Genomic DNA, 144,179 nt, shown 5'->3' on the forward strand with positions numbered 1-144,179 from the left:
AAGATTGAGAGGGGACCTGTTAGAGGTGTATAAGATTATGAAGGGCATAGAAAGGGTGGACAGGAAACCACTTTTTCTATTAGTAGAGCAGTCAATAACGATGGATGTCCAGATTTAAGACGTAACAGGCTAAGAGGAGAGGCAAGGATTTTTTGTTCACTCAGAGGGCGGATGGAAGTCTGGAAATCATTACAGCACTTCAGAGAGTGGTTGAGTCAGAAACTCTCAAAAGATGTAAGCAGTATTTAGATAGTTACTTGCCTTGTCGTACCCTCCAGCACTCCCTGCCTGGAGTTCGTATTCTTGCATTAAAAGTTACTGGTATCCATCCAGACTAGAATGAAATTTCCTCTGAACTTTTGTGCTCCCTGATTTCTGTTGCAGCACCATTGTCAGCCTACGAGATTCTCTGCCCTAAACCGCTGCAACTCTTGACTGTCCTTGAAGATGCTCCTTGAAACTTATCCCTTGACTGTCCTTGAAGATGCTCCTTGAAACTTATCCCTCGCCTGTCTTAGCATCTCCTTCCATGGTTTGGTATCACTTTTTTTTGTTTCATTATCATTCCTTTGAAGCATCTGAGAGCAGGTCACTATATAAATTTAAGCTGTTTATCGAATGACTATATCACAGAAGGAGGTCATTTGGCTCAGTGAGACATTACTGAAAACTCTACAGTCAAAGATAACCCGAGGAAAACGCAGATGATAGTGGGAGTCTGGAACGCACCATTCCACACGGGGTATTGAGTCTGAAACTCCTATTACATTTAAGCAGTATTTCACTTGTGTTCCCATTGCCTCCAGGGTTCAACGCCAAGAGTTGGAAAATTAGATTAGTGTAGTCAGACTTTTATTGGACAACGTGGACAGAGGGCCAACTGGATCCTTCTGTGCTGTAAATGTCTGAGTCTAATAATGCTCTGGCTGAAAAGGTGGTGGAGACAGGTTCAATCCTGGCTTTTTAAGGCACATGGATAAGAATCGAAGGGAAATAAATTGCTGGTCTGTAGGGGAGGTGGGGAATTGGGACAACCGATTGCTCTAGCAGAGAGCTGACGTGGGCTTGATGGGTTATGTGTTACTGCAATAATACTATAATTTCTGTTAAATTGCCTTTGGGTATGATCTAAGTAACCAGTTGAATATGCAATCTTCAAGCTGTATTACTAAATAAAATAATTTAATTTGATTTTAAAAAAATTACTGGCAGCGGTGGGATTCGAACCCACGCCATCGAAATGACTGGAGCCTAAATCCAGCGCCTTAGACCACTCGGCCACGCTACCGCAGTGCAATAGGCGCTTCCCAGCCGGTATTTCCCAGTGTCCGCGTAGCCGCACTGTCTCGCGTGAGTGTTTGGCTCCGGTTCCGACAGGCGGGAGGAGCGGCAGTCGCCTGCGGCCCAAGCTCGGGAGCAGGACCTCACCGTCTCATCTCCCTCCGCTGACTGCCGGTTGGTTCGGGCTGCTGCCTCACTGTCGGGGTGTTTTCGGTCCCGGAAGCGGTTCCAGAACATTCCACCGGCGGTCCCCAGGTGAGAGGCTTGGGCCCCAAACTATGATTTGGGCGCTTCCCCTGCTACAGGAGGAGAAGGGAGAGGGAAAGGTAAAGGGACAACAGGCAATGGAGGAGTAAGAGCATATGGTGGAGGGGTAGGAGTAGTGGGGATAGACAGAGTTAGCAGTAGGGGCATGCTTGGGGAGGTGAGGAATGGTCTCAGGCCAATATTTTATCTGAATGAGGGTACCTGCACTCCATAAATAATACTTTGGGGTGTCAACTTGCATTTTGTTTGGTCTTAAGGCCTGAAGGGTTCTTGAATCCATAATTTTGTGTCTTGCGGGTAGGGGTGCCATCAGCAAAGCCACTTCATCATGGACTAAAATGCCCTTCCTTATCCAGGATTATTGTCATCATAACCTAGAACTGAGGATTAGGCATGCAAAGAAAAAGTACAATATGCCGGAAAGAAGGGTCAATACCCGAACACACTATGAAAGGAAAGTTCAAGGCAAATGTCAGGAAGAACTTCACTCAAAGGTGTGGAGGTGTCAGTGTTGGACTGGGGTGTCCAAGGTCAGAAGGCACACAATGCAAGGTTATAGTTCAACAGGTTTAATCAAAATCGCAAGCTTTTGGAGTGCTACACCTTTGTCACTCAAAGGTTGACAGCCTAAACTTTCATATAGTTTAGTAAAGATATAAACCTTAAGCTTATTCAAGCTTAATATAAGAGATAAAAATAAGAAATGAAACACTGAGAATTAAAGGAAAATTATTTTCTTTTCAAATTAGGCTTCCACATTGGATTCAGTCAAAGATGATCCTTGGAATAATCATAGAATTACAAAATGGTGATGCACAGAAGCAGTCAATTTGGTCCAATGTATCTGTATCACCTTTTAGAAAGAGCTGTATAAGTAATTGCACTCCCCTCTATTTTCCCATAGCTCAGCAAAGTCTTTTCCTTTAAGTATATGTGCAATTACCTTTGGAAAATTATTATTGTATTTATTTCTTCCAAACACCCTTTCAGGTGGCATATTCTACATAACTCGCTGTGTAAAAAAGTAGTTTCTCATGGTGAATCTGATTCATTTAAGGAAGCCATGATGTGGAGGTGCCAGTGTTGGACTGGGTGGAAAAAGTTAAAAATCACACCAGTTCATAGTCCAATAAGTTTATTTGGAAATACAAGCTTTTGGAGTGCTGCTTCTTCATCAGGTCCTTGGTTTTCAAGTGGAGTAGGATCAGAGGACACAATTTATAGCAAAAGATGATAGCGTTATTTAAGAAGGACTTTGCATGGTTGGATTCACCATTGTTGTTGCTGGCATTGAGTTCAATGCTTGGTAGTCTGCCAGTTTCATTCCTTTGTTTGGAACAACTGACTGGCTCATGGCAAGAAGAGCATTTAAGAATCAATCACATTGTTGTCAGTCATGTAGGCCAGGCCAGATAAGGCTGGCAGATTTTCTTTTCTGAAAGGAGGACATTCAAACCAGATTTTTTTTTTTACAATTGACAATGGTTTAATAGTTGTCATTAGGATAGCTTTTCATTCCAGATTTATTAACCAAGTTTAAATTTCACCATGGTTGGGTTCAAACTTGTGTCCTGAGGGCATTAGTCTGGATTTCTGCATAATCACATTACCACTAGGCCACTGACTTCCTTTAAAGAGCATTTTTAAGTAGGGAACTCTAGAACTTAAGCTGAGGCAGATGAAGGCACAACCATTAATGGAGTGATGAAAACCAAGGACATGTTAGGCCAGAACTGGAGGTGAACAAAGATCTTGAAAGTTGTCAGACTATAGGACAGTATGAAGATAGGAATCATCTCAGCAACCATTGTGCGAACCGGATTATGCTTATAGATCGTTAATTTGTGAAGGTGGTGGATCCAGAAGTACCTTGTAGCTCTTCACAATAGGAGATTGGTCCTTTAGTTGGATTAATTCTTGGAATTAAAATATGACTTTAGAATACAATAAGGAATAAAACTTAAGATGTAGCAGCAGAAGTAGGGTATTTGGCCTATCAAATCCAGTTCATCATTAATGAAATCATGGCTGAACTAGTCGTTCTCAACTTCACTTGCCTGCCTTTTACTATAATATTAGATTCCCTGACTGATTAAGAATGAGACCATCGCAGCCTTGAATATACTTAATGACCCAGCTTCTACAGCTATTTGTGGTAAAGAATTCCACATTTTCATTACTCTTTGAGGGGAGAAATGCCTTCTCATCTTTTGTCCGATCTGGGCGACCCCTTATTCTGAGATTAAGTCTCTGGTTCTAGGTTATCCCACAAAGGTAAACAACTTCTGTGTCTGGGTCATCAAGATTTATGTTCTCTCTAAACTGCCTGGCAACTCTGATCCAATTCCAGAAATTTCTGCCACACACACACACACAATTTGGTAGCTCATGCAGCTGTTTAAAAAAAAATTAGAGGGAACACTGATCGGGACCTCTATACCAATCTTAAATGAAATCAAAGTGCTGGAGAAATTCAGCAGGTCAGGCAGCATCTATAGCGAGAAAAACAGAGTTAATGTTTTGAGCCCAGTGACATTTTGTCAAAACTGGAAGGGTCACTGGGATTTAAATGTCAATTTTATAATTCTCTCTACAGACGCTACCAGACCTGCAGAGCTTTTCCAACACTTCTGTTTTTGTTTCAGGTTTCCAGCATCTGCAGTTCTTTATTTTTATAAGATTCATAAGGTAAAATAAAACAAAGAACAGTATAAGATAGAAACAGACCCACCAAGTCTGCCCCGACACATGATTCCTTTCTAAACTGAAACTTTTTGTCTCTGTGTGGTCTGTATTCCTTTACTCCCTAACTATTCATGTATTTGTCAAGATGCCTCTTAAAAGTTGCTATTGTATCTGCTCTGCCACCTCCTCTGGCAGCACATTCAAGGCACTTACCACCTTCTGTGTAAAACATCCGCCTCTCTCATCTCCTTTAAATTTGCCCCCTTTTACCTTAAACCTATGTCTCTTAGTAATTGACATTTCTACCCTGGAGAAAAGGAATTTGACTATCCATTCTATCCATGCCTGTCATAATTTTGTAAACTTCCATCAGATTATCCCTCAGCCTCTGATGTTCAAGTGAAAACAAACTGAGTTTGTCAGATCTCTCCTAATAGCTGATGCCCTCCAAACCAGACAACATCCTGGTAAACCTTTTCTGTACCCTTTCCTTCTGGTAGTGTGGTGAACAGAACTATGCCCTGAACAATGAAGGCAAGCATGCTATGTGCCTTCTTGACCACCTTATCCACTTGTGTTGCTACTATCAGAGAATTATGGACCTGTATTCCTTATGAGAAACATCCTTCATATCCAGGATCATCCTAGCGTACCTTTACTGAACAGCCTTTAACTCCAATATAATTTCCCTTAGTTAAGGGGACTAGAACTGTTCTCAGTCTTCTGGGTGTGGTGTTCACATTTTGAGTATTGAAGGTGTTTTCCAATCTGAGTTACTGACAACCAGGATAATTGAAGCAAACCTCCATGGAGAGAAATAAAAAAAAGCTGGAAATACCCACGATATCAGGCAACATCTGTGGAGAGAAACAGAGATGATATTTAAAGTAGGTGACATTTTAATTAGTGAATATTAGCTTCAGCACATAACTGGGTTATTGTACTTTTATCCTTCAGGAGCCTATTTGCGCAGATGGAACACAGAATGTGGATTTCTGGTTATGTTCTCAGAGTTGCTTCATCTTCCCAATTTCCTCATGTTAACTTCTGATCATTGTGAACTGCTTGTTGAAGACTTCCTGAGATCTGTGCAGCCACGGCACTTGTAAGTTGTACGACACTTCAGTTTGAGTAATTATGGAACTGACTTGTGTGGATAATAAAATGGGATAGACAAGTTTGACAAAATAGTCTGTTTCTGTGATGTAATTATGTGCATAATTTTCTTGACAAAAGTAAATTACTGCAGATGTTGGGAATCTGAAATAAAAACTGAAAATGCTGGACATACTCAGCAGGGGAGGCAGCATCTCTGGAGGGAAAAAAGGAGTTGATGTTTCAAATCTGATGAATGTACTGAACTGAAATATTAACTCTGTTTCTCCCTTATCACAGAATCACAGAATTCAGTTAGTATATCATATTTTCTGTTTTTAAATCAGTTTGTTGAATTTGGCTGTGTAGACAGAACTGGCACAATAGAAACGGGAAATCCTGCATATCAGTGTTACATATGCTGTTGCTCTTTTTATTGATGTTTCGAATTTCGTTCACAAAGCAAGTTAAGCTTAAAGCCTTTTTTTGTTTTTTTTGAGTGGTAGTTTAGCAACAATTATTGCAGTTTTAAAAACATTAATGTTTCATCTATACACTTCAAAAAGGCCCAGGTTCTGGCTTGTGTATTATCTGAGCATTATGTGCAGCTGTGACATTTGAACTGCTTGTCTCATCCTGTGGTTTTCTCCCTTATGCCTAGATCATTAAGAACAGTAAATGCAGCTAAATAAATAGACATTTCCAAACTTCAAATTTATTACTTGGATGAAAAGTTAAGTTATAGAAGTTGTCTAAAGCAGGGATGTTTGGCTTTGAATGTAGAGTGATTTATTCTCAAAGATTTTTCCCTATGTATAACGGATTTTTCTTAAGAGAAATGGTGATACTCACAAGTAACAACAATTTGCATTTATATAGTGGTTAAACATCCCACTGTACTTCATAGTTCTATATCAAATTTTAACAGCAAGCCACATGAACAGACATTAAGACAGATTTGTCAGAGATAGGCTTTCATGAGAGTGGCAAAGGTGGACAGATGTGGAGATGTTTAAGGAGAGAATGATTTAAGGAGGATAGGGTGCGCATCTGCCAATGGCAGGGCAATTAGGACAGTACAATTGGAACAATGCAGAGATTGCAAAGGTTGATGGAGCAAAGGAGGGATGCAATTGTGGAAGGTTTTGAGAAAGGGGATGAATAGATAAAGGCACATTCAGCAGTAATAGTGGATTCGATTGAAAAAGGAGTCAGTTTTTTCTGAGACTTAAGATTCAGAAATGTGGTTCTTCATAAAAGCCACGCTGCTTGTGTAATATAATACCACAGACTCCTCCCTCCCCTTCTTAGGCCTTTCCATTTCTATCTCGGGCGACCAAATCAACATGGACATTTACAATAAACCATAGCTACCTAGACTACACCTCCTCCCACCCTGCCCCCTGTAAAAACGCCATCCCATATTCCCAATTCCTTCGTCTCTGCCTCATCTGCTCCCAGGAGGACCAGTTCCAATACTGTACAACCCAGATGGCCTCCTTCTTCAAAGACCGCAATTTCCCCCCAGACGTGATCGACGATGCCCTCCACCGCATCTCCTCCACTTCCCGCTCCTCTGCCCTTGAGCCCCGCCCCTCCAATCACCACCAGGACAGAACCCTCACCTACCACCCTACCACCCTCCATAAACATCGTATCATCCGTCGTCATTTCCGCCACCTCCAAACAGACCCCACCACCAGGGATATATTTCCCTCCCCTCCCCTGTCAGCGTTCTGAAAAGACCACTCCCTCCGTGACCCCCTCGTCAGGTCCACACCCCCCACCAACCCAACCTCCACTCCCGGCATATTCCCCTACAACCGCAAGAAATGCAAAACTTGCGCCCACACCTCTCCCCTTAAGACAGGCCGCCTACTTGCGAAACGTTTCAGAGAACACCTTTGGGACACCTGGACCAACCAACCCAACCACCCCGTGGCTCAACACTTCAACTCCCCCTCCCACTCCACCAAGGACATGCAGGTCCTTGGACTCCTCCATCGCCAGACCATAGCAACACGAAGGCTGGAGGAAGAACGCCTCATCTTCTGCCTAGGAACCCTCCAACCACAAGGGATGAACTCAGATTTCTCCAGTTTCCTCATTTCCCCTCCCCCACCTTGTCTCAGTCCCAACCCTCAAACTCAGCACTGCCTTCCTAACCTGCAATCTTCTTCCTGACACCCCCACCCTCACCCTCACCCCCACCCTCACCCCCACCCCCACCCTCACCCTCACCCCCACCCCCACCCCCACCCCCACCCCCACCCCCACCCCCACCCTCACCCCCACCCTCACCCCCACCCTCACCCCCACCCTCACCCCCACCCTCACCCCCACCCTCACCCCCACCCTCACCCCCTTCCACCTATCGCATTTCCAACGCTCCTCCCTACCTTTTATCTTAGCCTGCTTAGCACACTTTCCTCATTCCTGAAGAGGGGCTCATGCCCAAAATGTCAATTCTCCTGCTCCTTGGATGCTGCCTGACCTGCTGCGCTTTTTCAGCAACACATTTTCAGCTCTGATCTCCAGCATCTGCAGTCCTCACTTTCTCCCCTAATATAATACCACAATCCTGTATGGGAAATTGGAGTGCACTGACAAGTAACAGTAAAGAGATACTTGTATTTATACAGTGGTTTTCAGCACCTCTGAATTCCTCAGAGCACTTTACAGCTAATTAAGCATTTTTGAATTGTAGTCACTGTATAGGAAAACAGCAAGATCCCCAAAAAGCTATATTTATTCAAATATTATCCGTTTCAGCGAAACTGAATGATTGATTGGGCAGGAATTTAAAGAGCGTTCCCAGCTCTGGGGTGCAATGGGACGGATTTGTGGCGGATACCTGAGAGGGCAGTCAGGATCGGAGTTAATTATTTTATAAGATACTGAGTTTAAATGTTTGTATTTCTTAAAAATAAAGCAAGTGCGTTAATTAACTTAAAATCGCAATTTGATGTGGGAAAGACTTGGTTTCATGGAAATGCTCAGGCCAGGTTTTTGTTGGGTTTCGTTTTAAATTTTGATGATTTGCAATCCTAGTGCATATAGAATTGTGTGAAAATGCGGAAAAGTGTGCGAAGTTTTAAGATAAATTTTAATTCCAGCAAGTTGCATTAATCTATTGCTGCTTGAAAGCGTTTGTCTCTTGGAGTAGTAAGCGTTCAGGACCTTCTCGCACAGGCTGTTGATTTAAATGCAGATCAACAACACTGCTGTTCTCGCTCGGTTCTGTCTGTCCCCTGTCAGGCACAAACTGGCTGTGGGAACGGTTTGTGCTATACTGAGCTGTGTACGTGCAGTGAAGCGAGCGCACATGTAAATAGCAAACACTGATACTGGGCGGGTCAGTAACCGACTGAGAGGGGAGGTGATATTTAGGGAAGTCTCTTCCACGCCTTTACCCTTCTCCGAGTCAGCCTGCATGTAGCCCCTCCTTAACTGTAGAGACAAAAAAGCCCGGAGATGCTGGAATCCAAAGAAGACGGGAAGGAGGCTGGAAGAACACAGCAAGCGTTGCCTGGCCTCATTAGCTATAAGAATTCAGCTGCGTGGGATCTATGAAACTGCTCAACCTCTTATTTTTGCTACCATATGTTGGGTCTCACACTAAGTCGTACAGTAAGTGGCTGTCACTGTTCAGCCTCTTGCCACGTTGTCGGTTGCTTTTGTATTAATTTGTAGCTTGCAAATGTTGCTCAATTGCCTCTGGGAGTTGCTTAGAGTATAACGCGTGAACAACTTCGGGTTTCATTTGTGTGCTATGCAGAAAAGGAATGGGTCGTGGAAATAAAATGACCATAGCTGTTTATTTGCGGAGGACAATCTATCATTGTAGCAAGGGACATTTAATGTAAAAATCGGAAGTAGTGAAATATTTGGCTTGGCGTTGAAGATTGCAATAGTGCGACTGCTTTAAAATCAAGAATAGCATTGCCACTTGTATTTTTAAGTTTAAAATTTTCTTCATTTTTTTTGCTGAAGTTACTTTTCATTAGTGCTTATGCAGAAGTATATTTTGTGGAGAAAAGACGTTGGCAGGAGACCCAAATTTATCAGGAGGGGTGGGGATTGGAGTCGATATAAACAGGTTATCTCATCGGTAGCATAAAACGAGAAGGTGTAAATATAAAACTGGCAAGCCTGGATGTGGGCGGTAACGAGATCTCGCACCAACCCACGGAGAAAGTCACGTGTCATGCACACCCCATGAGAACAGTGTGATTACTGGTTAATTTCACTGAGAAGGGGGCTGCTGAATATCTGGCTGAGAAACTTCCGAATGTATGAGAAGATTAAGTGGGGTGCTTGAATTTTAATAGTACAGTTGAAGTACAGGTTAACAGTATTGTATCGGCAGTTCTAAATGATTCCTGCAGGTGTTTCACTTTTCTTAGGTGCTACCTGAATTAGTTTATATAGTTTTGATGACTTGTTACTTTGGTTAAACACTCGTCATATGGCTCATACCTATCATGTTATTTCAGCCGTTTGGTTTGTCTACAGCACCACCTTATTTTAACTTTTTCTAGTTTTCTCTCTGCCTCATTTGAATGGATTAAGCTCATCCCCTTCAGCTGTTGACTCTTTACTCACACCATTTGGCACTTTTGATCACCTGCAGAGACTTATAGAGTCATAGAGATGAACAGCATTCGAAACTCCACTCACCATTTGTACGATCTCTCTGCACAATCACTTGATGAAAGGGCAACATTTTGAAAGCTTGTGATTTCAAATAAACCTGTTAGATTGTAATCTGTAATCTGTTGTATGACTTCTGACCTGCTTATTATTGAGTCTGTCCCGGTTGGTGAGTGATAGAGACAATGAATGAAATTATGTTTCAATGTGAAGATTTGAACATACTTCTGATAATAAGTGTCTTTTGCATAAATCTTGATGTTCTGAGAATTAGATTATACAGCAACAAATGCATTAATTACCACACTATAGGAAAATTGCAGAAAAATCTTGAATATTGCTTATTTGCAGCATTTGTGGGCAGCTGCCTTAAAGATAAGCATATTAATATGTGTACCCAGTCTCATATACACTGCTTGTTGGTGCTCAATTTAGTCTTAAGTGTGCTCGATAATGTTACTGTCTGATCATTCCCAGCCCTAGTAGAAATATTTTAGTATTGAGAAGGCGGCTTCAAATAACATCTTTAGTTGGTCTTATAGCAGCTGAGTGCTATAATCTGTAATGAGAAGCTTCAGAAGTTGCTGTATATTTAGGACATTTCATGTTTCTGCATCTGTAAAGTTCTCAATGTACTTTAACGATTTTTAGTTGTACATCTTTATGTTCTTGGTCACGTATTTGCTGCTTGTGTCAGCTGTCAGCTGACATCACTGGTTTCAGTCGACAATTTTCCCCTCTGTTTAACAATCTGAATTGCCCTGCCCTGCTGTCAGGAACTTGGGATATAGAACCGCATGAAAGGGGAGGTAAAGTAATGGAATAAACAGAAGAGGGGTTTGTTATATCAACAGATAGATCTGATATGAATTTAATATGCTTGTGTAGTTGGTAAAAGAGCAACTGTCCATATTTTGTGACTTCCTACAACAGAGCCAGAATTGAAAATTAACATTAACTGTCGGTAATGCAAACTAAATATAATATTGCTGTTGTTTTGTTTTTTTTTTAAATGAAAGCCCGGGAATTCAGCAAAACTAGTTCCAATGCAAACAGATAATGAGACAATCTGTTTACTGTTTACAGGTGAATCCTGTAAAATAAAACTCTGAAGGTGGAGACATCAACATTTCAGGCATGGCTGAGGATTTGATTTTTGCCATAGAAGGAGTTGGCAATGGAAATAGAGATTCAAGAGAGGATAGTGATGACGATGATGAACAGTACCTTATTTGCTCCATTACGGATTATGATGATGTTAATAAATCGAGTAAGATCTGCAATCATAATTTCATGAAGAATAAATTTTGTGAAACCTCCAGCTCCCCTGGAAAATCGACTTTCAATGTTAAGGTATGAGCTACTGATTCCTCACTTTTGCCTTTTTCCTTTTGTCCTTGACGAGTTCATGATATGCATGGTTATAACAAACATGTTTATGATATTAAACCGCATTTCTGCAATCATGAGAGTTTTGAATTAACATTTACAAATGCTTTTATATTAAAACACAGTTGCTACAATAAGTGCAAGTATAGCTATTTATAAACATGGATTTTATTCTATCTATCACTTAAGATGGTCACTGTTGTTTCTTGAAATTGCAAAGGTCAAAGAATATTTCTTTTAATGTACCTGATGCCCAGCAGTTTGGATAGGAGAAAGTGAGGATTGCAGATGCTGGAGAGTCAGTGTTGAAAAGTGTGGCACTGGAAAAGCACAGTAGGTCGAGCAGCATCTGAGGAGCAGGAGAGTTGACGTTTTGGGCATAAGCCCTTCATCAGGAATGTCATTCCTGAAGGACTTATGCCTGATATTTACAGGTTAGCCTGGTAGTAATGATTTTCTGTTCAAAGGATGGCATTCTTCTTAGAATTTAAGTCATACAGTACCCTCAGCAAGAAATTGCATGGAGGATATTAAGATACATCTGTATGCAATACCTTTGCTGCTTTTTTAAAGAATGGATCTTGATACATTTAAGGTGAATGAGTACCTTTTTTGTTACTAGCAAAGGAGTTTCATAAGCATGCTTTTGTTGCCTCTGTCACAGTGGAGTTTTAATCCACGTGTCTGCATCAATCTGTTAATGATTTAAGAATTTTGGGATGTTAAGGGCAAATCAATATGGGTTGTCTATAAACAAATGGTAAGTTTGCTGAAAGTTTACCTTTTTGCTTCAAGAAGTACAATATTGGAAAAAACCTACTGCTGCTATAAAATGCAAATATTGGTTTTGGATTGTTTTTCTCAAATTGCAAGCAAAATGAATAATCCATGTTGTCATACAGTTCTTGATCTCATTTTTAAGACTGAAATAAGTTATTTGTAAGGGGAAATTGCTTATTTGTTTTTCCTTCAAAACATTGTTTTATTATGACTGATTATTCTCATACACCTAAACTAATGCTGTCCTCTTGAAATAATCCTGTTCATTGGGCAGTCAATGCTATTTTGCTGTCTGCCAATACTGTGTGCTGTAGATTCGCAGCAAGAGGGCCAGGATTTGCATGTCCGTGGAGAAATGTGAAGGGGCGTTGAAGTGGTTGGCCACATGGTGGTGGGATTGTTTGGGGCGTGCAGACCAGAGGTGTTTCCTGAACTGCTCTGCGAGTTGGCGCTCGGTCTCCCTGATGTAGACGAGACCACAGTTCAGTCTCTGCAGCATAGGCTTCTGTTGTACGTTCTGTATGTTACTGTGTTAGGGAAGTTGTATTGATACACACACATCTGTTGTGTTTATTGTTCTCTGGGGGATTATGTAAAACTTATAGTTATCTGGTCTAGTGAAAGACTGAGGTATGTAAACATTCAAAGATGAGAACCAGCACAGAAGCCACCCAACTTAACGACAAACAGTTTTTATGGTTTTGTATCTTAAAAGGGAGATATAAAAGTTTCCCATCTTAATCCTAAATTATAATAATGTTTAAAAAATTACTAAACCTTCATCAGTTGTTTTTGCATTTGTGTTTGATTGCTTTTTTAATTTCTAATCAATGTGAACTCAAAGAATAACTCGTCCAAATCAATTAACGTTTGTTGTCCAGCTTCATTTGTAAACAAAAATGACATTTTAAGAATATTAGCTGGCTAAACAAAAAAAAAATCATAATCCAAATTAATATGAGAAATTGTAACTAAGCCAAATATTGCATTGACTAGCAGAGCTTTTGTTTCAAATAAGAATTGCCTGTAATTGTTATTTTTAAAAAGTTAAATTTTTACATTTCTAAATAATCTTTCATATATTCTTCAGAATCACCAGACCCCTCCTAAGTTTGGCTCATTAACTGACCGAGGTCGGGTAGGTCCAATATCTGCAATAATTTCACTGCATATTCTGCAGTTATGCTGTCCTGCCCCAAATCTATTTATGTTGTGCTGAATGTTTTCATGCATGCCTTCATAAAATTTTTGTTTTCAATGACTCATTTTATTTTTCTCTTTTTATTCTTGCTGTGATTGATCCAAGACTCATGCTTTTCCTGAAAATCTACACTGTAGAACTTTTTTTTCCCCTTTTCAAGTCTTTCCTCCCTTCGATAGACTTAAAATTCATTTTTTCTCTTTTTTTTTTCCTCAAGGTTGTCTTTTAAAGTCTTCCTGTCTGATTTAAGGTTTTGTTATCTCTTCTAACATCACCTTATGTTGCTTGGTGTAAGTTTTTTATTTAATGCTCTTTCAGAAGGTTTTACTGTCTTAAATGTTGCTGTATAAATAAAAGTTGTCGTCTTCAGGATTCAAAGTCCAATCTTGGGATCACCTGTTAATGGTTTCTGATTTCATGTAGTTCGTCAATTAAGTAATAATTTTCTTTTAGTTGTAACAACTGTTTGCAACAGTTAAATACTATCTGAAGTTACCACTTACTGTATGCATTCTGGGTGTTCTGGCAAACAGAAGCTTCAGTGGATTTGTGATTTCACTCACACAGTAAGATACGATCAAAAGTCATAGGAATGGGATTTTACAGTGAAGTAAATGATATGTTGGTGTGAAGGACAAGTTGTACTGCTTTATTTGAACTGATGTCAACTACGCCAGAATATGGTAGAAACCTGCTGTGTCTTTAATTTAATCTGCTCTTTAAAAACAAAGTAACTTGCCATACTACTGCTGGGAGTAGTATGTTATTAGCTGTCCTCAAATTGAAATTAGTATTTAAGGAACACTGCTCAGTGTTAAATTCAGTGTTCTTATCCTTGATCGTCATTCAATGATTCCATTTCTCTCCAGCTGGCTGTCCAGAAATAAATGGGCACCAAGTAAAGCACAAAATCAAGACTCAAAAATAGTCTTGCCTTTAGCTGTTACGTGCTGTATACTGAAGCCCAGGGATTTTACTGTAGTGAGAGTTAGGAAATGTTGGGTGTTCTGGATGTAGGTTTGCTTGCTGAGCTGGAAGATTTGTTTTCGGAAGGTTTGGCACCAGACTAGATAAAGTCTTCAGTGAGCCTCCAAATGAAGCACTGGTGGTGTAGCCTGCTTTCTATTTATAAGTTTGAGTTTCCAGGGTTGGTGATGTCATCATCACCAAATGATGTGGTGGCATCATTTCCTATGGTGATGTCATCTCCTGTTCTTTTTCTCGGGAGTGGTAAAATGGGATCCAAGTCAATGTGTTTGTTGGTAGAGTTCCAGTTGGAATGCCATGCTTCTAGGAATTCTCTGTTTGGCATGTCCAAAGATGGATGTGTTGTCCCAGTTGAAGTGGTGTCCTTCCTCATCCGTATGTAAAGATACTAGTGAGAGTGGGTCATGTATTTTTGTGGCTATTTGATGTTCATGTATCCTGGTGGCTGGTTTTCTGCCTGTTTGTCCAATGTTGTGTTTGTCACAGTTCTTGCACAGTATTTTGTAGGTGACATTAGTTTTGCTTGCCTGTATAGGGTCTTTCAAGTTCATTAGCTGCTATTTTAGTGTGTTGGTGGGTTTATGGGCTACCATGATGCCAAGGGATCTGAGTAATCTGGCAGTCATTTCTGAGATGCCTTTGATGTAGGGGAGAGTGGCTAGGGTTTCTGGACGTGTTTTGTCTGCTTGTTTGGGTTTGTCGCTCAGAAGTTGGCGGGCTGTGTTCATTGGGTACCCATTCTGTTTGAAGATACTGTATTGGTGATTTTCCTCTCCTCCTGTGTAGTTCCTCTGCTGCAGTGTGTGGTGGCTCATTGAAATAATGTTCTGATGCAGCTTTGTTTGTGGGTGTTGGGATGATTGCTTCAGTAGTTAAATATTTGGTCTGTATGTGTTGTTTTTCTGTGGACACTGGTTTGAAGTTTCCCATTGGCTGTTAGTTCTACTGCGACATCTAGGAATGGCAGTTTGGTGTTGTTTTTCTCCTCTTCAGTGAATTTTATGCCAATAAGGATATTATTGATGGTCTTGAAGGTTTCCTGTAATTTGTTTTGTTTAGTCATGACAAAGGTGTTATCCACAAAGCGGACCCAAAGTAGGGTTGGATGGTTGGCAGATCTATTTGTTAGTCTCTGCATTACTGCCTCTACTAAGGACCCTGATATCAGAGATCCCATGTGTGTTCCGTTGGTTTGTCTATAGGTTTTATTGTTGAAGGTGAAGTGGGTGGTAAGGCATAGGTCCACTAGCTTGACGATACTGTCCTTGCTGATGAAATTGGTGGTGTATGGTGTATGTGTCTTTGGTTCTTCTAATAATGTAGTCAGTGTTTCCTTGGCTAGGTGATGTTGATGGATGTGAACAGGGCTGTTACGTCAAAGGAGACCGTTATTTCATCCACTTCTATCTGTGTGTCTTTGGTTTTCAGGAATTCTTGGGTGGAGTGGATGAAGTAGTGTGAGTCTTTGACTAAGTTTTAGTCTTTAATGTAGCTCCTTGGCCAGTCTGTAAGTTGGTGTTCCAGGCAGTGAGACCATGGTCTGAGTGAGGCTTCTGGTTTGTGAATTTTGGGTAATCCATAGAAGCGAGGTGTGTTGGATCCGTCTGGTTTCATTTTTTGGAAGTCGGTCTTATTTATTTGTCCAGATTTCTGAAGTTTTTTGAGTAGGGCTGTGATTCGGTTCCTCAACCATCTGGTTGGATTTCACCACAGGAAATGACATCACCAACCCAACGAAACTCAAACATATAAATAGAAAGCGGGCTACACCACCAGTGCTTCATTTGGAGGCTCACTGAAGATGTTACTAGTATGTGACAAAACATCTGAAAGCAAACCTTCCAGCTCAGTGAGCAAACCTGCATCCAGAACCTCAACCTGAGCTACAAATCTTCTCAATACTCGTGAAATGTAGGGGGTGGGAGGGGAGAAGGGGAGCAAAAAGAAATCTGTTATTTCTGAATTGGTGTGCACAACAAAAACAGAATTGGTAGCACGAAATTGTTTTAAGTCATCTTTTATAAAACTCTGAAATAGCAGTAAAGGTGCAGCACTGTTAATGTACTTTTCTGATTGTTGAATCTAGTCCAATGGGTGTATATCAGTTGTATTTAATATTTGTAGTAACGTTGGAATGTTTTAGAGTGAATCAAAGGTGTTTATATGAAGTTCAGCTGTACCGTTTCATTTTATAGCTAGTAATTGGAGGATCCAATTTATAGTTGTAAGTAACAGTCCTATGTTGTTATCAAGTTCCTATGGTGCCACATTCATTCTGTTTATATTGTAATGTTCATCCTGTAAAATCTGGGCAACAGTGCATGCAGCAAAATCACATTTGTGACTTTAACATGTTAGATGCTGAGGTTCTCTATTGTAACAGTTAGGCCTGTAGAGACCAAATGTCTTGGTAGCATGTTGCTGAGCCATATGGGTGAGTGAATAACTTGGCCTTAAGTGTAAATTGATAATTGATAGAGCACCAACAGGTTATGAACCTTTCAGACCAATTCAGTCAGTTGAAATTAAAACTCTTATATAATCACAGCGGAGATATATCACTGTACCCCACACTTCAGTTTATTTTGCTATCACTTGTCATGGCACTACACTTCCTAATAGGCCTGTAGTGCTTTGAATTATAGGACAAAAACTTTAGCATCATCTTCCAAACTTTTGAACTCTACTACTTGGAGAATGACATAGGCATATTGGAGCATAACCTACCTCCAAGTTCCTCTCTAAGAGTCACACAATCCTAGCTCAGAACTATATTGCCATTTCTCTCTCATCACTGGATCAAAATCCTGGGATTTCCTTCTAACAGCAAGGTGGAAATGCCTACATCAGAGGGAATACATGAGTTCAAGGAAGTAGTTTCCCACCACACAATCCAAATAGTTGGGGATGAATAATAAATGCAGACTTTTGGAGTGATGTCAACATTCCATGAATGAGTTATTTAAAAATGCTTGGGAGTTGAAGTGGATTTGGTTTGATGTGTCAATTTGCTGATGTCAACATGATACAAGCTTGGAAGTGACCAAAAACACCTGCAAATTTAGAAGCTAAGAACATAAGTGAAAGCACAGTGTTAGTTTTCACATGTGCTCATACAACAACCAGCTACACAGCACCAGCAGTTTGCTTGATTCTTCCATTGTTGCTAAAGTATCAGATTTCTTATTTGACATCCATTTGTACAAGAGCAGAAAGGCTCTCTGTTTAAACATTGGGAAAACTGGAGCCATTATTTTTATTCCTTGCTCCATTCTCTAGCTATCACTCCATCTGTAAGTTTTTGATATATTTAAAAGTTGAACTTTGAGCGTTTACACTCAAATATTATTCTCCTTTCTTTTGGTGCTTTAACCAATATGGTGCCTTAACTTGGAGAAACATTTTATAAAGTAACAAAACATTTATAAAGTTTGGCAGCTTTACTAGCTCACTGTAGTTCTTGTATCCCAATTCAACTTTGGATGCAGTTGACTTGTGGGTTTGCAGCTCTGTCTTTGTTCTTCTGTTCTCGGCATCTCCTCAATGTCTTCAGTTCTTCACCTTTCTTAACTGTGTGCCTTGCTGTGGGAGTTAGTGCCAATTAATGAACACTTTTTTGAGACACTGCCCATCCTCTCTCTCCATGGCATGCCTGAACTCTAGTTGAGGCAGCCTGCGATCAGATCTCTGGTTTAGGTGGTGCGTAACCAGTCTCTGATTCGTTTCTTAAGGGTGATGGTTATGTATAGATGTCACTTCTATTATTTCATGATTGGCTTCATTAGGTGTCATTTATCTGTGGGATAGTCCCTCTCTTTTATATGGCTTTTTCTATTATTAAAGTTCATGGTTTCCTGCTGAGATACTGGGGCGTCTTTAGGTGTATCGACTTGTCTGAGAGAAGAATAGTGTGTAGGGTCAGCTTCTAACAATTTCTGTGTTCATCATCCCAAAGAGGTAATTGATGTACAGATATCAATATTGTATGAGCTGCAGAAATCTCAAGACATTTATAAGTGCGTTTTGGTTAAGAGAACTGCTTGTGTGGTTTTTAAATCTCTACATCTCTTGTATATCTGTGTAATTTTCCTGCTTTATAACCCTCCCAAAATAAGTGCATTCCGATAAATCTGGCTGCTTTTGCATTCTCAGTTAAAATTTATCACCCCAGGTGGCTGTGGCTTCAGTATTTGCATTTTCTCCTTACACTTCTTTGCTCCTGTATCTTGCTTTCCTTTAAGTCATTACCTAAACGTTCCTCTTTGTTTTAGTTTAAGTAGCTATTACACCAGATCACCAAAAGGTTGATCAAAGAACTGCAGATGCTGGAAATTTTAAACAAACACTTCTAAACAGAAATTGCTGGAGAAATTCAGTCATAAAGTTGTACAGCGTGGAAACACACCCTTCAGTCCAACTTATTCATGCCAACCAGATATTTTTGCCAGCATTTGGCCCATATCTCTCTCAACCATTCCTATTCATGTACCCATCCAGATGTCTTTTAAATGTTGTAATTATACTAGCCTCCATCACTTCCTTTGGCAGTTCATTCCATATGTGCACCAACCTTCGCATGAAAGCGTTGCCCCTCTGATCTCTTTTAAATTTTTCGGTACTACTTAAACCTGTGCCCTCTAGTTTTAGATTCCCCTAACCTGGGGAAAAGACTTTGGCTATTCACCTTATCTATGCTCCTTATGATTTTATATACTCATTCATAGGATGTGGTGTGGCTGGCTAGGCTGCATTTATTGTCCGTCCCTAACTTCTCCTTGAGAAGGTGGTGTGATACCTATTGAACAGCTGCTATCCTTGGGGTGTATGTAACCCACAGTCTATCTCCTGAGATAGTAGCCCTGATCTTCTAGTCTCTCAATGGTTGGAGACCAGGTGAGCCCTAGATAATGTGCTTCAAGACATTGTCTGAAATCCCAAAATGCAGACAGACTGGGAATTGCTTGGAACGATAAACCTCTGATGACAATTTCCCTGCTTCCAGGCACTCTCCCAAAAAAAAGTCCCAGTTCTGATTTAAAATCTCAAATGTTGGACTGTTCCAATGTACTTACCTGAATAATTACCCAGGAAATGTTAGACAGATTAAAACCTAGTCTAGCTCCTAGTTAACTACAGAACTGAATCCCTTCTCTTTCTCCGCCCCCCCCTCCCAAATAAATCACTTACATTTAATCCCCTCCCAACCTACCTCACTCACCAGCTAAGCTATTTCTTTGCCCACTTATCTGACTCGCTTGCTCATCTGACCCTCTTGCACACTTTCCTTCCTCTTTGGCTTTTCAAAGATGCTTTGGCACATTTAAACACTTCACTTAGTGGAATGCACCAACATGACAAAGAGTCACTGACCTGAAATGTTAACTCTACTTCTCTCAATAGATTCAGTGACACCTACTAAATATTTCCAGCTTTTCTTTTGTTTTATATGGTTGCAGTTGCTTTCCTTGAGGTATTAGTTGGAGCCCATTTCCTCACAGAATTCAGTATTTTACTTTCAAACAAAGATGTCTCATGGTAACCTTAGCTGTCCTAAATATGCATTCACACACAGTTTCCTGCTCAAGATCTTGAGGCTTAACTATATTCTATATATAGATTTCAAAAACAACAGAATCCCCATGTTCACTTTTTTTTTCTTTATATGGTCTCCTTGTAATGCTGGCAGAATTTAAATTATGCATTGAGGTATTGCATATACCAAGTTGGCTGACTCTTTCCCCTGAGGCTTGAGTTTAATCTGAGCAGAAAGTGTTCAAACAAAATTTGAATGAAATCACGTTGCTTTCTCTCCCAAAATATAGTTAAAATGACAATAAATGAAAAGCTGAGGCTGTTAGTTCCCAAGACAGGCTGGACAAAGCCTGCCGTTGGTTTGCAGCCCTGTGTCCAAAGTTTAAAAATAAAGATAAAACTGAAGACTTTTGTCTGCTCTCAACCCTCGCTCTCCATGCCACGTTTTGGTGCCTCATTCCCTATGCCAGCCTACCCATTTTCCACAGCCCTTCATACTCTCAATCATTCCAATGGCTTTTTGTCTTTTCAATTCCATTTCAGAAACCCCATCAAAACACTTACTATCTATTAATCAGGAGGCATCATGGCAGAAATAAAAGTTAGCAGTCTTTTGAGAATCACTCTTATTAAGTTAAAAAAAAATCCAAATAACTTGAAATTCTTTAGTTAATCCCTTGTATAAACCATCATTTCATCTGAGTGTTTAATGTATTTTGGAAAAAACAAGAAGTTGGAGCTGTCTGTCAATAGGTACCCAATTGTGAAAATGACATTTTGGCAAATCAGTTATGCGGAACAAATCCTATAAAGATTTTCTGTGAACAGCTATGCTGAAATAGTTAGCATTTAAAAAAAACTCTACTTTGGGTGTCTTCACCAAACGTGAAAAGGATGCCACTTTACATGTGCAATCTTCGCAGCGCACTATCCCAAAGAGCCTTTGAACCTACTCCAAGTATTCCGGGGGTACCTCCGCTCTCCAAAGGGGAATCCTGGCTATTGAAAAGAAATGCACTTAGAACAGACCTGCTCCTATCTGATCTACTGTCCACACTCCAGGAGTGCTAAAGTCCAAAAACAGAATATCTGTTCTCAAATGTTAAAATGGCTGTTGTGATCCACCTGTACAATTATGCCCATGACATTATACCAGCATAACATTAAATTTTAAACTAATTGTGAGATCTGGGAAAATACAGCTTGTAATCAGTTTGTAAATTCCTTTAGTAGGACATTCCCTGGTTTCAGTGAAAACAAAGCTGTTTAATTGTGAGACAATTTCAAAGTGCACTTGTATAGAAACCAGGCTATTTAATAGTCATCAGAAGCTCTGATGTGCAAAGAAATTTATAGACTGCTGTTTTCTCTTGGCTCTTGCAACTAAAATTTAATGGAAATAATTATTACTCTGATTACTGATATCCTACTTGGGGGAATGAACTTCAGCTCAATAAACATGGTTGTTTCTATCATGTTCAACTCTTTTACCATTGCACTTACAACTGTGACGCTCCACCTACTGTAGCCTCGCCTATAAATACAGCCAATCCTAGTGACCAGCTGCTGTTGGGAATTGCGCATGCATGATCCTATTCATCTCTAATCCTGCCAAAACAATGAGAAATATAGCTGTACTGGGTTCTGGAGTGAGATTTAGGATTCCTGTATTCGCCTGGCTTTTTCACTGCAATGGAGACACACATTGGGGCCAACCTTTTAAACTAACTGGACAATGCAATTTTTATAAGAAATATAAATCCACTCTGATTTCTGAGCAGTTATAAATTGTAACATAGATCCTTACAGCAGTTGTTTGAAAGCATGCCTAAAACACGACTGTTTGTTGTCACGTTGATCTGAAGTGTAACTTGCAGCAGCTCAGAAAATCAAGGCAAACATATATGAAACATATACTGTTGTGCCCCTCAGTTAAATGTATAATGTACCACAAAATGTTGTTTTTAAGATGTTGTATTCCCATGTGAAATTTGTTAAGCTAGCCTCTTTTGTTATTGGTGGTTATGATATTCAATGTTTATTGCAGTTTATATACTGTGACCAGAAAGAAAATGCTGGAAGAACTCCGGTCAGGCAGCAACTGTAGAAAGAGAAATGGTGTCAACAAAAGGTCACCTTTTAGAGTCATAGAGTCACAGAGATGTACAGCATGGAAACAGACCCTTCAGTCCAACCCGTCCATGCTGACCAGATATCCCAACCCAATCTAGTCCCACATGCCAGCACCTGGCCCATATCCCTCCAAATCCTTCCTATTCATATACCCATCCAAATGCCTCTTAAATGTTGCAATTGTACCAGCCTCCATCTCATCGTCTGGCAGATCATTCCATTCACGTACCACCCTCTGCGTGAAAACGTTGCCCCTTGCGTCTCTTATATATCTTTCCCCTCTCACCCTAAACCTATGCCCTCTAGTTCTGGACTCCCCGACCCAGGGGAAAAGACTTTGCCTATTTATCCTATCCATGCCCCTCATAATTTTATAAACTTCTAAAAGGTCACCCCCTCAGCCTCCAATGCTCCAGGGAAAACAGCCCCAGCCTGTTCAGCCTCTCCCTGTAGCTCAGATCCTCCAAACCTGGCAACACTCTTGTAAATCTTTTCTGAACCCTTTTCAAGTTTTGCAACATCTTTTCGATAGGAAGGAGACCAGAATTGCACGCAATATTCCAACAATGGCCTAACCAATATCCTGTAGAGCCGCAACATGACCTCCCAACTCCTGTACTCAATACTCTGACCAGTAAAGGAAAGCATACCAAACACCTTCTTCACTATCCTATCTACCTGCGACTCCACTTTCAAGGAGCTATGAACCTGCACTCCAAGATCTTATTTGTTCAGCAACACTCCCTAGGACCTTACCATTAAGTGTATAAGTCCTGCTAAGATTTGCTTTCCCAAAAAGCAGCACCTCGCATTTGTCTGAATTAAATTCCATCTGCCACTTCTCAGCCCGTTGGCCCATCTGGTCCAGATCCTGTTGTAATCTGAGGTAACCCTCTTCGCTGTCCACTACACCTCCAATTTTGGTGTCATCTGCAAACTTACTAACTGTACCTCTTATGCTCGCATCCAAATCATTTATGTAAATGACAAAAAGTAGAGGGCCCAGCACCGATCCTTGTGGCACTCCACTGGTCACAGGCCTCCAGTATGAAAAACAACCCTCCACCACCACCCTCTACCTTTGAGCCAGTTCTGTTGTGTAATCGGAATTCTATTCTTATCTAGCTGTCTCTTTTGATAAATCGTCCATGGGACAAACTATTGATAGAAAGCAAATATTGGACCTAAATAAGCATATACCTGAATGCTTGCTGCACGAAAGCACAGTGGCTCAGTGTTTAGCACTGTTGCCTCACAGCACCAGGGACCTGGGTTTGATTCCCATCTTGGGCCACTGTCTGTGTGGAGTTTGCACATTCTCCCCGTGTCTGTGTGGGTTTCCTCCGGGTACTCCAAATTACAGATTACATTACAGTGTAATGATTGCAGATTACATTCCAGTTTCCTCCCACAATTCAAAGATGTGCAGGTCAGGTGAATTGACCATGCTAAATTGCCCATAGTGTTAGGTGCATTAGTCAGTGGTAAATATAGGGTAGGGTGAGGGTCAGTATGGACTTGTTGGGCCAAAGGGCCTGTTTCCATACTGTGGCGAATCTAATCTAATAAAAAAAAGCACCAGAAGCTTCAACCTGTTGGGTTCAATGAACTGAGTTTGTAAAGGATAGTTTGTGGTTCTGTTGACACTTCTTAATTCTGCGTTTGGTAGGGTTTTTTTAACTAAAGTGTAAATGGGTTCTATTAGATTATTCACTTCTCAGTTGTACTTATTTTTATGACTGGGCATATGTTCCTTCTGCCCTGTCTATAAAAATGTGGCAACTGAATCCACAGCTGTTATACTATTCCTTTAATGGCATCGTTATCTAGATTCTTTTAACAAGCGTTTAGAGTTTCCGCCTTGCTCATGAAGCACAGCTGTGAAAATTGGTGGGTGAAACAGCTATCCAGATACATTACTATTTTAACTAATATTGTGCATTCTAATAGGAGTTCTGAATTTCAATTTGGAGGAAGCTGAAATAATATTTTCCTTGTAAATTTAAAATAGAAGTTGAGAAAATAGTTAAATTTCATGTTTCATTTCAATTTTGTGAGTAAATGGTGTGTGAGTTTACCAGAACATAAAAAGGAGCATGATTGGACAATTATAAATATATGGCTGTGAATGTTCACAAAAGTCCATTTGTTCTTTAAATCCATGTCTTCTTTTTAAAAGGGGTTCTTGTACCAAGAAATCGCATACCTTTTGAAACAAGAGGCTGGGTTGCTTAACCACACTTGGAAAAGCATAATATGATTAGAGCATGTCAGGATGCTTTTACTGAAAAGAAATCTTATTGAACATATTTATTAGAGTTCTTGAGGATGTAACTAGTTAGGTGGGAAATGGGGAGCTAGCAGATGTAGTATACATGATTTCCAAAAGGTTTTCAGTAAGGTACCACACAAAAGATTAAGAGACAAATAAGTGCATATGCAGTAGAAGGTAATATAGATGAAAGATTGGTCAGCAGACAGGAGACAAATAGTGGCATAAATGGGACATTTTCATGTTGGCAGAGTGAATAGTGGAGTGCCACAAGGACCAGACCTGGTAACCTCAGCTACTTACAATATGCATTAATGACGTGGATGAAGTATCTAAGTTTGCAGATAAGTAGTTTGATTTTATTTTATTTATTGTCATGTATCCCAGAGTGCAGTGAAAACCTTTGTTTATGAGTAGTACAGGCAGTTCATAGTAAGATAGGATGCACAGAACAAAAGATTTTAGACGGAGGTGTACAGTTAACATTGTACAGATCAATATTAGCAAGATCAGCATTATTTGAGGCTAGTCAGTCCATTCATTAGTGTAATAATGGCTGGGAAGAAGCTGTTCCTGAACCTACTGGTACATGTGTTCAGGCTTCAGTGTCTTCTGCCTGATGGAAGAAGTTGAGGGAGCTCGTTACTGGGGTGTGAAGGATCTTTGATGGGGAGCCTTTCTGCAGCAGCAGGCCATGTAAATGGAGTCCATGGATGGAAGGCTGGTTCCTGTGATGTCCTGGATTGTGCACACCACCCTCTGTGTAGTTTCCTACGATCCTGGGCAGAAAGTTGCTATACCAGGACATCATGCACCCAGACAGTATGCTTTCAGTTGTGATCTGTAGAAGTTGGTCAGTGTCCTTATGGACATGCCAACTTTCCTGAGCCCCCTGAGGAAAAAGAATCGTTGTTATGCCTTATTGACCATTGCAACTACACGAGAAGACGAGAACAGGTTGTCAGTTATCGTCACTTCTAGGAACTTGATACCCTCACTGTTTCAACCTCCATTATATTGATGTAGGTGAGGGGTGTGTTCTCCTCCTTTCTTTCTGAAGTCACTGATCAGTTCTTTTAGTTTTGCCAACATTGAGAGAGAGGTTGTCCTCATTGCATCACTTCAAGCCTTCTATCTCCCTTCTGTATTTTGACTCGTTGTTAGATATCTGTCCTACTACAGTGATGTTGTCAGCGAACTTACAGATGGTGTTTGTTTGGAATTTGACAAAAAGGTTGTGGGTGTACAGGTAGTATAGTAGGGGGCTGAGGACACATCCTTGGGGGGGGGGGGGGGGGGGGGGGGGGGGGAGAGAATGCAGTGTTCTGTTATTGTGGAGGGGGTGCAGTTACCTATCTTCACTGCGGTCTGTGGGTCAGAACGCTGAGGATCCATTTGAAGAGGATGGAGCTGAGAACAAGATCATGGAGTTTCAAGATCAGTCTGGAAGGGATAACTGTTGAAGGTGGAGTTGTGGTCAGTGATCAGGAGTGTGATGTAGGTGTCCTTGTTGTCCAGATGCTACAGGGATGAGTGCAGTTCTAAGGATATGGCATCTGCTGCGAGCCTGTTGCGCTGGTAGGCAATTTGTAGGGGGTTGTGGCAATCTGGGAGACTGGAGTTCATGTGGGCTGTGACCAGCATCTTGAAGTGCTTATTGAGGTCAGAGCCACTGGGTGGTAGTCGTTAAGAGACATTGTATGTTATTTGTCAGGTACTGGTATGACTGTGGTCTTCTTAAAGCAGGTGTGAACTATGGCTTGTAGCAGGGAGTGGTTGAAGATGTTGGTAAATACTTCTGCCAGTTGGTCCGGGCAGGATCTGACTGCTTGAGCGGGAGCACCACCTGGACCTGTTGCTTTCCTTCGGTTGACTGTCAGGAAGATCTGACATCTGCAGCGGTGACCGAGGGGACAGATGTATCCAGGGCTGTTGGGGGCAAGCGTCACTGTGCCACTGGTATGGCATTCTGCTTGAACCGAGTATAGAAAGCATTGAGTGTGTCATGGAGGGAATGTCCGCTATCTTGCCATGCTTCATTTTGTATGGTGTAATGTTTAGGCCTTGCCAAAGGCAGCCAGAGTTTGTTTGGTAGGTATGGGCCTCTAACCAGGTCCGGTACTGTCTTTTGGCATTCCTGATGGCTTTGCAGAGGTCATACTTGGATTTCTTGTATTCGTGTGTGATGTGCGACATGGATGCTGCACGTCTGGCCTTCAGTGGGGAGCGGATTTCCAGGTTCGTCCAAGGTTTACGGTTAGGGAACGCTCTGACTTGTTTGGCATGCAGTCCTCCCCACATTTGGTAATGAAGTCCGTGACAGTGGAGTACTCATGTAGGTTTTCCTCCGAGTACGTGTGTACAGTGCAATCCACCGATTCCAAGCAGTGCCAAAGATGGTCTTCTACAAGTTTGGACCAGCGTTGTACTTCCTTTTGAGAAGGATCCTCACATCCCAGCTGCTGCTTGTAAGTTGGGAGGAGGAACACAGCACTCTGATCTGATTTTCCCAAGTGTTAGCTGGCAAGGAGGACATAAAGAGATGTAAACAGTTTGGGGTAAGGGCAGCAGAGCAACAAATTGATTATAATGTCGGAAAGTATGAAGTTATTCACTTTGGTCATAAGAATGGAAAAGTGGAATCTAATTACAAGAAATGAGAAAATTATAAGTGATGTTTAAAAAGATTTGGGTGCAATTGTATAAGGAACTGAAAGGTCGCATGCAGGTACAGCAAGTAATTAGGGAGGCAAATTGCATGTTAATCTTCTTGCAAGGGATTGGAATACAGGAATAATGAAGTCCACCTACAGGTTTTTAATGAGAGCCTATCTGAAGTATTATTTGAAATGCACATTTAAGAAAGGGTATACTTGCGGACGAGGTAGTACAGTGAAGGTTCTTTAAATACATCCCTAACCTGAAGGAGTGCCCTACGATGAGAGGCTGAGGAGATTGGACCTATCTTCTCTAGAGTTTAGAAGGATTAGAAGCAATCTTGTTAGGGCATACGAGAATCTGAAGGTGCTTGATAGAAGCAGGTCATTTCAGACTGAGATGAGAAGAATGTGCTTCACAGGGTTATGAATCTTTTGGAATTCCCTACCCTAGACTCTTGTAGATATTCCACCATTTGCGTACGTTTAAGGCTGCGGTAAACAGATTTTTGGTCACTCGAAATCTGCCAATATCAGAATTTGAAGTCCAAAATTGATCATGATTGCATTGAATGCCAGAGCAGGCTAAATGGTCTATTCCTCCTATTTTTTGTGTTCGTATCTTTAGCTGTGGTATAAACCAACTTATACAAATATAAAAGTGGTCTAGTCAGAAAGCCTATGTACATTTTAAATGCTTAGTTGGTACTAGATCTGTTTCATCTGTTTTCCAGGCTGCCTGGAAGCATGCATTTGAAAAAGCCAAACACATACCTGATCCTTGGGCAGAATTCCATCTGGAAGAAATTGAGACTGAATCAGCAACTCGTTACAGGTCTATATTTCTTGATGCTTTAGTTCCACCTTTTTATTTTTGTGTCTGAAATACATGCCTAAATGTCAAGAAAACTATGCTGTATGAACCTATTGAACAGAATTTAATGCAAAGTACGTGGAATTGAGTATTGAGGCTGAGAATTTTGAGATTTGCTGGTGTTTTTGTTCATGAACTACCATTTAATGTGCCAGACCATAAATGCACTGTGCTGATACCTATGGCATATCTCAACTGCTAATTGAAATTCAGCAAAACAATGAAGAATTTTCTTGTTTAAAGGGCAATTTTATGTTCTTCCTTGAACCTGGTACTGTTTTAAATGGAGAGGGAATAATAATGTGATACTGTTTGAGATCATTAGCCTCCCTCCTGACATTACTTGAAGTCACCCCAACTTGGGAAGTGTTTTCCTTCAATTAGCTTTCTTCCAGAAACAAGCTTACATAGACCTAATGCACGACTTGTTTGAGGGCTGGAAAGAGTATCAATTCATGACTATACACAAATATTTTACAACCTACTCATGGCTGGATAAGGAAACTCACTTTATGTGGTGCAAATTCGTAGGGTTTGGGAAGATGTGTTTGTGTGCTGAGATAGTAATATCCTTTATTGGGTCAGCATTTGGGATACTACTGTTGTCCATAGTGTCATAGCTAGGGAGAGAAGACATCAGGCAGGATTTTCTTACACTATTGATGTGTTTGTTTCAAATTTAAGTTTTTTTTTGTAGAATAGAGTTTGAAGAATTTTGGAGATTTATGGATTATTTTGTTTTGAAGTGGCCAATGACAGGATAGTGGATTCTTTTTTAAAAAAGGAGTTTTTTTGGGAACTACAGGATTTCAGATAATTGCTGATCTTAGTTGCTTAATCTCACTTATGAGCAAACACTTGGCTGTTCTACCATGTGTTTTTAAGGCTGTTCTGTTTATACAGTGCTTTGAAATCTTGAAGATTGTTCTGGATTTTGAGTTGTGGGTAGGGAGCCTGCTAAAGAGGAAGTTGCTCAGCTCCTGTCTCCTATTGTAGAAGCACCTTCTGTGGTGAATTCATAGTGAAACTTGAATGTCCTCATGAAGAGTAACCAGGAGACGTTATGGTAGTGTTGACTGAGCAGGTTACAAGTGCCAGTATCCCACAGATAATTGCCAATGTTTGACACATGTCTGTATATACAGAACGTCAGACTAACAGCCGTCTGAACATCTCAAACCTTAGCCCTTTTGATTTCAAGGACTGAGACTTGTTAGGCATAAGTGTGTATTTTTCTTATAAAAGTTAATCTCTGAGGAGAGAAATAGTTTTTTCCCTTTTACTGTGCATGTATGTACACATTTTGAGTTTTTTAGCAATATAAACATTTGTCTTTTCATATTAAGTGTTAACCAGTTTTGTTTTATAATCAACCAAAAACATTGGGTTTGTAAAAGAAACTTTGGATCTGTTTACTTGAGACTAATATAGAGAAAGCATACGATTGGCCGTGTTTGGTGGTGGGGGGGGGGGGGGGGGGGGAAGGGAACACAATTCAATTTACGGTGAAGTGGGATGAGAGAAAGTAAGTACACTCCTCCCATTTTGGTCATAGTACTATCTCGTGACCTCTGCTGAAAAGTGAGATGGATAAGCCCAAAATTCAACTAAAATGTGATGTCCACTTTGTCAGTAGGCCAGCAGCTCACTGTCTAGGATATTGCATGAAAAGTGCACATTTGGGTTAAAGTGCCAGTGCCTGTGGAAACTGTACACTAAGATTGATCACAGACATCATAAAATCATAGTGTAAAAGGTATATGTTTAGCTCATCCTGCCAATACCAACTGTGCAAATAAACCCATTCACCCTATTCTTTCCCCTTAAACATGCAGTTTAATTTTTGCTTTTCCAGAAATAATCTGATTCTCTTTAGCCAGTAACTACTGGCTCTGGTTACATTGCCCTTTCAGACAGTGTACTCAAAACCAACTCATTGTACTAAAATATATTTAATTCAATCCGTTGTTTGTCTTTTATGCTCGCTGTCTCTCGCGCGAACTCTCTCTCTCTCTCTCTCTCTCTCTCTCTCTCTCTCTCTCTCTCTCTCTCTCTCTCTCTCTCTCTCTCTCTCTCTCTCTCTCTCCCCCTCCCTCTCTCTCCCCGCCCCTCCACTTGCCCCAGAAAAGTAAATTAGTTTAAATCTGTACCCTATGATTTACTGACTTCACATCTATGCTGTCAAAATCTACTCTGTCACCTCTCGCCATGCACTTATCTAGTAAATCTGCTCTGTCTCCTGTCCAGATATTTTAAGGAAACATCTAATCTTCCACTAGAAATTAACTACTTTTTATAGCATTATAAAAGAACCTCAGCCACATGATTTATTTCATTTTTAGTAATTTTAATTTAATTGATTTTCTTCTGTTTTAAAACTTACTTGGATATTTTTCATGTCTTAAAGCATTGCTGAAAGCTCCTGTATGTCAGAGGACACCCTTTAAATAGCAACACTGTAAGCAGAAACAGTAACACTAGCTGACTACAGCAAAGCTACAGCAATGCATTGTAACCTAGATTTATTATTATACTTGGCATTCAGCCATTTGGTCAAACTTGCAACTCTGCAGTTCATGGGAAATCCACTGGGAATGAACAATCATGTATGAATGTCAACATATAAAACACCTCCCCACCTATATAATTTAAAGCATCTACTAATTCCTTTATGTTCTTATCAGCACATTGTTGCTGCAGAGCATCACAGGAGAGGTAATGATATCTGTTGCAGACTAAAGTGTGCAGCTGCTATCCAGATTCATACATTTTTCGAACCATAGGCCAAAAATAGATGCATCGGTTCTTATTGGAAGTGTGAGTACAATACTACAACTTCGTGGGAAAATAATAATCTGGAGATCTGATTGTCAAAGAGGCAACCTCACTATTCTCACTTTTTGTTCATATGATGTTAAAAATTGCACAACACCAGGTTATCATCCAACAGGTTTATTTGGAAGTAGAAGCTTTCAGATCCTTGTTGCTTCGTCAAGTAGCTAGTTGGGTAAGGTCATAGGACACAGAATTTATAGTAAAAGATCAAAGTGTCATACAACTGATGTAGTGTATTGAACAAACCTAGATTACTGTTGACTGTTTAATGTCTTAGACTGGGGATACAGGTTTCAATTGATTAATATGTAAATCCCAGAACTACTTTCAAGTCACAGTCTCAATATAACTTAAGGTTTTATTAAAAAGAAGCATCTCAGTTCAGACAGTGAGGTTAGAGTCGGTCTGTATCCCAACCTTGAGTTAGACTAGTTCTATGTCCAAAGTAGGAATTTATAAAATGTCACATAGATTAACTACCTACAAGTTGTGCTTTTTGAACAAAATAAAATGTATCTACAAACTCAAATCTTCTATTGTACTTCCAAACAAACCTGTTGGACTATAAACTGGCATTGTGATTTTTAACTTTGTCCACCCCAGGCCAACACTGGCACCTCTACATCATGGCATTCATAGGATGTGTTACATAGCTGTTGAGCAGTGGTTAAAATTCGACACAGTATTTAACAACAAGCTGTTCTAGCAGAATATCATGCCATAGGGTATTGAACCTTCTTTTAGTAACTGCTTCTTCATGTTGCAGCTGTTACTTTTCAAGGCTAAAAATATAGTCTGTGTATAATGTGGGGGCCTTTTTTTTATCCCAGTGAAAGTGGGGAGTACCCTTTTTTTGGAAATGACAACCTCCCTGGTCTCTTCCTCACTTAAATTCTATAACATTATTTTCTCCACTATTATACCCAAGTGACCATATGTCTGCAGTTGGAGAATAAATGTCTAATGACTTAAGGTCATCACAACAAAGCCTTATCTTTCTTCCTGGACATCTGACCCACATGCCTTTTCCATCAAGGTCACTGAGTTACAATCAGTATGAGGAACCCTGGCTGGTCTGGTAAAGGTGTTTTCTGATCAGGTGTACCCTAAAATTCTGTGGGAAGATAGGGAAGTGATTGCTGGCCCCTTCCTGAGATATTTGTATCATCGATAGTCACAGGTGGGGTGCCAGAAGACTGGAAGTTGGCTAATGTGGTGCCATTATTTAAGAAAGGTGGTAAAGACAAGCCAGGGAACTATAGACCAGTGAGCCTGACGTCAGTGGTGGACAAGTTGTTGGAAGGAATCCTGAGGGACAGGATGTACATGTATTTGGAAAGGCAAGGACTGATTAGGGATAGTCAGCATGGCTTTGTGCGTGGGAAATCATGTCTCACAAACTTGATTGAGTTTTTTGAAGAAGTAACAAAGATGATTGATGAGGGCAGAGTGTTGGACGTTATCTTTCTAGACTTCAGTAAGGTGTACAACAAGGTTCCCCATGGGAGACTAATTAGCAAGGTTAGGTCTCATGGAATACAGGGAAAAGTGGCCATTTGGATACAAAACTGACTGCATGGTAGAAGACAGAGGGTGGTGGTGGAGGGTTGTTTTTCAGACTGGAGTCCTGTGACCAGTGGAGTGCCACAAGGATTGGTGCTAGGTCTACTACTTTTCATCATTTATATAAATGATTTGGATGTGAGCATAAGAGGTATATTTAGTAAGTTTGCAGATGACACCAATATGGGCAGTGTAGTAGACAGCGAAGAAGGTTACCTCCGAGTACAACGGTTTCTTGATCAGATGGGCCAATGGGCTGAGAAGTGGCAGATGGAATTTCGATAAACGCGAGGTGCTGCGTTTTGGGAAAGCAAATCTTAGCAGGACTTATACACTTAAGGGTAAGCCCTTAGGGAGTGTTGCTGAACAGAGAGACCTTGGAGTGCAGGTTCATAGCTCCTTGAAAGTGGAGTCGCAGGTAGATAGGATAGTGAAGAAGGTATTTGATATGCTTTCCTTTATTGGTCAGAGTACTGAGTACAGGAGTTGGGAGGTCATGTTGCTGTTGAACAGGACATTGGTTAGGCCACTGTTGGAATATTATGTGCAATTCTGGTCTCCTTCCTATTGGAAGGATATTATGAAACTTGAAAGGATTCAGGAAAGATTGACAAAATGTTGCCAGGGTTGGTGGATTTGAGCTATAGGGAGAGGCTAAACAGGCTTGGGCTGTTGTCCCTGGCGTGTTGAGGCTGAGGCTGTGGGGTGATTTTATAGAGGTTTATAAAATCATGAGGGGCATGGATAGAATAAACGGACAAGATCTTTTCCCTGAGATGGAGGAGTCTGGAACTGGAGAGCATAGATTTAGGGTGAGATGGGGAAGATTTAAAAAAAAGACCTATGGGGCAACATTTTCACACACAGGGTGCCACGTGTATGGAATGAGCTGCCAGAGGGAGTGGTGGAGGCTGGAACAATTGCAACATTTAAGAGGCATTTGGATAAGTATATGAATATGAAGGGTTTGGAGGGATATGGGCCGGGTGCTGGTAGTTGGGACTTGATTGGGTTGGGATATCTGGTCGGCATGGACGAGTTGGCCATCTCTCTGACTATAAATGCTCAGGCCAATTGTAGAATTCTGAATCGGGCTAAAACTTAGATCATTTAACTTAATACTGATAGTTACTGTTCATTACGGGGAGCCTCCGATCTGGATGGCTTATTGTCACATTGTTCGCGGCATTCTTTTATTTTCTCATGTCTTTTCTTGATCAGTGCTGGCATGCACCCTTGATGCCAGCTATCTGCCTATTACCGACATCTAACTGTGCCTCCAAGCAATGTTTGTTACCTTGTTTCAGACCATTCCTGTAGATATCTGTTGATATTATGGTGTGGGAAAGCACTTTGTACAACGTGGCTTGGCTGGTAGGAATCTAGTCTTCAGAGGTTGTTGACTGATTTTGGCATTCCACCACCTGGCCAGGAAACTCTTCAAGGGCCAGTTTACTGGGTTTCCCTTTCAGAAAAATTATACAAGAGTAACATTCCGTAAGTTGATGTCAATTGTTGGTTCTTCTGAGAAAGTCAGGTTGGGTAGAGCAGTCAGCTGAACAAGCAAGCTGATTATTCACAGAGCATTCATTATACTTTACAACTGACTAAAATTTGTTAGATTGTCATAGAAGGCGATATTAGATTGTGTGAGCAAATCATTAATGTAGGAAACATGGGATCCACGTACGGTAATATCTGAAACCTGAGTGCCAGAGAAAAGGTTTTGTAAAAAGCTGTAATGATCAGATTCTTTTTTTAGAGCCACTTTAGGTAATCCAGAAGTTCTAGTTGTTGGACTTTACAGATAACCAGATGGTCTGAATGTTTGACTTGGCTTTCCTACATTGCAGGGAGACTGAACTTCAAAAGACCCTAAAAGACGCTACATAAACATACATTTTATTTTTATGTTTGCTGATCCTGGTCGGATGAGCTTAATTCACTTGATGACTTGAAGAGGAAATAACCTTCAAAAAAGAGTTTCCAATCTCCCTGTTGCCCTTTCCTGGTCATTAATGGCCTGGTGATGTCCACCCCAGTGTGATGGGGTGTGTGGTTGTGTAGAAAGTGAGAGAACAAGTTGGTGTGGAGAAATTATTCAGAATTCATTAATTTATCTCTCTTGATTTTCTGTGTTAATAGATACAATGCTATTTCAGGAAAATGGGTCGAAGATAAAGTATTCGTGAAAATGGCAAAACAGGTAATACTACTATTGTTGTAAAAATTAACATTTTTATACTATTTCATATAGCAGCTGTTTTAGATCTTGCTGTTAAGTATTTTGTCTGTTTTATCTACATATGGTACTGTTAATCCAAACAAAGTAGCCAAGGAGCATGGTCCCAGGTCATTGCCAGTTCTCAGCTGGTTGTAGAAGGTTTACTCTGCAGGAGTTATTTTCCTATTCTTGAACCTAGTTAGCATTGAACAAGAAAGAGTGCCCTGAAAAGCAACCTGTCTAAATGGGACATGGACATGTGTTTCTTTGATCAATCTTTACCCAGTGGTAGTATTCTCATGTCTGTATCAGAAGGCTATATATTTAAGGCCCACTATTTTGAAAAGAATTGCAAACAAAGGGTAGAACCAATGAGGGACTGCTGCATTGTTGGAATGTCAATGCAGAGGAAATACTGTAGTTTTGGTGGTGCCTTTTTTTGACAAGACTTTAAACCAAGGTCTCATGTGCAGTCTGAGATATACAAGATGTAAGAGCACCATATAAAAAAGAGCAAGGGAGTTTCCTCTGGTGCCCTGGCCAATGTTGCATCATTGTGGGGCCTAGCTGTTCAGTCATGCTTTCCAAAATGATAATGGTGACTGCATTTCAAAAGTACTCAATAGACCCTCAGTTACTTTTTGAAATACCCTGACATCGTGATCGGCATTGTTTAAATACAGAATTTAAAAATATTTGTAATACAAATAACAGCATTGTTCTATATGCTAATGAAAAGCACAGCTTGTTTTTTTTAAGATTAGATTAGATTCCCTACAGTATGGAAACAGGCCCTTCAGCCCAACATGTTCACACCGACCCTCCGAAGAGTAACCCACCCAGACCCATTTCCCTCTGACTAATGCACCTAACACTATGGGCAATTTAGCATGGCCAATTCACCTGACCTGCACATTTTGAACTGTGGGAGGAAGCCAGAACACCCGGAGGAAACCCGTGCAGTCTCCACACAGACAGTCATCTAAGGCTGGAATCGAACCCTAGTCTTGAAACTCAATGTGTATATTAACGAGGCCTAGTATGCACACATATATATACTGTCATCCGAGATTCTCCAATAGTTTTAATTAGGTCACAAATTGACCTAATCTTTAGTTCTGCTGCTGTTCTACATGAAAACAGCTTTCTGCCTGTTTCATCTTGCATAGAACTAGGTGGTACTGTGTCTCCTGTAAACAATTGGTTCTTTTGAGTAGATTGCCATCGTGTTTCTTCAACTTTGTAATATACCTTGAAACAGCTGTAGTGGATGCACTGTTGATCAGGTTCTTTACTCCTTGCTTCCCTCAATGCTACGCACCTTACTGAAAACCACCTGCTTCTGAGCCTGCTATAACTACCAAATCTGTTGAGCACCCGTTAAATGGGATTGATGTAAGGTGATTTTGGATCTTGCCATACTCCACTTAGCTTTCTACTATCCTTGCTGAAATTTGAGCATAAAGATAGTTTAGTTTATTGTCTATTTGAATCAGTACTGTGCTTGACGTACATCACTGCAGCATGCATGCTTTTACTGAATTGTGTACAGGATACAACAAAACAGCTCAAACATATGATTTGAATTCTCATTTCATGGCTTTAATAGCAAACGAAAAGCTTATGAGAACTGCACCAGGAATAAGTACGTGACCTTCATTACACTTTTGATAAAGTTTTACAAAATTTACTAGTTTGCCTATAAGTTAAAATATACATGTTTCCCTTTCAGCCCTTTGGTCGTGGTGCAATGCGGGAATGTTACAGAACGTGAGTCTTATAGCTGTTTTGATGCCTTTGAATATTCAGTATAGGTCAATATGGGTAGTGAAGGCAGGGATATTGAGTGGTGAAGTTAAGCTGTACGTTCTCTAATGTAGTTCATTTTTGTTTGCTCTGGTTGTGCAATTAACTTATCATGTTAGTGAAATAGCTTCTGTTTTTTAATGTAGATAATGGAAAATTCACAGTCTTTCTCAAGAGAATGTAAGCAATAGTGATAGAACTAGATGAACTGGGGTCAATCACTTCCCTTCCCTCCAAATAACAGGATTTAATACAGGTTTTTATATACCACTTGATTTTGTTTCTCCTGTGGCTTCTAAAAAGAAAACTGAATGATTCCTGTGTCTCACTGCAACAACTGTTCTGATATGGAATTAGGCAGGCCAAGGAATCTCCAGTTCGGGCACATCAAAGATGGGACAGTGACGTGGCTATCACAATCAAACTCATTTCCTCTGGCTTACAGAGCACAGGAAGAATCAGACCTCCAGTTTGTGGTTACTATTTACTGACTTCACCTTCTTCTTGCAAAAAGGATTTCCAGCACCCAGTAGAACTGTGGAAATTGGGAATGCAATATTTTAAGGTGGGGTTTGTAAAGTGCAATTCGTGGGCTTGCACACCACCTGCCAGCTCACCTCCCATTTTTTTTTGTAGGGGTGCCATAAAGGTGTCAGGCAACCGACCCACCCTTGATTATAATCAAGGCCTTTATGAGGCCAATTAATGGCCATTTGAATGCCTTCCTTGTTGCTATTTGAACCGAAGAAGGGGAGACTCTTGTCAGATGGGTACCCCAGTAGTTTTGTTCCCCAAAGTATTTAAAATTTATGATATTTAAGTACATTGCAAAACATCTTGATTTGGAAATTAAAGAGTATAGTAAATTCAACTTGTCTCCATACAACATGTTTCACTGTTCAGTGCCTGAATACAGCTGTAATACTTTTGATATTTCCATATACACTCCATGTTGGGCATGCAACCTGAAGGCAAAATATTTCCAACGAAATGTACAGAAAGTGTAGTAGAATTGAACTTGTCCATATAAAGTGTTCCACTCTAAGGCACCTCAGTACACTTTCAACATTCTTGATGTTCGCAATGTACAAACAATCCAAAGGGTTTTACAATTCCCAACCCCTTGGTGTGTACTACGGCTGAACCTTGCATTGTGCCAGTCTGCATTTTTTTGCACTTCAAAGCCAGCAGGTTTTGGGCAGACAGAAGAGCTTCTTTCACTGAGTTAATGGTCCTTCAGTTACAATTCATGTTTATCTTGGTATGCATTCCTGGGAATAGCCCACAGAGCACAGAATTGCTTGGAACAAATCTCCAGAAAAGCCACCTCATCAAAAACCACTGCAACTCCCTCAAGGTCTTCTTTTCAAAGGCACATTCCAGAGGGGGGGAGTTGGCAACAATCTCTTCCTCACCACAGCTCCCTTGGAGGCAGTGTGTAAAGACAAGAAAACTGCAGGTGCTGGAATCCAAAATAAATATGCAGGAGGCTGGAAGAACACAGCAAGCCAGGCAGCACCAGAGATGGAAAAGTCGACGTTTTGGGTATAACCCTTCTTCAGGAGGCACTACGTGGCAAGATGAAACTGGGCATGCAGGAAAGATGTTACAGGGAAACCTTTATCAACCAAAGCCATATTTTGCAGCCTGTTTGAAAGTTCTGATGATACATTCTGCCGTGTGTTTTTGACATTCTGCTTGGGAAACCATGACAGAATCTGCCATCTTTTTTTGCAGGCTTTTAGAACGTTTGTGCAGACCATTACCTGACCAACTTGTTGTCAAAGATGTCTTTCTGCATAAACTTTGGCAACTTTTACTGAGTGGGCTGGTGTTGAGCAAAAGAGTGGGTGAACTTTTTGGGCATTCCACAGTGTGTTTTGGAGGCAATCTCCCATGAGGTCATAACTGCCGTTAGTCCTCACCCCTAGGCTGTCATTAATACCTCAGATTTTCACTTCTCTTCATTGGGGACTGCTTGAAGTTTCAACCAGTGGAGGCTCCATGGAGTGATTCCAAGCTGCTGGACAGGGATGGTATGCAGGGATCCCTGCCATGCAAAGTAAATCTATCCCCAGAATTTAGCAGTCTCTGAGAAGAGATTTTTGACTCTTCCTCCAGGGAAAGCTGTTTGCCAGAAAGGGTTCTCAGTGTCCTTCCTCTGCCATTTTCCCAGATATTATTTTGTTTCTCTTGCAAATTTATTTACTTTAAAATCACAGTCAATGAAGATTTATTTTAGATTATTTATAGCTTTGTGAGGTCTGGGATTTCTCCCTTATAAGTAGTTTAGCTGATTTGCTGACACTTTGAAATACTGCAGACACAGAGCAGGACGTTTCTCTAAATTTGTCTTCATGAAAATATGATATGAATTTAAAACCTTGTCAGAGTGCTGTTATGCTGCATGCTTTTAAACCGACAGTGGAAACCTATATATGCATTGCAGGGTTGTAAGGCCGGGGCTTTGGATGTGCCAAGCTGTTTTGCAATCATTTCTGCACATTTCTTACATGAACTAAAAGGGCATCCTTTATATAACTCTGTCTGGGTTGAATTACTTTTAACTGACTTGTATAATAGATTGCTTTAGTGTGTCTTATTTGCCTTGTCACCTGGGTGTAGATGATACTGTGTGTCTGAAGGGGAGGGAAGTGCCACCCTAGTTGTCTTTATTTATATGTGAAATTTGCTGGTGTGTCGTGTAGCTAGGCATACGAGTATGTTTAATGGGGAACCACAGAGTTTAGGTTCTGTTGTAATGCTCCAAATAGTCGTAATCACACATTGTGAGACTCGCCTTTGATTACGGACCGATTAGACTAGATACTGGAAGACAATCTTCAATTATGGAATCATGTGTCAATGAGGGTTCAAAGGTTTTAGAACTCCTGAGGAATTGAATGGAGCAGTTAGTGAGAAAGAATTGTCTATTTGCTGATTAGTTGAATAAAAGGCTATATTTTGTTACTTTGTTACTTTTTAATCAGGAAGAAGCTCTCGAATTTCACACGTCATCAACAATGGAACTCTGCCTCTAATTATGTAGCTAAGTGCTACTTAGATTCTGTGGACCGGGAAGTGTACTTTGAGGATGTCCGACTTCAGATGGAGGCAAAACTCTGGGGCGAAGAGTACAACAGGCACAAACCTCCAAAACAGGTGAAGGAATAGATATTAGGTTTACTGTTTAGAGGGTTCAGAATTCTGAACATGGCAACAAGAGAGAGCCAGTCAGCTCCTGTAGCCTACCATTTGGTTTGATCATGCTTGATCTGTACTTTAGTCGTACCAGCTTTGGGTCTGTAACACTTGATAATCTTGCTTAACAAAAGTCTTGATCATGTCATACGTCATCTCGATAATCATTTTTTGAATCCTTTTGAGACTAATGATTTAGGGTCTGTGTACAATTTAAGGAATTATGAACTGTGATGAATCTATCATAAAGAATTACAGAGCAAGAATCTAATTGGGCGTGAAAGTTCAAATAAAGTTATGAATCGGAAGTACCATTGTAAAATGACAATCACGTGACCAGAATATATGCTTTATTTAACTTTATTTAACATCTTGTTTTGTACTGACAGTGGCTTCTGTCTGTGTGATAATGATTGCACTGCAAGATTAGCACCTTGTTTTATCACAAACATTGTCTGAAAATAATTTGCAGATAAATCATTTGAACTTACACTGCATCTAAAAAGAATAATCTATTTAGCGAATTCATTAAACAAAAAACATGTTGAATGATTTGATTTACAGTACGCTGATGTTTTAGTATTGCAAGTAAGACATATCTCCTTGCCTGAAAATGGAAAGCACTAGAAATATTGAGTAGGCCTGAAGCATCTGTTGAAAGGACAAAAGTCCAAACACATTTCTACCTTTCTTCAGTTCTGAAGGAAATGTATGTTCAACTTGAAGCCTTGACTCTGTTTCTTTCTCCATAGATGCTGTCCAATCTGCTGATTATTTCCAGCACTTTTCATTTTTATTTCAGATTTCCAACACGCACAGTATTTTGTTTTTATTTATGTCTCCCTCACTTTGTGTGTTGTTAATGGAGTCCAACTGGTATAAAATAGCTATTGTTCAATCCATTGGAGGGAAAACAGAGGTGTTGGATCTATATGAAAAAAATTTCCAAGACGGGAGAAAACCATTCTTAGAAGAGGTAGTCAAAATAAAGTGGACATGTAATCCAGTCAGTGAGATACTACAAAACTTAGTTTCTTGTGTATCTGCTATTTGTTAATGTAAGGATTCCATGAGCACTAACTACATTTTAATATGTTGTCCAACTGACAGTTGTGTTCACTGTTACCCTGGTTGAGACCAATGGACTCACCACAGGCAAGGGATCAACCCTAGACTTGAGTTATTCGCTTATCCTATTAATATGTTCACTCCCATCAGATGAACTGTAGAAGTTAATGTTTGGCAAAATCTGTGAATTGGTGTTAGATCTGGTATCTGTCAATAAGCATGAGGAAATGAAATTTGATATTGTCTCCACTCTATTGGAGCACACAATGTTTGCTGGTCTTCTTTAATCTTTCCTTGTCTCTCTTTTTTGTTGTGAAGGTGGGATTGTGTTTCATTCGCAGTTCAAGTGACCTGTCAATACTCTCAATCTCGGATTACACTATGGCTCATTGAGTAGTATACTCTGCACTGAAGGTGAAGGTTGTGGGTTCGAGTCATGCTGTCTAGAGACAGATCAGTGCCCACTATCCTAGCACAGAACTGAGGGAGTGGATCATTTTTATAAACTGAGGCATCACAGGTAGACGTGAAAGATCCATGACATTATTTTGGAAAAGAATAAAGTGTTCTCCCAGGTGCCCAGGTCTTTATTTATCCTTCAGCCAACCTCACCGAAAAAGGTTAACTGGTCACGTGTTGCATTCCTGATTGTAGGATCTTGTTGTTTGCAAATTAGCTGCCACATTTCCTACAAACATCTCAAAAACATAATTGTCAATCAGCCATATTGGAAAATCATTTTTAAAAAAAAATGAAAAGCACTAATGTCCATTCTTTTTTCCTCTATAATTTTTCATTGGGAGGCTTGATAACCAAATACATACCTCAGAGTGAGCTTTTGCTGGCAGGAGCAATGGGAGTGGATGTTTGGGGGGATGTAGACAAAGGCAACATAAGTTGTTAGCAAGTGTCTTCTGCTTTTTAATTATTTTACTCTTAATAGGTTGACATTATGCAGATGTGTATTTTAGAGATGAAGGACAGGCCTGGAAAGCCTCTGTACCACTTGGAGCACTATATAGAGGGTAAATACATCAAATACAACTCCAATTCTGGCTTCGTAAGAGATGAAAATTTTCGCCTTACTCCACAGGTAAGCACTAGATTGGAAATAATGCAAAATATGTAAGTGCTCTAATTCAGCTCTAGCCAGGTAAAACTTCGTTTCTACTACCTGATGGTACTCTATATCTGAATATTTTCCAACCACAAAAGAATTCTAAGTATATGTGTGCATGGAAAATTATACTACTTACAAAAGGATGAGTTGATGTCCCTTGGGATTGATTGAAAGGAAATTATTTCCTCAAATTTAAAGTAATTCTCCCGTTTTCGAAGGGTAGATGTCTAATTTGAAAATTCTAAATGGAGTAAGACTCCTGTTAAATACTTTTTTTCTGGGATTTGGTCTGTTTTTTTTAAAAATAACTCATGTAATGTGGTATCTACTGTAGTGTGTTCAGTGTGTGAAACCTATTGTCAAATATTGTCTGTAATAATCATGTGTATTCTTAATTGCAAAATACCCTTCTTCTGAAACAAAACTCCTTCATTAATCCTTCCTCTGACCTTGTCATATAATTGCAGGCATTTAGCCATTTCACCTTCGAACGCTCTGCACACCAGCTGATTGTTGTTGACATCCAGGGAGTGGGAGACTTGTACACAGATCCTCAGATTCATACATTTGGTGGTACAGACTTTGGAGATGGCAATTTGGGTAATATTTCTTTATAAACGAGTGACAAATTCATCATTGTTCCTTTACTGATCGGAGTTACTCAAACTATTTGTAGATTTTTGAATGTCTCAGTGTAACAATTTATGATAAAAAGGAAGTTGAGCTGAATGTTTTTTTCAGGAATGGTGTCATTTGTTTTCAAAGGGCACAGAGGAGATTTACCAGACTAAGAATATAATGCCATAGGAACAGGAGTAGACCTTTTCGGTCTTTTGAATCTAATTTGTTATTCAGTAAGATAATGGTACCAGAGATGAGGGACTGGTGTTGCATAAAGAGAGTAGAGAATCTGGCATGTGCTTTCAAGCTATAAAAGCCAACAGGAGATATGATAGAGTTGTTCAAAATTGTGGACAGTGGCAGCCCTCTGATACCTCACCCATAAGAGATTCCTGGACAGTGAATTGTTATGTGCTATTTGACTGTAAGGGTTTTTTAAAAAAATTCTCATCCCATGGACAGTGAGACTGATTGATTGCATTACTTACACTGCTGCTTCAACAAATTAGTTCAATTCAGACAAATTGGGGATCAATCCCGCATCTTTCCTGGTTTGTTTAGCTCAGCTCTGCACTGACTCATTACAACAGCTCACAATGTGATGTATATTTCTTTTTTAAAAAGGTGTTCATTTTTGAAGAAAATTATACTGATCCTGCACTTTTCGCCACAGGTGTACGAGGGATGGCCTTGTTTTTTCACTCTCATGCATGCAACAGCATTTGTAAGAAAATGGGACTTACACCATTTGATCTATCTATTAAAGAAAAGGAAGCATTGGAACATGCACAGAATCTACTGGTCAGTGCTTTATATAATCTGTTTCTCTCTATTTCCTTCGAAAATGTAATGACTCTTGAAGGATTGCAGTTGTGGTTTCGGACCAAGTTACACTGTTTTTCATGGGGGAGCCTACCCTGTTCTTCTTGGGGGAGCCCAAGTTGGGAGTATCAATTATGAGAGCATTCCAGTGTGGACTGTCCAACGTAAGATTGTCCAGCAGGATTAACCATTGCCATAGCAAAGCAGGTGCTTTTTTTTTTTTACTGCTTCATTCTTCTAATGCCATGGTTAAATAGGTTAATCAGTGACCATGCAATTAGGCCTCGATCTACATTATTTGGTACCACATTAGCGGTTTTATCTTGAAAGAAGAGAAAAAGGACTTACAATTAAGTACCTTTATTGAACTCCCATTCTATTACATAGTGCCTTTATTACTTCAGACACAAATGGCAAGGCTGAAGATGAATTTTGGAATTGAGAATTTCAGAGGAAGATAAGAGGTGCAGATGGGGAGGGTAGAGAGAAGGAATTGTGTTGGGGTGATGTGGGACATAGTAGCAGAATTTAGTTGAGCTAAATTTTGTGGAGGGTTGGGGATATGAGGTTCGCTCGTAGGATGGTGGCATAATTGAGTCTGCAAATATTTTTACTATTCATTCATGGGATGTGTGGAATGCTGGCTGGGCCGGTATTTCTTACATCTCTCTAGTTTTCTTAGACAAGGTGATGTGAGCCGCATTGTTGACCACTGCAGCCCATTTGGTGTAGGTAGACTCTCAATGCTGTTAGGGACGGAGTTCCAGGATTTTGACTTAGCAATACTGAAGGTGATATATTTCCAAGTCAAAATGATGAATGGCTTGGAGGGGAACTTGCAGGTGATAGTGTTTATATGCATCTGCTGCCCTTGTCTTCTAGATGATAGTGGTCATAGATTTGGAATATGCTGTCTAAGAGTATCTTGTAGATGGTACGTGCTGCTGCTTTTAAGTGTCAGTGGTGGAGGGTAAATGTTTGTGGATTTGGTGCCAATTGAATGGGTTGCTTTGTCCTGGATTGTATCAAGCTTCTTGAGTATTGGAGCTGCAGTCATCCAAGCAAGTTCCAAATGTTCCATCACCCTTCTGAATCGTGTTTTGGACAATCTGTCAGGAGGTGAGCTGCTCACTGAAAGATTCCTAAACTTTGGCATGAACTTATAGTCACAGTAACCAATGGTTGTCCTAGTCCAATTTCTGCTTAATAGTAAGATCCCAGGGTGTTGTTAGCAGGGGATTCAGCAATGGGAATACCATTGTATGCCAAGGGGCGATGATTAGAACCTCTACTGTTGGATGCGGCCATTGCTTAGCATTTGTATGACATGACTGTTACTTGCAACGTCAGCCTAACCCTAGATATTGGACTAGGGTTTCAGCAGCAAATGTGATACAAGTGGATATAGGTGATTTTATGAAGGTAAAACTAATCTGCCTGGTTGAAAAAAAATTAACATGTAACTGATTAGTATTGAGTGGAATTTTCCTAAATCCGAAAGTATACATGAGTATAGTCACACCTGTAAAATGTTTTTCAGCTTCTTGACCTATATTTGTCGTTTTCTCACCTATGTGTGAATGGGTGCTCCTCTTTGAATAAATATGTTTCTGTCTCCCTTGAATCAGAAAACAGCCAAAACTGTCCTTCGAGGCACAGAGGAAGTCTGTGGAAGCACTCGGGTGAGAACCATCTCTGGTTCCAGACCTCCAATTCTATCACGCCTCTCTGAGACCTCTGCAGATGAAAATTTGAGTGACAGCACATTTGACTCTCTTCCCTCCTCCCCATCATCTTGGTGGAGCCCTAAGGAAGATTTGCTGGGGAGATCTCCAATGGGTACATTCCATTCTTTTTCAGTTACTTTGTTAAAGTGTAACTGGGTCATGATGGCTATCTTTACTGTCGTGGAATGTGGGTAACCTGCAGTTTTTTTTAAACTGTTAGGGTTGTATTCCATAGTCAATTTCCATGACTCTGTTAAGATACTTCTGTTAACCTGTTGTACTCGCTTCTTTGTTTTACATAGGTTGGACAGTTTTGAATCAAGTTGATAATCTGGGTGATGAGCACAGTGATTCATTGGCTGAGAGAAGGGTAAAATCAAATATAAATTGTGATTGTAGTTTTTCACCTAATAGTCTGTTTTGTAGAACTAACTTCAGGTAGCTCTGTAACATAAGATGTTAACATACATGCCACCATACACACACAAGCGCTCTGCTTTTGCTTTTCTACTTCTCTTACAATTAATTAAGATTGTGGACTTCTGCATTAAGGTACATCCATTTAGGTATCAAACATTTCATCCTTTTGATGTTGTGCCAAATCCACATTAAATTGGTGCTTTAGGATCATAAAATAAAGTTCTACCTCTCATCCTTTCTAGTATTTTTTAGCACCAGGTTTATATTATCATTTTAACTCCTCATAGAAAACATTTGCATTGAAATTTGGATCAGAAAATATAAGGAGATTATTTTTGCACATCCACTTAAAAAACCATTTAACTTCTTTTTTGACCTGCCTTGCATAGTCAGATAACTGTTCAGCATGGAGTTTTGGAGCTTTATCAGAACCTGCTTTGATGTGATTCTTCTATTCTGCTCTTAGATGTCTGAAAATGGTGGTGACAGTGGATGTCCCAGTGAGCGGCGAAGTGATTTGGAAGGGGAGTTTGCAGATCGGGTAATAAGCAAATTTCCATTTTGTGGAAAAATAATGAAAGAGCTTGATGAAATAAATATGAGAGAAGCTATTTCCAGTGGTGGAAAAGTCCAAAATTAGAGATTAAGGTTGTCATTCATAAATCAAATAGGAAATTCAGAAGAAACTTCTTGACCCAGAGCTTGGTGAGAATGTAGAATTCACTACCATATGGCAGTTGAGGCAAGTAGTGTAGATGCATTTTAAGGGGTAGCTGGATGAACATGAGAGAAAGGAATCGAAGGTTATGCTAACAGTGTGAAATGAAGAAAGGCAAAGAGGAGCATTGTGTCATTTATAAAACACGAGTACAGACAAGTTGTGCTGACTGGCTTGTTTCTGTGCTGTAGACTCTAAAGCAATTGTGTAATCCCATGTATAGACACACTGTCTGCTATTTCTGCAAAAGATGTTTAATTGGGTCTCCCTCATTCCCACTGTTTGCAATTCTGGGATAGAATTTCAAATCTGGAATAAAAAAGAACTTCTGCACATAATGGAAACCTCTAGCTCTGACCCAGAAAAGCTGTTGTGGCTGGGGATTCAGTTGAAGATTTTCAAGGCTGACACTCTCATGAGACATAAGTATAATGGCAGGTGGATGAACTTAAGGTATATATCAAATTGAATGGTGAGGGGCTAAATCAGTTCTATCAACAGTTTCTAAGTTATGCACAATTTTATAATTATTTGGGGAAAGCAGCTATCAAATTAATCATATTTATAATTATATTTTTCAGCAAGCGTTTCTTGCTGAGACAAAATTGCACAATGCCAACCTGCTGTTTTAGTTTAGTGAGAATATTTACTGTCCATTGAGTTTGTTGCTACAATAAAACATACTTACCAGGATCCTGTTTTTATAATTCTGCTCAGATGAATGCAAATATTCGAAGATATTGTGAATCAGATGAAGACAGCATTCGAAGGGTATGTACTGCAATGTGTAACCAGAAGCACTTATTCACAACAGTTTTGTATTTGAAGTTCTCTTCCAGTGCACAATGTATTTATGCATGAAATGTATGTTTTTGTTAAAATGTTCTTTTTTTTATTTCTTAAACCTGTTTCTTTGCCTATTGTTCTTCAATCAGGGAAATGCAAACCCCAATGGGTGCCAACCCTTACTCATCCTCAGACGCAGTCAAAAGTCTCAGCCGGTGATCATGCATGATTGCTTGGTCCTTGCATTTTATTATGTTGTGTGTATTTTATTGATAATGCATGATGCATATAGATATGTTGCAGAAAGTTTCCCTCATTTGCCCAATGGGTATAACAACCACCAAATATATTAATAAGTTATCCTAGCTAGGAAGCTGCCAGGTTTGGACACTGGTTTGTGCTGAGTTAGCTGTTCTCAGCTGAAGTAGGAGTTGGTACAACTGTTTTCACTCTTGGGTCAGGGAGGGGCACATTGGCCATGATTCATAAAAAGTGCTTGTGAATAGATTGCCTGTTTTCTATGTTCAAATGTGAAATCACCAGGTGCCTGAAGGAGTTGGAGGAAGAAAATTGATGGGAACGTTATGATTGAAATAATTTCCTGATATTAGACTTGTATTTTCTAGTCTGGCTGTTGGGCTAACCATAAGAGCTTGTGGAATCTTGACTCAGATCTGTGAAAGCAGAAGATTCATGTAATGTCATGGATATGGCATAGACAGCTGAATAATTCAAAATATTATTATTTTACGCTGTTATGTTTGCATATGTGATTTCAACAAATTTCTGTAGTGCACACAATTAGATTTGTAAAGCAAGCAATTTATTTCTTAATCTGATAGATAAATGCTTCAGTATATGTCGATTGTTACTTTGACAAAAATCCAAAGCCAATGCATTTATTTGGTGTGATTTTATCATTCAGGATCACCACAATGAAGATAAATGGAACCTTTACCATACGTCCAGGGCTCACATGCATCGGCCTTCATGTGTGGCTGTAGAGGTGGAGCGATTAAATGCTATCAAGCAGGAAAAGAAAATAGGGAAGTCTATTTTGGGCAAGGTAATTCTAACTGTTTGGGAATATTCTGGTCAAAAGATTTGAGTCACAGATTGTATTTAGCCTAGTTTAGTACAATAGTGTTTTATTATTGCATCATGTTGTGTTGTCAAAAATGAGAGTAATAAGAACAATGACATATTGGTACAGATTGTTAGCGAGAATATTTAGTGATTTGACACTGTCAACAGAAAACACAACATTGTATGACAGGAACTTGGAGAGGGAAAGGGGAATACATTAGATCCCTGATCACATTATATATATCTTGTGGAGAACAAATGGTACAGTACTGAGAAGTTATTGCCTCTTCCTCCCATATTGAAGCACTAGATAAGGTCATTTTTTCTGTGTTCTTATCCTGAACTTTACTCCATTTTATTGGAATGTATTAGAGAGGTTCAGTATGATGATCTGACTGCAAGTGATAAGCGTGGATGTGATTAATGATGTATGTGTATACTGTTTTCTTCTGTCTGCTCTCCCTTCTACAACATATAGGGTTAGATTAATGTCACTGTGTCTTCAATCATATAATTCACCTTGACTTGAGTGAATTTTCATTCCTCTTGTTTAATTGTAATGAGTGTAACTTGTGTATATGGCGCAGTTATAAAAGATCATAATTATACAGCATAAAAGAGAGCCACTTAACTCATTGTGTCTGTGCTTACTGTACGCTGGAACAATCCAAAACCCACCCCATTGCTCCCTTTTCTGTGTTTATTTCCTATCTCACTGTAAATCACAAGTTAATCAATTATATTTTGTGTGCAGGTGCACTTGGCTATGGTACGTTATCATGAGGCTGGTCGATTCTGTGATAAACTGGAAGAGTGGGATCGCAAGTCTGCAATCTTTCATCTTGAACATGCTGCTCTTTGTGGAGAACTGGAAGCAATTGTTGCCCTTGGTCTAATCTACCTGCAGTTGCCTCATCATATCTTGACAGATGTCACTGTGGAGGTATGTTTGTTGTACTGTAAACAAGGTACCTATACAGCCATGTAAGGCATTCATTGGAGTGCAGAAATTGATGATTATCTTCTGGCAATGTTCCTTTATTTTTAATGAAAACAAATATTTGTTGTTTGGTATCCTTTTTTGTACTTTAGAAGCTTTTTTTGTTGCGGTGTAGCTAGCAATGTATCTGATGAAGGGTTACGCCTGATACTAAGCTGGGTGGCAGGGTGAAATGTGATGAGGATGTTAGGAGATTACAGAGTGACCTGGACAAGTTAGGTGAGTGGTCAGATGCATGGCAGATGCAGTTTAATGTGGATAAATGTATGGCTATCCACTTTAGTGGCAAGAACAGGAAGGCAGATTACTACCTAAATGGAATCAATTTAGGTAAAGGGGCAGTACAGAGAGATCTGGGTGTTCTTGTCCACCAGTCAATGAAGGTAAGCATGCAGGTACAGCAGGTAGTGAAGAAGGCTAATAGCATACTGGCCTTCATAACAAGAGGGATTGAGTATAGAAGTAAAGAGGTTCTTCTGCAGCTGTACAGGGTCCTGGTGAGACCACACCTGTAGTACTGTGTGCAGTTCTAGTCTCCAAATTTGAGGAAAGACATTCTGGCTATTGAGGGAGTGCAGCGTTTTTTCACGAGGTCAATTCCTGGAATGGCGTGATTACCTTGAACTGAAAGACTGGAGCGACTGGGCTTGTATACCCTTGAGTTTAGAAGACTGAGAGGGGATCTGATTGAGACATATAAGATTATTAAAGGATTGGACACTCTGGAGGCAGGAAACATGTTTCCGCTGATGGGTGAGTGCCGAGCCAGAGGACACAGCTTAAAAATACAGGGTAGACAATTTCGGACCGAGATGAGGAGAAACTTCTTCACCCAGAGAGTGGTGGCTGTGTGGAATGCTCTGTCCCAGAGGGCAGTGGAGGCCCAATCTCTGGATTCATTTAAGAAAGAGTTGGATAGAGCTCTCAAGGATTATGGAATCAAGGGTTATGGAGATAAGGCAGGTACAGGATACTGATTAAGGATGATCAGCCATGATCGTATTGAATGGTGGTGCAGGCTCGAAGGGCAGAAAGGTCTACTCCTGCACCTATTGTCTATTGAAACGTCGAATCTCTTGCTCCTGGTGCTGCCTGACCTACTGTGCTTTTCCAGCACCACACTTTATTGACGCTGACTCTCCAGCATCTGCAGTCCTCACTACCTCCTCATATCATTCTCCCAACCCTTTCTACACTACAATAAAATGGGCAAGATGCCTCCACTTGACAGTAATTGATGAATCTAATGAGGAATCTCAGGAGAGAGATTTCTTTTAACCTGGAATGGAACACTGCAACACAAGTAATTAAATTAACAGTTCAGATGCATTTAAGCAATAACAGTATAGAAACCAATATAGGAATGCAAAATATAAGAACAAGAATAGGTCCGTTAAACTTGCTCTACCTTTTAACAAGATCATGGCCGATCTTTTGGATTAGATTCACTTCCCTACATTATCCATGATATTCTTACTGTCCAAAGTTCTATTCATTAAAGTCTTGAACATATTTAATGTCTGAGCAACCACAGCTTTCTGTGATATGATTCAAAATCATTTGAGTAGAAAAAATTTCCTCATCCTGAGCAAAAATGATTATTCCTCTATCTTGAGACTTTGTCCTTTGTATCTAGACTCTCTGTCTACCCTCAGCTTCTACCCTGTCAAGCTCTCTAACAATTTTGTATGTTTCAGTTAGTTCATCTTTCATTCTTCTAAACTCCTTAGAGTATAGACTAATAGGACATATTCCTCATCACAGAAAGGCAAGTATATTTTTCCTTTTAGATAAGATGACCCAGACCATACAGTAATCCAGTTTTGATTTTCCCATTTTTCTTCCTCATAGCTTGCTGTACCTGCTTTGTTTAGAAGTTACACCCAATTCCATTTTGAGTTCCAGCACTTAACTTTTTCACCTTTTAATTTGAAAAGAAATTCTTCCCATCAAAATTATAATAATTCCACAACTCCACATTATATTCTATCTACTACCTTCTTAACCAAACACTGAATTAGTTTATATCCTTTTGCAGCCTCCTGATGAAAAGGTTTTAATCAAATAAGTGGATCTGCAGGGCAAAAATCTTAAAATTCCGTTGAAGAAAATTGTTTTTGCACACATTTCTTTCCTACCTAACTTTGTATCATCAGCAATCTTGAACAGCTATGTCCAGTCCCCTCATCTGATCAGTATTTGCGACCCAGCTATTTGCAGTCTATGTCACTGATCGGTGCAGCATTGTTTTAATTACAGTAACAGGTTTTCTGTCAGTTAACCAATCTCTGGTCCATGCTGTCATGACTTGCTGGGGAGAGTGTGCTGACATCAAGCCACACTGTTTCTGGAGTTCACACAAATGGAAAATGTAATTAGCTACAAAAGCCCAATTTACGTGACTGTCTGATTCAGGTTAAAAGATATACACATCAGGCTTTAGTCATTAATATGAAAATGACTGATTATTGTCTTCAAACTGATTTTCATAACCAGTGGTGGCAAAAAAAGGAAAACTGGAATACTAATTTATGGACTGCAATATACAAATCAAACTTTACTCCTTTTAAACTACGTGTGTGCGTGTACACGCACAGACAAAACAAAAATACAATATGTAAACAGAAAAACATAAGGGGAAACAGACTTGTTCTTTATAAACAGTCCAAACCTCTAAACTGGATGGATTGTTCTCTCAAGTGGTGAGCATAATTCCAGCAAAACTGTTGGTGGCATGGTGGCTTAGTGCTACCTCACAGCGCCAGGGACCCGAGTTTGATCCCAGCCTAGGGTGACTGTGTGGAATTTGCACATTCTCCCCCTGTCGGCGTGGGTTTCCCTTGGGTGCTCCGGTTTCCTCCCACAATCCAAAAATGTGCAGATTAGGTGTATTGGCCATGCTAAATTATTGTTGTGGTTCTGTTTGCCGAGCTGGGAATTTGTGTTGCAGACGTTTCCTCCCCTGTCTAGGTGACATCCTCAGTGCTTGGTAGCCTCCTGTGAAGTGCTTCTGTGATGTTTCCTCCGGCATTTGTAGTGGTTTGAATCTGCCGCTTCAGGTCGTCAGTTCCAGCTGTCCGCTGTAGTGGCCGGTATATTGGGTCCAGGTCGATGTGCTTATTGATTGAATCTGTGGATGAGTGCCATGCCTCTAGGAATTCCCTGGCTGTTCTCTGTTTGGCTTGTCCTATAACAGTGGTGTTGTCTCAGTCGAACTCATGTTACTTGTCATCGGAGTGTGTGGTTACTAAGGATAGCTGGTCATGTCGTTTCGTGGCTAGTTGGTGTTCATGGATGCGGATCGTTAGCTGTCTTCCTGTTTGTCCTATGTAGTGTTTTGGGCAGTCCTTGCATGGGATTTTATACACTACGTTGGTTTTGCTCATGCTGGGTATCGGGTCCTTCGTCCTGGTGAGTTGTTGTCTGAGAGTGGCTGTTGGTTTGTGTGCTGTTATGAGTCCTAATGGTCACAGTAGTCTGGCTGTCAGTTCAGAAATGTTTTTGATGTATGGTAGTGTGGCTAGTCCTTTGGGTTGTGGCATGTCCTCATTCCGTTGTCTTTCCCTTAGGCATCCGTTAATGAAATTGCAGGGGTATCCGTTTTTGGCAAATACATTGTAGAGGTGTTCTTCTTCCTCTTTTTGCAGTTCTGGTGTACTGCAGTGTGTTGTGGCCCTTTTGAACAGTGCCTTGATGCAAATTCTTTTGTGTATGTTGGGGTGGTTGCTTTCGTAGTTTAGGACTTGGTCTGTGTGTGTGGCTTTCCTGTATACCTTTGTGGTGAATTCTCTGTTTGGTGTTCTCTGTACCATCACATCTAGGAATGGGAGTTGGTAGATGATACCTTTGCAATCATTAAAAATACAGAAATAGAGAACACACACCGGATCATCAACGCCACACTCACAGGAATCCGATTCACTAAAGAGGAAGAAAATCCCATGCAAGGACTGTACAAAACACTAAATAGGACAAACAGGAAGACAGCTAACGATCCACATCCATGAACACCAACTATCCACGAAACGACACGACCAGCTATCCTTAGTAGCCACACACTCAGATGACAAGCAACATGAATTCGACTGGAACAACACCACTATTATAGGACAAGCCATAGAGAGAACAGCCAGGGAATTTCTAGAGGCATGGCACTCATCCACTGATTCAATCAATAAGCACATCGACCCGGACCCAATATACCGGCCACTGCAGCGGACAGCTGGAACTGACAACCGGAAACGGCAAATATAGATTGCTATAAATGCTGGAGGAAACATCACAGAAGCGCTTCGCAGGAGGCTACCAAGCACTGAGGATGTCACCTAGACAGGGGAGGAAACGTCTGCAACACACATTCTCAGCTCGGCGAACAGAACCACCAACAACGAGCACCCGAGCTACAAATCTTCTCCCAAACTTTGAATGCTAAATTGTCCACAGTGTTCAGGGATGTGTAGGTTAGGAGCATTAGTCAGGGGTAATGTAGAGTAATAGGGGAACAGGTCTGAGTGGGATACTCTTCAGAGGGTTGGGATGGACTTGCTGGGCCAATGGGCCTGTTTCCTCACTGTAGGGATTCTTACAGAATGATTCTTACATCCTTTTTTTCTTGTCATAAAATAAAGATACACCTCATCTTCTATTCAGGTCTCCCAATATTGTACAGTTTATCTCCCCAACCCCACCAACAATGCTCCCCATCTTTCACACCCCTGCCCCAACAGCAGCATTCAGTTACCCCTCAGTGTCCAATAGTGTTTGCATTACAGGAAAGGAGCAGGTTCCAGGCTGACTCCCCCTGCCCGGACTTGCAGCCTAGGCCCAGACTGCAGGTCAACAACCAAGCCCAGGTGCACAAAGGAGCAGGAGCATTAGTAAAAGGGAAGGATGGTGGATCAGCAGAAATGTCTGTAGGAACGTCTGATGTGGGACAGGCTGCTTCTCCCGGTTCAACGTCAAGGTGGCTTCCACTGGCCTGGTGTGGTGGTGTCAGTCTGGCATGGTCTACCAGTATGGCAGTCTTGTGTCAGTCTTCAGCAGAGGCTTCCAGCCCAGTATTCCAATAGCTGGCATAGCAATTTCATCCTGGCTGTGTCTTCAGAGTATTCCATTTTTCCTTAATTGGCTTTCCCTGAGCTCAGGAGCCATTAACTGTAGTTTACTTTTTTGTGATGTATGATTTCTGTCATTTATATGGGGTTCGTGGTAGAGTGACTTATAAAACTTTTCACTGTATTTTTCATGTAAAAGTACAGGTGACAGTAAATTTCTATTCTATTCTACCCAGACCACACCATCCCAGTGGTGTTCAACTCTCCCTTGGGCCCCAACAGTGTTTGTCTCTCCTTCATCCCTCACTCAACAGTGTTTGCCTCTCTGTCACTCTCCTATTCCACTTATCTCTCCCTCAACATCACCTCCCAACGCAATAATGTTTGACTGGTCTTCAACCTTGTGTTCACTGGCTTCCCATGAGTCCCTAAGCATGCACCCCCAGGCAGTGCAGACTCTTCTTACATTGACTGGACAGTACAATGTGTTTTGGGCAATGGTTGATCATTGCCAAGGTGGTGGAGGGATGAGTGAGCATGTGGGTGAATGTTGGATGGATAAACGAAAATTGGCATGTGGTGAGTGCATATTGAGGGGTGATTGAGGTGCATGAGGGAAATCAAGTATTGCTAGGAGGGATGTGAACATTGTCAGGGTTGATGTGATGCAATCTGATTTACTTCACGTTGCATTCTTGAGGGGGATTTGCATAGGCAACAAGGTTAAGTATAGGGTGACTTCCCAAGTCTCCATCATTCTGGCTATCTGATCCCCCCCCCTTTTTGCAACAATCCAGACAGGTTAAACTGATAATCATAAGTTTAAACTTACTATCGTGTGTTCCTCATGGTCCTAAGGCTCATAAATGTGATTAAGTCATAGAGATGTACAGCATGGAAACAAACCATTTGGTACAACTTGTCTGTGCCAACCTGATATCCTAAATGAATCTAGTCCCATTTGCCAGCATTTGGCCCATATCCCTCTAAAGCCTTACTATTCGTGTACCCATCCAGATGCCCTTTAAATGTTGTAATTGTGCCAGCCTCTACTACTTCATCTGGCAGCACGTTCCATTTACACACCACAGTCTGAGTAAAAAAGTTGCCCCTTAGGTCCCTTTTAAATCATTCCCCTCTCACCTTAAACCTATGCCCTGTAGTTTTGGACTCCCCCACCTTGGGAAGTGACCTTGGCTCTATCCCCTATTCATGCTGCTTATGATTTTATGAACTTCTATAAGGTCACCCCTCAGCCCCTAATGCTGTAGGGAAAATAGCCCCAGCCTATTCAACAGTGACTTAAGTAATTTGTTGCTCTCCCTATTAATACCATTTTGATTTTTCAAATCCTTAGTAACAGATTCCGATATTTTCCTGCTACTGATATCAAAAGGTGTGGTGCTGGAAAAGCACAGCCGGTCAGGCAGTATCTGAGGAGCAAAAGAGTCTACATTTCTAGCACAAACTCTTCATCAGGAAGATGAAGATGCTACTGATGTCAGGTGAACTGACTAACAGTTCCCTGTTTTCCCCTCTCCTGTTTCTTGAGCAGCTGTTTTCCAATCCAGGTTGGGACAATTCTAGAATGTTGGGAATTCTAGAAAATCAGAACCGAGGTATCCACAGTCTCTGGTGTTACTTTTTAAGAATCTGTGATATAAGCTTAAAATCAAGGCAATTTGTCAGCTTTTGGTTCTATTAATTTCTCTATATTTTAAAAATATTAATTACTTTTATTCCTCACTCTGATTAGACCATTGGTTCTCCAGTTTCTAGTGTCTTTTTGTGACTATTTAGAGTCATAGGAATGTACAGTATGGAAACAGACCCTTCGGTCCAACCCGTCCATGCCCACCAGATATCCCAATCCAATCTAGTCCCACCTGCCAGCACCCGGCCCATATCCCTCCAAACCCTTCCTATTCATATACCCATCCAAATGCCTCTTAAATGTTGCAATTGTACCAGCCTCCATCACATCCTCTGGCAGCTCATTCCACAACATGTACCACCCTCTGCGTGAAAACGTTGCTCCTTAGGTCTCACTTGTATCTTTCCCCTCTCACCCTAAACCTATGCCCTCTAGTTCTGGACTCCCTGACCCCAGGGAAAAGACTTTATCTATTTATCCTATCCATGTCCCTTATAATTTTGGAAACCTCTATGAGGTCTCCCCTCAGCCTCCGACGCTCCAGGGAAAACAGCCCCAGCCTGTTTAGCCTCTCCCTGTAGCTCAGATCCTCCAACCATGGCAACATCCTTGTAAATCTTTTCTGAACCCTTTCAAGTTTCACAACATATTTCCGATAGGAAGGAGACCAGAATTGCACACAATATTCCAACAATGGCCTAACCAATGTCCTGTACAGCCGCAACATGACCTCCCAACCCCTGTACTCAATACTCTGACCAATAAAGGAAAGCATACCAAACGCCGTCTTCACTATCCTATCTACCTGCGACTCCACTTTCAAGGAGCTATGAACCTGCACTCCAAGGTCTCTTTGTTCAGCAACTCTCCCTAGGACTTACCTTACCATTAAGTGTATAAGTCCTGCTAAGATTTGCTTTCCCAAAATGCAGCACCTCTCATTTATCTGAATTAAACTCCATCTGCCACTTCTCAGCCCATTGGCCCATCTGGTCCAGATCCTGTTGTAATCTGAGGTAACCTTCTTCACTGTCCACTACACCTCCAATTTTGGTGTCATCTGCAAACTTACTAACTGTACCTCTTATGTTCGCATCCAAATCATTTATGTAAATGACAAAAAGTTGAGGGCCCAGCACCGATCTTGGTCACAGGCCTCCAGTCTGAATAACACCCCTCCTCCACCACCCTCTGTCTTCTACCTTTTGAGCCAGTTCTGTATCCAAGTGGCTAGTTCTCCCTGTATTCCATGAGATCTAACCTTGCTAATCAGTCTCCCATGGGGAACCTTGTTGAACGCCTTACTGAAGTCCATATAGATCACATCTACTGCTCTGCCCTCATCAATCTTCTTTGTTACTCCTTCAAAAACTCAGTCAAGTTTGTGAGACATGATTTCCCACGCACAAAGCCATGTTGACTATCCCAATTCAGTCCTTGCCTTTCCAAATACATGTACATCCTGTCCCTCAGGATTCCCTCCAACAACTTGCCCACCAAGAGCATTTCTAAGTGATCAATATGTTTGTATATTTCTAGCGAGTTTACACATTCGTTTTCTTTGTTAATGTCTTCTTGGTCATTCTTTTTTTAAATTTTAAAACCTCCTGATCCTCTGGTTTATTACTCCTTTTGGCAATATTGTAAGCTTCTTCCAAACTAACACTTAATGCCACATTTTTCGATTCTGACCTCGAGCATCTGCAGTTCTCTCACCATCCTTATTTTCTGTAGTTAGCCGCAGTTACACCACTTTCCCATGAGTGTTTATTATCTTCAAGGGCATCTGTATTTAATGAGTGTTCAGAATTATTTCTTCAAATGTTTGTTTTTGGTTGTTAACCCTTGTATCTTTTAATCTAATTTCCCATTAACTTGGGCAGCTTGCCTCTCAGTTGCCTGTAATTTGCTTTAGTTAAATTTAAAACCCTAATTTCAAATAGTTCTCAAATCTAATAGGAAACTCATCATCACACAAACCCAGAGGATCCTTAACTACTTGTTTTACTACATAACAGTATCACACTGCACAATATTATTTCTAAGATAGCTTATTGCTTAGTTGGTTCCTCAAAATGTTGTCTAGGAAACTTCGAGATTTTCCTCTGATCTACTTTTGCCAATTTGGACAGCCCACAATAATGTTTAAGGTCATCTTTAATAGCATTATCTCAATGTGTTCTTATAAGTTGCTAATTTATACACCGTCTAACAATATTACTGTAAGGGGGCCTATTTTCGTACAAAATATATCTATATGCTGGTCGGGTGAGCTGAGTCAGAGTAGGCCCATTTGCTACATAATTGCCAGCAAGGACATGCAGCTTATTTTTGAGCTGAAGACTCAATGTAATTCCTTGTAAATTTGCATAGATTAGCAATTAAAGTAAATCCATAATCCTATGAACAGGATACCGAACAGAACCGGCAGAGAGGCTTTGACTACTTGCTGATGAGTGCAGAAGCAGGAGATCGTCCAGCCATGATTCTTGCAGCTCGAGCCTTTGATACTGGCATCAATCTGAGTCCCAAAAGGTACAGCATCTTTTTTTTCCCCATTATTTTATTGCTGATAACTTTTATCATTGTTTTTGGAAAAGTTATTGTCTTTCAACTGGCATAGAGCCCTTGCACAGAATATTTTTAAGACTTCATAAGTCCTATACCACCTTGTTGACATATTCTGTAATAGAACAAAGAACAAAGCAAATTTACAGCCCAGGAATAGGCCCTTTGGCCCTCTAAGCCTGTGATGATCCAAATTCACTGTCTAAACCTATCGCCCAATTCCTAAGCATCTGTATCCCTCTGCTGTCCACCTACTCATCATCTGTCTAGATGTGCCTTAAGTGAATTTACCGTGCCTGCCTCTACTACCCCTGCTGGTAATGTGTTCCAGGCACCTACCACCCACTGTGGAAAGTAGTAGCTGCATATATCCCCCTTAAACTTTTCTCCTCTCACCTTGAACACGTGACCTTTCGTTATTGGATCCCTCACCCTGGGAAAAAGGTTACCTCTATCCACCCTGTCTATACTCTTCATGATTTTGTAGACCTCAATCAGGTCCCCCCTCAGTCTCCTTTTTTTTTTACTAATAAAAGCAATCCTAACCTACTTAACCTCTCTTCACAGCTAGCACCTTCCATAACAGGCAACATGCTCATAAACCTTCTCTGCACCCCCTCTAAAGCGTCCACATCCTTTTGGTAATGTGGCGACCAGAACTCTGCATAGTATTCTAAATGTGGCCAAACCAAGGTCTTGTACAATTTTAACATGATCTGCCAACTCTTATACTCAATACCCCGCCTGATAAAGGCAAGCATACCATATACCTTGACTACTCTATCCACATGTGCAGTTCAGGGTACAATGGATGACTTCTGCTCATTAAATTTTCCCAAGGCTCTTCCGTTTACAGTATAGTTCGGTCTAGAATTAGACTTTCCAAAATGAATCACATCAGTTTGCCCGGATTATAGAGTCATAGAGATGTACAGCATGGAAACAGACCCTTCGGTCCAACCCGTCCATGCTGACCAGATATCCCAACCCAATCTAGTCCCACCTGCCAGCACCCGCCCATATCTCTCCAAACCCTTCCTATTCAACATACCAATATTCAACGTACCCATCCAAATGCCTCTTAAATGTTGCAATTGTACCAGCCTACACCACATCCTCTGGCAGCTCATTCCATACACGTACCACCCTCTGCGTGAAAAAGTTGCCCTTCGGTTTCTTTTATATCTTTCCCCTCTCACCCTTTAGTTCTGGATTCCCCGCTTCCCAGGGAAAAGACTTTGTCTATTTATCCTATCCATGCCCCTCATAATTTTGTAAACCTCTGTAAGGTCACCCCTCAGCCTCTGACGCTCCAGGGAAAACAGCCCCAGCCTGTTCAGCCTCTCTCTCTAGCCGATTGAACTCTGTTTGAATGTTTAAGTTATGTTTTCTTTTATTTGCTAGAAGTCTAGGCACATGATGATTGGCAGTATCACTTATGATGCATTTTGTGATCATAGTTTGTCAGTAATCACTTTTGCACTGAAAACTGATCTGTTAAGCAGAGCACCCGAGGGATTGCAGTGCTGTGAAACTTGCAAGGAAGGACAGAAAACTAACTGGTTGGGATAATGGGTTGGTCTGAAACCTAAAATCCTCTATGAATGAATGAAAGGGAAGTTCAGTAACTGATAAAGTACGATCAGCAGTAAAACAAGAAACCTAAAGCTTGATCAGCTAAATATTAGTTCTTTGAAGAAAGGTATGCCTGTTAGTTGGAATGCAGACAAGGAAAAGACTGATAATGAAGCCATGATAGAAAATGTTTTAGTCAATAAGAGACATCAAGTGTTTTTCATACACCTGGGCTGAGAATTTCCACTTCATTGCTATGTCTTAACTGGAATTGCAGTGAAACTGCTACATATGTATGCTGTGCGTGTAAAAACACACAGCACAGTTACTCTGTCCTTGTGCAGATACCATTTGGATAACTGTATGTAAACAAAAAACAAATCATCTGGACTATGAACTCTAGTTTTGGTCTGGTGCCTGACTAATCTAGATAAGGCAAATCTATTTATGAGCTGTGAGATTTCAAAATATACAGTTTAGATGCTTCCTCCATTTATTCGATTCTCTATTTATATTGAAGGAACAATTGGAATTTTAGCTAATGCCCTCCTCTCAATCAGATGACTTGAGGGAATTGGTAAGGCTGGTAATCATTTGGCATGGCTATCTGAGATACTGGACTATTTGAAGGTGGAAAGCCAACAGGATAACTCCCATCCTTTCTTTTCCTGATGTCCATGTACTTGGCAGCTAAGTCTGCTGTGCAGCAATCAATATTGTGAGTCTAATGATGAATTTTTTGAAGCAGCAGGAGAGTGAAACCAAGCAGTTTAGGGAAGGAATTCCAGAGTTTGGGGCCTAGATGAATGTTGACATGACCATCATTTTGGGTGGCATGGTAGCTCAGTGGTTAGTACTGCTGCCTCACAGTGCCAGGAACCCAGATTCGATTCCAGCTTGGGTGACTGTGTGGAGTTTGTACATTCTCCTCGAGTGTGCATGGGTTACCTCTGGGTGCTCGGTTTCTTCCCATAATCCACAGATGTGCAGGTTTGGTGAGTCAGCCATGCTAAATTGCCCATAGTGTTCAGGGATGTGTAGGTTAGGGGCAATAGTCAGGAGGCATGTAGAGTAATCGGTTAGGGGAATGGGTCTGGGTGGGTTACTGTTCGGAGGTTAGGTGTGGACTTATTGGGATTACACAGTAGGGATTCTGTGATTAACAGTGAAATGAAAGATTTTAAGAAGTTTAAAGAACCAGACTACAGAGCTCCATGAGATCTGGGAAAGGTTACAGAGGTGGGATGGAGTGTTTCAGAGATATTCTGAGCATAGTAGGAAGCCATTCAGTCCATTGTGTCCATACTGGTCAATGAAGATCTGTGTATACTTACCACATTTTCCAGCTCTTTTCTCTTGGCCCATGGCCCTGGAATAAATTATTTTTAAACTGTTTTAAATATTTTGAGAGTTTCAGACTCGGCCACCTCTTTTAGGCAAGATGTTCCAGACTCTCATCCTCCACTGGATGAAAATAATTCTTTGCAACTTCCTTTTGGCCTTTTATATTTAATCTGTGCCCCATTCTAATGGAAGAAGTGCCTCTCTATGCCCTTCATAACCTTAAACATATTTAACAGGTCCCCTCTAAAACTTTGCTGTTCCAAGGAAAACAGTGTCAGCTTATACAACTTTTTTTCTCATAACTCAGGCCATCCACCCAGGAGGCATCTTGGTAAATCTCCTCTGCACTCTCTCTAGTGTCATCAGTTCCTTCTTATGATGTGGCAATGAGAACTGCATGCACTACTCCCAGTTGTGACCTAACCAGCATTTTATAGTTCCAGCATAACCTCCTTGCTCTTGTATTCTATGCCTTGGCTAATAGAGGTAAGTATCCCATATGATGTCTTAACCAGCTTTATTAACCTGACTTGATACCTTCAGGAATCTGTGGCTATGCACACCAAAGTTCCTCTGATCTTTAGTACTTAACAGGCTCCTACCATTGCCTTGTCAGCCCTCCCAAGTGCATGGCCTCACTGTTCTGGGTTGAAATACATTTGCCACAGCTCTGCCCAGCTGACCAGTCCATTGATATCCTCTTGCAGTTTATAGTTATCCACCGCCTGATTTACCACTCTATCAATTTTCATGGCATCTGTAAACCTCTTGATCATGCCTCTACATTTAAATCCGAATTGTGAATGTACACCCCAGCACTGAACCTTGTAGGTTGCCACTGGAAACAGACTTCCAACCACAGAAACATCCCTCTATCCTCACCGTTTGTTTCCTCCTTTTCAGCCTTTTTTTAAAATCCAGTATGCCAGTTGGATCCCGTGGGCTGTGTCTTGATGAATCTACCATGAAGTAACTTATCAAAAGCTTTTGCTAAAGTATGTATAGACCACATCCAATGCATTACATCAACTCTCCAAGTCACCTTGTCAAACAAAAATTGATCAGTAAAACAACAGCGGGATTTTAAACCAATCATAAGTTGGGCTTCAAGCCTTGAAGCTGGGATTATTCTCCTTTTCAAGGAGAATAGGTTAATGGGAGACCGAACAATGGTACTCAGAAGTGGGGCGATTTTCGTGTAGCAAGTAGTGAAAAACTGCTTCCCCTCGTAAGTTGGTAATAACTAGAGGCATTAGATTTAAAATAACTGTCAGAACAGAGCATTACGATCAAGAAATGTGTCAACTGAAAGGAACTTTCAAACAGCAATTTGGACATGTCACTTTCAGTTGGCTGATTTGGACTGTCTGTAGTCTGTGGGCTACAGATAAGGTATTGGACTAAAAAGGTACCTCTTTTAAGGAGCCTACAATGGCACAATAGGTTGAATGGATTCTTTCTGTCCTGTCTTAAAACCTAGGAAAAACTTCCTGCCCTTTTGACCAATGCCACACTGACACATATATTGGCTAGAAGGTCACTTGGGTTTATTTAATTCTTATGGCCTCTGGAGCATTGGTTTAATGTAACTGCTCTTTTCATTGACATCGCAGGACCCAAGACTGGAAGGAGGCTTTGTATTGGTACAGTGCTGCTCTGAACATGACTGATTACGATGAAGGTGGAGAGTATGATGGCACAGGAGACGAACCTAAATATTGCCTTCTAGCTCGAAAGGCAGAAATCCACATGACAGGAGGGTTTGGTGTGGAACCAGATCCACAGAAAGCAGGTAGAATAAAGATATCAGCATTTACCAAACAAACTGACCAGGAAATAATCTAAAAATAGCAACTGTCTGATACTTTGTCCCTTTTAATGAATAATTGTCAAGTTCATGTTTCAATTAGATGTGTAACACTGTCTCTAAAGGCTATTTTTGATTCTATTTTTAAAACAGATTACAGGCCTTTTCCAGAACTCTGCACCTCTTCAGCTCTGGCCTATTACACATCTACAGTTTTCTTCACTCAACCAGTGGTTCATATGAAATTCGGCTACCCACACTCTAAGTTCTGAAATTCTCTCCAAAAATACCTCTGTCTTTCCTTTGAGATACTCTATTATACTTACCTCTGTAACTTCTTTTACTCAGCTGCCCTGATATCTCCTTTGTGTGTCTCCTTGTTACATTTATTTTATTTGAAGCACCTTTGGAAATGTGCTATATAAATATCTATTGTTAATCTTGGGATTTTCTGCTGTATAATACTTATTTAATGATAGAGTCATAGAGATGTACAGCACGGAAAAAGACCCTTTGGTTCAACTCGTCTATGCTGACCAGATATCCCAACCCAATCTAGTCCCACCTGCCAGCACTTGGCCCATATCCCTCCAAACCCTTCCTATTCATATACCCATTGAAATGTCTTTTAAATGTTGCAATTGTACCAGCCTCCACCACTTCCTCTGGCAGCTCATTCCATACATGTACCATCCTCTGTGTGAAAATGTTGTCCCTTAGGTCTCTTTTATATCTTGCCCCTCTCACTCTAAGTCTATGCCCTCTAGTTCTGGACCTCCCCACCCCAGGGTAAAGACTTTGTCTATTTATCCTATCCATGCCCCTCATAATTTTATAAACCTCTATAAGGTCACTCCTCAGCCTCCGACGCTTCAGGAAAACAGCCCCAGCCTGTTCATCCTCTCCCTGTAGCTCAAATCCTCCAACTCTGGCAACACCCTTGTAAGTCTTGACTGAACCCTCCCAAGTTTCACAACATCTTTCCGATAGCAAGGAGACTGGAATTACACACAATATTCCAACAGTGGCCTAACCAATGTCCTGTACAACAGCAACATGACCTCCCAACTCCTGTACTCAATACTCTGACCAATAAAGGAAAGCATACCAAATGCCTCCTCCACTATCCTATTTACCCGCAAATCCACTTTCAAGGAGCTATGAACCTGCACTCCAAGGTCTCTTTGTTCAGCAACACTCCCTAGGACCTTACCATTAAGTGTATAAGCCCTGCAAAGATTTGCTTTCCCAAAATGCAGCACCTCGCATTTATCAAAACTCCACCTGCCACTTCTCAGCCCGTTGGCCCATCTGAACAAGATCCTGTTGTAATCTTCTTCGCTGTCCACTACACCTCCAATTTTGCTTTCATCAGCAAACTTACTAACTGTACCTCTTATGCTTACATCCAAATCATTTATGTAAATGAAAATTAGCGGACCCAGCACCGATCCTTGTGGCACTCCACTGGTCACAAGCCTCCAGTTTGAAAAACCTCTCTCCACCACCACCCTCTATCTTCTACCTTTTGAACCAGGTCTGTATCCAAATGGCTAGTTCTCCCTGTATTCCATGCGATCTAATCTTGCTAACCCGTCTCCCATGGGGAACCTTGTCGAATGGCTTTCTAAAGTCCATGTTGATCACGTCCACTGTTCTGCCCTCATCGATCCTCTTTGTTACTTCTTCAAAAAAACTCAATCAAGTTTCTCATTGAAACATGTAGGACTTTTCAGGCTGATAGATTCTTGATCAGCAGAGGAATCGAGGGTTATGGGGGGGTAAACGCAGGAAAGTGGATGTGACAAATGTTGGATCAGCCATGATCCTATTTAATGGCAGAGCAGCATGAGGGGCCGAATAGCCTATTCCTGTTCTTATTTCTGATGGTCTAATAATTGCAGAGGTGTCAGCACAGTTTAGAATTGCCACAGAAGCATTTCTGCACAGATAACAGTAAGGGATTGCATCTGGACCACCTTCAGCATTGGTCTGAACGTTGAAGCAGAGTTACACCAAAATAATTCTTCATTCATTTCTCCGATGCCAAATGATCTGCTGTTTATTATCCGAGATATTTGCATCTTTGTTCAATATTCTTGTGAACATTAACATTTTATTTTGAAGTAACAAGGCTTCCTTGATGCTTGATGATGCCCCAGCCTGAGGATCTATACAATTGCGCACAATCAATTAATGTCAGAATTCAAGTCTGAAGTGCTAACCAAAATGTAACGTCCTAATTTGTTGTACTGTTCACACTCTGATATCTCAGTTTTGCCTTGTAAACTGCCTGATATTTCTACTGGGGTATTTTTGATAAATTGGATGGTCTGTTTGCCCAGATTGGTAGACAGTGTTATAATCACCCAACAGCATCTTTTAAGCGAGAAATGGAGTCAGCATTTCAGGTGATGACCCTTTACCTGACCTAGAGGATTCTGGAGGTGAACAGTTTTTAACTGAATGCAGGAGTAGGAAAATTTAAGAAGGGATGCAGCATGTAAGTGGCCAAAATTACAGAAATTGATTTTAGTACAAAGCAAGAGAGTGTGATGATAAGACAGGTTAATAGGAGGTGAAAATGCTTACAGTATTATGAATTGTTTTAAATAATGTTGCTGGACTGAATTAACCTGCTGGTAGTTAGATTAAACTCACTGTTCAGGCTCTTAATGCTGTTGTCACCTTGCTCATGCCATGATCATGACACGCATTGATTTCCAGGACACCAATCAATTGAAGTTAGGTGTTAAACTGCAGTTGTTGAGCCTGTCTCTTCCCCCATAGCTTGACCCTTTTTTTCAACATGTGTTTCTGAGGTGCAGTTTCATATGCATTGACTGTTCATTTCTGACTTTTCTATACGAGAGCTCTAAACTTTGAAAGATGTACTTTAATCAAACTTTTTGGATATGTGATGATATCTGGGGCAGTTGACATTTGAATCTGTCCTTCTGGCCCAGTGTAGTATACTGTAGCACAAGATTCTCTATGCTCTGGCCTTAGATAGTGAGGTTGTTCACATTGGGAGGGCATGACAGCTAAATCTCTTTTTATCCTTAATGACTAGGTGGTGCAGTGGTTGAGTTCCTGCCTCTGAGGCAGAAGGACAGGATTCAAGTCTCACAGTAAAATAACATCTCTGAACATGTTATTTGAAATGTCTACTCGTTTAGGGAATGTCTGATGCCATTTCAGGAACTGCGGCACATGGTGAATTGAATTAGGATGAGAATGATAAGAGTCTGTCAGTGAATGTTTACCTGTGTTTCATGTTGTTATTTGCATGGTCCTGTGTTTAGGAGACCTCTTCACAGAAGCAGCAGACGCAGCAATGGCAGACATGAAGGGCAGACTCGCGAACCAGTACTACGAGCGGGCAGACGAAGCTTGGTCCATGATGGAAGAATAAATTTTTGACCTATGCACAGCTGATTGTCAGTCTTTTTTTTAAGTTATTGTTTACTAAATGTCAAATGTCTTCCTTTTGTGTCTGTACGAAAGTTTAGAATTTATTCTGTATTTTTACTATTGCAATGAACGATCTTTATGAATGATCTTGAACAGTGCAAACTCAGAGGGATGCACACCCTCTGACCTGCACTATTCTGGTTCTTAAAATGTTTTGTGTCTGTGTTAATCTGCATTAGCTGCTTGTGGTATTATTATTGCAAGTATCTGGCTGAATTTAGCAGCACTTTTTATATTTTTTGAGAATGTCAGGGATATTTGCAAGTAGGATTTTGATTGATCTGATGCTGCCCTTTATGATTAGTTTAAGAAAAGCACCTTCGTGTTGTTCCCTTCATCATCCTTCATAAAAAGAAGGCGGCACTATAGCAGACTCAAATACTTCAGTTTTGTTTACAAACTGTAATGGTGGGGGTGAATGTGTGCAGAACAGATGTGCGTTAAAGCGCACTCATTATAAAATCATGTTTGTCTAACCTGGATTCGCTGACAAACGCACAACAAAGTGACACAACTGGCTGAATAACAGCATTGTGTCTATCATTAGTTTACAGATGCCTTTACTGCTTCTGTCTGCAGAACAAAGAGCAAAAGCTCCCCGATAGACTTTATTGTCCCTTGGACCCCATCCATCTCTGCTTAATACTTATAAATATACTGTACTTTAATGTAATCACGCACCTCCGTGCACTCTAAATAATTAACTAGCTTAAGGTGCAATGGCTATAATGTATCCAATCTTTTTGTGGCATCAGTGTGTCTTGGGTGCTATTGGTTAAGGGAGAAATGTTAGTCAAAACATTGGAAGAGCTGTTTTCATTTTTAAAAAAAAAATATGCCAGGGAATCATTAATGTTGGCAGACAGGCAAAAGACCTCAGTCTAACAACTCACCTGAAGATATTCAACCAGCAGCAGAAACATCCCCTCGTGCAACACAAAATTGCCCCATAACCAAAGAGCTGTAAGGTGATCAAGGCAACTTGTGCCCATTTCTGGGTTAAGCAAGGTGCTGAAAATTCAATTTCTCTTGCAGTAGCCGAAGAAGTCCTTTGGTCATTGCTTTATAATGACGTTTTCTACCCCATTAAATGGCCCAGTGCTGTTTGAGCCCTGCAGTGCTCCAGCCTGTTTATTCTAAATCATCATTGAATGACCTAACAACTATAATACTTAATAGGAAAATAATGTATTTATCTCTGTGATTTTGCCTATGTAATTGCAAATGCCATGCAATATTTCATCTATGAAGTACCATATTCCAAGAAAGCATGAAGATTTTATTGAACCATTAAAAAAAATTATATTTTTTAAAAAAAGAGGCAATGACTAACTACTTGCTTTACAACTAACACAACTGACTGAAATACAGTGATGGCTATTAGCAGATGATGATGACAGGGCTGTCCCTTTTGTGAATCAAAAATTAACAGTCTAACATTTTCCATGAAATATTATGTAAAATGTTACCATATTCTTAGCTTGGCACCATGGATTATATAATGACTGCTGTGCATTCTTATAAATAAGCAGGTGCTAATGGTTTACACAGTTTTCAATGTGTAATGTGAATGTGCTTAGCAAGAATAAATTCTTTTTTATTGTTTCAACTCTGAATTTATTGAAATATGCTTGTTAAAATTGAAAAAAAATGGATGTTTTAAAGATAAATATAAAGTTACAATGTCAACATAGGTCCTATAGTGTATTTAGGTTTGGGGGTTAATGCAAAATGAGATGGCAGATTAATTGAACTAACATTTTGTACTGTAGAGGATCCAAGTAATATCTCAAATAGCTATACATGAGAAAATGTGAGGAAGAGATGAACTCTGGTTTAAAAATTGCAATCATCAGAGAAATTATACTGAGCAAACTATTGGAGCTATGGGTTGACAAGTCTCTGAGTCTTGATGGAGTTCACCATTGGGTCTGGAAAAAAAAGGGGCTGGTGAGATGAGTGATGCTTTTTAATTTTCCAAAATTTCTTAGATTTGGGTAAAGTACCATTCTGATGGAAAATAGTGAAATTGTCGTCTTTTATTCAAAGAGAGAGAGAGACAAAGCAGGAAACAACAGGCCAATTAGCTTAACATCTGTTATTGAAATGATGTTAGAAGCTGTTATTACAGACACTATAGCATGGCACTTGTAAATGTTAATCAGGCAGTCAGTGTGGTTCATGAAAGGGAAAACATGTTTAACCAATGCGATTTTAGAGAAGATTTGTAACTCGGGTTGTAAGTTTGCTTGCTGAACTGGTAGATTTGTTCTCAGACATTTCATCACTATGCTAGGTAACATCATCAGTGCGCCTCATATGAAGTGCTGGATTTCTGTGCTACTTGCATTTTGTGTCTTGGTCTGTTGTGATGGGTGATATCACTTGTTTAGACTTAAACAAGAAGACATGACATGCCCGGAGACTCTAGCCTTCCTGCCATACATTAGACATCTCAGAGATGACTACCACACTACTCCGGCCCACAATCATACTGAAGCAGCTTCTCATAAATTTATAGGATCCCATACCAACAACCAGCAAAATTAACATCATGTACAAAATACCCTGCAAGGACTGCAACAAACATTACATTGGACAGATGGGCAGGAAACTAGTCACCAGGATACATGAGCACCAACTAGCCACCAAAAGACATGACCAACTATCACTAGTATCCATACACACAGATGAAGAGGGACGTCAGTTCGACTAGGATAATACGTGCATACTTGGATAGGCCAAACAAAGAGATGCATGGGAACTCCTAGAGGCCTGGCATTTAAACCGGAACTCCATTAACAAACATATAGAGTTAGACGCCATTTACCAACCCTTCAGAAAAAGAACCGACCAAGGCAGACGCAAGTGGGATAATACCAGTGCTTCTTCAGAGACTCACTGATGATGTTATCTAGCATGGTGAAGAAACGTCTGTGAACAAATCTGCCAGCTCAGCAAGCAAACTTACAATCTGATATTTAACCAATTTACTTCCTAAAAGGACTTTACTAATGTGTCTTGAATAAAGGGGAATCAGTGGATGTACTATATTCTGGTTTCCAGAAGGCATTTGACAAGGTGCCACATCAAAGATTATTTGCCGAAAATACAAGCTAAATATTTAAGGATTTCATTGATGCAAGTAGAATACAGGCTGGCTAATAGGAAACATTAGAAATAAATAGATAATTTCAGCTTGGCTAGATGCAAAAGGTGCTTTACATAGGGTTCAATGCTGGGACTTCAATTTTATATAATATGTATAAACAACTTTGATGAAGGGACCAAAGATATGATTGCTGAATTTGCTGATGCCAAAGATAGGAAAATAAATTGTGAAGCGTATATAATGGAGGCTAAAAAGGAGTATAGATTGAGTGGGTAGGCAAAGGGCTGGCAAATAGTGTATAATATGATAAAGTGCGAAAGTATGCATTCAAGAGGAAGAATAAAACGAAGCATATTACCTAAACGGTGACAGATAACAGAGCTCAGATGCAGACAATTCTGGGTGTCTGAACTGTTATGGTCCTCACTGATCCCTATTATTGGATGAGTCAGACCCCAGACTTAAATCTGGCTTGATAGATGATATTTTGTTTCATTTTAAGGAGGTGGTCTTTCACTGAAACATTAACACAATGTTACAAATGTTGTAAATGTGACTTTAATTCCTACACTGGAAAAGTTAATAGCTTCTTTATAGCCCTCATCATTATACCTGACCTTAAACATACTCCATTTCGAATAATCTCTTAAGTGTTATCTGAACATTTCTGGTTTGGGATTATTACTAACTAGTTACTCTAAGGTAAATGGGTTTTGCTGCATTCATCCCTTCTCAAGAGTATAGCTCTATACAGCTGTCTCCATTCAAGGACTTCACAAAGCTTACCAAAACAAAATAAAACTATTACGTTATGGGTGTTTCCCTTACACTTTTAAAAAAAGAGAAATTCCTAACCAAGCTTTACCTTGCTAATTTGTAAAGCATCCTAAGCTAAACAAAAGTCCATTTTTGTTGCCAAGGTAGTTTTAACAAACTGTCTTTAAAAAAAATAACATGGCTACAAAAATATTTCCAAGTTAATTATTAAACAGACACGCAGAGAACTGACGTGTCAATAACCCAAACTGAAAAGAAATGATACTTTAAATATCTCTAAATCACAATTTATATCATGCTTTTCCCCGTCACCCTCAAAGAAGACTGACAATGCATTCATAAGATGTAGAAACAGAAATAGGTCATTTGGCTCATCAAATCTGTTCCATTCAGTGAGATAATGGCTGATCTGATAATCATCATCTCCAATTTCCTCATTTATCTCCATAATCATCGATTCTCAGCCTTGACTAAATGCCCCTGAAAGGCATTTTCATTATTCAACACATTATTTTGTCATTAATTCAATATCATACAATAGTAATAACATGGAGACAGTGAGGACTGCAGATGCTGGAGATCAGAGTCTAGAGTGTAGTGCTGGAAAAGCACAGTGGGTAAGGCATTCTACATTTCAGGCGTAAGCCCTATGTTGGAAATGAAGCTAGTGGGTCGGGGCTGAGAGACAAACAGGAGGGTGTGGGGTTTGGGGAAAGGTACCTGAGAAAGCGATAGGTGGATTAAGGTGAGGGAGAAGGTGATAGGTCAGAGGGGGAAGTGATGAACAGGTCCGGAGGGCAGTGCTGAGTTGGAGGCTTGGGACTGGGATAATGTAGAGGGGAAATGAGGAAGCTGTTGAAATCCACGTTTATCTCGTGTGGTTGCAGGGTCCCAAAGCGGAATATGAGGCATTCTCCCTCCAGGCATCAAGTGGTAATGGTTTAGCGGTGGAGGAGGCCCAGGACCTGCATGTCCTTGACGGAGTAGAAGGGGGAGTTCAATAGTAATAACATGTTTAGTTACACTGCAACCATATTTCAAGTCCGATATGCATCTTTGGGTTCCAAAGAAGAATTTGAATCTTTAAATGTTTTTCTCTCTATGGACGGCAGACCTCCTGAATTTCTCCAGCACTTTGTTTTTACTTCAGCCATTCTCTCAGTGAACTTTAGAGAATTCCGGCATTTATGTTTCTTCAATATTGCTGGGTCAAAATTGCTGGAATTCCCTATCAACTCTGCGGGTCTACCTACAGGTCATTCTGCTTTGTTAATGCGAATTCGCTATAATGCGATCAACAAATTGGAGACACTTATAAAGCATATATTGGTTATAAAAAGATTCCAGCCCCATTAGTTAAAATTGTGCTGCTTTTACACGATTTTCTTATAACGCGGGATTGCAACAGAAGGGAGTGTTACAGCATTGACTGTAACTGACTATTCTAAATGAGCGGCAGTCGTTCAAGAGAGTGGCTCACCACCAGCTTCTCCAGGGCAATCGTAGACAGACAATAAATGCTGGACTCATCAGCTATACCCCCTTACTGCGAAAAAATAAACTTCAAAACAAACAAAAGTTTCTCTATCACATTCCTAAATGCCTTCCTGCAAATATTTACCAGAGTTCAGAATTTCCCCATCAGTTCTGTTCTTCTGATGGAGAGGGTCACTGGAATCGAAACTCCAGTTTCTCCAGCATTTTTTGTTTTTGTTTCAGATCTTCAGCTTACACATCTGTCTGACTTATAACAGTTGGGGGGTTGTACTTTCTCCCTTGTGGATGTTGCGCTGTCTGCAAGGTGGATGGTTGGTGGTTGGCTGTGTGTACCTGTAATGTGGTCCTCTGACCGCTAGGGGCTCGAATGCCTATGTAACACCCTCCAGCAGCCAGCGGATCGACGAGCAGGTGTAAAGCAGTCATCTGGCCGCCAGGGGGACCCAATGTACAATTGTAACGTGGTCCTCCGGCTGCAATATGGGATGGTGTCTCTGAGTCGTCTGGTCCTCCCGCCGCCAGTGGACCGAGTAAAACCATGTAACGCGGTCCTCCGGCCGCCAGATGGGATAGTGTACCTGTGTAGACTGGTCCTCCGACCGCCAGGGGGCCCCGGGGTATCCATGTAACGAGGGGGATTGATGATATGAGTCGGACCCACGTGTCGGCTTCATGGTTGCTGACCGTTTCATCCATTTCGCCGGCACTGCCTGAGGGAACGGGCGGCTGGGGAGAGTGGTGAGTACCGGGGCTGGGATCGTGGGCCTGGCCAGGCCACAGTTGGCGTTAAGTCAGCAGCCTCGGCCTGGGATTTAGATGGTTCCCTGTGATGCATCGGCTTCTGACCGGCCTCTGTTTCTCCCTCTCTCCGGTAACAGGCCGGCTCCTGGGACCTCTATCCCCCAATGAGGCCGCCCCATCCCCGTGGCGTAAGTGGTCAGCGAGGCCAGGAGTGCCCCTCGGGCACCGGCACCAGGTAAGGCGACAGCCGGCCTTGTCAGGATGGAAGGGAGCGGCTTCCAGCGCCCTGTCTGTAGTCGCAGCAGCTTGTTGCCCTCTCATTGCATCAGATGGGGCCGGCTGTAGAATGGGAGTGTGCAGCCTGACAGCAAGTCGCAACCTCAGCAAGATGAGGACAGAAACCTTAGTGTTCCAAAGCTAATGAGTTAAATAAATGTGGTCACCATGGTAATGTAGGAAACCCAGCAGTTAAACACGTACACAACAAGAGCCCTCAGGCAGCCATAATATGGTTAAAGCTAGATAATCTATTTTAGTGATTTTGATTGAAGGGTAAATGTTGCTCAAGATATCAGGGACAACGCCTTCCATTCTTTTCCTTAAATAGTTCTTTTGAAAGGTTTGGCCTCTGAAAGGTGATTTCTCAGTCTTCTACAACAGTGCAGCACCATCTCAGTAATGAACCTCCTATAATGTAATGCTCCCCAGTACTATTCTCTGGCATTTACAGCACTAGGGTTGTCATTTGGTTTTTTACGTTGGTCAAGTCTGTGGAGTGAGTTCCTGACTCAGGCAAGACTGCAGCCACAAACTTACCTGTAACTCCCTGATCAGTCATTAACTAAATGAGAGCAAAAAAAAACTTCTCTCCTTTTCTGTGATTTTCAATTACAGGATTGTTAGCTGCTTTTCTATTTCCAAGAGTCATTCAGTGCAGTCTCCAATCAATGTACTTACTGCATGATGTTTGTCAACTGTAAATACCATAGCTCTCAGACCAGGTTATGTAAATATACCTATTATAATATTCTTGGTCTGATTGTACTGCTAAATAATAATTGCAGAGCCTGAGGTAAGCAAAACATCAACATTATGAGCTACAGGGAGAGGCTGAACAGGCTGGGGCTGTTTTCCCTGGAGAGTTGGAGGCTGAGGGGTGACCTTATAGAGGTTTACAAAATTATGAGGGGCATAGATAGGATAAATAGACAGTCTTTTCCCTGGGGTTGGGGAGTCCAGAACTAGAGGGCATAGGTTTAGGGTGAGAGGGGAAAGATATAAAAGAGACCTAAGGGGCAACTTTTTCACGCAGAGGGTTGTACGTGTGTGGAATGAGCTGCCAGAGGAAATGGTGAAGGCTGATACAATTTCAACATTTAAGAGGCATCTGGATGGGTATATGAATAGGAAGGGTTTGGAGGGATATGGGCCGGGTGCTAGCCGGTGGGACCAGATTGGGTTGGGATATCTGGTCGGCATGGACGGGTTGGACCGAAGGGTCTGTTTCCATGCTGTACATCTCTATGATTCTATTTAAGAAATATCTTACTATGGCTTCATCTTGTCCTGAGGCTTGGGCAACGGAGAGTAAGATCATGTGACATTGCATCACCTTTTATTAACATCACATTCAGACATAATTTAGTATATTATATTCCCCCTGTTTTTGATTTAACCTATCATTCAACTCCCTGTTCCTTCCCCAGGTCTCTGACTTCACCTCTTCTTTTGGTAAATGAAATCTGTCATTTTTTACCTCAGAGTTATAGAGGTGTACAGCGTGGGAAAATGCCAGAGGTGGCAACTTCCAGGTCTGCCATGTTAGGTGCGCATAAGCGATCTCATTCATAGACGAGCAGGGTCTTATCCAGCACCTGTGTCAAAATTTATCCTTCAGCCATCATATAACATATATTAGAGTCATAGAGATATAAAGCATGGAAACAGACCATTCGGTCCAACTTGTCCATGCCAACCAGATATCCTAAATGAATCTAGTCCCATTTGCCAGCATTTGGCCCATATCCCACTAAAACTTTCCTATTCATGTAGCCATGCAGGTACCTTTTAAGTGTTGTAATTGTACCAGGCTCCACCATTTCCTCTGGCACCTAATTCCGTATATGCACCACCCGCTGCGTGAAAACATTGTCCCTTAGGTCCCTTTTATATTTTTCTCCTCTCACCTTAAACTTATGCCTTCTGGTTCTGGACTCCCCCACTCCAGGGAAAAGAATTTGTCTATTTATCCTATCCGTGTCCCTCATGATTTTATAAACCTCTACAAAGTCACCCCTCAGCCTCCGACACTGTAGGGAAAGCAGCCCCAGTCTATTCAGTCTCTCCCTGTAGCTCAAACCCTCCAACCTTGGCAACATCCTTGTAAATCTTTTCTGAACCCTTTCACATTTCACAACATCCTTCCTATAGGCGGGAGACCAGAATTGCATGCAGTATTCCAAAAGTGTCCTAATCAATGTCCTGTATGGCAGCAACATGACCTCCCAACTCTTGTACTCAGTGCACTGACCAATAAAGGCAAACATACCACTAGCTGCCTTCACTATCTTATCTACCTGTGACTGCACTTTCCAAGGAAGTATGAACTTGCACGTCAAGGTCTCTTTGTTCATCAACACTCCCCAGGACATCATCATTTAAGTGTGTAAATCCTGTCTTTCCAAAATGCAACACCTTACATTTATCTAAATTAAACTCCATCTGCCGTTCCTCGGCCCATTGGCCCGACTGATCAAGGTTCAGTTTTACTCTGAGGTAGCCTTCTTTGGTGTCCAGTACACCACATATTTTGATGTCATCTGCAAACATACTAAGCATACCTTCTGTGTTCACATTCAAATCATTTATATAAATGACGAAAGGCAGTGGACCCAATGGCACACCACTGGTCGTAGGCAGGCCTCCTGTCTGAAAAGCAACGCTCCACCACCACCCTCTGTCTTCTACCTTTGAGCCAGTTCTGTATCCAAATGGCTAGTTCTCCCTGTATGACATGTGATCTAACCTTGCTAATCAGTCTACCATGAGGAACCTTGTCAAGCGCCTTACTGAAGTCCATAAAGAGCACATCCATCACTCTGCCCTCATCAATCCCGTTCTTTATTTCTTCAAAAAACTCAATCAAGTTAGTGAGACATGATTTCCTATGTGCAAAGTCATGTTGACTATCCCTAATCAGCTCTTGCCTTTCCAAATACATGTAAATCCTCAGGATTCCCTCCAACAACTTGCCCACCACCAATGTCAGGCTCACCGATCTATAGTTCCCTCGTTTTTCTTTACACCTTTCTTAAATAATGACACCTTGTAAACAACTTCCTGTGTTCCAGCACTTCGCTTGTGGCTATCGATGATACAAATATCTCAGCAAGGGACCCAGCGCTCACTTCCCTAGCTTCTCACAAGAGTTCTAGGGTACACCTGATCAGGTCCTGGGAATTTATCCAACTTTTACCTGGTCTAACCTGAGGGAGGCATGGTGGCTCAGTGATTAGCGCTGCTGCCTCACAGTGCCAGGGATCCAGATTTAATTCTAACTTTGCATATTCTCCCTGTCTGCCGTTGTTGCCTTCGTTCAGGTGTTCCGGTTTCCCCCCTCAGTCCAAAGATGTGCAGGTTAGGTGGATTAGCCATGTTAGGTTGCCCGTAGTGTCCAGACATATATAGGTTTGGTGGATTAGCCATGAGAAGTGGAGCATTACACGGGAAAGGTAAAGGGGTGGGGTGGTCCTCGAAGGGTCAATGTGGCCTCGATGGGCCAAATGGCTTTCTTCCACATTGTAGGGCTTCTATGAATGTGAACCCATCCCACACTGCTGTGGTTGACTCATAATTATCCTCTGAAATGGCCTAGCAAACCACTCAGTTCAAGGACAATTTAGGATAGACCTGGTAAGTTTTGAGATCCCCTAGTTGCCTTAATGGAATGTAAAATATTTTGTTTTTGTGATTAAAAAATGCCTTTTGTGGCAACTGGATAGAAGCCTTAATGGGGAATGTCAAAATTTTATTTTATTTTCTGTAAAGTCTAGACTGAACAGTTTTAGTCCTCTTGTACTCAGAATAAAGTTTATTTTTGCAAAAATGAAAATTTGGGACAAAGAACAAATACTGAATTTGCCAGTGACATCTGTATTTTATGCAAAAGTAAATAGAGTTTGTATTTTCAGGCTCTATTACTGTGAGGACATATTAGTCTACCTGAATGTGTTGTCAGCTCATTTCGAGGAGATTGGGAATTTGAGATTTCTTGTGGTCGCTTGGACTGTGCTGGGCAGAAGGAGAATTGTTGATTCTGGTTCAGTAATTGGACTTGCATGTGGACCTCTCAATGAACACAGAATCTCCTATCTGTTTGGTTGTGTTAATGACTACTCCAACTGTGTAGAACTTGATTCTTTGTAGAAACTAGTGCTGGAGTGTTTGGTTGAACTGTGCCATTTTTGATTTGAATAAGACAGGGCCATCGATGAGATGTCTGTTTCAATTGTACACAACACGCTTGCTCTCAAATCCAAATTGGCTCTCCTGGTTGAAGGTCTCGAAGATTGTGTGCTGTTTCACACTTATCAGAGTTTTACATCTGACTGGAACAATACTTGTCCTGTTTCCCCTTCACTTTTCAAGTTGTCATCTTTGTACTTGTAGCATGAATGTATGTGGGAGAGGAGGGAGCTGATTTCTTGGTCGTCTTCCTGTGAGAAGTTCATGTGGAGTTAAAACTATTCTGGAGTGAAGATGAACAAGGGTTTAACAGTGCACATTTAATATCATAGTTCTTGGCTTCAATGTTTTCACTGTACATGCTCCTCATTCAGTATCAGTGTTACCTTAGGGATATCTTGATGAGCTTGGAGTATGGACAAAACCATATGATGTTGTTAACTCTTTAAAATACTCATTCTAAACTCTGTCTGAGAATACAAGGTCTGCAATTCAATGTGTTACAAAAATCTTGTTCAATGATGTAATCACTGAATCAGACATGTGACCCTGCAGTTGCTTGACTTTTATCCATCTGGAGTAGTAGTTTGCTACTGTCAAGAATATTTTGCCTCTGTGTTTGAAGTTCATCCTAAAAGATTCCAATTATTTGATTGAAAATGAAAATGGCATCAACAGTTCTCTTGTCCTCTGAAGAATAGCACAAACAATACAGCTCCATATCACACTTTTAATGGTTATGGGGAGACCTAACCATCAAACAGAATACTTCACTTTGGCTTGGCATTATGATACCCAGATGCTGTTAGTGCAGTTGTTGTAGTATAATGAGACTCAAGAATGTTGGAATAACCGAACTCCTATTGTAAAGATTGTCCATCTTATCATAAATTATCCCCTACTCTGAGGTGTCTCTCTGTTGATGGCGCTGTCTAAGAATGGGATTGTGCCACAGGGTGTGTTGCCATTCTTTGATAAAGTACACTGAGCTAAGTTAATTCTTTATCAGATTTCACTGCATCTCTGATGTCAGTCATTTGCTGAGTTGCTGTTAGAATTGAGGTTGTTATTGATGTAAAGTTTTCATCTCTTTGACTAAACATGTATCTCCTTTTGGCTTTGCCGCAGGGATACGGGACAAAGCCCCTGTTGTAGTCTGCTGTTTTCCTGGAACATACTGTCTTTGCATCACACCTCCTCATCCTCAGGCTAAATCATTGCACTCATGGAGGAATTTTTGGCAACTCCTAGAATTTAACTGTCACCAAGAGTTGGTCGTCTATTTCTATCTTGAAGTGAAGACTGAACAAAATCTGCAAACTTTTCACAATGCTTCTTCTCCTATCACTGTGTACCTCTGCTAGTGAACATGATGTCCCGTTTCCCCTCCCGCACTCAGTCGAAGCAAAACACTCAGAGACACAGTATAGTTTTACCTCCTTCATCTTTATTCCGGGTCCTGGAAGGAGAGAGAACGATCGCCCATGTGCACAGTAACATGAGTTCACTGCCTTCTCTGGAACAGCAGTTTCTCAATGAACTATATAGTCATTTTACATGGAGGAGCATCCAGATAAGGCAACATACATATTGATTGGGTGACTGTTACAATCAATGAGTATTGATAGCAGAGACCAAGCCCTTTACTGTTATACAATGAATGTTCTAATCTTGTTAACTGGATTCATACAATGGATACTGTTCCCCTTGTTAGGTGATCTTGCATACTGAATGTGTCCAATATTGTTAAATGGCTCAACATCACGACTGCTTTTCCACCTTGTTAACCCATTACCCTTGCCTCCAGCACCCCATTGTTATCTGTAAGATCTTAGCTGATCTGAGTCATGCTCAGCTGAAACTCTTGTTTCACGAAACTCGAACTTAACTCTTTCCCTGCCTACACCCTATACACATTCTCAAACAGGATGCATAGTAAACTGACCTGCTCTTTCCATCTATCTGTTTCAGAAAAATACAGCTTTCAGTAATGTAGAAGATACATCTGCAGCAATGATAGTCAGCAGCTTTGGTTCATAGTTAAAATACCTGCTGATATCAACATCTCTGATTTTCTCAAAAGACCACTATTTTGCTTCTACCCAGCTCCGTGCATTGTCTTGTCATAGCAACTGCCATAATGGTCATCGACGACAGCTAATTTAAGAACTTTCCAACTTGTTTTACCACACACATACATCTCTGGAGGTCAGTTACCTTGAGGAACTGGAAACATCTTGATTGTTTTTGCCTTTTGTGAATCAACTCTGACACTAAATATATTCGCAATCTGCCCAAGAAACCTGACAGTTAGCTGCGAGAATTCATTATTGTTGCATGCAAATTCCCATGAGCATTCAAAATGCCACTGTAGGAGAGGAGTGAATTTGCATCTGAAAGATTCCAAAATGCCCAGGAAATGTTAGTCATGGAGGTGATCAATGAGACAAACATGCCATCTCCTACATCCCCACACAAGGGAGACAGGTCTAAGAAGAGCAGCTATTCTAATCTTAGGTTTCCCATCTCCATCTTGTTGCTCCTTGAGAGTAATGTGGACTGATGTAGAGAGAGCCTGTGATTGGAGGAGCTGATTTTGAGCCAGTTGCACAGCGCAAAGGAGACTTTAATCAAGGTTACAGTATGTTAGGGTAACCGTCAGAAAAATCAGTGTCCATCAGGGAAAGGCCCAGATGACCACTCAAAAAAGACCAGTGTCCATGGGAAAAGGCCCAGGTCTTGCAGACCATCACTCAGAATGGTAAGTGCCCAAAGGGAAAGGCGCAGGCCTCTGTTACAGAGATGGTGCTTGGCTGTCAAGTGTGAGATGTTGGCCTGTCATCCGTTTCCCCCTTTCAATTAAAGCAAAACACATAGAGACGCAGTAAGATTTTACCTCCTTCATCTTTATTCCAGGCCCTGGAGGGAGAGAGAACGATTGCCCATGTGCACAGGAACATGAATTCACTGTTCTCTGGAACAGCAGTTTCTCCATGAACTATAGTCATTTTACAGAGAGGAGTATCCAGATCAGGCAGCATACAATCAGTAAAGATTAAGCCATCTACTGTTACACAATGAATGACTGGCTTCACATAATGAATACTTTTCACCTTGTTAACTGCCCTTACGTACTGAATGCTACCTCATCTTGTTAAATGGCTCCACACAATGAATGCTTTTCTACCTTGTTAACCCATTAACCTTGCCTCTAGCACTCCCTTTTTTTTTCTTTTTTTGTCGTGCTTATTTATTCCCCCACACCCATGTGTGTGTGTGCAGGTGTGAGACACAGTGAAAGATACAAGGTGTACGAATCTTTATTCAATTCCCACCACCAGGAAGAAAAGAAAGCACCCAAGTGACCAGTGACAAGCAGCGCCCTTCACATCAAAGGGCAATGCTGTGTGATCAAACAGTGAAGGGGAGGGCAGGGATTAAATCAAAATAGAGTTGGAGGGGGAAATTATGCACTCCACTCCCTGTGGCGCCCACCTCTCCCTGAGCAGCTCAAGGGTGTTGGTGGACACTGCGTGCTTCTTCTCCAGGGACACCCAGGCTCTGACATAACCGCGGAAGAGGGGCAGGCAATCGGCCCTAACGACCCCCTCCACGCCCCGCTGCCTGGACCTGTTTAGCACCCCATTATTAACTGCAAGTTCTTACCTGATCTGAATCATGCTCAGCTGAACCTCTTGTTTCACAAAACTCAAACTTAATTCTTTCTCTGCCTTCTTATACCCTATACACATTCTCAGGGTTGCAATTAACCCAGCACAACTGGCACAAAAGCGTAGATGCAATTTGGAAAACAACAGCTAAAGCCTGCATAATGGATGTGGCTAGGTACAATGGAAAACCTTGTAGAGATCAACAACTGATTATGCAGAACTTTCCCTTCAGGAGAATAAGCATTTGGAGTGCAATATTATACAGATTAATTTTTGAGTAACAGAAGGCGCTGTTCCCTTGAAGTTGCACAGCCATCTGAGGGTCTGTGCAAATTAATCACATGCCGACACTAATCCCATGTCTGATTTCGGAAGTTGCTGCCACTCGTAGACCTGGGAAATTCCATGCTGAAGGAAAGGATGAAGGAATGCAGGTTGAAGGGGGTGAAAGTGGATCTCATGGTTTGGAAGAGGAGCAGGTGTGTATGGTGAGGTTAAAAAACAGTTATATTGTGACCCTTGGTTACAACATGTGTTGCATTCTATCATGTTCAGCCTGAACTGATCCATGGATCAGGGTATCTTCCATTTGATACACCACTCCATCCAGTCTTTTTAGGGCAAGGCTTAGCAAGCTTTTTCCATTGTAACCAAGGCTTCAAAATTGTCCCAATGCCTTGCTGAGAGCTGTTGAGAAAAGGGTATGGAAACTGAGAGCCCATATTTGTGGGCAGTGGGCTTCGCTGGTTTGGTAATTATGACAACATCCAGGACATAACAGTCTGCTTGGTTGGCACCTTATCCACAAACATTCACTAAAGCTCAGTAGCAATATTCTGCACCATCTATGATATCCCCTCCAGAAATTCACGAAAGCTTCTTACATTGCACCGTCCAAAGTCACAAACTCTACTATCTTGAACATAGAGTCAAAGAGATGTACAGCATTGAAACAGACCCTTCGGTCCAAACCATCTATGCCAGATATCCCACCAGCCAGCACCCTGCCCATATCCCTCCAAACCCTTCCTATTCATATACCCATCCAAATGCCTCTGAAATGTTGCAATTGTACCAGCCTCCACCACATCCTCTGGCAGCTCATTCCATACACGTACCACCCTCTGTGCGAAAAAGTTGCCCCTTAGGTCTCTTTTATATCTTTCCCCTCTCACCCTAAACCTATGCCCTCTAGTTCTGGACTCCCCCACCCCAGAGAAAAGACTTTGTCTATTTATCCTATCCATGCCCCTCATAATTTTGTAAACCTTTATAAGGTCTCCCCTCAGCCTCCGACGCTCCAGGGAAAACAGCCCCAGCCTGTTCAGCCTCTTCCTGTAGCTCAGATCCTCCAACCTTGGCAACATCCTTGTAAATCTTTTCTGAACCCTTTCAAGTTTCACAACACCTTTCCGATAAGAAGGAGACCAGAATTGCACGCGATATTCCAACAGTGGCCTAACCAATGTCCTGTAAAGCACAACATGACCTCCCAACTCCTGTACTCAATACGTTGACCAATAAAGGAAAGCATACCAAATGCCTTCTTCGCTATCTTATTTACCTGCGACTCCACTTTCAAGGAGCTATGAACCTGCACTCCAAGGTCTCTTTGTTCAGCAACATTCCCTAGGACCTTACCATTAAGTGTATAAGTCCCTCTAAGATTTGCTTTGCCAAAATGCAGCACCTCGCATTTATCTGAATTAAACTCCATTTGCCACTTCTCAGTCCATTGGCCCATCTGGTCCAGATCCTGTTGTAATCTGAGGTAACCCTCTTCACTGTCCACTACCCCTCCAATTTTGGTGTCATCTGCAAACTTACTAAGTGTACCTCTTATGCTTGCATCCAAATCATTTATGTCAATGACAAAAAGCACTGATCCTTGTGGCACTCCACTGGTCACAGGCCTCCAGTCTGAAAAACAACCCTCCCACCACCACCCTCTGTCTTCTACCTTTGAGCTAGTTCTGTATCCAAATGGCTAGTTCTTCCTGTATTCCATGAGATCTAACCTTGCTAATCAGTCTCCATGGGGAAAGCCTTACTGAAGTCCATATAGATCACATCTTCTGCTCTGCTCTCATCAATCTTCTTTGTTACTTCTTCAAAAAACTCAGTCAAGTTTGTGGGACATGATTTCCCACGCACAAAGCCATGTTGACTATCCCAAATTAGTCCTTGCCTTTCCAAATACATGTACATCCTGTTCCTCAGGATTCCCTCCCAACAACTTGCCCACCACCGAGGTCAGGCTCACTGGTCTATAGTTCCCTGGCTTTTCTTTACCACCCTTCTTAAACAGTGGCACCATGTTTGCCAACCTCCAGTCTTCTGGCACCTCACCTGTGACTATCGATGATACAAATATCTCAGCAAGAGGCCCAGCAATCACTTCTCTAGCTTCCCACAGAGTTCTTGGGTACACCTGATCAGGTTCTGGGGATTTATCCCCTTTTAGCCGTTTCAAGACATCCAGCACTTCCTCCTCTGTAATCTGGATATTTTGCAAGATGTCACCATCTATTTCCCTACAGTCTATATCTTCCATATCCTTTTCCACAGTAAATACTGATGCAAAATATTCATTTAGTATCACCCCCATTTTCTGTGGCTCCCACAGAAAGGCAGCCTTGCTGATCTTTGAGGTGCCCTATTCTTTCCCTAGTTACCTTTCGTCCTTAACATACTTGTAAAAACCCTTTGGATTCCCCTTAATTCTATTTGTCAAAGCTATCTCATGTCCCAGTTTTGCCCTCCTGAATTCCCTCTTAAGTATACTCCTACTTTCTTTATACTCTTCTAAGGATTCACTCTATCTATCCTGTCTATACCTGATATATGCTCCCTTTTTCTGAACCAAACTCTCAATTTCTTTAGTCATCCAGCATTCCCTATACCTACCAGCCTTCCCTTTCACCCTGACAGGAATATGCTTTCTCTGGATTCTTGTTATCTCATTTCTGAAGGCTTTCCATTTTCCAGCCGTCCCTTTACCTGCGAACATCTGCCTCCAATCAGCTTTCGAAAGTTCTTGCCTAATACCATCAAAATTGGGCTTTCTCCAATTTAGAACTTCAACCTTTAGATCTGGTCTATCCTTTTCCATCACTATTTTAAAACAAATAGAATTATGGTCGCTGGCCCCAAAGTGCTCCCTCACTGACACCTCAGTCACCTACCCTGCCTTATTTCCCAAGAGTACGTCAAGTTTTACACCTTCTCTCGTAGGTACATCTACATACTTAATCAGAAAATTGTCTTGTACACACTTAAGGAATTCCTCTCCATCTAAACCTTTAACACTATGGCAGTCCCAGTCGATGTTTGGAAAGTTAAAATCCCCTACCATAACTACCCTATTATTCTTACAGATAGCCGAGATCTCCTTACAAGTTTGTTTCTCAATTTCCCTCTGACTATTGGGGAGGGAGGGGGGGTCTATAATACAATCCCAATAAGGTGATCATCCCTTTCTTATTTCTCAATTCCACCAAAATAACTTCCCTGGATGTATTTCCGGGAATATCCTCCCTCAGCACAGCTGTAATGCTATCCCTTATCAAAAATGCCACTCCCCCTCTTGCCTCCCTTTCTATCCTTCCTGTAGCATTTGTATTCTGGAACAATAAGCTATCAGTCCTGCCCCTGAGCCATGTTTCTGTAATTGCTATGATATCGCAGTCCCATGTTCCTAACCATGCCCTGAGTTCATCTGCCTTCCCTGTTAGGCCCCTTGCATTGAAATAAATGCAGTTTAATTTATTAGTCCTACCTTGTCCCTGCTTGCCCTGACTGTTTGAATCATTTCTGTTCTGAGCTGTACCTGTCTCAGATCAATCTCTTTTTCCTCACTATCTCCCTGGGTCCCACCACCTTCTTCCTCCACCCCTCCCCCCACCCTCACCTTACTAGTTTAAATCCTCTCAAGCAGTTCTAGCCAGTATTTCCCTGCCAGTATATTAGTCCCCTTCCAATTTAGGTGCAATCTGTCCTTATTGTACAGGTCACTTCTACCCCAAAAGAGATTCCAATGATCCAAAAATGTGAATCCTTCTCCCGTACACCAGCTCCTCAGCCATGCATTCATCTGCTGTATCCTCCTCTTCCTGCCCTCACTACCTCGTAGCACTGGGAGTAGTCCAGATATTACTATCCTTGAGGACCTCCTTGTTAAATATCTGCCTAACTCTCTGTAATCTCCTTTCAGAATCTCAATCTTTTCCCTTCCAGTGTCATTGGTTCCAATGTGGACAATGACTTCCTGCTGGCCCCTCTCCCCCATGAGAACATTCTGCACCCTCTCTGAGACATCCTTGACCCTGGCACCAGGGAAACAACACACCATTCTGCTTTTTCTCTGCTGGCCACAGAAACGTCTATCTGTACCTCGGACTACAGAATCCCCTAACACAATTGATCTCTTGGAAGCCGACGTACCCCTCGTTGCGTTAGAGCCAGTCTCAATACCAGAAACTTGGCTGTTCGAGCTACATTCCTCTGAGAATCCATCACCTCCTACATTTTCCAAAACACACTTAATATTTTCTATTTTGTGGACATTGCCATTTTTTGAACATTTCTGTTCATCATCTCTACAGACCTCTTGCTGTGACACAACTTGAAAGTGACCCTTTGGGCAAAAATGGGGTTTGTTTTTATTTTGGCAGGACAATTTCAGGCTTGCCAACAACCCCAATAAGAGCTTGCTCTGGTACATTGATGCACACGCTTCTGGTTTCTCTGGATTTCCACAACCACCTTTCTGCTACTACTGTCTTGCTGCATGATTGACTAATTTTGTTTCCTGACCTTGGCTGGTCTGCTTATTTGAATTGCCTTTTTTTAAGTCATCTCTTGACTGTAAGTGATCAGACAGTGTTTCACCTAAGACTCGAACAATAGTTCTACCCCTGATTAGTTCAGCTTTTAAGCTGCTATACACCATTCTGCAAATTAGTACTGAACGGTTACAAAAGTAACAATGCTTCTTGTTGCTGGGTATGTTTATTAAATTTAGCCTAGTTAACAATGGTTTTTTTCTTAGATTAAATTAGACATTCAGTGCTATTGTTACACCTTCGTATGTAGCTTTACTTTAATCTCTTGCTTGACTAGATGTCATTTGCTAAGCCACCATTGCATCCAATAGAATACTGAGCTGTTCACTACTCAGTTTTGCAGTGAAGCTGAATGCCATCCAATCACTTGTGAATCTTCAGCATGAATTCAGCGATAGTGCTGTTTAGTTTACTACCTATGCTTGCAATTTTTCAGTAATGGCAGTGACTTGTAATATTCTTAGTTTTGTGCTGTGAAAGATTATCTGTGGACTACTGTGGGAGAGAAACTGTGAACTTTATTTAAGAAACCTCTTGTCTTCATCTTGCTATGACGTTGCAAGGGAGATACTCCTGTATTGGAGTATCTGATCAATGTTACTGCTGCATGGGAACTATCAGAACTCCCTCCAAGACTGGAATTGGATGGAGTGGCTGCTTTTCAGGATATGCACATAGGTAGGATTTGAAAGACATATTGGGCAGATATTAAAACAGCTGATGTTACTTGGAAGTCAATCCCATTGTAAAACTGCTTTGAGATCACCTTTGGAGCAGTGTTTGTTGACAGCTGAGTGCGTTGTTTAGTGAGGTCTAGGCAGCTAAGTAAAGGTCAGAATCCTTGCATATTGAGGCATTAAATGTGGTTCCATAGCTTATCCTCCCACAGCACATAAGAACTCAGAGCAGGTGTAGGCAATTCAGCCCTTTGAGCTTGCTCTGCTTGCTTCTTTGTTATGCTCATGGCTGATCTCATCTTGGCTTCAATTCCACTTTCCTGCCTGCTCTCCGTAACCCTGTAACTCATTACTGTTTAAAAAAAAACTATCTCCTCGTTAAATTTATTCAATATCCCAGCTTCCATTGTACTCTAGGGTAGTGAATTATACAGATTCATAACCCTTTGGTATGACAAAAGGGAGGGTTTATACAATTAATGGTAGAGTTTTGGGTGGTGTTGCAGAACAGAGGGAACTAGGGGTTCAGGTGCATAATTCTTTGAAGTTTTCATCACATAGGGATAGGGTGGTTAAACGGACATTTGGCACACTTGCCTTCATTGTTCAGTCCTTTTGAGTATAGGAGTTAAGAAATCATGCTGAGGTTGTGCAGGACACTAGTGAGGCCTCTTGTGGAGTATTGTAGGTAAAAACAATGACTGCAGATGCTGGAAACCAGATTCTGGATTAGTGGTGCTGGAGGAGCACAGCAGTTCAGGCAGCATCCGAGGAGCAGTAAAATCGACGTTTCGGGCAAAAGCCCTTCATCAGCAATAAAGGCAGAGAGCCTGAAGGGTGGAGAGATAAGCTAGAGGAGGGTGGGGGTGGGGAGAAAGTTGCATAGAGTACAATAGGTGAGTGGGGGAGGGGATGAAGGTGATAGGTTGGGGGTGGGGGGAGGGTGGAGTGGCTAGGTAGAAAAGAAGATAGGTAGGTAGGACAAGTCATAGGGACAGTGCTGAGCTGGAAGTTTGGAACTAGGGTGAGGTGGGGGAAGGGGAAATGGGGAAACTGTTGAAGTCCACATTGATGCCCTGGGGTTGAAGTGTTCCGAGGCGGAAGATGAGGCGTTCTTCCTCCAGGATTCTGGTGGTGAGGGAGCGGCGGTGAAGGAGGCCCAGGACCTCCATATCCTCAGCAGAGTGGGAGTGGGAGGGAGAGTTGAAATGTTGGGCCACGGGGCGGTGTAGTTGATTGGTGCGGGTGTCCTGGAGATGTTCCCTAAAGCGCTCTGCTAGGAGGCATCCAGTCTCCCCAATGTAGAGGAGACCGCATCGGGAGCAACAGATATGATAAATGACATTGGTGGATGTGCAGGTAAAACTTTGATGGATGTAGAAGGCTCCTTTAGGGCCTTGGATGAAGGTGAGGGCGGAGGTGTGGGCGCAGGTTTTGCAATTCCTGTGGTGGCAGGGGAAGGTGCCAGGATGGGAGGGTGGGTTGTAGGGGGGTGTGGACCTGACTAGGTAGTCACAGAGGGAATGGTCTTTGCGGAAGGCGGAAAGGGGTGGAAAGGGAAATATATCCCTGGTGGTGGGGTCTTTTTGGAGGTGGCGGAAATGTCGGCGGATTTGGTTTATGCGAAAGTTGGTAGGGTGGAAGGTGAGCACCAGGGGCATTCTGTCCTTGTTACGGTTGGAGGGGTGGGGTCTGAGGGCGGAGGTGTGGGATGTGGACGAGATGCATTGGAGGGCATTTTTAACCACGTGGGAAGGGAAATTGCGGTCTCTAAAGGAGGAGGCCATCTGGTGTGTTCTGTGGTGGAACTGGTCCTCCTGGGAGCAGATACGGTGGAGGCTGAGGAATTGGGAATACGGGATGGCATTTTTGCAAGAGGTAGGGTGGGAAGAGGTGTAATCCAGGTAGCTGTGGGAGTCGGTGGGTTTGTAAAAACTGTCAGTGTCAAGTCAGTCGTCATTAATGGCGATGGAGAGGTCCTTGTGTCCAGTTCTGGTCACCCAGTTATATGAAGGATATTATTAAGCTGGAGAGGGTTCAGAAGAGATTTCCCAGGATGTTGCTCGGTGTGGAATGTTTGAGTTACAAAGGAAGCTGGACAAGTGGGAATTTTTGCACTGGGATGTAGATGGTTGAGTGATGACCTTATAGAAGTGTATAAGATCATGAGGGGTGTAGATGGGGTTAATGGTAGGTGTTTTTTTCCCCCTGAGGATGGGGATTTTAAGACTAGGTGCACATTTTTAAGGTGAGGGGAGAGAGATTTTAAAAAGGTGGGCAAATCTTTTACATAGAGGGTGGTGTGAGTGTGGAATGAACATCCTGTGGAAATAGTAGATGTGAGCTCTGTTTAAAAGGCACGAAGGTAAGTACATAGGAAACGTTTGGAGGGATACGGCCCAGGAGCAGGAATATGTGGCTAGTTTAGTTTGGAATTATGTTCGGTATGGACTGGTTAGACCGAAGGGTCTGTTTCCGTGCTGTATGATTCTGACATTGTATGTGATGACCTGTGATGCCATATACTGCATTACTAAATAGCTCACAGTCAGACCTAATCCCTTGTGCTTCATACATATAATAGCTTGCCTCTCCCTCTTTCTAGAGTCATTGTTAACACAGAAAAATGTAAGGAAGTACCACAAATTTATTAATCTCCGAAATAAAAATGAAAAATGCTGAAAACACTTGGGAGGTCAGGCTGCATTTGTAGGGCATAACGGTTAATATTTCAAGTTGACCTTTCTGATGCCCCCTGTCCTGAGTACTGCCACATTTTCGGTTTTGTCTCTGGTTTCCAGCACCTACTATATGCTTTTGTAAAAGTCACTGATATTGAATAAATTTGAGGAGGAGATAGATCTTTTAAACAGTGATCAGCTTTTCGTCAGAAGTGCAAAATGATGGTTTTGGGAATAGTATATTATAGATTTTGCAATTTGGAAAGTGGATGCATACAAATTGAGGCTCACTGGATAGCACTGCCACTTGATCAGGTTGTAGGTTCAAGTTCTGCTGTAAGCACTTGAATGTGCAATTCACACTGTCACCTGCAATTCCAGTATTGAAGGAGTGTTGCACTGTTAGAGGTGCTGTCTCTTGGATAAGCTGTTAAATGTAGGTGCTATCTGTGCTCTTGGGTAGAATTATAAGATCCTATGGCACTGTCTTGAAGAGCAGGGGATATCTCTGTAGTGTCCTGGATGACATTTATCCCGCAAATAAAATTGTGAAAAGTGGTGATTTTTCTTGATCACATTGTTTGTATGTAAAATAGTTGGCGCACGGCCCGCATTGCAACAGTGACACTTTAGCAATGTTTAATTGGTTGCAAAGAGTTCTGAGGGTGTGAAATTCACTCTTTGAATGCAAATCTTTCTTAACTAAAGCTGTGTGCCCTTAACTCTGAAATCCAAGCTTTTGTGATGTTTTTGTTGATTAGTAACAGGACTAGTTTCAAGAAGCTGCTACTCCTCCCTCTTGAGTATATTGCTGTTGACTGAAGGATCTCCATGGGAAGAATATTATGCTGAGTCCCCAGACTGCTGCATGATGTGAGCAAGTTTAAATCTGATAATTTTTGAACATCAGTCTCTATATCAGAAGAAATTATAGGTTGCAAATAAAAGGATGACAAGTTGAGGGTTTGGTGAAGCAGACTGTTTCCAGGGATTAAGAACATGGGATCATTGAGAGATTTTGTACAGAGGACAGGAGAAACCTCTTTGGACAGGGGCTTGAGGTTGTGGGAGATCATTTAGAATTAGTGATTGAGGTGGAAGCTGTCAGATTTTCAGGTTAGATTTGATAGGATTAGAATTAAGCATTTGGTCGAGAAAAAGGGAGAGGCAAGCTGTTTCATGTCTGTAATGTAAGGGATTAGGTCTGACTGTGATATTTAGGAAGGCAGTGTATGGCATCAGATACAATGTCACAGTAATAGATTTATTAAATAAAGTTCATGTTTTTCCACCACAGCAGACTGTAGATAATCTCAAACAGCAGGAGACCAAGAATATTACTGTGGGTAGAACTATTTGCTGTGTGGAGAATAGATAATATATAGACTGGAGGGGCCAAATGACCAGTTTCTGTTTTGTGACTTCTTCCTTGGTAAAGGCAAGCTGTGTTAATTCATAGGCTGACTCTCTAGTTTACAGGCTTAGAAGTTATAAAATGAATCACAAGCTACACTTGTTAAATGAAAAGGTTTGCACGCAGGAATTTCTCCCAAAATAGTAAATAAAAGGACTGTTGATGACAACTGTTATACCATGGGATTTGTTAGGTTCCCTTCTTGAGATTCTTACACGCTTGATGCAACTGCAATATGCCAGCTACTGTGAACAGTCACGATTTATTTCAGCAAGTACAAGCTTTTGGAGGATCACTGAACACTGTTTGCGATGCTTGCGGAGCGTGTCAAGTGAGGCTGTCTGAGCAAGGGAACCATCCTCCCTTTATACAGGGTTTTACATCAGTCAGTCATGCACGCAAGCCATGATCCCCACCACTCCTCCATAATCACATGCCACCTAAAAACAATGTGAAGTGATTAGATTATTTCCAGAAATACTGTGTGACTAGGTTATTCCTTAAAGCAGCGTGTGACTAGGCTATTCCTTAAGGTAGGGTGTGACTAGGTTATTGCCTTAAACTGCAGCATTTACAGAGTATGATTAGATTGTTACATCTTGCCTGCAGTACAGAAAATCATACCACCCTGGGCATTCAATTTCTTACATGTCAGCAGAACAAATTAACTCTTTATCATCTCATTCCCTCCTTTTGTCATTCCATGATAACCAACTAAATGGGGCTCAAAAAGGCACTACCAACTTATTCATAAGAATCTGACAGCTAGTAATTAAACATGTTATTGACACACAACATACAATGATTATAACAAGAATCGCTAGTCCATGCGGTAGGTAGGATCCCCAGGATCCTCCCACGTGGGATAAAGAAAGTGTTCACCAGTAAAGTTCTTAAATCCACAGTCCTTAGTGACCACTCCACCCCCTCCAAGTTGAGTGGAAATGAGCCAGTTACCCAAAACCTGCTTCAGTAAAGTCCAACCTGAAAATAAAATCCAGTCCGGCAGGGGTTAGTTCTGTTGTGTACAGTGGAAAGGGAGCCCAGGCCCCTGGAGATGCAGGGATCAGTGCTGCTCCCGTAGTAAGGTCGTAGGGGTCCCGTGCAATGAGGTGTGCTCCCAAGGCATGGTGCATATTTGTGGGGTTAAGTGCAGCCATCACTTTGCTTTTGGCCATCTTCGTGCTCGTGTTTGCAAATTCCAACCGGAGAGTCTGAGGATTTTCGGGATCAAATCAAATGCGCTTTAATGGATTCTTTGCTGCCTCTGCTCCTGCTCTGCTGTCAAATGTAACAAAGCCAACTGGCTCTTTTAATGTTAGCTTAATTAGTGAAGCTTCATATCACTTAAATGGTCGAAAGAGAAGGTAAAGCTCACATGGTTTAATATCCATAGGAAGGCCACTGACAAAAACCAGACTGATGTCCTCTTCACCGTTGTTAGCTTCATCACTTTTCATGCTCATGACAGGGGAGCTGACTGAATCTGTTGTGATCCCCTACTCTGGGCAGGTGGTGCTGTTGCAGGGAGAGCAGGAGGGGTCATCAGAGTAGGTGCGATATGTTCCAGGGTCAGTTGTCTATCAGAAGCGCTGAGCAGTGTTCCCAGGAATGTGACTTGGCATTGAGTGCGCAATGGGTAACATTTCCAGGGGGCTGGGTAAGTGGAGTGGGACCTGGATCAGGTTGGGGAGGGGGCGGGCAGTGGTCGAAGACGTGCTTTACCTGTGAATGGAGAAACTTCAGAGACGATGTTAACTGCTGAAAGTATCTTTGCATTTCCTGTCTCTTTTCCTCCTTGCCAAGGTGGGTATCAGTATGAAGATAGTCAACAAGCATTGGTAACAAAGCATCAGGTATACACACTTGGCGAACTGGAGTGCTCCAGAGCCTTTTGACGCAGAGTGCAAACACCCATGCGTCTCCCATGTTTGTTTTTCTGGGTCAGGGGTGTCCCACTGTAAACGCTGCCCAGTGTTTATGCCCTTTGTTTTTGAGGCAGGTTCATAGAGGACACAGTAGAATGGCGAGCTGTTGCCACATCTTTGGCAGCTCGATTAACTCTGGCATTGTCGTTGCTGATGTCTGTATTGTCCATTACATGGGCAGTACATCTGACTATGGCCAATTGCTTTGAGGAGATTTCAGACGTATAGTGAGTTCTGAATAGGTGTCACTGCGGAGGTCAGAAATCTGCGTTGTGACATAGCTGGTCATCGGTGTCATTATTTTGAAACATTTCAGGTAGACCAGACATGTCAGGAGGCATATTCCGCCCTGTGACCCTGCAACCACACGGGATAAATGTGGATTTCAACAGCTCCCTCATTTCCCTTCTCTCCCCCCCACATTACTCCAGTCCCAAGTCTCCAATTTGGCACCGCTCTCCAGATCCACCTATCATTCCCCCCCCTGACCTATCACCTTCTCCCTCACCTTCATCCACCTATTGCTTTCCTAGCTACCTCCCACCAACCCCAGACCCCCCCCCCCCCCCCCCCCCCCGGCCTTCCATTTATTTCTCAGCCTCGACCCACAAGCCTCATTTCTGATGAAGGTCTTATGCCTGATTTTCCTGCTGCTCAGATGCTGCCTGACCATCTGTGCTTTTCCAGCACCACACTCTCATGATTCAGTCTTCACACCCACTTTAGGATCCTGACCCTTACATGGGGGATTTCCCTCTTAACAACCAGTCTAAGGCAGGGTGATTGAGCGAGAGAGAGACAGACAGTAGTTATCCTGTGCTGTATTCCGGGGTCTTAGATCCCACTATTAGAGGACTCTAACCTCTGAATTCCAGGGCGACTCTAACCTCCCTTTCCGGTAACTTATAGATCTGAGGACTCTAATGTCTGAATTTCAGGGTACTTGAACCTCCCAGGGACGAACATGTTGGCATACAAGTGCGTAAGTTATCTCCGAGATTCTGTCACTACAGAGTCGTAGGGAACAAGGGGTCAACTGAGTGATGGGTTTAGTGAGAGAGATCAAGGTAAATCTTAACTAGTGGCCCCATCCGTCTCGTATTACCATCCGCTTGGAAACTCCATATATGTCGGAATCCCACTTTAGTCGCCAAATGTGAGGTTCCCTTCTGGAGATTCTTGCACGCTTTATGCAACTGCAATACGCCAGCTTCCGTGAACAGCCACAATTTATTTCAGCAAGTACAGGTTTTTGGAGGATCACTGAACACTCTTTGCGATGCTTGCAGAGTGTGTCAAGTGAGGCTGTCTGAACAAGGGAACCATCCTCCCTTTATACAGGGTTTTACATCAGTCAGTCATGCACGCAAGTCACTACCCCCTGCCACTCCTTCATAGTCACATGCCACCAAAAACAACGCGAAGTGATTCGATTATTTCCAGAAACACTGTGTGACTAGGCTATTCCTTAAAGTAGGGTGTGACTAGGTTATTGCCTTAAACTGCAGCAGTTACAGAATATGATTAGATTGTCTCATCCTGCCTGCAGGACAGAAAATCACACCCCCTGGGACATCCAATTTCTTACATGTCAGCAGAACAAATTAACCCTTTATCATGTTGTATTCTCTCCAGCGATCTGAGCAGACAGACAGGAATGTAGTTTAATGTCTGGAATGGCAATCCTCCCTTCATGTGTCTGCCCTTGGTTTTGTGACCCAACCCTCACATGAATCTTAATCCATGGCCCAACCCAGTTGAGAGTGTTACTGATTGCACCAAGGGGTGTTTGGAGAGAGGTATAGACACAAACATCTTTTCCATTTTGTCCCTGTTGTTTTGTGCTTGTTCACCCATTCTGTTGGAGTAATTCAGATCCTATTTCCATAGAATCACAGAATCCCTGCAGTGCAGATGGAAGCCATTCAGCCAATCAGGTCTGCACTGACCCTTTGAACAGCATCCCAGCCATTCCCAGCCCTGCATTTCCTATGGCTAATTCACCTGGCCTGCACATCCCTGGACACTATAAGACAATTTAGCATGACCAATCCATCTAACTTGCACATCTTTGGACTGTGGGAGAAAACTGGAGCTTCTGGAGGAAACCTACACAGACACAGAGAGAATGTGTAAACTCGACATAGACAGTCATCCAAGGCTGGAATTGAAGCCGGGTCTGTGGTGCTGTGAGGCAGCAGTGCTAACCACTAAGCCACCATGTTACCCATTTTATCATTTTAGATTCTAAACTACATGAAAGGGGAGGTCGCCAGAGCCTCGTTAAAACCTTTGCAATGACAGTGGTTTTATGAACCTTTCAGGAGACTTTGTAATGGAAATAGACTTGATTGTGCGTGATTTTGGGAGCTGGCCTGGATAATGGGAGCAGAGGAAGGAGAATTGGGCGACTCAGTAATGCACTTCAAACATTTTAGGTTGTGAAGCCTGGGAGTGGAAGCTCATCTCTCCTCGTCATTTCAGCATGGCAAGTGAAGACGATGATCCAGTTATACAAGAGGTGAGTGACTGCTCAGATGGGAGAGTGTGACTGTAAGCAGATGTTAGTTACACATCAGAAATTCAAGCATTCATCGCCACATTAGTCAGGATTTTTGTTGTCTTCTGTGTGGCTTCTCCTTTTGAGTAAACTATAAGTTTACATTTTGTGCTTTATCCTTCCTTCTATTTATTCTTGTACGCTCTTAGTTACATATTTATAGATTTTGAGGTTTTCACTTCATTGAACAAAGGTGTGCTGTTCTCCGCTACTGAGCTGCACTGTCTTCCAATTTGAGAGTTCCATTCACTAGTATCAGGTGGTCTTGCTGTACCTTGTTACAATGGGAGTGGGGCACTGATAACCTGGTACCTTTCCAATTCATCTTTTCTTTGATTTTGATGTCCTTTATCCCAAAGACCCACTGACACCTTATCATGGGTAATTAAGAATGACAATAAATGCTAGCCGAGCAAATAAAGTCCACATCCCTGAATAAATAAAAAAAAGGCAGTATCAATAAATCTACCTTTGGTTTAAATCCCTCAAAGTACTGTTAATATACAGAAGTTTGCTTCTGGTTTGAATGGAGTTCTCATCTGAAAATGGAGATGAAAAGTTGCAGCTTAGTACTATATATAAAGAATCGCATCTTCATAGGGCTTTGTGACCTGAATAATTATGATCCCTGCTGATGGTAATGCTGGCTAAATCAAATCCCAGGAACCTTTCTTGAGAGATGATAAGTTTTATTTTAGCAATTTATTTACTGTGGCACGGTGGCTCAGTGATTAGCACTGCTGCCTCACAGAGCCAGAGTCCCAGGTTTGATTCCAGCCTTGGGCGGCTGTCTGTGTGGAGTTTGCACATTCTCCCGGTGCTCGGGTTTCCTCCCACATTCCAAAGATGTGCAGGTAAGGTGAATTGGCTGTGCTCAATTGTCCATAGTGTTAGATGCATTAGTAAGAGGGGGGTGGGTTACTCTTCAGAGGGTCAGTGTGGACTTGTTGGGCCGAAGGGCCTGTTTCCACACTGTAGGGAATCTAATCTGCTGTGTTGCTCAGTCAGTGAACATGTTCACTGCTAATGTACTTTTTCTAAACAAAAAGCAAAGTTTATTATACACAAAAGGGGAAAAGAAACTAATTATATGGCACTATGCAAGAACTCGAGACAGTCTAGTTACGAATATCAGAAATATAGATTCAACCCCCTTTAACCTTAAAAGCTTAAAGATACTCAGACTGAAACAGTGAAAAGTCGCCCTGTTTCCATTTTCAAGTTCCTTGTTTAGTTGGTATGGCTGTAACTGTTTTCTGTTTGGCAAATTTCAGCACTGGCTCAATGCAATTTTCCTCAGATGGTGAAGGGTAACATGAGCTTTAAATTGAGGGGTTTAACATGAGCTAACATGAGCTTTAAATTGATTTAGGACAGATATTAGGGGTAGTTTTTTTGCTCAGAGTGTAAGAGGAGTGTGGAACAGCCTGCCTGCAAAAGTAGTAGACTCACCGCCGTTAAGGGCATTTAAATGGGCCTTGGACATACATATGGATAATAATGGATTGGTGTAGGTTAAGTGGGCATCAGATTAATTTCACAGGTCGGCGCAACATCAAGGGCCAACATTACTGTGCTGTAACGTTGTATATTCTGTTCTTCATGTTAACATGGATACTTTTGGGTTTGTGTGGGACATGTACATGGAGAGCTGAGAGTAAAGCGTGTTTGTGAGAGATATTTTGACAACCTATTGACTATCCCTGATAACAAATCTGCCTTTTTGCCTCAGATTGATGTACACCTGGCCAAGAGTCTAGTGGAGAAACTGTACCTGTTCCAGGTGCGTCACACTGACTGTCTTCGTGCTTCACCTCTTCTTGTTTTAATTTCAACTCTGGCATTCTATAATTGAGCTGTTGGTTTATTTTTTTCTGACTCTCATTTCTAGTATCCCGTGCGTCCAGCCATGATGAAATATGATGATGTTACTCATTTATCAGCAAGAATAAAACCTAAACAACAAAAAGTAAGTTTCCTCTGAGACTCTGTCACTGCTCTGTCCCGTCATTCAATGGAGTAAACTCACTGGGGAAAGAACTAATTTTTATTTTAGTTTTGTGTTTAACCCTGTACCACCAGAATTGGGTGTTTAAAATGGTACAGCACAGGATGAGGTCATTCAGCCTTTACTGTCTCTGTCATTCCCTGATTTCAGGGCTACACGACAGGAGCTTGAGGGCAATGGATAATCTTAAATACAATAGGGAGTTAGAGGAGCAGGAGGGAAAACAGGTAGATAAAAATACATGCTGAGGTATGGCAGGAGAGACATGTGCCAATCAGTACCCCGTGGGGAGATGAGGGTGGGAAGTGACTGGCTCCCTCTCTTTGATAGTAAGGGTACAAAGCAACTAACCCTCTGGGGGTGAAGGTACAGAGCAGTTGACTCATGAGGGGTGAGAATGAGTAGCAACCAGTTCTCCCTTGTGGGGGTGGAGTTGCAGAGTCATTCTCTCCATCCTCTTGTGCGAGAGTAGGGAGTGATCGTTTCCCTGCAGGAGTGATTGTGTACTGAACCTGCCAGATTTTAACAACAATCTAACCATCTTCATTGATGTTTTTAATCTTACCACGTTACTACTGACTTCCCAGATTTTTAAAAACTGAATTCACGATCATAAATCGTCATAGTAACTATATACAACTCCAAGTTTAAATTGGAAAACTATATAAACTGTATACCCAATATATTAAATTGAAAAGCGGAGATGTTATATTAACCTGTGTAGAACCTTGCTTGGAGCACACTTGCAGTACTGTCAACAGTACCTTCCTCCAATTTTCAGAGAAGAAACCAAACTCTAAAAGTTAACAACAATCTGATTAAAATGAATGTAGTAAAGGAGATGGGGTGACCTGATAAAGGTATTGAAAATTATGAAGGGATTTGATTTGATAGATATACAGAACTGTTTGCATTTGTGGGAGAGCTCGGATTTCATTAGTATGAGGCTTACCAATACTGAATTTAGGGAAGCCCTCTATCACAGAATGATTGGAATGAAAGGGTGATTTGGAGAGGGGTGGGAGGAAGCTAATCTAAAATGTAAATGTTGATATAGACCACTTGGGCTGACTGGCGTGTTTCTGGCTGTACATTCTGTGCTATATCTGAAGATACATGTAACCCTTCCTAGATATCACTTCCAGCTTAGGCTGTGATCTTACTCATTCTCACTTGCTTTTGTGCACAGGTTGAGCTGGAAATGGCGATTGATACAGTGAGTCCCAACTACTGTCGGAGCAAAGGGGAACAGATTGCTCTCAATGTTGATGGGACCTGTACTGATGATTCTGGAAGTACCTATGCAACGTAAGTAACATTAGGGTAGGGGTATTTTGCCTGTAGGAAAAGTTAAGTCTGCCACAGCAGCGTTACTATATTGGACCACGTAGGAAACCTTAGTGTTCTCTTTCCCTACGTTTGCAATCTGACCCCTAATGTTGTTAGTTTGGCTCCACCAGGGTGCATTAATCTCTGCAGCTTTCTCACCTTCCCACCTCCAGGAAACTCATGGACAAACAGATCTTCTCATCCATTCAATCTGCTGTCAACACCTCCCGTTATGCTGCTGCAGTCTACAGGAAAGGTGAGAGAAATGAAGCCAGCTTTTGCTGGACATTAGATGCAAATGGATTATGGGAAGGGATGTTTTTATTACAAGGGTCTGGGGAGAAAATTGTGCTGATTCAAGGTTCACTTACTGTTCTGAAGGGTGTTATATTCGAGGTCTAATGTGAGAGCGAGATCTGTGTCTGTGTGCCAGTTCTTTTTTGATTCTTCAGGTCCAAAAGTGACTAAGTTGAGGTGAATTCAGGTTGATTATCACTTGCCACAGGTTATTTTTAACAAATTCATTTTCTGCCATCGCACACTGGGCCCATCTGTTAGAGCCAGATCTTTTGGTTTTTAGCTTGAAACATGCTGGTCAGCACCTCTTGGAAGTCCCAACACAATGACTGAGCAACAATTAGCCACCAAGTTTAAACTTCCACTGGGTATTTTATTCATTCTCTTTGATCACCAGCCCCCACGCTGCTCTCGCTGACCCACCCCCCCCCAGTCACCATCCCCCTGTCTAAATAGCTCTTGCTAATCCTCCTCAGCCCCCCCCCCCCCCCAAAAAAAAAACAAATTCACTCCCGGAGACCTCTCTCTGTCTCCAGATAATCTGCGATGTTGGTTGTGGGATAAATATCTTCCACGACACGATGAAAGAGCCACCTTAGAAGGCATACATGGTTCAATCTGCAACATTCCTGCTTTACGACAGTGACTACACGTCAAAAAGTACACCATTCTTAATAAAGTACTTTAAAATGTCCCATGGTCATGAAAGGTGCAAGACAAATGCAATTTCTTTCTTTAACATCTGCAGGGAGTACAATGAGAATTTCAAGTGGTGTAAGCATGTGATTAAAGCAAAAATCCTTTTCAATAGGACGTGCAGTAAAAAGCAATGCTGGCACATACACACTGTGTACATGCAGGCATCAATTCCTCACTGTTACATCAGACTGAAACATCATTCTGCAGTCAGTTACTAAGGGTGCATAGCGTTCTTTTAAGGAGTTTATTTTCCCAACAATCAACCAATTTGCGGGTACTGTTTATTTAGCTTTTCTTTTCTCCTAACATTGTGTGATAGGAGAGCTACATGTCACTCCATTACATGGAATGCTACAGCTGAGACCGAGCTTCTCCTATTTGGATAAAGCAGATGCAAAACACAGAGAGAGAGAAGCTGCAAATGAAGGTAGGAAGTTTGTGCTTCATTGAATCAACCTTTCGAAGAGCTAAAAAGGGAGCTCGGCAACAGATTGGAGGATAGAATATTCCGACCATTAGCCAGTGTAAATGTCAAATACAGAGCTTCTGTGTGAAGTTTCCTAAGCTCTCTGAATGCAAGGCTTTTGGTTTCCTACCCAGTAAGATTATTCAAAGCCTTTTCAAGCTTCAAGAATGGTACTGACACTAAGGTTAATAGATGCCAGAAATGACTGAGTAGGCTGGGATCTTTTTCCCCTAGAAGAGAGAAGACTGAGAGGGGACTTTTTTGAGGCCATGAAAGGCTTCAATAGGGTAGACTTGGAGAAAATGTTAAACTTGTTGGGGGGAAGCCAAGAGTGCACGATATGAAATATGTGGTAATAAATCTAATAGGCAAATCAAGAAAAACATCTTCAGTAAGAAATAGTTGAGATAAGTAGTATAAATACATTTAAGGGGATATTAGGTAAACACAGAAAAAAAGGAACCGTATAATAACAACAATATAATACAGAGGGACCTCGATTATCCGAATTTTGGATTATCCGGCAAGATCGTACAGTCTCGATGCTTGGCTGTGCTACGTTATCCGGCATTTGATCAACCAGAATTCAATTAGCCGAATGAAATACTCCCCACCTGTGTCCTTCAGGTAATCGAGGTTCCTCTGTATAATAACAGTGAGGTGTGGAGAGTTGCACTGAAGGTCTGCTTCTTTGCTGCAAATCTATTTGATACCCTCGAATAAACTCTCTTCATTGAGCGAATAGTGTGTTAGACTGAGGAGGAGCAGTGATCAGAAACTGATGGCAATATTCTGCCAATTTCAAGTACTTCAGTAACGTGCAGTATTCTTGTTCTCCTGCAGCTGGTGACTCTTCTCAGGATGAGGCTGAAGATGATGTTAAGCAGATCACTGTAAGTGGAACTCGATTCATTGCCACTGTACATGGGATCCCTGATTTATGAGCATTTGACTTATAAACACTCGTACATATGAATGCGATCCCGTACAAGGTTTAATTTTAAAGATTCAGCCCATGAATGTTTCCTCGTATTTGGAAATAGCTATTTTATATTGTCCCTGCATTGTGTTCCAACTTGCTGTACAAAGAAAACCTTAATAAAAGTGTGTTAAGTGAGCTTCTCACAGGAACACTTTTCCTTGGAATTCTGCCCCATCTTTATCACCAGTTGCCTGCTGATGCAAAGATTGTTTCTCTCTATGCCTTATCTAAACCTCTTATCCTTTGGTTATTGAGACTTTTTAAAGCAATGCCATTTTGAGTTCTAGAAAATAAGCCAAATGTAGCCCCACCCTGTTCAATAAATGCTCTGTATCCGTGAAATTGTGAATTCACCGATCTGCGCCAAAACCGAAGTCACAATAAAGTTCACCATCTGTGGACAAACTCGTGTACCTGCAATTTTTAACAAGCTTTGCTGTCGAGAGTTTTATCTTTCACTGGGTTCTCAGAGATGGAGCTCCTGTGGTTCTGAAGGAATGATTGTAGTTGGTGCTGGAGCATGTTGCTTAGTTCTGAGAACATGAAAGGTGTTATGTAAATGCAGGTTTGTTTGCAGAACAGGTTTCATGTTAGACTGAGTGTGAACAGACCAGTTAAGGACTTTTGATTTAAGGGATTCCACTCTTAGCAAGTATCCTTGCTAGCATATTTGTATTTTTGTGTATTTGGTGAAAATGGGTTTCAGCTGAATTTTATTTTTGAAGGCAAATAGCCTTCTGGCATGCACTGTTAATGCTTGCCCAAGGCCAAAGACTTCACTGGAAAGGATGCCTACAAGTGTCAGTACTGTATAGTATGGAGTCAGAGTCATCGTGTTGTACAGAATGAAACAACCCCTTTGGTTCACCTCATTCATGCCAACTAGATATCCAAAATTAATCTAGTCCCATTTGCCAGCATTTGTCCCATATCCTTCTAAACCTTTCCTATTCATGTACCCTTCCAACTGTCTTTTAAATATTGTAATGGTACCAGCCTCCACCACTTCCTCTGGTAACTCATTCCATACATGCACACCCTCTGTGTGAAAACGTTGCTCCTTGGGTCCCTTTTAACTCTCTCCCCTCTGAGTTAAAGGTTTGCCCTCTTGTTTTGGACTCCCCTCCGCTGGGAAAAAGACCTTGGCTATTCACCCTTATGATTTTATAAACTTGAGGGTGACCCCTCAGCCTCCGACGTTCCAGGGAAAATAGGCCCAGCTGATGCAGCTTCTCTCTATAACTCAAGTTCTCCGACCCTGGCAGCATTCTTGTAAATCTTTTCTGCACTCTTTCAAGATTAACAACATCTTTCCTATAGTAGGGAGACCAGAAATGAGCGCAGTATTCCAAAAGTGGCCTGTACAGCCACAACATGACCTCCTAACTCCTGTACTCAATTCAGTGACCAATAAATGCACAGGCAAAGCCAAATATCTGAGAGATCACTTGAGCTTTTGCATAAAATAAGAAAGCTTAAGGCAATAGGATATACTTCTTAAAATTCTTTCAGGAGACAATGGCTTGCTGGGCAAGCATTTGGTCGCACCCCCCCCACCCCACCCCCACCAAATCCCTAACTACCCTTGAGAACATAATGTAAGATGTATCGGTTAGACAATCATTCCCTTAGGACACCGCCACCCCCCACCGGCCATTCTGCCCAAGGCCTCAACTTCTGTTGTGTGCCAGCTCCTCATGGCCCTCAACTCCTTAATATTTCAAAAATCTATTTATCTCCTGAGAAAGCAAATCTTAGCAGGACTTATACACTTAATGGTAGGGTCCTAGGGAGTGTTGCTGAACAAAGAGACCTTGGAGTGCAGGTTCATAGCTCCTTGAAAGTGGAGTCGCAGGTAGACAGGATAGTGAAGAAGGCATTTGGTATGCTTTCCTTTATTGGTCAAAGTATTGAGTACAGGAGTTGGGAGGTCATGTTGTGGCTTTACAGGGCATTGGTTAGGCCACTGTTGGAATATCGCGTGCAATTCTGGTCTCCTTCCTATCGGAAAGATGTTGCAAAACTTGAAAAGGGTTCAGAAAAGATTTATTAGGATGTTGCCAGGGTTAGAGGATCTGAGCTACAGGGAGAGGCTGAACAGGCTGGGGCTAATTTCCCTGGAGCGTCGGAGCTGAGGGGTGACCTTATAGAGGTTTACAAAATTATGAGGGGCATGGATAGGATAAATAGGCAAAGTCTTTTCCCTGGGGTCAGGAAGTCCAGAACTAGAGAGCATAGGTTTAGGGTGAGAGGGGAAAGATATAAAAGAGACCTAAGGGGCAACTTTTTCACGCAGAGGGTGGTACGTGTATGGAATGAGCTTCCAGAGGATGTGGTGGAGACTGGTACAATTGTAACATTTAAGAGGCATTTGGATGGGTATATGAATAGGAAGGGTTTGGAGGGATATGGGCCGGGTGCTGGCAGGTGGGACTAGATTGCGTTGGGATATCTGGTCTGCATGGACGGGTTGGACCGAAGGGTCTGTTTCCGTGCTGTACATCTCTATGACTCAATGACTCCTCTTTAAGCACTTTCAATGATCGAACTTCTGTTAACCTCTGAGAGAAGAAATTCCTTCATATCTTAGTAAGTCCCCTTGTTCTGTAACTGTGTCCCCTAGATTTAGATTTTCCTACTGGTGGAAAGACCTTAACATTGACCCTGACAAACTCTCTCCAAATGGTGTCTGTTTCAGTAAGGTCACCCCTCATTATTCTAAACTCTAATGCACCACGGTCTAAACAGTTCAACAGTTCTCGATATGTCAGTCTCTTCATCCCAGGAACCATCCTAGTGAATCTCTTTTGAATGGCCTCCGATGCTAGTATATCCTTTCTTAAGTAACAAACACTGTATACAGTACTGCCAATAAAGCAATAATTCCATTGCTTTCATAATTACTTGATACACCTGCACACTAACTCTGTTTTCTTCACAAGAGCATCCAATGTCCTCTGTGTTGTACCTTTTTGGAGTATCTCTCCATTTCAATAATAGTCTGCCAATTGATTCTTCCTACTGAACTGCATGACCTCACACCTTCCTACATAAAATTCTACCTGCCAATTTTTTGCCTATTCCCTCAATCTTCCCCTTTGCAGATTTCTTATGACCTCATCACAGCATACCTTCCCATCTATATTTGTATCGACATCATTAAATAGGTGGTAAGTAATTGGGGGCCTTGGACTGATCCTTGTGGCACTTCACTAGTTAACTTTCCAATGTGAAAAATTAATTTCAACTCTGAGAAGTGGTCAACCACTTCTCAATCTTAAAGAGAAGGTGACAGTGAGTTGCCTTCTTGAACTGCCTGCTGACCATTTGGTGTCGGTGCATCCACAATTCTGTTTGGCAGGGAGTTCCAGGATTTTGTCCCAGCAGCAGTGATGGAACTGCAATCTATTACCAAGTCAAGATGCTGAGCAGCTTGGAAGGGAACTTGCTGATGGTAGTGCTCCCATGTATCTACCTCCCATTTCCTTCCAGACAGTAGTGGTTGAGAGTTTGGAAGGTGCTATCAAGAAACCTTAGTGAATTTCTGCAGTGCACCTTTTGATGATACACATTGCTGCTGCTGCTGAGCTTCAGTGGGAAGAGAATGGTTATGGATGCATGCCAGTCAAGCAGGCTGCATTGTTCTAGATGGTTTCAAGCTTCTTGTGTTGTTGAAGCTGCAATCATTCAGGTAAGTGAGGGGTATGCCATCACATTCCTGACTTGCACCTTGTAGATGGTGGATGGCTTTTGAGGGATCAGAAGGTGAGTTACTCACTGTTTATTCCTAGCCTTGTCTCAATGGCAATTAGAAATGATCAGTGAAAGCTGACCTTGCCAGAGAGAAAAAAATAAACTGCAAAGGTACCGTTCACTTGCAAATACTTATATTTATGGTATGAGATCAATAACTTGTCTTAGCAGTTATTATTACCAAAATCAAAATGAAACATTCTATATTAAATGTAGTTCCCCAAAGCCAGTGCGGTGTCCTAAGGTTGTTTATTGTGTGATCTATTCAATTCTGAACTTAGTTATACCTGTAATCAGGAGCAGTCTTTCTCATGATTTCCTTAGGTTCGTTTCTCACGTCCTGAGAGTGAGCAAGCTCGACAACGTCGTATCCAGTCTTATGAGTTCCTGCAGAAGAAACAAGCAGAAGAACCCTGGTATCACCTCCATTACTGTGGTGTGAAGGTGTGCTAAGTGTCCTCTCATTAAGAGACTTTAAATAATATCTTCCTGTTTAAAACTTATTTTTTACATCCCATAATTTTACTTAAAGTAGATTTGTGTTAATATGTTCTCGTTGCTTAAAAACAGTTTAGTTTAGTTTTATATATAATATTTAAGGAAGTGGCTATAATACTCACAAGAAAATGGAGTTCAGTCCTAGATTCTCCATTTCTATTCCATGTTTTTCTTAGGCTTCTGAATGTGTTCACTTTACTTGCCTTGTTTAATAAACTATTGGCGCTTGATCTTTTGAAATTGTAGAAGCTTGACATTGTTAGATGTGTTTGTACTTGCTTAAAATCATGAACCTGCACCCTTTAGTGTGAGAATGGCTGGAGGAGTTTGACACTGGGCTTGTATTCCCAGTCAAAGAGCCATTTTCATGAAGCATCTGTAAATGTTAAGGTCAAACAAGCCCAGGGTTGCTGTTGAATGGCTTTCGCTTTCCACTATGTGGGTTTAGTTGTTCTCCTTTTGGAAATAGAACCAAGTTATTTGATAATTTCTGTTCCCATTAGATCAATAATTCATATTTGTTTTTGAATACATTCTACCAGATACATTTTCAGATCAGCCATGATTTTACTGAATGGCAGAGCAGGCTCTCGGGGCCAAGTGACCTGCTCTGCTTCCTTGCTTGAAAGTTGAAACAGACAAGTACCAGAAAAGGGAATTGATGAATACTGTGATTGTGACTAAAATTAATTAACTTTAGCATGGACTAGTTGGACCAAATGATTGGTATCTATGCCATATTTCCTGTGCATAGTCCCCCGTAAACTGGGCATTTCCTGTTGGAGTCTGATTGCCAATAGCTGTTATCTGTCTGCCCTTTTTAATTCCTGTCTCCAGCAATAGAAAATGAATTGCCCTGATCTATTTCAGTAATCATGTACCATTCTTATTAAACTCCAGATATTAGTTCAGAATCTTTTAACAGTGTAGAGTAAAGATTTACTGACGGTGATGCATGGTAATTTTAAAGAGGCAGGCCAGCACCTGCTCCCAATAAAATTCTGTGATTATAGGTTTGCTACAAAACTAGCAAATATTGTCATTTATTAAATTGTGTAGAACCATTCAGTAAGTACCTTCCAGTATTTTTGACATAGCATTGTGTTGTCTCTATGATTATTGTACAGTTGGAACTGGACACAAGAGGGCAGTGTTTCCTGTGTCTGTGACAGGCACAAGGTGGCAGTGCTTTCTGCATGTATGATGGGGTTACTGATGATGTGTGTGTTGTGTATACAGGACAGCCGGTCTGAGCACGAGCGGCAATATCTTTTCAGTCAGCTGGCTGGCATGTTGGAGACAACCGAGTTAACTAAATCCCCAAGGTATGAGCTGGGCATCTGCAAGAGTTATTTACTTTAGATATAGATAATATCACTTCATCTCAACCCCAATAAAACACATCCTTTTTAAATGTGTCTAAACCCACAATACTGTGGACACTGGAAATTAGAAATAAAATCACAAAATTCTGGAAACCTACAACTGGTTAAGCATATCAGTGGAGAGAAGCAAGGGGTTAATATTCCTAATAAATTACTTTTAATTAAAACTTGGAAAAGTGAAAACATCTAAACATTTTAAACAAGTGCAAGTGGAAGCTGGGGGAAGAGCAGAAGAGAAGATCTGTGATATGGTGGATATGGGGTAAAATCTAAAAGGTGGTGGTGGGCAAGGGAGAAAAGGTGGGTATAGACCTACAACTGCTTCTAGTTTCTGTTTAGAGAAGATGAAAATGGCAACAACAACAATCACTATAGGCACCTGCATCTGTGTAAGTTGGAGCAATGGGTATTATTTGAAACGTGAACTGGGTGTTGAAATTGAATGATTGTAAAAGCCTAATCAAAAAGTGAGGTGCCTGTTTCTCAAGCTTGTGTTGACCTTCAATGGGATAGTGTAGGAGATATAGATTAGAATGGGAGTGGAGAATTAGTGATTGAGCAGTGTTTTAATAAACTTATAATCTATTTCCATTAGAAGACAATTCATACTCTTTCAAACTAAAATCTAAATTTTGTTCACCTGTTTTTGACTGATACTAATAGATGTCTATTTTGCACAATCAAGGGGTTCTGGTTGCAGGATTGGCAGAGGTTTGTCAAATCGCCCAATCCCCAAGGTTCAGAAGCAGCTGCTCATGCACTTGTGGGTGTCTATTGTTCCTCTTGCCAATTCCCACTTCCTGACTCAAAAGTGCTGAAAATAGCAGAAAATTCCACCAATTGCAATTTGCCAGCTTAAGCACAATGTGGTGGGAAGCAGAAAACTGGCAAGAATCAATTTTCTGGGGCTTAGGGATTCAGAGAGCAGCTGCTACTGTTCCTTCACTTCCTCACAGATAAGCTGTCAGCAGGTAGAGTGGAAGCGATACAAGACTTGGGAAGAGCAAGAACAAAATATTATTCACCTCCCAAATAGATCCAACAAACTAAATCATTTTCTTGTTACCCAGCATTAATTGATGGTACATTGTGAGCCAAGCTGGTAACCCATGGCTTTGGTTGAGCATCCTTCTTCCTGCATATTGTATTCTTCCTGCTCTTGATGCAGTTGCATACTTTTGCAGCATGAGAAAGCTGAACACCTAATATTGTTAACTGAGACCCTCTCTGCTCTCAGACTGGGCATTAAATATCTCAGGGCACGATGATGTAGAAGAGCAAGGGAATTCTTTCTCCTCTTCCAGTGAACATTTATTTCTCAATCAACTTCAGAAAACAGATTACCTTTGTCATTGTTCCAATTCTTGTTTGAAAGAGCTTGCTGAGCTCAGTTTGACTGCATTTCTTAAATTGCAGCTGTCATTGCACTTTTAAATTATTTTGTTGATTGAAATGTTTCGGTATGTTCTGCATCATGACAGGTACTATATAAATGCATAGTTAGTCTGGTTAGTTAGTACTGGCAAGCAACCTATTGTAGGATCTCCACCTTGTTGACCCCCATCCCCTTTCACTGGATAATTACCTTGAACTGAACCCATAGCTAATTTTTCATGCATCTTTTGAATGGTATGAAATTTCACTAAAACCGCATGTAATCCAGTTAACATGGAATAAGTTTTGTAGACCAGGACCCTGTTTGCATTGGTTTCTAGCTGGATTGTGATCCTTTTTGACAATAACTGTTTGTAAAGATCTTTCCTTTCCTGTTCATCCAGTCATCTGCAACATACGCCATTATGAAGAAACAATATCTTTAATCAGTTTGCCTTTTGCAGTATATCCCTTGATTTTTTAGAGCAGCAGATTAAGCTGCCTGATTCACCATTCTCGTAATTTGTTAATCTACATCAGGTTTGACAAGCATGGTTTCTGCTTTTTAAAACCTTGAAACAAGGCTTTAAAAAGCCGAATTGAGTTGTGAAGACTGCTGTGTGAATTTGAGTCTTTCCTTCTGTTCAGTCATTGTTTCTTGTCTCTCTGCAGTGAATATTTATCCATGTTGATGCCTCCAGTTGAAGAAGAGGAATCGTAAGTCAACTCCTTTCCTTCATATCTTAGACCTGCTGGGCTCAAACCCATATTGAAATATAATGCTACCTCCATGCAATTTTTAAAATCATTCTCTGATTTGCAAATCTTTGCAGGTAAAGCTGCATTGTTCAGAGATTCAGCGATTTTGATTTTCTTTGCAGGAAGGTCCCTCTGGCCCCAAGTAATGTGCTGTCTATGGCCCAGCTACGGACTCTTCCCCTCACAGATCAAGTGAGGACCCTGATGAAGAATGGTGAGTGTTTTGTTACCATCTAGGGATGAGTTTTGTTTCTTGCATTACCCCAAATGCACATCAACGATCTGTCTGGCATCCCAACTTCTCCCTGTAAAATTGAGCTAACGCAAATCTCTTGCACATTTTCCAATTCACCAATCACCCCTCTGCTTGATGACCAAATTGACACCATCTTGAATCTACAATTTTTGCTTACTATATTCCTCTGTGGCCTTGTCCATCCTTCTCTCTAATCTCTTCCATCCCTACAACATTTACAAATCTCTAATTTCTCACCTCTTAGACATTCCTCATTTTTATCAATCCATTGTTGGCAGCTGTGCCTTTTATTTTCCCCAAGCTCAGGCTCTGGAATTGCCTTCCTACAGCTCTCCTTTTAAGATGCAACTTAAAGCTGTCTCTCTGACAAAGCTGCCTAATATCTCCTTACGTGGCTCAGTATCACATTGTTTGATGTCATTACTGTCAAAGGCCTAGGGATGGTTAACCACATTAAAGGCACTGTGTAAATGAAGGTTGTGTGGTATTGAGTTGATAAATGGGTGATTTTTATAGTTCTGTTTAACCCCTCTCCCTTACTTCTGATGCATGGAGTCCTGGGAGCATTTGTCTGATCATCATGGGAACTCTCCCAGTAAGCAAGGTTGTGTCCAGGACACATTTTGTAAAATTCACCCTCTGTTGTTTGATTTGAATTTTATCTGTGCAAAATGAGATTTTCTTTGTGTATACATACATACATTGTGGTCTGCAGATAACATTGCTCACAGTAAGTTGAATACAAAGGTTATTTAATGTACACAGTTTTATTTCTGATGGACTTTATTTATTTCTTCCCCCCAAAATAGTGAAAGTTGTCCAGTTTGCAAATCTGATGGGTCTTCTAGGATCAGGAGTTGATTCCACGGCAGTCCTGCGCTGTATTCAGCAAGTGGCGATGTTGGTTCAGGGGTGCTGGGTCGTTAAAAGGTACATACTGACAATAACTCACTAGCTATTTAATTAATGCAGGTTCTGTTTGACAAAACTCATGTTTGTGGCTGACCAAATATGATCATCTTTGAACCAAATTGCATCAATGGAAGAGTCCTCCAGTGACCTTTATTTCCCTCAGGCTTCATAAGTTATTTAATTTCCCATGAAATGTTTACTTGGTACCAAACACAGTGGTTTGAGATCTTGATCCTGTCTATAAGTATTTTCAGCTAAACAATTACATTGATGCTGTTAATGAACAGTTAGCTGCTACAGTACATTTTGCAGCCTGTCTTTAGGTTGGGTGTATATGTAGCACCCTACTTCTCACTTAAGCAAGTTCCTTCACGATCAGTGATGCCTTTGGTGTATAATGACTTGCGGTTTAAACCTACTGATTGCATATAACTAGGAGGTGGATGACGTGAGACAGTTAATAAGGGCGTGTTCCTTCAAATTCTGAGCAAGAGTCTCCTTTGGAGCTGCTGGTTTAGAAATACATTACATGAAGGGATGTCACTAATCTGCAGTACCTTCAGAGTCAACTAGGCTGACTGTACAGTCTGCACATCTCTCCACTACCCACTCCAGCTTGCTGTTCATTTTGGAAATCTCCAAACCCAAAGATATATTTTTGCATGATATTTTCAACCTCACTTATCTACTTATTACCTGGTCCTTCTGTTTGAAACTCCTTGGGACAATTGCATCCAAAAGACCCCAGAAATACAAGATTTTGGAACTCTGTCTGCTCTGTAAATGGTTAAATCCCTGGAAAACTTTGACACATTAATGGATATCATTATTGAAGCCTTTACAGAGCATGCAGGTAAATGCTGTTGGGAGTAAGTCTTTAAATGTCCACAGTTCTGATTATGAACATTAAGACTGCAGCACCAGAGAACATTTGTCTGCTGTCAGAACAGGAGGATGTTATCCTGCCTGTTTCACAATTTGATTACAATGGCTGATATTCCATATTCCTTAGCAAGCTCACCAGGAAAAAGCAACAATTTCAGCTTTTAAGTGTTCCGTTTATCTGTCCTTTTGCTGGCTTTTTCAGTGAGAAGGTTCCAAACATCCACCACCCTTTGCATAAAGAAATGCTTCTTGACCCCTGAATGACCTGTGTCTGATTTTAATGCCCCATATTCAGGACCCCTGGCAGAAGAAAGGTTCTCTCTGCTGTGTTTACTATATTATCATTTACTCATCTTCAATACATCAATTAGATCATTGCACCCCCGTCCCCCTCCCCTTAGTCTTGTAAACTGAAGGGCATACATGCCCTGTCTAATCTCTCCTCCTAAATCTGTCTCTAGTTTCTGATGTCCTTCATTGTAATGTAAGCCATGACATAGATCACTCACCCCAAAGATCTAAGGGAGCTTGAGCTTGAAATCCGTTGACAGGATACTCAGGCTGATTATGTAGAGATCAAGAACCATGTCCTATCTAATTCACTGTTTGGTTATAGTTCTTCAAGTACTCCTAAATATATTTTCATTTCTCGTACTTGAGTAACATGTTACTATCTTTGTTTGAGCAGTGATGTGTTGTATCCGAAGGATAGCTGCAGCCCACACAGTGGAGTTGCTGCTGAAGTGTTGTGTAGAGGAAGGGACTTTGTTGTAAGTACACCAATATTACATGACCACTTGTTACTTTATTTAAGCTGAATAGAATAGAGAGGCTTGTATTTCTACAGTGCTTTTCATGACCATGGGCAGTCCCAAAGCATGTTACAGCTAGTCTAGTCTAGTAGTTTTGAAGTGCATGCATTTCAGCAAGCGCCAGCGAACAGGAAGTTGATCATCAGATAATCATTTTTAGTGATGTTGGTTAAGAGATAAATATCTGCTGTGACATGATGGAAAAGTCCCTGATATTTGTCAAAATGGTACAGTGGGATGTATTAAATGAGGGCAGAGTAGGGGTCAAGTTTAAAGTTTCATCCAAAAGTCAGTGTTCTGACAGCGCAGCACTCCCTCTGTAAGGCGTAGAGGGTGCACGACAGACTTAGGGGTTGAAGTTTCTGAAGTGGCATATGAACCCACAAGTTCCTCCCTCCGACAGACTGCTACCAGCAAAGTCAAGCCTGAGACCTAATGGATCTGAGATTATTGCTGTTCATTGACTTGTTCTTTTCCAGTTTCAGTTCTGACGTGTTCATTTCTATTATAAGTTGAACAAGAGCTAACCTGTAAAGTTTTGTTGCAATTTTATGAAGTAAAAATGCAAGGAGATCTTTTACAGGTTTATCTTTTGGTTAATGTTCTACTTAATTAACAAGAAAGAGAAGTGAAAATGAAATGGCTAAAGTCTGGAGTGTTTCTCGACAGCACAGGTCACCCAATAAAAGTATTGAATTGGGAAACTGGCTTGAGAAATTATGTAAACTGATATACCAGGGTTGTAAAGAAAGGACACTGCACTATTGAGCTGCCATTTTTCAGAAATGACATTAAACCAAACCCTGTCTGCCCTTTCATACGACATAAAAGATCTTTATGTGAATTCTTCTGAGGGGTTGCTGTTAGTATTTATCCCCAAATCCAACATCACTGAAACAGATTATCTGTTCATTATATCTCATTACTATTTATGAGAGCTTGCTTTGTGCTCATTGATTATCACATTAATCTTTATCGGTTAAAATGCTTTGTGATGCTCTGAGATTGTAAGACTGTTGTATGGGTGTTCTTTTGAAGTAATGAAATAAGTCATGAAGAAATTTAGGAATTTTACTTGTTCATCTTTGCTGTACATCTAAAATGTCATAGTTTCATCAATGCATTTATAGAGAGTTCACAACAGAAATGCTTGGCCTATGATTTTTCCAGTGTCAAAACAGATTTTGATTTGATTCACCATTTTGTGAAATGGCCTTGATATGTCTGGTGTGAAGCAAACCATAAACGTATGATCTGATATCTGGACAATTTTAAAAGTCTTGTCTTTGTTTTTTTAAATCAGTCCTTGGCTTGGACCCCTCTCTATCCCTGAAACCTCCTTCAATCCTAAAACCTTTCTCACCTTCAATTCTGGCCTCGATTTCATTCACTCAAGCATTCAGAACCTTCCCTTCAAGTACCTTTGCCATAAACTCTGGAATTTTCTCCCTAAATCCCTCCACTTCAGATTCCCAAGTTTTAAAATATGTGCATTGTGTTATCATTTCAATTTTATAGGTACCTTTAAATATCCAAGCCATTTTTAAATAAATGCTGAAAAATGTGTTGCTGGAAAAGCACAGCAGGTCAGGCAGCAGGAGAATCGACGTTTCGGGCATAAGCCTGAAAAAGGGTTTATGCCCGAAACGTCAACTCCCCTGCTCCTTGGATGCTGCCTGACCTACTGCGCTTTTCCAGCAACACATTTTTCAGCTCTGATCTCCAGCATCTGCAGTCCTCACTTTCTCCCATTTTTAAATAAATCCAAACAACATCCATGGGATGGATGTATTTGTTAGTAATGTGTTAATTGATCTTGCTGATTTATGAAGTAGAGAAACCAATCAGCCGATTCAGAGGAATGCACTGAGCACCAGAATTCTGAATTTATTACAGTGTGATTCTGAATGCTTGGAGACTGTAGGAGTATATGAGAAAACTGCAATCCCATTTCTGAACCAAAACACTGCATGGTATATATGGAATCCATGATAAAACTGGCCATTTGGCGTAACTAGTCCATTACCATGTTTATGCTTCACATGTGCTTCCTCCAATCCTCCTCCCCTAACACTTGCTGTATTATCCCCTTGCTTGCTCGTGTTTATCTAGCCTCCTATTAAATCAAACTATTCACATCAACCACTCCCCGTGGTAGCAAATTCCACATTCCAACCACTCTTTGGGTGGCACAGTGGCTTAGCGGTTAGCACTGCTTTTTCACAGCGCCAGGAACCCCGGTTCAATTCCAGTCTCAAGTGACTGTGTGGAGTTTGCACATTCTTCCTGTGTCTGCGTAGGTTTCCTCCCACAATCCAAAGATGTGCAGGTTAGGTGAATTGCCCATAGTGTTCAGGGAGGAGTATGTTAGGTGCATTAGTCAGTGGTAAATGTAGAGAAATGGCTAATGGATTTGGGTGGAATACACTTCGGAGGGTTGGTGTGGACTTGTTGGGCCGAAGGGCCTGTTTCCACACTGTAGGGATTCTAATTCTAATTCTACTTCTAATTCTGAATTTCCCATTTGATTGCTTGGTGATTACCTCAAGTTTTATTTGAAGGTGTCTGTTAGTTCATTCCTCTGACGTTTTTCAAGAAAAAGCAGGTCTATTTTGTCCTTGTCAGGTATCATGCCTCCTATTTCTAGTGTCATTGGGAAAGTATAGGGTTGAAGAAATACTTGGAAAGAATGTACTTGCTTGATGAATTTGATGATCAGTTATAACTGGTTACAAACCCACCAGAGTGAACTGAAGCAACATAGGAGTATTCACAGCTCAAAACCCTGTCTTTCCTACGGATAGGAGCTGCAAAAATCTTCCACACTCAGCTTTGTAACCGTCAGACTCACTTCCAGCAAACACTTGGAGAGTTCAAGATTTCCATTACCTTTTGAAAAATTGTTTCCTGCCTTTGCTCCCAAATGGCACAGCTAATTTTAGCATTATGTCCCATTGTTCTGAATTCTTCTTCCTTCCCCCACCTTACCGGAGAAACCGTTTCTCTCCATTTACTCTAACAACTCCTTTCACATTTTTAAGCTATCAGATCACCCCTTAATCTTCTCAAGTTAGGAAAATACAATTCATATTTGCCTCTGTCTTTCTACGTCTTTGTCTAACCCCAGTATCACTGTAAAATTGGGTAGTTAAATTTAATTTTACTTTTCGTTGTTTCTCCTGTTGTAGATGTGGAAGTTTACACAGGATCTTTGGGTCATACGAAAAGAAGTAGCTGCTGTGATCAAGGTATGCAGCTCAGCAGATCTGCTGCTGACATTGAATTTAATTAAGCCCATGATATTTTCAGCAATGTGAAAAAAACAGCCAATTCTATAAGATATATTTACAAAGCAAAATGTTGAACTGTAGCATTCTGCAAATAAAGTACTCCTTTTCTCTCATTGACTCCTACATGCCTACCCTCTCTGGCATGTCTGTGCTATATATCCAAGCTCTCAGATCTACGCAGTACACTCACGTCCCAACACTGACAAAAAAGGCAAAGATTTTGACCAGTGTTTCTCCAAACTCATCATTTTTGGGAATTGTTTTTTTTTAAACAATGTCTGAATATAGTTTTATAAATTTATCAATACATTTGTGAGAAGGTGAGTACTTAATATGTTCAGATATTGAGTGTTTAACTTTTAGGGTTTCAACCGTTTTCACATATCAGAAGAGAACCATCATATTGTAATGAATTGTGCCATATTTCATCAAGAGGTTTGCTATTCGTGATATACAGAATCCAGTCTTTTGGTGTTTTGCATTGGGTTTGGTATCTTCACCTTACAAACACCCTACACATGTTCAAATCTTTGTCATTCAGCATATGTAACGCTGATTTTTTAAATAGAACAGCATTTGATCATTATACTGAAGAAAGCCTGGCAAATCAACCTTATCTATTCATCTTTATCGACCAGCTCCCCCCTGAGGATGTGAAGGACTTTCTGGAGCAAATGGCAGTTCCACGTATCAACAAGGGCTGGGAGTTCCTGCTTTCCCCTGATGCAGAATTTGTGAAGAAGCATCCAGATGTTGTCCAGAGGCAGTACATGCTTTGGATGGGGATTCAGGCCAAGTAATTTTATGTTTCATTGGGGGTTTGGGGATGACATTACAGCTGTCATACTAGCCTTTAACACTTCAGCTGCTGTATACTGACTTATTGAAGTTTGGATGGAATTGCTTGTCCAGTAACCATAGTTTGAATATTTGATGATGGACACAGTGACCTGAATGGGTTCTTTCCATGCTGTAAAAACACAATGACTCAGATGTGGTTTCACCTGTGCCTTGTATTACTAAAGTATGATATATTTACTGTTACGTTAAAAAAAACTTGTGCGAGAAAGGAAAGCATTCCATTGACTATCTTAATTACTAGCAAACTAACTTCTTGTGACTTGTACACTGGAACACTGAGAACCCTCTGTAGCTTGGAATTCTGTAGTCATTCTCCATATAAGTAATACTGTGCATTCTTACACTCTGCATCTGCCAGGTTTTTTTCCCTATTCACTCAACCAATTCAAAATCAGTCTGCAATTTCTTTGTCGTCTTCACAAAATACTTTTCTGCCTGACTGGTAATCGTACCTTTTCCCTGACCACTGCCCAAATCAGAAGATTGTATCTCAAAAGGTGTGACCACTCTAACAACCAACAAGATATACCCTGTCAAACACATAGTGTTTTGAATTTTAATTGAGGTAAACATGCTTTTCAGCTGCTGCTGTGCAGCCTTTGCAACATTTTTTTTAAGCATTCCTCTCATAGATAGTCACATTTCCAACCTAGTGACTTGCGCAGTAACTACTGTTGGTTACTCAGTTGTCGAATGGAAAAAGCACAAAAGATTCCCAGAGCTGCAAGTTTTCTCTGCTTAGTCCCACCCTGTAATAACAAATAAGCATTCTATCCTACCCAGCACAGTGCATCCCATCACCAGGGCACCGCCTTTGCTTTGTGGTTTTACATTATACCAGGGCGATGCTGTTGCTATGGTGACAGCATAGATCTGTGGCGAAACAGTTAATATGATCAGACTGTCTGTCACTCCACCCTTGAGCCTTTAACAGGCTACTGCATGCTTCAGATTGTTCCCCTGCATTCTATCAAAATACATTGTCCTCTTTTCCATTTGCTTCTTGCACATCACAAAACTAGGAAGTTTATTTTAATCATTTAATTGCATGTTGCACAGATAATCTTATCTGTGTAGACTTTTTTTCTCCCCAAGTTGTGACACTGGCTTTTTCAGTCCCACAAGAGTACCATTGTGGCAGGCTATTGAGAAGCACTGATAAGAGTCAAAGCTCGTTCTCTGTTCATTTCATCAGGGAGATGAGTAAGTATTTTAGCAAGAGAAAACAGACAAAGCATTTTGGTTTTAATCAAGATTTCTCTGCCACACTTTCTAGTCATTTTTAGATTTTTGATTTTCTCCTTTACTGCCTGCTGCCATTGGCTGAATATGGCATGTTCCAAGCAGTTCCTTTGCACTTTGTATGAGAAAAGGACACATTTTAACACAATTTCAGCTACGCTGTTGGTGGGATGTAATGAAGCTTGTAGACGCTGTCCTTCAGAATTACTGATAGTGGCTTTCTCCCATTGAATTATTTCCCTAGCAGCAGAATCCCTGCGTTCTAAAATCTGAATAAGTTTGGTAAAAGAAAATTACTGAAATTTTTTTTTTTAAAAACATGTTTGTTGAGAGGAGAACTTGAGTAATTTGACTGCCCCTCCTCTGTTCAAGCTTACTGGCAATCTAGCTTAAGACCTACTGTGTTTTGACTTGATTTATCCTTGGAATCTTCAGTTTGCTGAGTAGCTTCCTTCTCTCGTCTAATCATAGAGATAGGAGATGCAGACCTGGAGCTTACTGTCCAACAGTGTTCAACCAAGTTATCTCTTTTATTTCTGTTAGTGAAACAGCTGATAGAATAAAATGTGTGAAGGTGCTTTACCAGTTGTAACTATGCAGGATTTTCCTCCATTTGCAGGTTAGAGAAAGTGTACAATCTGGCCAAGGAAGATGTGATGCCAAAGAAACCCACCTCTCAAGCAGGTAAAAATAGCAAGATACTAGCCTACTTTAAATCACTGGATGGATTTAATTGATGATAAATGTAAAAACGACCAGTCTTTCCTTTTATAGTTAAATAGAACAAGTTCTTGTTTTAAACATTAAGGTCAGCATCAGCAATACTGGTCTCCAGTGAAGAAAATATTCAGATTTAGATAGGAATTATAGGATTTTTGAATGTTTTTACGATGACATTTGCAATTCTGTCCATTTTTTTCTTCAAAATCATAAATAAAATTAGTAATGACTGCATTTTGCAATCAGACATGTTCATTCAGACCTCCTAACAGTTGGTGAGGTTTAAAATATTATCCCCAAATAAAAAGCAGTTTATCTCCAGTTTATTCCCAAATTGTTTATTTTGCAAATGGAAGACTCTAGCACATCTCTGGATTTTCTGGTTGGTCAATTTTACAGTCACATGCTCATCAAAATCCAATTGCAAAGGCATGATATCTTAGACCAAGTAAAGGTGACATTGAAAGACTTGCCTGAAATTGTCTTGTCATTCAGCCTCCATGTAACAAGTTCTCAGTCCACCCTGTGCCAATTGGGTACAAGTCAGGAGTGATGGAATGCTCTCCACTTGCCTGGATGAATGTAGCTCCAAAACCAGTTGAGACTTGACACCATCCAGGACAAAGCAGCCTACTCAATTAGTACCTCATCCACACACATTCACTTCTTCCAACATTCACTTCTTCCGCCACTGCAGCAATGTGTTTGATCTGCAATATTACTGCAAAAATTCACGAAGGTTCCTAGAGACAGCACCTTCCAAACACTGGACCACTACCATGTAGAAGTACAAGGACAGCAAATACATGGGGATACCAAAACCTGCAATTTCCCTTAAAAGCCACACACCATCCAGTGTTGGAAATATATTGCTGTCCCTTCACTGTACATAGTAGGAACCCTGGAATCCCCGTCTTTTGTCACTGTGGGTTTACCTACAGCAAACAGATTGCACTGGTTCAAGAAGACAACTCACTACCATAAACCACCTCAAATAAATGGAGTGAATTAGTTAATAAAAACTCCTGACGGAGTAACGTGTTAAAAATAAAATTTGCTCAACTTGTAATTAATTAAAATTGTGGGCTACACAAATTAATTAGACTTGGTTGAGATTTCCTGTACAATCGAATAAAACATCCACTGTGGACCCTCTGGTAAAATGGGCACCGTGCAGTTTCCTGGCATGAAGGCCTGTAACCTTCAGAGGAGGAATGGTGAATTGGAAAGTGAAGTTATAGTGACAGTATCATTTTGATCAAAGGTACTGTGAACAGTTCTATTCTCCACATTACAGAAAGGATATACTAGAGAAGGTACAAAAATAATTCTAGATTATACTAGATATCACTACAAGGAAAGATTGAAACGACTGGAGGATTTTACTTTAGAAAAGATCAAGCATGACCGAATTCAGAATAAATTGAGATTGTGATGGGCCTGATAGAGTAAAACTATTAAATGTATTTCCACTTGTGGTGAGGAACAAAACTTGAAGGTTATCAAGCATGACAGTTTTAATAGGAATTTAACAGGGTATTTAGAACATATTTCTTGACCCAGAATGATGAGAATGTGCAGTGTGGTTGGGGTGAATAGTATAGCTGAATTTTAAGAAAAGCTAAATAGTGCCCAAGGAGAAAGAAATAGGTAGGTATGTATGTGGAAAAGGTGAGAAGATGTTCATACAAGTATAAACTAGTTGTGCCCTAATGGCATCTTTGTGTTGTAAATACTTCGTAAAGAAGGAAAAAGGCTAGCAGCAATCTGCAGCTTGGTGCAAATTGACCGAATTGTCTTTGCTTTGTTACATGCACCTTTTGCCAGTGGTGGTGTGTGGGGAGCGCAGGGTGGCCGTGGCCAAAGAGAGAGTACAAGGTAATCAGAACGTCCTAGAGAACAACTACCGACGGCGAAAGTCTTCCCACGTGGTAGGCACGCGAGCCCCCGAGGACACCCCACTTGCTATCAAGATCAAAGAGGAGCCACTGAGCGAGGAGGAGCCCATGGACACGACCTCCGGACTGGGAAGCGAGGCAGCCAATGGGGTCCACTCGGACGAAAGTTCTCGCGACTCAGCAGATTTGCCTGTTGAGTGCCAGGGGGCTCGGAGTGAAGTTGTAGCAGCAGAGCTGAAAGAATTTGTGCGGGGGACACTCAGGAAACATTATGTACTCAGTTTAAGTGAGCTGAAACGACTGTTTAACCTGCACTTGGCCAGTCTGCCCCCTGGCCATATTTTATTCAGTGGCATTTCAGACCGAATGTTACAAGAGACGCTTTTGAACTGTGGATGCAAACAGATCTTGGTGCCTGTGAGTATCTATATATTACACTATAGTTATAATAAACTGCTGGCGAATACATTTGTGACTGTAGGAGAATTCTGTATGGAGTTATTAGGCTTCTAAGAGCAGGTGGAAGCAGAGCAAACACAGATTATCCTAGAAATTTGAGGGCCTCAGATGAGATAAATAATGAGACATGTTTCCAGTGACTAATAATAGTTAAAAATCACACAACACCAGGTTACAGTCCAACAGATTTACTTGGAAGTACAAGCTTTCAGAGCACAGCTCCTTCATCAGGTACCAAATAATTGTTCTAAAAGATAGTCTCCTGTTGTAATGTATAAAATTTGCCACCCTATTTGAGCACAGTAAACTTCCATGATCAGCAGTTAGGTAAATAACCTGCTGATTTATTTCTGGTGGTGACTGAGAGATGATTATCAATCAGGTCAGCAGGGAAGAGCACTTCTTCTTTGAATTGTATCATGAGATCATAACCGTAAACCTCACAGGGGCAAATAAGACCTGTCCAGGTGGCTGTAAAACTGGAAACTCATTTGAGCTGACCTGTGATACCCTTCACTGCCTAATTACCATCTTTAGTTTAATGCTAATCAAAATATTCATTTGAACTATACTTAGAAACACTGAAACCCCATGTGGTGGGGTTGGAGGCAGTAATGACTTCCAATGAATTGGGGGAAAAAACTAATCATTTTAAACAAGCTCCTTGTGTTATAGTCACTTAGCAAAGGAAACAGAAGAGATAGGATGAAATAGCGCAACTTTAACAATGATATATTCAAAAAGTGAATTGGAGTCCCCACACTCAATCTCCAGATTTGGCAGATGGCAGTGTCTGTTGGGGGGGCTCTTGCCTGAAACATCGATTCTCCTGCTCCTCGGATGCTGCCTGACTTGCTGTGCTTTTCCAGCTCCACACCCTTGATTCTGATCTCCAGCATCAGCAGTCCTCACTTTCTCCTAGATGGCAGTCTTAATTTCATGCTGCGTTCTTCTACATTTATATCCTTTTCTTCAAGGTGAATTTGTCAATAGAAAGCAGTGTAGGCAATTTTATACCTTCCCATCCTCACCAGGTTCTTAAGTTTTGAGTAATAATGGACTGGGTAGTTGCTGTTGCGAGAACTGCTTATTAGGGAACTTGCCACCTCCTCACTGTTTTGGTTTTACTGAAATTTAAGTATTTTCTGGATTAGTGGTGCTGGAAGAGCACAGCAGTTCAGGCAGTATCCAAGTAGCTTCGTCGATTTCGAAGCTACTTGGATGCTGCCTGAACTGCTGTGCTCTTCCAGCACCACTAATCCAGAATCTGGTTTCCACCATCTGCAGTCATTGTTTTTACCACCTTTGAAATTTAAGTACCCTACACCAGGAGTCAGATTTGGTAATGTTATCTCACCTCCTTGCATCTCTCTAGCAATAGAAGCCTTCAGGTTTGCCCTTCCAGTATCTGTGTTGATACCCCTTTATCAGCCGCAGGCCTCTACCAACACTAATTATGGAAAGAAAAAAATTGCATTTCTCTAATATCTTCTACTACCTCAATGCCTCAAAAGATTTTACAACCAGTGAAGGTCTTCTTAATGTGTAGGCAACATTGTGATGTAGGGGGAAAAGCAGCTAATTTATAAACACAAAGTTCCCACAAACGGCAAAATGATAATGAACAGATAATCTGTTTTTGTGATATAAATTGAGGGCTGCATATTGGCCAGGATGCTAAAGAGACGACTTTAGAACCATGCTAATAAGTCTTCTCCCAAAGGGCGATGTTAGGACCTTGGTTCAACATCTCATCCAGTAAACATCACTTTCTAAGAATTGCATGAGAGTGTCAGACTTAGATTTTGTGCTTTAGGTATCTAGTGACAGCTAGATTCACTAACAAATGTGGCCATAAAACAGTCTTATAGTCAAAACTTTATTTAAAAATCTGGTAATAATACAGCATCTGGGAAGAGTTTCTACGTTTCTTTGTTTCCAACATGGAGGTCCTCTATTCAGCTGCCTCTGGCTCCTTGTCAATTGTTTATGCTTCAGAATGCTGTCATCTTTTGTTTAGATTAGATTCCCTACAGTGTGGAAACAGGCCATTTGGCACAATAAGTCCACACTGACCCTCCAAAGAGTAACCCACCCAGATCCATTTCCCTCTGACTAATGCACCTAATACTATGGGGCAATTTAGCGTGGCAATTCACCTAACCTGCAACTTTCCACAGCTTTGTTGCTCCTGCTCCCACCAACATCTTGGGAATTGTGTGCAGATCAATAGAATGAACTTAATTGAAAACTTTCTTTCCCTTAAAGAGAATTTAAACTTGTGCAATAACAGAACAATTTAAGTAAAGGAACAGATATATGACTAGAAGATGACAAGATAAGAGATGGAATGCAGCAAATTAAGTATTTCAGGTTTTCATGTTAGACCTTGCATGTTATCTGAGCTGAGAATAGGCATTCTTGGCTTTTAACAGATCATAACTGCGTAATCTTTTAAATTATTGATGCTAATGGTTGTGCTGAAGTGTCCTGTGCTGATAATGCAGTAACCCAAAGATCCTTATCGAACAAATGCCCGCCGCATTGGAATTGATATGTTAATCTTTCATTTGGTTTCAGATTTGTCAAAGGCACTGTTTTTTTTAAAATGGTCCCAGCTATTAAATTGATTTCTTTCCCTTATTGTCTCAATGAACCAATGCACTTCACTTGAAGCGTGGTAACTATTGTTCTGTTGTTACATTGGTGAATGCTGCCACTGCTTTGCACACAGCAAGCTCCCATGTTCAGTGAGGAGATCCTGTATGTATGTTGATGATGGTGGGTGTAGTCTGAGTACAGGAGTAATCCCTGCTCATTTTCTGTGCTGCAGGACTTTTAGCAGCCATCTCAGTCTCTGGAAAAGGTAAGTCAGGTTTTGGGTTGATGTCATACCCAGCAAGTGGCCCTTGTTCTCCTTCAGTTCTGTGCTGAAGTACCAAACCTAGTTGTGTGCCAGAAGACTGCTGCAATTCAAAAAGGCAGCTCACCACCACCTCGAGGGCAATGAGGGAAAAGGCGGTAAATGCTGGCCAGCCAGCAACTCCCACATTCCATAAATGAATACAAAAAAGGGCTTTGAACCCACAATCTTCCAAATGAATGAGAGAAGCAGCAGATGATCAAGAAAAGGGGATGAATAACTTTAGATGTATTGAAGTGTAAGCTAAATATAGCCCTACCAAAGAGCCAGCACAGTAACAGTGGGCCAACTGGGCTCCTCATGCTGCTTGTGCAAGAGAAAGCTGGATTGATGAACTGAAAGCTTAAAATTAAAGAGAAGTGATTTGGACAGTTGAGATATGTCGGGATTAGTACAGGTATGAATGTTGTTTTGGAGTATGTTTGAGATATATGTTTATGGTCAGTCAATGATATTCCTAATGTTTATATATTTCCCCTTAATTTGCAAGCAGTTTGAGAATTGACCACATCTCAGATGATCATTTCAACTCGATATAGTTTTAATTTGACCGAAAATCATGTTCAGTCTAGTTAGAGATGATTCAGCTTTAGTCAAGTGAATGAACGCCACTGGGGAATGATTGTTTGAAATGCAGATGGTTGGGATGCCTTTGGTTTCTTGGCTTTGTGTCATAAAATTAACCTTGCAACACCACAAATACTTCCACATAAAGTTAGTTGGAGTCTTCACTGCAGGAGTGCAGCTATTGATATGAGTCAGTTTTCAGACAGTGCTCAATTGATGAGTATTGCTGCAAGCCATTTTATCAAAACTTTTTATTTTGTACTCCTCAGGACAATTTGCAAGAATATCAATTTTCGGGAGAAATCTACATTTATATATACGACCAGAGATTGGTTAGCAGGTGGTCTCTAGTAAAGATGTCATGGAGAATGCATCAGTTAACAATGATTGAAAGTCAACATCCAGGCTTAGTTTAAATTTTGAACAGGCAGGATGATTCTGGTCAAGGCGTTGCCTTGAAAATAAACCAGTGAATAGCTGGCATCTATTATGTTGAGTTGCAGTTCATGTACTGTGCCTGTTTCATCATATACAATGCCTCTTTCAACTCAACACAGTAGTTGACGACCATTCACTGGTTTATTTTTCAGGGCAATGCTTTGACCAATCACAGTTAAATTGCAGATTTAAAATTTAAGCCAAGCTTGTCAGTTAACTGTCAACTACCATTGACTGATCGATTTTCTATGGAAATGTCTGTACTAATCAGAGTCCACCTGCCAACCAAGCAGCACTCTTGTCACATGCAATATAAATGTGGATTTTCCCTTGAATAAGTTTTCTTGTGAATTGTCCAGGTAAGTAAAGACAAAAAGCTTGACAAAATGACTTTTTCTCTCAATTAGAGTCATAGAGGCATAGAGATATACAGCACAGAAACTGACCCTTCGGTCCAATTCGTCCATGCCGACCAGATATCCCAACCTAATCTAGTCCCATGCCAGCACCCGGCCCATATCCCTCCAAACCTTTCCTGTTCGTATGCCTATCCAGATGTTGCAATTGTACTGGCCTCCCCCACTTCCTCTGGCCACCATTCCAGGCACATACCACCCTCTGCATGAAAACATTGCCCCTTGGGTCTCTTTTATATCTTTCCCTTCTCACCCTAAACCTAAGAGAAACTTCTTCACCCAGAGAGTGGTGGATATATGAAATGCTCTTCCCCAGAAGGCAAAGTCTCTGGATACTTTCAAGAAAGAGATGGATAGAGCTCTTAAAGATACTGGAATCGAGGGTTATGGGGATAAGGCAGGAACAGGATACTGATTGTGGATGATCAGCCATGATCATAATGAATGGTGGTGCGGGCTTGAAGGGCCGAATGGCCTACTCCTGCACGTATTGTCTATTGTCCAAACCCTCTAGTTCTGGACTCCCCCACTCCAGGGAAAATACTTTGTCTATTTATCCTATCCGTGCCCCTCATGATTTTATAAACCTCTAGAAGGTCACCCCTCAGCCTCCGATGCTCGAGGGAAAACAGCCCCAGCCTATTCAACCCCTTCCTATAGCTCAAATCCTCCAACCTTGGCAACAACCTTGTAAATCTTTTCTGAACCTTTTCAGGTTTCACAACATCCTTAGGAAGGAGACCAGAATTGCACGCACTTTTCCAGAAATGTACAGCCGCAAACGTGACCTCCCAACTCCTGTACTCAATACTCTGACCAATAAAGGAAAGCATACCAAATGCCGCCTCCACTATCCTATTTACCCGCAACTCTGCTTTCAAGGAGCTGTGAACCTTCACTCCAAGGTCTCTTTGTTCAACAACACTCTCTAGGACCTTACTATGAAGTGTATAAGTCCTGCTAAGATTTGCTTTCCCAAAATGCAACACCTTGCATTTATCCAAATTAAACTCCATCTGCCACTCCTCAGCCCATTGACCCATCTGATCAAGATCCCATAGTAATCTGAGGTAATCTTCTTCGCTGTCCATTATACCTCCCATTTTGGTGTCATCTGCAAACTTACTAACTATATGTCTTGTGCTCACATCCAAATCATTTATATAAAAGACAAAAAGTAGTGAACCCAGCACCAATCCTTGTGGCACACTCCTGGTCACAGGGCTCCAGTCTGAAAAGCAACCTCCACCACCACCCTCTGACTTCTACCTTTGAGCCAGTTCCATGTCCAAATGGCAAGTTCTCCCTGTATTCCATGAGATCTAACCTTGCTCACCAATCTCCCATGGAGAACCTTGTCGAACGCCTTACTGAATGAGGGCAGAGCCGTTGATGTGATCTATATTCATGAGTTCTGCACTGCCAAGCAAAATTTATATTAAACTATTCTTGCCCAATACTTGTGGCTGATCATGTTACATTGAAAGGGGTCAGAATTTAATTGATAGACATAGTTGATACCCAGTCATGTTCCAGAGTTGCCTGAGTGGTTCCAAATCATTTCCATGCATGTGGAAAGAACTGCAGATATTTTAACAACTGATGTGGGTTACTTTTTCATGCTCTGTTCTTTGCTTTGTGTTTGTAATGGCCAAATTGATCTTGGGGACTGAGGAAAATCTGCTGATGGTAATCAAGATTCAGGTTTGCAGCAGGTGTTGGGCTTGTGCTTTCAGCCTTCTGTGGGTACCTGCTCTGGCATCATAGTGCAGCTTTGTTTTCTGCTGCTGCCGTGTGTGCTGGATTGTGGCAGTTTGCCATTATTGGGAAAACAGCTGTTTACTTTTTACAATCTGATACGGTGTTTGGGCCTGTAATCAGTGCTAACACTTGCCCAGGCATTGAGTGATGCCAGTCTGCTACCCCCTGCAGAATCACTGCTGATTAACTCCTGTGCTGTGAGCTGAGGAAGTGGAGCATCATTCATTTTGACAGCTGAAACCTCCTGAGATCTGACTGTTGGGCTAGAAAGATGCAAATTAACTGAGAAGCACACTAGATCATGTTTATAAAAGTTTTTATAATACTTTCCCATATAGCTATAGCAGAATCTGGTTTGCACATAGCCAGGTCACAGGCAAATATTTTGTATTTATGGTTGGGATGACAGCATCGCTGGCTAAGCCAGCATTTATTGCCCATCCCTAATTGCCCAGAGGGCAGTTAAGAGTCACGTGTAGACCAGACCAGGTGAGGATGGTATTTTCCATCCAGACAATCAACAATAGTTTGATCATTAGAGGCTGAATTCCAGATTTTTCTTGAATTCAAATTCTGGCTGACCTGACCGTCGGCCAAATTGGGATTGGAATCCAGGTTCCCAGAACATTATCTGAGTCTCTGGATTAACATCATTTTCTTCTGTAAGCTTATTTAGCCCCCTGCTCGAACCTTCCCAATCTCTAATCTCTTATTAATTTAAAGCCCCCTCTACAGCTTTAATTACTTCACCTGAGGAGGTGATGGCCCAGTGGTATTATTGTTGGATTGTTAATTCAGAGAGGCACAAGTGAGGAATGCAGATGCTGGAAATCAGAATCTAGCTTAGAGTGGTGCTAGAAAAGCACAGCAGGTCAGGTAGCATCTGAGGAGCAGGAAAATCATTCCTGTTTCATTCCTGATGAAGGGCTTTTGCCCAAAACATTGACTTTCCTGCTCCTCTGATGCTACCTGACCTGCTGTGCTTTTCTAGCACCACTCTAAGCCAAAAAGCAGCACCTCGCATTTATCTGAATTAAACTCCATCTGCCACTTCTCAGCCCATTGGCCCATCTGGTCTAGATCCTGTTGTAATCTGAGGTAACCTTCGCTGTCCACTACACCTCCAATTTTGGTGTCATCTGCAAACTTACTAACTGTACCTCTTAGGCTCGCATCAAATCATTGACAAAACGTAGAGGGCCCAGCACTGATCCTTGTGGTCACAGGCCTCCAGTCTGAAAAACAGCCCTCTGTCTTCTACCACCACCCTCTGTCTTCTACCTTTGAGCTAGTTCTGTACCCAAATGGCTAGTTCTCCCTGTATTCCATGAGATCTAACATTGCTAATCAGTCTCCCATAGGGAACCTTGTCGAACACCTTACTGAAGTCCATATAGATCATATCTACCGTTCTGCCCTCATCAATCCTCTTTGTTACTTCTTCAAAAAATTCAATCAAGTTTGTGAGACTTAATTTCCCACGCACAAAGCCATGTTGACTATCCCTATCAGTCCTTGCCTTTCCAAATACATGTACATCCTGTCCCTCAGGATTCCCTCCAACAACTTGCCTACCACTGAGGTCAGGCTCACTGGTCTAATAGTTCCCTGGCTTGTCTTTACCGCCCTTCTTAAACAGTGGCACTACGTTTGCCAACCTTCAGTCTTCTGGCACCTCACCTGTGACTATCGATGATACAAATATCTCAGCAAGAGGCCCAGCAATCACTTCTCTAGCTTCCCACAGATTTCTCAGGTACACCTGATCAGGTCCTGGGGATTTATCCACTTTTGACCGTTTGAAGACATCCAGCACTTCCTCCTCTGTAATCTGGACATTTTGCAAGATGTCACCATCTATTTCCCTACAGTCTATATCTTCTATAATTTTTCCCACAGTAAATACTGATGCAAAATATTCATTTAGTATCTCCCCCACTTTCTGTGGCTCCCACAAAGGCAGCCTTGCTGATCTTTGAGGGGCCCTATTCTCTCCCTTGTTACTCTTTTGTCCTTAATATATTTGTAAAAACCCTTTGAATTCTCCTTAATTCTATTTGCCAAAGCTATCTCATGTCCCCGTTTTGCCCTCCTGATTTCCCTCTTAAGTATACTCCTACTTTCACTCGATCTATCCTGTCTATACCTGACATATGCTTCCTTCTTTTTCTTAACCAAACCCTCAATTTCTTTCAGCATCCAGCCTTCCCTTTCACCCTGACAGGAATATACTTTCTCTGGAATATACTGTCTCATTTCTGAAGGCTTCCCATTTTCCAGCTGTCCCTTTACCTGCGAACATCTGTTTCCATTCAGCTTTCGAAAGTTCTTGCCTAATACCATTAAAATTGGCCTTTCTCCAATTTAGAACTTCAACTTTTAGATCTGGTCTATCCTTTTCCATCACTATTTTGAAACGAATAGAATTATGGTCGCTGGCCCCAAAGTACTCCCCCACTGACACCTCAGTCACCTGCCCTGCCTTATTTCCCAACAGTAGGTCAAGTTTTGCACCTTCTCCAGTAGGTACATCCACATACTGAATCAGAAAATTGTCTTGTGCACACTTAAGGAATTCCTCTCCATCTAAACCTTTAACACTATGGCAGTCCCAGTCGATGTTTGGAAAGTTAAAATCCCGTACCATAACTGCCCAATTATTCTTACAGATAGCTGAGATCTCCTTGCAAGTTTGTTTCTCAATTTCTCTCTGACTAGTGGGGGCGGGGGGGGCCTATAATACAATCCCAATAAGGTGATCATCCCTTTCTTATTTCTCAGTTCCACCCAAATAACTTCCCTGGATATATTTCTGGGAATATCTTATCAAAAATGCCACTCCCCCTCCTCTCTTGCCTCCCTTTCTATCCTTCCTGTAGTATTTGTATCCTGGAACATTCAGCTGCCAGTCCTGCCTATCCCTGAACCATGTTTCCGTAATTGCTATGACATCCCAGTCCCATGTTCCTAACCATGCCCTGAGTTCATCTGCCTTCCCTGTTAGGCCCCTTGCATTGATATAAATGCAGTTTAATTTATTAGTCCTACCTTGTCCCTGCCTGCCCTGACTGAATCACTTCTGTTCTCAGCTGTACCAGTCTCAGATCGATCTCCTTCCTCACTATCGCCCTGGGTCCCCCCCCTTACTAGTTTAAATCCTCCCAAGCAGTTCTAGCAAATTTCCCTGCCAGTATATTAGACCCTTTCAATTTATGTGCAATCCGTCCTTCTTGTACAGGTCACTTCTATCCCAAAAGAGATTCCAATGATCCAAAAATGTGAATCCTTCTCCCATACACCAGCTCCTCAGCCATGCATTCATCTGCTCTATCCTCCTATTCCTGCCCTCACTCGCTCGTAGCACTGGGAGTAAGCCAGATATTACTAACCTTGAGGACCTCCTTTTTAAATATCTGCCTAACTCTCTGTAATCTCCCTTCAGAATCTCAATCTTTTCCCTTCCTATATCGTTGGTTCCAATGTGGACAGTGACCTCTTGCTGGCCCCTCTGCACCGTGAGAACATTCTGCACCCTCTCTGAGACATCCTTGATCCTGACACCAGGGAAACAACACATTATTCTGCTTTTTCTCTGCTGGCCACAGAAACATCTGTCTGTACCTCTGACTACAGAATCCCCAAACACATTGATCTCTTGGAAGCCGACATACCCCTCGTTGCATTAGAGCCAGTCTCAATACCAGAAACTTGGCTGTTCGTGCTACGTTCCCCTGAGAATCCATCACCCCCTACACTTTCCAAAACAGCATACCTGTTTGAAATGGGTATATCCACAAAAGACTCCTGGCCTAGGTGCCGACCTCTCTCACCCTTCCTGGAGTTAACCCATCTATGTGACTGTATCTGAGACTTTTCCCCCTTCCTATAACTGCCATTCCTCCGGTCTCTACCTCTTGCTTAGGAACATAGTTGATTTTGGAGTTGAATTTGTTGGCATGGTGTGCAAAGTAACTGCAGCTGACTTGAGTAATGCATCTGCACTTAAACGAAAGATGAATCTTCCAGTATTGTCACACTTTTTCAGTGCGATATCAGCGTGTCAGCCTTGATTATGATCTGCCAATTCACATCTCAAGAATTTATAAATTGTCTGCTCTATCTGCATGTGTAATGACTGTTCATCAAAAAATATTAATTGGCTGTAAATTGCTTTGGAATGCCTTAAGATTGAATATCTGAATAACAGCAAGCGTTCTGTCAGGTGAAGAATTAGGGCAGAATTGCACTATACCCTTGATTGAATTTGCATCTATGATTAGATCTGTTCCCACTCTTTGCAGAAGTGTTCATTCACACATTGATATTAGCATCAATGAGGGATTTCGCATGCAGCGAGAAAGGACAAAATATTTGCACGCTGTGAAATAATGGTATGATGTGTTGTGAATGCTTTTATTGAAAATTCTAAAACCCAATGGAGCATCGAATGTTCCTGTGATATCATTTACTGGTTTTGAATAAGCAGCAAAATACCAAAGCTCCTGGTTTATTTCCCAGGGTGATGACTAAACCGGGAAGACATTGTTAGAAAAGCTGGCGGCTGGGTGCCTCCTGTAATTTAGTTTGAGCTCCATAGCCCAGTAACCCTCATTAGCTACATACTGCTCATCAGTCTGAAATATGAAGCCCTCTGGAGTATTCCCAAAATATAATGATACAGGCTGGTAGCTTGAGCCAATTATACAGGGCTCAAACTGGTTAAGCACATGAGGGAGAAAGGATTAGACCTGAGATAAAGAGGGGTGGGAGGAGACTCGTGTGGAGTATAATCACCAGCACAAACCTGAGATGAACAGTTACCTTACATACTGTAAATCCTGTCCAATATTGTTGCATGTGTTCATAAAGGCATAGTCATAGATTGAACTGACTTTTTATTGATGTGATAGAGAATGAGGAGGGTTATTGACAGCTTAGAGGTGTGTGGCAGGGAAACTCATACCGTGTGGGTGATCAGAAACTCTGAATTGTTCATTCCAAGAGCCAGTACAGACACAATGGGCTGAATGTCCTGTGTGCTGTCACGAGTCTTTGATTCAGGATGACCATGTATAAAACAGCAGTCACATCCCATCGACCAAAAGCTGGTAAATACTCCAAGCAGTGAGTTAGTGTCTTGAGCTCTTTATTTTTTGCTGGAATCATCTGTTTCTACAATGGCTGCTATAATTTGTCCGTGAAGAGCATATGTAAAACTGATGCATGATTCTTAATGGAAGAACATAACGAAGTATGAGCAGGATTGAGCTATTCAGCATTTTGAGTCTTCACCACTCAGCAAAATCCAGAACTGCTCTGATTGTCACCTCAGCTCCATGATCAACCCCCGATCCCTCACCCTGATAACCTTTGACTCCCTTTTTAATCATTTATTAAACAAAATTACCAAAATCTAGTGGTTTGCTGAGGGGTCTGGGTTGTCCAGCTCTTTCCTTTAATTGTTGAGAGAGAGTTTGCTGAAGCAGAGTTTGGAGTTGACTGTCAGAACCGTAGTCTGGCTGTGTGGGTGTTGGCCCACTGGCAATAATTATGATATAATGTTGCTATATTTATACAGTACTAGCCATTGAAATGTAGCAAAAGGTGTTTGCACAGTCCATGGGCTATGAGTGGTGGCAACTCTCCAGGCATAGGTAAAGAACTGGAAAAGACTATTAGTCCCAAACCCCTTCTACACCCACCAAACGCCCCGGCTAGATATCATGCAATCTTGTAACCTGATATCAAGACACATTTACTGTCGCTATGCCACAGCTTCCATATTCAATGCTAAATTTTAATTTTACCGTAGCAATTGTTGTAAGTTGTTAACAATGTGGCTGTAAGATTACAGAGGTGCTTCCAACACACGCATTACACGTACATCTCTGGGCAATTTTGAGGCCATTTTTTATTTGCATTCAGGAGGAAATAGTTTTAATGAAGTGAGCCTTCTATAAAAGAGCTGATGAACATAGGTTTAGTGCTCTTCATTCTCTCCCTGTTACAGCAGCATCTTGATGATAAAAGTGAGCAATCAGGATTTCAGTCTGAGACATTGAAATGCACTTTGAAATAACAAAAGAGGAGCTTTAATGGAGCCAGTGCTATGGACGACTCCAGTGAATGTTAGCCACAGAGTCTGGGAGGTTAGAGTTAGAAAGTGCTAGAATAAAGTGTCCTTGTCACAAGTTCAAACCAAGTATTTTCAAAGAGAGAGATTCTTGAGTAGTAAGGGGATCAAAGTTACTGGGATAAGGTAGAAGAATGGGGTTGAGAAGCATATCTGTCTTGATAGAATAGTGGAGTAGAGTCTGTGGGCTGAATGGCCTAATTCTGTTCCTATATCTTATGGTTAATGTGTAGCTGATTCTTGAAGAAAATGTTGTTCTCCTTCCAGTTTTGATGCAGTGACCACAACCATGCACCGAATCTCCGATCTGCCATCCATACTGTCATTTATCATGCTGTTAAAGAGCCACATAAGCTCCAGACACGTTGATGATGGGATTCGCTTGCACTAAATTCGAACGGCTAAACTGGACAACAAATCCAGCTTGTATTTGACCTGAATTTCCTTTGAAATCCCAAACCTGTTGCAGTTCAGGCTATTTTAGTGTTAGATCCAGCAGTAACAGTGATGGCTTGTGCTTCTAATGCATCTTAGAAATTTCTCAAGGTGCTCACAGGAGCATTACCAGACAAAATGTGACCCTGAGCCATATGATGAAATATGCTCTGACTAAACGCATAGAGCTGGGTTTCTAAGAAACGTTTTAAGTTGGAAACTATATCTGTTTCGTTGATGTTAGCAAACTTTTGTTTGCTTTCTTCAATTCCAGGATGTGACTGCAGGGTTCAAGATTGGCAAATCACTCCGCCCATTCCATTGTCTCTCCTTTCTCCCAGCATGTTACTGCATCTACATTTCCTTTTTGATTAGAGAATGTGTGAGAGATATCTCCTATCAGTGTGAAACCTGAAGTATCTTTGAATTTAGTGCAAAGGTGCCAAATTGGTACAATTGACCAGATGGCCGCCTGTGCTTCATGATCCCAGAGAGATTTTAAAACATTAAAAAGCAGGGTTGTTGTGATGTTTTTGTTTTTGTTTCTCTTACCACTTGAAAGTTTTCTGGATTCACTAACAATAAGCCAGTTAATGTCAGTAACTGGCTGCTAACCTCTGAGCTCCCTTCTCTGTGCTGAATGATCTGGAAATAAAGTGGGAGCCCACGAAGGATTTTGTTGACTGTAAATTGAAGACATGTTGAGTTACAACAGGCCACAATGAAGCTACAGTTTATTCCGAGTGATGATGTAAACTATAAGTGAGACATCAATAAATCTCAAATTGCAGCTTTTTGCTTCCTTTCTGCTGTCTAGATTATAGATTTTGAGAGAAACAACCTGAAGTGAATGAACGTTCAAAATAATGCTGATTGAAAGTGCCTTATGCAGGTTAATGTCATATTCCTGGCTCTTATAGCAATTTGCCAACAAAACTGTTACATGCTTGGTTTATAAATCCAGCACTTCATGTTTAGGACTTGCCCCTGTGTTGCAGCTGCCAAGCTTGTATCTGTTGTGGCATTGCATCAGTCCTGGTGATAGATGTATCTGGCTTGATTCTATTGTTTTCCATTTGTTGGAGAAGCAAAGTTTGGGGCCATAAGTGTAGAGCAGTTGCCTAAAAATCTAAATGGGAATTCAAGAGAAATGTCTTCACCCAGAGAGTAATGGGACTCTACCATAGGGAGTGCTGAGGTGAATGGCACATTTAAGGGGAAGCTGAGAAACGTACAAAAGAGTAAGTAGTAGGATGATACGCTGCTAGGATGAAACACATTGGAGTGGGAGGTGGCTCATGTGAAATATGAACACAGATGTAAACATGTTGAGCCCGAAGGTCTGTTTTAGTGCTATAGTTCAGTGTAATTATTTGTAATTATACATAACTATGTCTACTAAACAATCTCTGGTAAATCCTCAGTGTAGGGCAAGCATTTAATGTATGCAGGCACTTTGAGTCAATGTTGAGAGGATTGTGCATGCTTGGTCTTCTCTCTGTTTGTTGAGATCTTCACTTTCTACCAACAAGGTTGATTGGACCGTGACTGATTGTGGGATCTTGATGTGTACAAATTGTTTCTATGTTTACCTATTCTAGAATAGAGCAACAGCACTCCAGAATTAACCTTTTGGCTGTGAGGTACCCTTGGACCAGTCATTGTTGTGGTTACGATACAGAGCATAAAATCCATAGATGTAAAACTAAACTTCCAATCTGAGCTTTTATTTTCAAAGCCCACCTTAGCTTAAGAATTCATAAAAATACACAATTAAAAAAAGTGGTCATGAAATGGCTAATTTGTCTTAAACCCAACAGGTTCGTTAGTATCCTATAGAAAAGCTTTGTCTTCCTGATCTTATCTGGTCTAACCTGAATCCCAACCCACATCAATGTTGTTGGCTCTTAACTGCCCCCTGCAATGTGCAAGAGTGTGCTGCTGGAAAAGCACAGCCGGTCAGGCAGCATCCGAGGAGTAGGAGAATCAACATTTGAACATAAGCTCCTCACCACACTCTTTGACTCTGATTTCCAGCACCTGCAGTCCTCAGTTTCTCCTTGCTGCCCCCAGAAATGGCCTAGCAAATCTCTCCGTTGTATCAACCAACTGACAGTCATGTTGGCATACCTGCACCACGTGGACTGCAATGCTTCCCGTGTCAAGGAACTTTATGTCGGCAATAAATGCTCGGTTTAAGGTCAACACCCACATCTTAAGTCCTTTTTAAGTTCTTTGGGATATCCTGAATATGAAATAAAAGTTATTTACTCAATATATTTATTTCTTCCTTCCTGATTGTAATGCAATTGATGTTTATGTCGACCTTAATTTTATATTTTATCCGGCTATCTGACATGCATAGAAACCATTTGTAATGTTGAGTCTGTAACCCAAAATGGAGTTTGTTCACTCTCTTAGCCCACTCTTACATAGCAAGGCCCAGACAGTTTTGCCAAGCCAGAGGGAGCAGTTGTGTAACTGAGCTCACACCTGCACGGCTTGCCTCGATAATACACTGTGGTGTCTAGAGCCATAGGTCACAGGCTCAGGATATGAGGTAGGCTGTTTAGGACTGAGATGAGGAAACATTTCTTTACTCGCAGATAGTCAGCCTGAGACAAAGGCTGTGGGTGCTGGGTCACTGCTTATATATACAACAGAGGTTCTTTTTAAGATATTAAAGGCATCAAGGAGTATGTAGAGCAAGCAGGAACTTAACATTGAGTTAGAAGGTGACTCATGATTGTTTTGAATGGTGGAGAAGACGTGAAAGGTTGAATGACCTACTTCTGCATCGAGGGTGTAGTGCTGGAAAAACACAGCAGGTCAGGCAGCATCTGAGGAGACCTCCAGCAAATGCAATCCTCACTTTCTCCTGGTTGATTCTGACCTACTTCTGTTCCTAGTTTCTATCTTCCCCACTGTTTGTCAATCCTGGAGCCTTTTTAGACTTCGATCACTGGACTGCGTGAAGCTAAATGTCCAGACTCTGATTTCCCTCTGGCAGGACACTGAGTGACCTTGGTAAATCACTTGTTCACCACAGCAATGTTTTGGGCTTGTCTGATCCAGAGCCAGCCCTTGCCACTGTGAATGGATGGAGTTCCAAACTTTCCATCACTCAGTGCTCCCGGTTTGGTTTTCAGTTTGAGTGTAGGATCATATTTACTTACACAGATGCTGTTCAGTTCCCTCCACAGACAACCGCAACAGCTGACGAACAAAAGGTGTTTGCACTATGGGAAGCTGGGGACTCCTTTGATCAGGCAAGTGTCTTATTCCAAAGTATTTTTTGCAATTGTTATTTAAAAGCTCTTAAATCCTGCTTTAATCTACAGACCACATAGTTTCTTGTGGTTTTCATTGTTAAGGGTTCAGCCCATCATGCAGAACAGCACCAGGGCCTAAGAGGATTAAAGAGGTGAGGTGAACTGGGAAGTTACTGGATAATTCAAGGCCAGGGTGAGATAATTAGCAAATGAGCCAGTGGGGTGAGATAGAGGAAAATTGTTTTATTCAGTGAGTTATTACCATCTGGAATACAGTGGAAGCAAATTTAATAACTGACTTTCCAGGGCTACTGGGAGAAATTGGAGGCATGGAGTTCATTGGGTAGGCTGAGTGAAAAATGCAGTGCAGGTATGATGGGTCAAATGGCCTGCTGTGTCAGATCACATTATGTTAGGTAATCTCAGGAAGGATTCCTTCAGCCAAGAAGTAAACCTGATTTTCTAGAAGCAAGATGAGATCAAAAGGAAGAAAATTGCATTGAAGTCATCAGCATGAAAAATACATGGCTTTTATTCCCACAGACACAAAATAACCTAGAAAATAAAGTTTTATTAATATCATGAAACCAATCAAACTGCAATGTCACTTAATATTGTGACTGTAAACAGTGAGATGGCAGTTATGGGACTCAGAGGATCAGGAGTATCGGCTTGGAGATGATTTCTGATCTAGAATCGTTTCAACAAGGCAAGGCGATGTATAATGATGTGTGTCTTAGGACGGTGTCTGACATATCTGGTGTCTGACATATCTAGTGTCTTCTGACCTTGATATCAATAGAATTGAGAAAAACAATGGATAGGATATTGACTGGTTTATGTTACTTTGGAAAAGGCCCAACCTCTGTCAATAAACAGGGGCTGGATACAGTAATTACAGAGTGGATAAGGTCAAGTGAAATGGAATGGGGTGTAAACTATTATGAAGGGATTTAAGAGACGAGAGAAACTGTTTCCCCTGGAATGTGAGTTGTTGAAACCAGAAATGATTAGTAGAAGAGCCAGAGGGGAGATGAGAAATTCTTTCCTTAAGTATGAGTACTGATCTTAAATGCACTGTCTGATTGGGTGGTGGAAGCAGATTCAATAATAACAGCTGGAATTAGAAATACACTTAGAGGAAGAAGTAGCACAGCTGTGGGGAAAGAGCGAGAGTGGGACTGATTGCTGTTTGAGAGCCTCCACCTGTCTATGTAGTTCTGATACTTGAAACAGGCTTGCTTTGTTACTTCAGTGATGCATGACTGACGTTTTTCTCATTTCAGCATCGGCAGATACTCCTTGAAATTTTTTCAAAAAATTATCGCGTGCGTAGGAATGTCATTCAGTCTAAACTGGGCCAAGATTTTGGGGAAAGTCTCAGTAAGCCCGATGTGGATAAAGTTCTGAAGGTAATTTGGCCAACAGCTTAATGCAGTAGTTGAAATTTGCCCTTATATAATGGAGCAGAGCTCTGGTCTAAAGTGGAAATGATGGTAACTACCCATCTTCCAACTTTTGTACACCTGAACTCCTCTTAAGTAGCTCAACTCTCAGCAAGTCCTGCTTACCCATCACCTCTCTCGTTCTTTGGCACTACCTCCATTTTAAAATCTCATTCTTGTTTTCAAATCTGTTCTTAACCTCACTACTCTTATATTTATAATCTCTTCCAGCCCATAATGTCCCAAGATCTCTGCACTCCTCCAACTTTGGCTTCCCACACATGCCCAATTTTGATTGTAGCACCATTGACAGACATGCATTCAGCTATCTGGGGGCCCTGAGCTCACTGCCCCCTGACCACTCCTGCCTCTCTCTTCCCCTTGACATTCCTTAACATCTGCATCTTTGACCCAGTTTTTTGTCTTCTGTTCTAATATTGCCTTCTGTAGCTCAGTGGTTTGTAATGCATTTGTGAAGTGCCTAATGGCATTTTGTTACATTAAAGACACAATATAAACGTAGATCCTTGTCAATAAAAATACAGCTGTTGTAAAAAGGTTGTTTCACTAATACACTTTGGGAAAGAAAGATACCAGTCTTATTCAGTTGAGCTGATATGTGATTTGAGTTTCACACTTATTGACTTGTAATTGCCCTCCATTGTACAAGCTTTTCACCACCATCTCCGGGCATCTAAAGATAGTAAGTAAGTGCTAACTTGCCTGTGACACCTACATCTCCAGGCCATGCATGAAATAATCCAAATACAAGTCTTTCATTTCATTTCCTGGCATTCCCTAGCATTGTAATTGTCCGATTGAACTTCTTTTCATAGGACTGCTGTGCAAGTCATGGTGGAATGTGGTATCTTAAGGGGACCCTGCCTTCTTGACAACTGCAGAATGTCCTGTTCCTATACAATGACTGTCTTTTGGAACAGGGCAATGGGATAATGAATGAAGGTGGAACGCTGGCTTCGCTCCAGAGATGGAATAACAGACAATCGTACCATACAACACTCAAGCCTTTGACCATTCATTGGAACTCAGTGAGAGCCTGATGAAATGATAACATCTACCTATGTAGGGAATAAGAGCCTAATTAATGTTCGCAGCTCAGCGAATCTGACCTGGATTTATTGCTTTTAATTCCGTGTACAAAATAAAGTTTTGATTGGTTATCAAAATGCATCTTCTGACTCCACTCATGAGGAATCATGGAATATAGTTTCATTTCTTCTGTAATTTGAAATCATCTTTAATCCCTGACCACCTCAGTGCACATTACAGTTTATTTCACAGGACAAGCAAATCAAAGGCTCTGGTTCTGTTCATTAAAAAGTCATCTCTAAAACGTAAAATCTAATCTATTTCATGAGTAAAAGCTGTAAACTGGCAATCTTGTAAAATCCCAGAGTGAAAGAGATTCACCTTATCTATTGAATGTTTAATTTGGCATTTTGCTGTTTTAATACCAGTGAATTGTGCTGACTTCCTTGGTTCCAAGATACCTTTTTTGTGTGGCATATTCATGTTTTTTTAAATTATATTCCACATTGAAATTGTCATTTTTCAGGTGAAAAGTGTAGCACCTATTCAGTTGCTGCACAATCAGATGAACTCTGTAAATAAAATGTTTAAACCATGGGGTTGCTATGGCTTTTTATTTGTGAAGTTTTGTAAGTTGAAACTTTTGTGTGTATGGAATGTATGTATTTTTGCTGTATAGAACTGCCTGGGGAATGTAGAAAAGTTAATGGACAAAGTGTCCAAGTTGTTTGAGAGTGCCTATTACATACATTGTTGACAAATTCAAAGGTTTATTTGCCCCTGTCTGCTACCTATAAAACCTGATACAGCCTTTCCTTGAACCCTTTGTTTCTTATACTTGTTTGCTGCAGTCAGTATCATCTCCCCTGTGTTTTTTTTTATTTGTGATATCTTGCCTTTGCTGACAAAGACTGGCTGGATTGTGAATAAGAACATAATGAAATATAGTTATGACTTGTATTTAAATCAGCTGCCCCTCCAATGTCATTTCTGCATATGAGGTAAAATAAGTTTTTGTTAAACTGCCTTGATTTATTCCATGCCACATCTTCCTAATGAATGCCAAGTGTGTCAGGACTAGGCTCATGATAGAAAAAATGTTGCCAATCTGTTATTGTTGTTGATCTAATCCTCCTCATCCTATCTGATCCCTGCATTTCCTTTGTGGGAACGATAATCTGTCAATTTAGAGACATGAGTATACTTGATGTTGTGTAACCACTGTTTCCTGGGATATTGAATTCCAAAGATTCCCATCCCTTTTTTGTGGTGGGCAAGGTGTATCCCTTATGCAGAAACTGATCACTAATTCTGGATGCTCCACCCAGAGGGAGCAACATCACCTACTCCTGCAAGCTGAGTAAATGAATCTTATTTGAATGAGATTCTAAGCTTTGCAGTTTGATGGGAGCTAATTGGCAATGACCATTCTTCAATCAAGTGCTGGCATTCTCTCCAACCATTTTTTAAACCTCTGTTGATATTCACATGTATTGATACCCAAGTAGGCTTTTTGTAGGGATAGGGAATATTGGCTGCTTTTGTTTTCTACTCAAACCCAAGCAGATTGGATGAATGACAGCAATAGGTTACTCATCCTGTTTTATTCCAAAAAGACTTTAATCTGAAGCTGGCCAAGGTTGATGTACACATGTACAAATGTAAAAAAAAAGTTCTTTAGTGCTTCACTATAATCTCAAATGAGGATATATTGATCAAAAATTTAGATTAATCCATAAGTAACTTAAGTCTCAGTGGCAAAGTTCTGAGGTGAACCCAGCATTTTTTGTCCATTTCAACTTCTTTGGAGGGGCAGCATCAAGCCTTGTGACCTATGTAAGGATCTGGTAGTTTGTTCAGTATTAAATGTAAACTTATGAGTCCAAATGGCTGATAGTGTTCAGGTGCAGAGTTGAACAGGAGTTTTGGTTTCAGTTGCTATCAGGTGATGGTGAATTTTGATTTATTCTGTACAGCAATGTGCTGGAATATGTTTTATAATAATGATCTCACTTTATGAAATAGACATGGTTTTATATTGCTACACAAAGATGTGCAACTTACTATTAAAATATAGACACAAAACTATGCCCAGTGTTGTAAATTGATGTCTATGTTGCACTTTGGCTGAGGATGTTTCTATAATTTTACTTTAGTTGCAAAGTTTGCATTGCTTGGGAAGTAATAATGAACCAAATCAGATAAAGGAGCGGTGATGCTTATAATTGTTTAACATTGTGCCCTCAACTTTCCAAAATATTAATTTGGACCAAGTCAAAAGTCAGGAAAATACCAAAGACAATAAAAAGGAGCAAATGAGAAAGTTGAAGTAACTGTAGCACAGGTTTGATCATATATGCAACTGGCAAGAGTATAGGGAAAGACCATTCAACAATCACTTCAATTACATAATATCCTTCAGAGAATTTATCTAGATAGTGTAAGAGTATCATTGGATAATACCTGAGGAAAGGGAGGGAGCATGGAAGAGGACAGTTATTTGAGAAGGGAGTAGAGTGAATTTTTAAATACACTAAAGAAAGTGTAATCGAAATGATTAGTATGCTTCAGGATAGAAGTTGATAGACATCTTTCTGGGCAAGCACTGAGCAGCCTTCTGAATCAATAGGCTATCGATTTGAACTGTTTTGTTAACTTCATTTTTTTTTGTTCCTACATCACCATTAAAAGGTTTTGTCTCTTCAGCTATACTGCTTGAAGGCCACCTGTCATTTCCTTCTCCAGCATCACTCTGGATTAGAGTTTAGAATAAACTAGGAGTTGACTATACCTTGGAGTGTTTTAGTTTACTTAAATGTATGTAGCAGGGCTGCATCAGAAGGTAATGTATTCCATTAATTGCAGCCCAACCCTTTTGCAATAATTAATGAATTCCTTGACTTCAGCTATTTATTCCCACTATTGAATTTTTCCAGGCTTATAAAAATTGGAACAAACCATAAAAGCTGAAATCAGAAGTTATTTATTAAGAACTTCAAATACTGAAACTATTTTCAAGCAAGTGAGACAATGTTCAATATCAACAATTCTACATAATCATACAAAGCACTGCATTAGACCAACATTTGAATATAAACACATTTGTACTGACCATCTATTTTTGAGTGGAGACATTATAAATAAGTTATTCAGATTCCATCAGCTTCTGTAGTCATATGTGACAAAAGGAACAAGTCTCAGGAGCACCACAAGTTTAAGTTTCCAATTGGTTCATAAACCAGTACATTACAAAGTGAATGACTAACACAGGCAGTGTGGCTGGTGTAATAGCTGAAACATATTGCAAACTTTTATCCATCCAGATATTGGAGTTCCAAAGCCTACCTCAAATCTATGATGCTTCTGCACCACTTATTGGAGTGTTGTATATAATTAAATCAACCAAAGCCAAACACCTGAATTTTTTGGAATGAAATCCCAAAGTGCTTCTTTTGCTCTTCCCATATTTTCCACTTAGGAAATCAATTATTCCTGCCATGGGAGAAGTATTGGAACATTTCCATAATTTCAATGGTCACTTCATGTGGAAAGCAGAGCAGCAATAGCCAAATTCAAAAATACCCAGTATCTCAGTCACCTCCTAGGAAGATACCATTAAATCAATGGTTGACAGTCTCTCCCCTTCTTTTCCCATTCTTCCACTTGTATATTTTATCTTTCACCTACCTTCAGTCTACTAGTTTCCTGCAAACCCAAAAGCCATTTCACTCATTTCCTAACTCAAAACATCCAACTCATGAGGATGTCCAAGTATCACATTTCATCGCTAGCAACAGTCTCTCTCATTCACCTCTTAAGCACTGCACAACTCCTCATTCCACTTATTTTTTTCCCCCTAGAACTGGACATGGCAGGACAGTTCTAAAGAAGCATTTATACTTGCAATATTAACAACTCTTCATTGATGCTGACCACTTGCAGCATTTTCTCAGATCAAGCTTGCCAAACAAACTGCAGCTGCCAATACAGACCATACCGAGTGTGTTGATGCATTTTAAAAAGCAGCTGTAAATATTATTTGTCTGCTACCCAATTTCTATTATTGTAACCTAACCAGCAGGTCATGCAGTGGGCTCTGAATATAAAAGAGGATGGATTTGACATTAACTCCCACATGACCATCAGAAGATCTCCAACTTGCCAAGAGGCATTGCAGCACTGCAAGAATGCCCAAACTATCTGGTCACCATTCCATCATTGAATTTAGAAATAGTAAGCTCCCACAGTCACATGACATCAGGAAAAGCCCAACAGGTATATTTGAAATCAACCTCTGCTTTGGAAGCTTGTGATTTCAAGTACACCTATTGGACTATAACCTGGTGTCATGTGACTTCTGACCTTGTCCACCCCCATCCAACACTGCCACATCATATCAGTAAAATGGCTGCATCAGTTCTTACTGAAATGATACCTATTATCATGCAATAATGGACAAAAAGCACTCTGGGACATCCTGACAGGTGTAAATGAAATGCAAGTCCCTTTCAGACTCAATGTTAGATGCACACTTCAGACTGTAACCCCCTACATTCCTCAAAAAAAAAAGCAAACAGTCTTCATCTTGTACTGACCTGACAATAGCACTTGAGTGAAGAGAGAAATTCTGAAATGCCCTATATGCAGTATTACACAATAGCAATGTACAGCAATATAGATTTGAACTTTAAGTTTGGCTGCTACACAACTTTATTCTTTCAAATAAGAGGTATAAACCAGAATGTTCTGAAAACAAATTCACTAAGCATGGTTTCAAACAGTATTTCCCTTCCTTCCCCCCCCCCCACCCCCCACTTTAGGGAATGAAAAGGTCAGTTCACAATAGGAGACCCTTCCTGGGTACTTCAGTTGTTACACTTGAATATGAATTTTGCTATTACCTGGTAGAACATTTAGGCCATGAGGTCAGAACAATTTCTTTCACCTCTTACTTTACAGACATGCTCTAGTCAAAGTCACCAGGCAGTGTAGCGGTTTCCAACCTGGCACCATCAACCCAGGCCAATGTGGCATTCCCATTGTGAAGGGCCCAGCCCACTCAGTAAAGACCAGAGACCGATAAAGATCTTTCTGGCGTACAGGTCTTGGGACTTGATCAGAAAAATAGCTGCTTCATCTCCCAATTTATATAATTAACCATTTCAATGGCTCAAGATTCCCTACAGCTAGAAAATGCACAATAACAACAGACAGATAATCCAAAAAGTAGAAATACATCAGTTTTTGAAAAAAATGTGGACTTTCTTTGGCTAAGACAGTCACACACACACATACACAGAGCTGACCTACAAATACATGGAGACCAAACAGATCCTTTTGATTCTTGGATCACGAGAATTAGAAAGGAATATTTCTTTTACAAAATAAGTTAAGAGGTTTTCTTGTGGCTTTTCTTCAGTTCCCAATGCTTTATTGCAACTCATACAACAATAGTAATTTTTCTATTCTTGCTGTAGTTGAGCTACATTTGGACATTGCAAGGAGAGAGATTTGTATTTTGATCGGCTTTCATTGATCTCTTCTTTTGTTTTTTGGATACAACTAAAGATTTCTTTGAACAAAACTTTGTATTCTGGCTGGGAGTTATTGGCAGAGCTGGTCAGTTCCACATTGGGAAGTTGCTGAGCAGGACAAGTGGCTGGATCGTTCCTCAGGGGCTTGGTAATGGGCAGGCTTTGACTAGCCTGGTCCTGGGAGAGACGCTGAGGGGTCTGCACAGCTTTGTGGCTCAGTGTCTCCCCCTGGGGATGGCACCTGCTTAGCAGCTCGTTGTATTTCATCTGCAGGGCGATGTACTGCTCGTCCACCTCATTCAGAAGGGAAATGCCTCGCTGGCGAACTGCCTCAGCTCTCCTGATACAGGTCTGCTCATGGCCTTTCAACAGGTCTTCATCAGAGCTGCCCTTCAGGGTCTCAGAGCGCCGTGGAGCCTGCTCAGCTGGCAAGCTCTCGCCATTCACACAAACCTTAATCCCAGAGAATTGCTCAAGGCCCGAAGAATCTTTCCCAGAAAACAGGAAGGATTCAGGGAGCAGATTGTCCACCACGCTGACAAAGTTCACTGCCCCTTGACTTCTCTGACGTAATTCCAACACTTTGCTCTCCAGCTCTTGGATACTTTGTTTGTACTCATCCAAACTGGAGAGACTTCTCTCCAGCTCACCATTCTCCTTCAGCAGCAGGGAATA

At 41.1% G+C, this 144,179-nt stretch overlaps 3 protein-coding genes, 1 non-coding gene and 1 pseudogene across 7 annotated transcripts in view; 2 read left to right on the forward strand and 3 right to left on the reverse strand.

The window, feature by feature from the left end:
• Nucleotides 1-1,206: 1,206 nt before the first annotated feature.
• On the reverse strand, nt 1,207-1,288 carry trnal-uag (transfer RNA leucine (anticodon UAG)). Its single transcript has one exon. It is a non-coding gene; the product is annotated as a tRNA-Leu (tRNA).
• Nucleotides 1,289-1,368: 80 nt separating this feature from the next.
• eef2k (eukaryotic elongation factor 2 kinase) lies at nt 1,369-67,888 on the forward strand. 4 transcript variants are annotated; one of them, XM_072559771.1, is made up of 21 exons: nt 1,369-1,536; nt 5,191-5,338; nt 11,068-11,334; nt 13,241-13,288; nt 27,667-27,767; nt 34,350-34,410; nt 36,161-36,198; nt 39,225-39,396; nt 41,447-41,596; nt 42,091-42,223; nt 42,918-43,045; nt 44,695-44,905; nt 45,096-45,163; nt 45,680-45,754; nt 46,649-46,702; nt 46,867-46,932; nt 47,643-47,783; nt 48,558-48,746; nt 57,922-58,046; nt 62,612-62,790; nt 66,111-67,888. In XM_072559771.1, exons 3-21 carry the CDS (start codon nt 11,119-11,121, stop codon nt 66,218-66,220), a joined length of 2,265 nt encoding a protein of 754 aa, XP_072415872.1. In that variant the 5' UTR covers nt 1,369-1,536; nt 5,191-5,338; nt 11,068-11,118; the 3' UTR covers nt 66,221-67,888. The 4 variants fall into 4 exon arrangements, with proteins under 4 accessions (XP_072415872.1, XP_072415875.1, XP_072415874.1 ...); XM_072559774.1 differs by lacking the exon at nt 46,867-46,932 and having other exon boundaries at nt 1,370-1,536; XM_072559773.1 differs by lacking the exon at nt 13,241-13,288 and having other exon boundaries at nt 1,370-1,536.
• Nucleotides 67,889-72,277: 4,389 nt separating this feature from the next.
• Nucleotides 72,278-138,565, forward strand: polr3e (polymerase (RNA) III (DNA directed) polypeptide E). Its single transcript, XM_072559776.1, has 22 exons — nt 72,278-72,403; nt 72,544-72,641; nt 94,524-94,606; nt 96,378-96,428; nt 96,537-96,614; nt 97,843-97,961; nt 98,156-98,238; nt 99,298-99,405; nt 100,288-100,337; nt 104,504-104,623; nt 105,917-106,002; nt 108,109-108,153; nt 108,318-108,409; nt 109,261-109,381; nt 110,937-111,018; nt 114,249-114,308; nt 114,989-115,146; nt 117,073-117,137; nt 119,001-119,488; nt 135,395-135,472; nt 136,762-136,887; nt 137,757-138,565. Exons 3-22 carry the CDS (start codon nt 94,571-94,573, stop codon nt 137,811-137,813), a joined length of 2,103 nt encoding a protein of 700 aa, XP_072415877.1. The 5' UTR covers nt 72,278-72,403; nt 72,544-72,641; nt 94,524-94,570; the 3' UTR covers nt 137,814-138,565.
• LOC140464802 (RNA-binding protein, mRNA-processing factor 2a pseudogene) lies at nt 91,111-92,086 on the reverse strand (annotated as a pseudogene).
• Nucleotides 138,566-142,830: 4,265 nt separating the features above from the next.
• Nucleotides 142,831-144,179, reverse strand: part of LOC140464554 (cerebellar degeneration-related protein 2-like) — a 21,113-nt gene continuing 19,764 nt past the window's right edge. Inside the window, exon 5 of the mRNA XM_072559777.1 lies at nt 142,831-144,179. This exon is cut by the window's right edge and continues 160 nt beyond it. Within this exon, the coding sequence (XP_072415878.1) occupies nt 143,433-144,179 (747 nt within the window). The 3' untranslated portion in view covers nt 142,831-143,432.

The sequence above is a fragment of the Chiloscyllium punctatum genome, chromosome 40 (genome assembly GCF_047496795.1).
Source record: "Chiloscyllium punctatum isolate Juve2018m chromosome 40, sChiPun1.3, whole genome shotgun sequence".
Classification (NCBI taxonomy): domain Eukaryota; kingdom Metazoa; phylum Chordata; class Chondrichthyes; order Orectolobiformes; family Hemiscylliidae; genus Chiloscyllium; species Chiloscyllium punctatum.

Bases quoted from the DNA above. Each gene is read 5' to 3' on its own strand.
- eef2k (XM_072559771.1), top strand. From the start codon at position 11,119: ATGGCTGAGGATTTGATTTTTGCCATAGAAGGAGTTGGCAATGGAAAT. The intron at 11,335-13,240 runs GTATGAGCTACT...TATATTCTTCAG, and splicing joins AATCGACTTTCAATGTTAAG to AATCACCAGACCCCTCCTAA. The intron at 42,224-42,917 runs GTAATATTTCTT...TTTTCGCCACAG, and splicing joins CTTTGGAGATGGCAATTTGG to GTGTACGAGGGATGGCCTTG.
- polr3e (XM_072559776.1), top strand. From the start codon at position 94,571: ATGGCAAGTGAAGACGATGATCCAGTTATACAAGAG. The intron at 108,154-108,317 runs GTAAGTCAACTC...TTTTCTTTGCAG, and splicing joins CCAGTTGAAGAAGAGGAATC to GAAGGTCCCTCTGGCCCCAA. The intron at 109,382-110,936 runs GTACATACTGAC...TTGTTTGAGCAG, and splicing joins GGGTGCTGGGTCGTTAAAAG to TGATGTGTTGTATCCGAAGG.